Source organism: Mirounga angustirostris, unplaced genomic scaffold, assembly GCF_029215605.1.
Source record: "Mirounga angustirostris isolate CCGP_5_RB_7025 unplaced genomic scaffold, mMirAng1.0.hap1 SCAF_1, whole genome shotgun sequence".
In the NCBI taxonomy this organism is placed as follows: domain Eukaryota; kingdom Metazoa; phylum Chordata; class Mammalia; order Carnivora; family Phocidae; genus Mirounga; species Mirounga angustirostris.
Window position 1 is genome coordinate 176,951,537 of NW_026991709.1, and position 144,179 is coordinate 177,095,715.

The window sequence follows — 144,179 nt, forward strand, 5'->3', positions numbered from 1 at the left end:
CTTGTCTCCCTCCTCCAGCACCTGTGAAGAGTTTTCTTGTCTGGAAAAAGCACTCCCCTCCACTTCCTGCTTTGGGACATTTGTTTATCCCCCTACCTGCCCTGGGTTGCCCCAGGGGAACTTTGAGGGTTTAGAATTAGGGAATGCGAGAGGCAGAGACTGACAGTCCTCCTTTTTCCTTCTACTCTGTCAGATTTCTTCCTTAAGATAGAGAGCACAGGCCCAATAAACCGCTTGGGAAAGAAGGAAGATACCGGGAGACGAGAGAACACCGATGATTACGATCACCTGGCCAGCATGGTCCTCACCACCCTGGAAATGATCTACATGTGTACCCGTTTCATCCAGACGGTGTGCTCCAGAGGCCAAGGCCTGCCGTGTCCTTTATCCTGGTGTTGTCAGCCTCTGGTATTGGGCCCATAGTAGGGGCCTTGTAAAATAGCTGTCGAAGCTAAAAATGGAAGAGGGGAGTGGACTTGAGATCAAGGACACCTGAAAGAATCCTGTCAGTTGCCTGCCTCATTATGTGGTCCCGGGGCAAGTTACTTCACTTCTCTGTCCATGGGCAGTAGCAAGAGGGAGGAGAGGGCATAAAGAGGGGGTGGGGGACCCCGTGCTCCTCAAGGGTCTCTGATTTCTACATTCCCCTCCTCCTAGCTTTCCCAGATTCTGGCTCCATGTAACCTTTTCCCCTCACCCACAAATTCATTTTGTGCATACATAGATTTTGCTCTTGCTCTTTCAGGTTGGGTCCCTTGCCTTCCTCCAGTGAATGACTTTCAGGATTCTTGAGTTCCAGGGATTCCGTTTGTGACGAAATACAAAGAACCTGGAATTCTGGGTCCACCATGCCCTGGCTCTGGGATGTTGGACAAATGTCTGAGTGTCAGTTTCCTCACCTGGACCATGGGAATGATGATAACTAGCTCAACTAGATCCTTCGGGACAAAGGCTTGGGAGCCCAGGCTGCCTGGATTTGAATACTAGCCCTGCGTCTTTACAAATGTGCAGCTCAGTGCAAGTGACTCTACTTTGTCTTACTTTTCTTAGTCATAAAAGGGACACCATCACAGAACCCACCTCACAGGGTTATCGTTAGCATTCATTTCATGAAAACACCTAATGCTTTCAGACAACACCTGAGTAAACACTTCATATTGGTTGGTTATCCTATCCCATGAGTGGCCTCCCTTTAGCCACCCACAGACTCATGACACGTGTACTATTCATGTGCTTGGGCTACTGTGACAAAATACCACAGACTGGGTGACTTACACAACAGAAATTTATTGTCTCTCATCATGGAGGCTGGACGTCCGAGATGACGGTGTCAGCAGGGTTGGTTTCTCCTGGGGCCTCTCCTTGACTTGCAGACAGCCTCCTTGTCACTGAGTCCTTACATGGTCTTTTCTCTGTGCACACACATCCCTCATGTCTCCTCCTGTTTTATAAGGAAACCAGTCACATTGGACTAGGTCCCACTGTAAGGGCCTTGCTTTAACTTAATCACTGCTCTCAAGGCCCTATCTCCAAACACAGTCACTTTCTGAGATGCTGGGGGTTAGGCTTACTATATGACTTTGAGGAAGAACACAATTCAGTCCATGACAATGTATAAACAGACCCCAACATTAGATGTTCCTGTGGGTGAGCCTCTTCCTTAATCTAATTCTTTTTTTTTTTTTTTTTAAGATTTTATTTATTTGGAAGAGAGAGAATGAGAGAGAGCACGAGAGGGAGGAGGGTCAGAGGGAGAAGCAGACTCCCCACTGAGCAGGGAGCCTGATGTGGGACTCGATCCTGGGACTCCAGGATCATGACCCGAGCCGAAGGCAGTCGCTTAACCAACTGAGCCACCCAGGTGCCCGTTCCTTAATCTAATTCTTAAGGAATCCCAGGATGTTTGTGTCCCATGGATTCTGTTTGTTGTCTAGTAGCGAGAACCTGCCATCAGAAAAGCAGGTTTTGAAGCTCAGGTTTCAAACCTGCTCATGGGTTTATGACCTTAGGCAAGTCATATGCCCTGCCTGAGCCTCAGCACTCACATCTTCATCCTAAGGAGAAGGATGACAGTAACTCTCACCAAGGGGCAGTGAGGATCAAGGGCAACCATGTGTATGAAAGCCCTCTGTAATCTCCATGTCCCCAGGGGTTTTGCCCCCGAACTAAAAGGACACAAGTAGATGGATTGATTGTCTTGACTCTCCTTCATACCCTCAAAATTCTGTGACTCTGATTCTAAAGGTGGAAAGTATCAAGGTATCGAGGACAAGCTACTAGGGAAGCAATTTCGGGATCCAAGGCATCAACAGATATTGTTGAATCAATGAAGGAAATCACACCATCATAGGGAACCCCCGCTCTGCATATTCCTGAGGCCCCAGATGGAGCTGTGCCAAAGTGCATCATTCATTCCCTGGGCTCTGGCACACATGTCTTGTCTGTTTCCACAAGAACTCACTGTAACATGGGCCCATGAACTAGGTATAACAGGGTCAGCAAACCTCTCTGTCTTTAACAGGACCCTGGGATCTTTTGTCAGAAAGGAACACTTGAACTTCCATGTCTGTTCACCTTCCCCAGGCATCCTCCAAAACTGGCTGGTTCTTTGTCAATGAAAGCTGTGCTTCACAAGCAGCATAGTGAAGAGAGAAATTGAGAGGTGGAGCTGGGGGGCGCCTGGGTGGCTCAGTCAGTTAAGTGTCTGACTCTTGTTTTCGGCTCAGATCATGATCTCGCCATCTTGGGATCCAGCTCCAAGTCGGGCTCTGTGCTCAGCGCAGAGTCTGCTTCAGATTCTTTCTCCCTCTCACTCCCACTCTCTCTCTCAAATAAATAAATAAAATCCTAAAAAAAAAGAGGTGGAGCTGGGAAATCAGATGCTGAGTTTGAACACAAACCCTGTCCCTGACTCCAGGCAAATCACTTCTCTGACTCAGATTCTTCCTCTGTTAAGGAGGGCAATAATAATAGTTCTTACCTCACTGGGTCATTTGGGGTTTCAACGGGGCAATAGATGTACAAGTGCTTCACTCATTCCACAAATAATTTCTGAGTTCCTACTATGTGGAGGAACATTTCTACACTGTTCTAGGCACCAGGGATGCAGAAACAAAGAAAAGTTATTGTCCTGATAGATAGAAATTAAATTCTAGTGTGAGAGTCAGGCAAAAACAAATAATACATTGTGTAATACCAGAGCATAATGATGATGGAAAGAAAAATAAAGCAGAATAAGGGGATAACTGACCAGGGGTTATGCTGTGGATGATATCTCAGTCAGGGAGGTCCTCTCTGAAGAGGGGACATTTAGGAGACATCTGGACAATGAGAAAGATGGAGCCATGGCAGGATGTGGGGGAGAACAGATAGAAAGGCCCTAAGAGGTGGTTGGGCTTGGCAGGAAGGCATAAGAAGTGTGCCTGGAGCTGGGTTGGAAGTGGATGAAGTCAGTAAGCCTTGAAGGCCAGGGTCAAGATTCTGGATTTTAATTTAAGTGTCAGGGGAAGTCATTAGAGGATTTTGAGCAGCGGACTGCCTTTGTCCTGGATGTCCCTCTGACCACTGTTTGGAGAAGAGACCTTAAAGAGTCGTGGTTATCACAAAGCTGATGGACACATACTTCCTGCTCTCCACCTCCTGGGCACATGGTGGGGCTGCACGTCCTGTCGCTGAGTGGGGCCATGAGCTGGGACAGTGAACAGAAGTCAGGAGTGTCACTTACAGGCCAAGCCATTAATTGGTTGCCAGTGCAAGTCTCTCCAGAAATCCTTACCCCGTGTCTCGGTGACCAGCAGAGCTCAAGGTGAACACTGCTCCCCCAGCCTGGGTTCTAGAAGGAGGAGATATGGGACGGAGCTACAGTTGGCCTGCACTGGGCATGCGACTTCTGGGCATAACCTAGCATATCCAGACAGGTGCAGGGAGCAAGAGGAGAGGTAGGGAGGCCATTTAGGGGGCTGAAAGGTGACCCTAGCTTGCACTGGAGTGATAGCAATAGATATAATGAGAAGTGGTCAGATTCAGGATGTGTATTGAAGGTCAAGGGCAAAACATTTGCTAATGGGCTGGATGTAGTGTATAGGGTTAAGAGAGGAGTCGAGGATGATTCTAAGAATCAGGGTCTGACTAACTGGATGAATTACTAAGGAAAACACTCAGGAAAGCACAGGATTACCCACAGTGCTAGGCACGCAGCTGAACTACAAAATGCTAGCTCTTGGGGTTCATATTATGACTGGCACAGGCAGCATGGAATGTAGAGGCGTGAGGAATTTTCCATTCTAGAATGACAGAATGATCAAAAGTCAGATTTACTAAAGTAATTTATATATAACAAAACTCTTTTGGTGTATAGGTACGAGTTTTGACAAGGGCATTTTGTCTTGTAACCACCTCCACAATCAAGATGTAAATTACTTCCTTCTTCTCCCCAAATTCCCTCTTGCTGCTCCTCTGTTTGGTCAAACCCTCCCTCCATCCCAACCCCAGGCAACCACTGATCTGTTGCCCAGCCCTATAGTTTTGCCTTTTCCAGAACGTCATATAAATAGAATCACACAGTATGTTACCTTTTGAGACCAGCCTCTGTCACTTAGGATAATGTATTTGAGATTCATCTGTGTTGCATATGCTGGTAGTTTGTTCCTTTTTCTTGCTGAGTAGTATTCCATGGTAGGGATGGACCACTCTTTGTTTCTCATTCACCAGCTGAAGGGCATTTGGGTTGCTTCCAGATTTTGGTGATATGAATAAAGCTTCTATAAATATCTGAGTACAGGTTTTTGTGTGAACATATGTCTTTATTTCTTTTAGTAACTTTCTAGAAGTGGGATTGCTGGCTCATATGGTAAATGCATATTTAACTTTATAAGAAACTGCCAAACCATTTTCCCAGAGGAACTGTACCATATTGTACTCCCACTGGCATTGTGCAGGTCACTGAACTTCCTCCCCAGCACTGGGGATTGTCAGAATTTTTTTGATTTAAGCCATTCTAATGTTCAGTGGTATCTAGTTGTGCTTTTAATTTGCATTTTCCTGATGGATAATGATGCTGAGGGTCCTTTCATGTGTTTATTAGCCATTCGCATATTCTCAGCAAAATGTCCATTCAGATCTTTTGCTCATGTTTTCATTAGGTTGCTTATCTTTTAGTGTATAGTAAGTTCTATATATATTTTGGGTATGATTCCTTTATCAGATATGTGCTTTGCAAATATTTTCTCCCAGTCTTTGTCTTGTCTTTTCATTTTCTTAACAGTGTCTTTCTAAAAGAGCAGTTTTTAATTTTGATAAAGTCCAAACTATCAGCTCTTTCTTCTATGGATTTTTTTTTGTATCACGTCTAAGAAATCTTTGTCTATCCAGGGGCACAAAGGTTTTCTCCTGGATTTTCTTCTGGAAGTTTTATAGTTATAGGTTTTACACTCAGGTCTATGATCTATTTGGAATTAATTTTTATAAATGGCATGAGGTCTAACCCAGGACGATTTTGACTGGTGATATTTCCTACTGTGCCAGAAGCAGATCAATAAAACTTCATAGCTCTGATAAGCACGTGCACAGGTGACATGGACTGTTGCAAAATCTGGTTAAGGTTCAAACACAGATGGTCAGGGAAGCTCCAGCTCTCTCTGACTCCAGGCTGCTTCTCTGGACGTTAATCCTATCCTCAGTATTGCTCTGCAGATGTCCCCAGTGATACCAGCACAAGCCCGAGTCTTTCTGTAAAGTGAGCTAGGTTCTCCCCAGTTCCTAAAACACTCCCTGTAGTGAGTTACTTCGAGAAACAATGTTTTCTCCTAAACCACTGAAGGAACACTCAGTGCAAAGTAGCACATTATCTCTTAGCAATTAGGGTTGGAATCTTAACCTTCCCAGTTTCTGTCCTGCTTGGGTGGCTTTTTAGTGACCAAATCATACTGTTTTCTTCTTCCTCTTCTCCTCAGTAACACTCCCACTGAAAGTTTCGTTAAAATCATTTAGATTTTGGTATGCTTAAAATGTCAAGAATAAAATTGGTGAGGAGAAAAGGTTAGAAAGTCAACACATGGACACCTGGCTAGCTCAGTCAGTAGAGTGTGTGGCTCTTGACCCTGGGGGTTGTGAGTCTGAGCCCACACCGGGTGCAGAGATTACTTAAAAAAAAAAAAAAAAAAGTCAACATAGAATTGTCACCTTGTGATATGGCCAATTGAGAACATTTTAAGAAAGACAACTAATGTCCACTATTGCCTTTATTAAAAAAGGCATTTATTTATTACATCAAGAATGATGAAACAGAAAAAGCAAGAGTATTTGAAGGGGTCTGGCACTATTTCTATACGAGTATTATGTCTTTAACTCAAGATATGAATATCAAATTCTTTTTTGCATTGGTCTAGTGCACGAACCTGATGCTCTTACTCAACTATAAGTCAGAACATTTTGAAAGCCAAAAAGTTAATAAATCTAGAAATCTGGGGGAAAAGAAAGGGGGGGGGGAGATGAGGGGGCATTAAATTATCCAACCTTCCAAGAAAAGAAAAAAGTTGGAAGGACATGATCTCATTATTAAAAAAATACTCTTTCCCAAGAATCAATTGTTGGTAATTTACTTGGATGTAGGAAAGTATTCATACATTTACCATTAGTTTTCTCATTTCCTCTCACTGCAGACCGGTGAAAACCTCACACCGAATTGCAGTTTGGGACTCAGACCAGAAGGTGAAACATGGGTGGAGTGACTTAAACCATGAAGTATTTGGAGAAAGGCTTGTTTTCTCTCACTTGTTTATAATAGCTTTACGGGGTATTCCTAAGGTTCAAAGTCCTTCTCTTAGTGAGTATGTAGGTTTTCTGTCTAGGAATAGCACTTGCAAATTTAAAGGCAGGACACAGCAGAGTTGATAACATTCCAGACCCTTCTTTGGTGGGGATCAGTAATTTTTGCTTCTTTCTTGAGCAAATGAAGGGAAGCCCGCTGGAGCTTCCCTCCTGCTCTGTCAGGCCAATTTAAAGGTCCTTCACTACCTCCCCCTCCAGGGGTCTGCTTTCTCTCAGCATCTCATTTATTAAGGCAGACCACAAACAGTCTCAGGTAGACAAATATTCTTGGTAAACCCATCAGTGGCTTCCATGGCACTCAGGATAAAGACCCCACTCCTTCAATGCATGCTTACAAGGCACTCTTCAGTGCACTTACATAGAATAGTGGGAAGGGAAAAAAAAAAAAAACATAAAGAGAAAAAAATCCTTGCTGTTACGGAACTTATATTCTGTTGGGCAAAGATCTGCTAAGCAAGATAAGTAAACTAACTACATGGTATGTAGATGGTGATAAGTGCTAAGGAGAAGAAAGTGGTCAAGAGGGGAAAAAGTAAAGTAGTTAAGGGGGACAGAAGTAGTTAAGGTATCAGGTTATGGGTTGATGTGCGATATGTTTAGATAGGGCGCCCAGGAAAAACCTCACTGAGAATGTGACTTTTGAATAAAGACCTGAAGGAAATGAGGCAGCTAAGAAGGTGGTTATCTAGGGAAAGAGCATTCCAGGTAAACAGAAGAGCAGGTGCAAAGGCCCTGAGGTGGGAGCATGCATGTTCCAGGAACAGCAAAAGAAGCCAGTGTGACTGAAGTAGAGTGAATGATGGGAAGGGAGGCAGAAGGTGGTCTTTTAATCTGTCTTGTGTATCTGTGGAATCATTTACTTCAGACACTTATTGGGGAGTGCTTCTAACCAGCATCTACTCTAAAGACCATGGATTTCAGATAATTTTTAAAGTAGTAGAACACTTCCTTCAAATGAAACTTGAAATGGAAGTTCAAAATAGGAAAAAGAAAAGCAGGGGAGGGGCTGTCTGTCAAATCCCACTCATCCCTAGTAGACCCCACAGTGGTTCAAGGCAACACCATGGAGGAAGATTTGTCTCCCACACAGCTCAGGTGCAAACCATCACTCTAGAATGATAGTGTGATATTCTGCCTAAAGCCATGATAGCACACTACTCCAGAAGTAGTCTTGTCTGGCTCCTATACCAGAAAGTCAACCAAGGCGACTTTCAGTAGATACTTACCTCCAACAAGGGAACGAAATTAGAGCCTCTACAGTTACAACCACATGGTGATGTGTGGGTCTGATATGTTCCTAGAAATTAGTTCTCTATTCTAGAACTTCTTTTTTCTTAAAAACATTTTTAAAAACTTTTTTTTTTAAAGGTGAAACAGGTCAAAGAATAAAAAAAAATGCACTAAAAAAGTTCGTCTCTTAGGGATAACTGTATTACCGTGTATTGCAATGGAATTCCACATACGTGAGCAAATAAAAAGGAACTACTGATAATAGGCAACAAGGTGGAAGAATATCACAAATACGAAGTTGAGCAGACACACGAATGCATACCGTATGACCCATGTATATGACACTCAAACAGGCAAAACTTATCTTTGGTGACAGAAGTTGGAATAGAGGTTACCTGTGGGGAGGGGAGTTACTGGGAGGATGAAAATTTCTATATCTTGATCTGGATGGTGGATACAAAGGTGTAGTAGGTATCTATAAAAATTCATGGAGTTGAAAAATGATTTGTGCATTTTATTCCATGTACATAATTAAGTCAGTCTCCTTTCCACTATCTGTTGCTCCCAGCTACCCAGTTCCCCTACCCAGAGGCCACTCCTCCAGGGATTTTTTAATGCCCCTTTTCTTTCAGTACCTTCATACCAGGGGTGGAGTCCTGGGAGGAAGCCAGGCAGATGGCAGAGGCCAAGGCTGTGGGCACTGGGCCATGGCTTGTGTGCATGCCCCTTGGCTTTCTCTGGCCCCTTTGCCCCTCTGCCTCCCTCCTCTTCCTCCTTTTCTCCCTCCCTTCCTTAGAAGACAAGGGGGGAAGCCAGGGAGGCCCAGGAGGTTGCTGACCCTTGCTAAATAATGCTGTCCCTCCTGGCTCTCCAGGGTGTGCCTGCCTGCAAAGGACAGCATGTGCTGATCAAGCTTATCATTGACACATTCATTCCCTCCCTCTTTTATTCTCTCCCTTCTGTTCCCGGTTCCCTGGAATGATCCTAGGACTTCCTGCTCCTTGGGCATTCAGTCCCAGCAAGCTTCCCTGGTCTCGTGCCTTGGTATGTTTCCCTTCCAAGGGGCAGTCCTGCTAACCCACTCTGTGTTTGCATATAAACATATCTCAGTAGATGCTGCGGGCCTGTCTTATCTTCCCTCCACACCCCTATCCCCACCTCCCAACTTCTAGCATCATTCTTTGACCAATTCCCTACCCCCACCCAGAGCTTCCGCCCAGCCACGGCTTTTATCTAATCATCTAGGGTCCTGACTCCCTGAGGGCAAAGGGGCCTGAGTCACGTTCAAGACAATTTGACAAGCATTCTTGAAGCTGGGCAGAAAGTAAAGGGTACTACCTGTTCCTCGCCTTCAAGAATCTTCTAAAGCGGGAGAAACAGTGCTCAACCCAGATCCAGTTATAATAGTTCTTAACCCAATACTTTGTATTGGTCCTTCCTCAGTGCCAGGCACTGACTTGCGTTGCTTTTCGTGCATTACATCTCTGAATTTTCCGAACAACCCTAGGAGGAGGGTTGTTAGCCTCACCTTGCAGATGAAGGAGCTGAGGCACAAGGTTAGACTGCTGGCACGTGGCCGCCAGGATTTGAACAGCAACTTCCCTAGGGAAACGCCCTATTTAGGCTCTGGCCAGGGAGGGTGGGGGTCTCAAGCGGGAGTTGGCGTCCCCGAGTGTAGAGTGTCGGGCTTTGGGGAACCTTTAGTTGTGCCACACCCTTTCAGCACAGTTCTCTCCTGCGTCAGGGGCCTGGGAGGGGGCTTAGGACTGGAGTAGCTGCAGGAGGCCGGGACTTTAGGAGAGGTAGATACAAAGCTCCGCGTGGCAGAGGAGCAGAAGAAAGCAGGGGAACCCGACCCAAAAGAAAAGGGCCCTGCCGGCTCCCGGAGCACTACAAGCCTCGAGGCGTTGCAAGCGGCGCGGCAGTTGCAAGCCCCAGTGGCGCGCGCAAACTGCGCGGAACTACTTCCCCGGGGCGGCTTCGGGGCCCGGCTCCCCGCGACAGCCCCTTAAGGCGGGCGCGCTGGGTCCGAAGCTCATCGCCCCTTCCCGGGCGCGGCCACGTGCACCCCGCCGGGCTCGCACGCTCCGCCGCGCCGGGCCGCCAGGCCACCGGCAGGCACGCGCGCCCCCAGCGCGCACACACTCCCGGGCACGCACACCGACGGCCCGGCCCACGTCCGCCACGCCCCGCCCTCCCCCGCGCCCCGCCCCCGCCCTCGCGGCGCCGGCCGCCGTCCTCCCATTGGCCACACGGCGCGTGACGCGCGGCGCCCGGCCCCGCCCCTCGTCAGTCACTCGGCGGAGGCGGCGCTGGAGGGGACTAGTCTCGTCCGGAGACTGGCAGCGGCGGCGGCGGCGGCGGCCGGAGCTCGAGCCCCAGCGGCTGAGGGCGGGCGGGCGGGCGCGGGGGTGGGAGGGGGGCCGGTCCGCGACGACTCCCCGGACGGCGTTTCTCCTCCGAGCGGCGCCGGTTTCGGCTTTGGGGGGGGCGGGGGTACAGCCCATCCATGACCATGGGCGACAAGAAGAGCCCGACCAGGTACCTGCTCGGAGCTGAGGGGGCGGAAGGGGAGGGAGGGCTGGGGGCGGGCGGGGACCGACGACGACTAGGCCCCGGAGCCACCCGGGGCGGGGGGGAGGCGCTGCTAAGATGGAGATCCGGGGGCGGGGGGAGGCGGCGGCGGCGGGCGGTGGCGGCGGCGGCGGCGGCGGGAGGCGGTGTCGCTCCCGCTCGGGGCCGGCGGCCGTGCGCGCCGCAGCCATGGCGGCTCCTCCTCAGCCGCCCTCCGCCGCCGCCGCCGCCGCCGCCGCCGCCACTCCTCCCAGACAAAGGGAGATTTAACCAGGTGGGGAGGGAGGGAGGGCGCTAGCATGGGAGGGGAGAGGGAAGGAGCCGGCCCACTCCCCGCCGCCGGCCTCGGGCTGCCCCTGCGCGCCCCCTCCAGATCCGGCCCGCGGCTCCCCTGCCGGCCCCCCCAGCCCCACGCTCAAGTCCACAAGTCCGCCCGCTTCCTGCGCCCGCCGCGGCCCTTCCCGGGGCGCCGCCGCCGCCTGCTGTGCGAGGCAGCACGGCCCGGGCCCGGAGGTTGCAGGGTGTCGGTGGGGGCGCCCCGTGCCCTCCCCGGGTCCCTGTTTCGGTCCTCGAAAAGGGTGGGTGGGTGGTCGCCCGAGCGAAGTTTCCAGCCCTGGATTCCTGCGAAATTGGCGACGGCTCACCAGCGCCTGTGTTTTGCTGTTTCTCCCCCGTTTTCCTGCTCCCTGTCTCTTCCCTCCCCTTTCCCCCACTCCCCACTCCTCACTCCTCCGAAGGCCAAAAAGACAAGCGAAACCTGCCGCAGACGAAGGCTTTTGGGATTGTAGCGTCTGCACCTTCAGAAACAGCGCTGAAGCCTTTAAATGCAGCATCTGCGATGTGAGGAAAGGCACCTCCACCAGGTACTTGAAGATCTGTGTTAGCTTTTGTTGAAGGACTTTTTTTTTTTTTTTTTTTTTTTTTAAGGTGGGGGAGAGGGTGGAGAGCTATACTTTCTGCCCTCTTTCCAACTTGTTGATTATGGCTTTTTTGCATTTGGGGGGTGGGTGATGTGTGGTTTTGGTTGTGTGTATTTATTTCGTGTTGGGTGCAAAGCGTCCTATCCACTGAATGATTTATGGGAGGGAATTTTTCCAGGTTTTCGTCTTATTTCAAACAGGCTGGATTTATTTGACATTTGTATCCATTGGCTCAAAAAGAGAGGAAGCATTGTTTTTGCTATGGATTGTAGGACTTTAGACCTTTTATTTTTGCCATGTGTAGAATGTTTTTAATTTGCCTGTCCTATTTTTTTCTTCTCTGAGCGATTTAGTGGTGGATGTACAGTTATGCTGGTTGTTGTGCTTTTCCTGTCTTGAACTGCAAATGTCTGTTATTTTCTTGCACTAGAAAATAAATGTTGGGGTTTGATAAAGCGCATTTTTTTGGAAAGCTGAGCTGTCAATTTGTGTTTTTTCTGATTAGCTTATGCAGAGTGGTGATGGAGGACGATTTTGCAAAATGGTGAAATGAATAGACTGTATTGAAGTTTTTTTGTGTTTAAAGCCTTATTACAATGAAAAGAATGTTGAAAGAATTCCTTTTCACTTTTGTGAAGGTAGTAAATCGCATCTGGTATCAAAACAAATGGGACTACTCCACATTTAACGTTGGGATATATTTGGATAAAATGTCGAAGCTGATTTTGTAGCCTTCTGGTCATCTTTTAAACTGAATCTGGAATTTGTGTCAGTGATGTTAGAGTTTGAAGTTAAGCTATTCTTGATGTCATTTCATGGGAAGGCATTGGGGTATATGTGTGTGAAAGCTGGGAGGAGTGAGTTCCTAGTGGGTCCTTGAAGACTTAAGTTGATTGCCAGAAGTCTCATTTCATCAGGTACTTGTTTTTGAATTGGTGGTGTTCCAATATGATTGTGTAGTAGTACTCTATAGTTCTAACTGGATGTTATTTTTTTTACTAAATGTGTCCTGTTAGGGTTTCATTGCTTTATTTATACCCGGGATTACCTAGAATATTGGGTAACTTAAAGAATATTATTCTAGGATGAATTGGTCCAATTACTCGTGGAGCATTTCTGGGACTTTCACTAACTCTTTAAATAAAGAGTGCTTTGAATTAAAGTACTCAAGAACTAAAAATATTTCTCCAGAAGTTTTTACAGCAAATTCATGTCAATTTTTGTATTACCATAGAACAGATTTAGTTAAAATAAAAAACACTTATTGGGAGCTTAATAGATTTTGTTTTGCTCTGTGAAACAGGGAATTCCATCAAATGGCATGAAAGTTTAGAAATGTATTTGTTATTTAAAGTAATAGTGATTATATTTTATTTATGAGTAATGTTTTTTTACACGTAGAATCCCTCAGAGGCCAAGCCTCTTTATTGTGGTTTTGCTTTGAGTGTTACCGTAGATGACGTTTAAGTAAATGACTAGGAAACTCCTAAGAACTTGAGAACTTTACTGGTGAAGAGCAAAACCAAATTCAAGTTTACATCTGATGTATTGCTGGGAATAATCTTATAATGAAATGCATTTCAGTTTCTACGTGTATTTAAAAAAAAATCTGACTTATCAACTTTTTGGAAGCATGTGGGAGTTTTTTTTTTTTTTTAAAGCTATGGAAATATTTAAAGTTTTTTCAGAGTTACAGATGATGACAGTGAAATTCAGTTTTTTAACAAATACATTAAATTACTGAAGACGAAATATTTTAGAGTCTGTTCAGGAACAGGATAGTTACCTCTTTAAGGGTTTTCGTTTAATTTTTGGAGGACTTAAACTCTTACAAAGTCATGATATCTTTACATGGCCTGTTTGTTTTCATCTTGGTTATTGTCAGTGTTTTGGTGTTTGATATCTGTTATTGAAGTCGTCATTAATTAGAAAGCAAACAACGTTTTGGCTTTCTTAGACTGTGAATGTGTTTCATGCGGAAAGGCGAATTTCAGAGGTCTTCATCCAGGCATTATCAGGTGTAGAAACTGTTGGTTAATTTCTCTGCCATACTAGCTACTGCTGTGTGATTTTCCTGGGTCTTTTTCTTGTAATTTTTTGGTACCTCAGAGATTTAATATTTTTTGCCTTGCATAGTTTTAATCAGATCTGGTATTGATGACAGTACAAAACTTGTTGGGTTTTGGATGCTGAGTAATAGGCAAAAATGTGTGATTTTAGAATAACTTTTAAAAATGATAAAAGGGCTTCGTTAACCTGTTAACTGGTATAGAAATTGGGTTTTATTGCTCTGAGCTGGTGCTTCGTATTTGTATTATAACAACAGCCTAGCTGGTGGCCTAGCCAGTGGTCATTTTGGAGTTTGTTCATCATTTTTGTCTTTGTTGCCATCATCTACCAAGTCAACCAAGGAAGTCAGGTTTTAATTAGTAGTAAGTCCAGTAGGACACAGAACTGTATTTATCCTTTGAGGATAGAATTGGTGTCACTTAATTTGATGAGAATAATAACATCCAAAGAACATTTATTAAATTCCTAGGATGTGAAAGATACTGGTCAAGACATTGGCAAGGGGTGGGGTTGGGGATTGATTAGACATGTACGACAAGGATGAGCAGAATCCAAGTGATAAAGGCTCTAAGAGAGGTATAAATAAAGTGCTGTATGGGAGATTGGAGCAGTCTGGCTTGGGGAATCAATTAGGATGCCTCCTCCTCCTCCTCCCCATTTCTTCTAAAAAGGGAATTGATTTCTACAGAATCACCTGCCAACTTTTCATTGTTATTGCCATGTGTACTTTATATGTTGAATTCTGCAGGTAGATTCATGAAAGTGATTCATAAGATCTTTTTTTTCTTATTGGAGCAGCATAGAGCAGAATGGAAGGGGGTCAGATGCTCCTAAGGAACATGTTAAGGGAAGGAGGAGGAAATACTTAACAGGCTACTTGGAGGTTCAGGGGGCAATAGAGATCTATATTGGATGTGTCAATTATATGGAGGGTTTCTTTGGGTCTTAGATACACTTCCTTTTTCTAACTATAGCATCCCACTCTGTACCCCTTGCTGGTGATTATTTTATAGTTTTATTGAGGTATGATTTACATACTATAGAATTCACTAATTGTAAGTGCACGATGCATTGAATTTTAGTTATTTTAAAGACTTGTGCAACCATCACCACAAAACCAGTTTTAGAAGATTTCCATCACATCATAGGTTTTCTCCTGTCTGTTCTGTGATACAACTTAAGAGCATGGACGGGTCACCTGCAGCCGGGAAGGTTGCCTCCTCACCAGGCTGAGAGAACTCTGCCCTAAGCCTTTCAACATAGGAAATAAAGGAGTGTGTATATGAGGTGGCTGTGGGTGGGGAGGAAACACGATCTCTTTCCTAGGTGATAAATAGGGATAGATAAAGTAGGATTTCCCAGCCTACTTTGCCAGTCTCTTGAAAGATGATACTATTAGCTTTTAGAAGGAAAAATCCCTGCAAATTAACAAATTTACTTAACCATTTTGTTAAGTTGAAGTTCTTGAGTGTTGAGAGTAACTTCCTAGACTCGGTGGTAAATTAAATATACTTTGCTTCGGTCTTGCTGCTTCTCTGAATCTAATAATGTCTTTGTTGGACATAAACACACTCTGCAGCTCTAGCTGATTAGTGGTTCTTTGATCATAGTGCTGCATTTTGACCTTCAGCATTGCTTAAATGACACTTGAAAATTGGTCAATTTTTCCTTTGGGTAATTACCATAGATTTAGAACTTTTCTAGTCTTCAGTGCCAGATTTTATCCTGATACTGGGTTCAAATCATGTTTATTGAACTACCATCCCTCTGAAAAGTGTACTGTTTTTTAGAGCTCTTGCAGACAGTAGAAGTGAGGAATTTCCTGATGTGTAATAAGATTGTCACTTAAAAAAAAAAGTTGGTACTCAGCATATTGAATTAGAAGTTGGTACTCCATTTTGTTGGTAAAACGTTTCCCTTGTCCCAGAACTCATTTTTTGAAGTTGTAAATTTGGACATTTTCTCTCCTTAAATTCAGATAGCCGAACAACTCAGTATCCCTTGAATAGTCATGAAGTACTTTAGAAGTTTTAGGGGAAAACGGTATGTGAAAGTTCTGATCTTGCTTCAAAAGTGCATTGCCCTGAGGTAATTTTCAGGTAGGAAAACTCCCAGAAAGCAGGGGTGGGGTGTACCTAACCTAGAGTAGAGCCAGGCCTCTTCCCTATGGTTTCTGATCATCCACCACAGTGGTTTTGCTCCTTAGGTCACATAGGTTTTACTGTAGTGTTTGTCTTTCATAACATTTCTCCATAAAATACATGGAAAAATTACCTGTCTTCTGAACCATCAAACCTTACCAAACCTTTCGGCCTCAAAGCTGGTAGAGTTTTAAAGATCACTCTTACCCAGAAGCAGTGATAATTTATTTTGTATTTGCTGTTACTTTGGACTTACTGATTTATTGGTACTGACTTGATCTTATGTATACTTGGTGACCTTAAAGTAAATTACCTGGGCAGTTGTGGTTATTTGACAAGTTTTTATTGAGCACACAGCCAAATGGGCTCTGGGTGTACAGTGGTGGAAAGACAGACAAGGTCCTTGTTCTCATGAAATTTGAAATACTATGGACAAGAAGAGAAAATAGCAGGTAAACGGAAAAATAAAATAATTTCGGCCAGTGGCAAGTGTTTTGAGAAATTAGAGCAGAATATGGAACTATAGAATGATGAGAACTGGGGGAGTGATGAGAACCACTTTCTAGACAGTGTTGAGGTACACATTTGCCTTGTTGGGCAGCACGCATGCTCCTTTCTTTTGGAGCAAGGGATAATTCTGTACGTGTAGCCTCTGCCATTTATTTAGCTCATTGGGTTGGGGGCAATTTAGAGTTGGAATCTTTGTGTTCAGGCTACTCAACTTTTCCTTAGTTGCATGCCATATACTGAGGCCAGGCCAGCTAACTTGTCAGTGTGTCTTGTTAGTTACTGGGATGGGAGGTTTGAATGGATTACTCATGTGGCATACATTTATCCTGTGCTTCTGTCAGTGCTGAAGAAATTCCAAGATTAATAAAAACTTGGTAAACGGCAGCTACTTGAGGAAGTTGCAGCACTAACTCAGTTCACTGGAACTTTAGGTAATAGTGGATCTCTAAATGTCTCCTTTTGCAGTTTGAACTAAAACATTCTAGTCTTTCTGGCTCTCATTTTCTGTTTGGATCTGTCACCAGGGCCTTTTTTGTTTGTGGCATCTTCCTTTATCCTCTCCGTCAGGAATGTTCCCTCCCTCTTTTTTTAGGTAAGGAGTTTTTTTGTTTAAGGTTTATTTTATTATTTTAAAGATTTTTATTTATTTTGAGAGAGAGAATCTCAAGTAGACTCTGCACTGAGCAGGGAGCCAGACTCAGAGCTCCATTCCAAGACCCTGAGATCATGACCTGAGCCGAAGTCAAGAGTTGGATGCTTAACCCACTGAGCCACCCAGGCGCCCCTCTAAGTAAACTTTTTGAACTGTAGCATACATATAGAGAAGTGCACAAATTATAATTAAAAGGCTTGAGGAATCTTCACAAGGTGAACACACCATGTAACTTGCACCCAGATTAAGAAACAGAATACCAGGACCCCGGAGTCCATTGTACACTCTTGACAGTCACTTCAGCCACTGTCCTGACTTCTAGCGCTGGGGAGGAGTTCTGCATGTTCCTGAATTTGGTGTAAGTGGAGTCATACAGTTGGGTGCACTCCTATGTCTGGCTTCTTGAGATTCATCCATGTTAGTGTGTGTGGTTCTTGTTTATTTTCCCAGTGCTGCTGTTTTATCCTGAGTATCTTAGAGCTCAACTCTGCATGTAGACCCTTCCACATTCTAGAGATAGGATTTCTCTTTGATAGCTTATTATTATCTACATACTTTAACACAGCTGTCTTCTTTCATCTGTAGTGTAAATTCACACATCATTAGGTGTAAGGATAAAACCTGGTGTGTGGAACTTTCTACAGTACATAAATGGAGTAAGCTTTTGCCTCTCATCAGTTGTAGTGTTTATCAGTCATTTATATTTCAAGTCATTGGTTAAGTAAACCGAAAATTCCTGCATTCAGGGAACCTAACAAATGTTGAAAAGGTGAGTCAATAAAAAGATCTTCAGTGTTGTGAAGTGCCCAGTGATGGTAGGCATGGAATGAATGACTACATGGTGGAGATAGTTGGTCTGTGTGGGTACATTGGGGAAGGCCTTACTGAATCTGGGATTTAAATGAGGCCTTTATGATTCTTAGGTGTAGAGTTTGTTGTACAGGCTGATACAAGTTAGTTGTTTGCTCCCTCCTACATCCTTTTCAGCTCTTCCCTCACTTCAGATGTCATCCACACCTTTCCACTTCTCCCCACAGGCTGGTAATTCACATTTACTATATAATAACCATCCGTCACCACCCTTACGCATGCATGCTCGCTCATGGCAATCAAATCCACCTGGTTTTGGGGCCTTTCCACTTGGTCCACTTAAATTATCTCCTAGTTCTTATTGCCTTTAAGGTAAAGTCCAAATGCTGAGCATCACAAGGGGCTTCTGATTTAGTCCTTTCGTATTCCTTTAGGATTTCTGGAGGCCGACTGCCACCATACCTCATCTGCCCTCCACATATACCATGTGTGTGTTTCCTGCCAAACTGCTTGTTTCCCAAGCATGGACCATGATACCTCATTTCTATACCTTCACACCTTCTGTTCCTCTGGATTTCCTCTGAAATGCTTTCCCTTCCTTCTGTGTCCTGCCTCCTATTTGTCCTTCTGGATGTCTCAGGAACCCTTTTCATCCCTCCAATCAGGTGTACCTCATCGTAACACTTGAATTGGATTTTTATTTGATTGCCTCACCCTCCAAATCGTGTATAACTTATTGTAACACGAACAGAATTTTTATTTGATCACCTGTTAGGTTTTACCTTTTTTGAGGGCAGGACCTTTCTCTCTCTCTCTCTCTCTCTCTCTTTTTTTTTTTTTTTAAACTAATTTGAGAGAGGGAGGGAGGGAGGGTGGGGACAGAGGGAGAGAGAGAATCTTAAGCAGTCTCCATGCACAGCGTCAGAGCCCAATGTGGGGCTCCATCTGATGACCCTGAGATCACGACCTGAACGGAAACCAAGAGTCTGACACTTAACTGATTGGAGCCACCCAGGTGCCCCCTAAGGGCAGGACCTTCTTCGCAGCTTAAAAATCTAGAACAGTGCCTGGCACTTGACAAGGGGTTCAGTAAATGTATAAAGAATAGATGAAAACTAGGGAGTTTCAGTTGGAATCCCCTTTAAAACGGTTCCAGTTTAAAAGTTTTATCTGATAAATATGCTTTCATAGTAGGGCTTGAATCGTGTGTGTAATGTTACTGGTTTAGGGGGAAGCTGTCTTTATTAAGTGTGTCCTTAACAGTAGTATTCCTGTTTTTCTGGTTTTGTTTTTTTAAACGTGTGCTGGAAATTAAACACAGAGCTTGAGCCTTGGACGCTGTAGGCAGTGCATTTAAAGTACTTCCTGGAGTGGTTTGGAGCTTCAGAGCATTAGCACATTTACCTAAATAATAACTGATAAGTCCTAATCCTTTTTGGTTGCCCATTTGGTTATTTAAGCAGCCAGAAGTCATAAAAGTCTGATAATAAAGCGAAAGATCAGTCATTTTGTGCAAAATCAATTTTAAGGAACTAGATGGGTGTGCATGTAAGCTGGCATCTAAAGGCAGTTTAAAAATGGGTACAGGGGCACCTGGGTGGCTCAGTCGTTAAGCGTCTGCCTTCAGCTCAGGTCATGATCCCAGGGTCCTGGGATCGAGCCCCACATGGGGCTCCATGCTCCGCAGGAGGCCTGCTTCTCCCTCTCTCACTCCCACTGCTTGTGTTCCCTCTCTCACTGTGTCTGTCTCTGTCAAATAAATAAATAAAAAAAAAATAAAATCTTAAAAAAAAAAAAATAAATAAAAATAAAAATGGGTACAAAACGTGTTGGGTGTTGATGGAGATGTTATGCTGTCCGTTGTATAAGTTCTCTTGTGTTAATATATCTATAAGTTGGAAGTTATACGTGGAGTATATTCTTTTGAGTAATTTGGATTAATTACTTCTGTTAAATTGAAGTCTTGACTCAGTCACTTATTTAGCTTTAATTTCAGTTCCATGCAGTGATTGACTGTTGCGTCAAAGAAGAATTTTCAGTAAAGACAATACAAGTAAACTGCAGTGTTAGTCAGAAATCATGAATAGTTGAAATCACAAGGTAAACAGGTGAAATTTTAATTTTTCAACAGGATTAGATACTACTGCTCTCCCCTCCCGATGTCAATTTAGAAAAACTATTTAAATGATCCTTTGAGAAAAGAAACTGGTGGAGGGGATATGTAAAAAAAAACAAAAACAAAAAATCTTACTTAAAACTTTAAGAGCATTAGCAATACATTTTAAGATGAAGTGGACTTTGGGAGGGACAGGAAATTAAAGGTGATGTAGGATGCCAATTTTATCAGCCTGTATTGGATCTTAAAACCTATTGAGTATATGGTAGTTAGTCATGGAGAAAACAAACCTGGTGACTGCTTTCTAAGAAGAGATCAGATTTCATATGTAGGTTATAAGGTTTATGTACTGTTCATTCTTTTACAGAACTAAAAGTTAATATCTTAAGTCTGTCAGAATGTTCAAGGTTTCAAGAAATAAGAATTCAGCTCAAACTACCTTCAGTCAAAACAAAACTGTTGTCTTGGGGCACCTGGGTGGCTCAGTTGGTTAAGTGTCTGCCTTCTGCTCAGATCACGATCTTGGGGTCCTGGGATTGAGCCCCACGTTGGGCTCCCTGCCCAGAAGGGAGTCAGTTTGTCCTTCTCCTTCTGCCGCCCCGCCCCCCCTCTTGCTTTTCACACGCTTGCTTGCTCTCTCAAGTAAATAAAATATTAAAAAAAAATTTTTTTTTTTTTGCTATCTTACATAATAGAAGAATACCATTTAAACTCAAAATAAGCTGCAGGAATCAGGACCCCTGTTACTTGCCCAATTCCTGGACCATTCTTTGTTGCCTGGGGGTTGGGACAGGTAGATTGGCCAAGCCTAACATATCTGCAGAGTCTTACTTGGCGGGAAATGGGACACTTACCCAGGTGGATAGGAAATAGCTACCATAGTAACACACCTTTGTAACTGGGTTAATACTCATATATTCACTTTGAATTTCAAACTTCAATAAACATGAAGGCTGGAACTGTTTATCTGGTACTACCCCAGCATCTTGTAAATTTTTATCATACAGATAAAGGAAAGAGATTTATCAGTGCATTGGTAAAATTTAAAATAACTGAGGTGTTATAGGTTATTTTCCTGTATCATTACATATAGTCATGATTCTCCTTTATTTTAGTTGTCAGGGTGGTAATACGTGCTTATCATAAGAAGTTTGGGGACAAAACAAAAACATAAAGGTCACTTTTATTCTGCCATGCAGAATTATTTTTATTTGTTGACCAATTTATTTATTTATTCCCTGGACTGCAAATATTTAAGTAACTGTAGTTTTCCAGGTGCTGTTTAATATGCTAGTTCATTGAATTTTCCAAGTGTTGTAGGAGTGGGAATATCAGGCAGTGTGTGATACAAAACAAATTGAGTCTCTGATTTGAAAGACATGCATTCTGACCTGTTGGTTTTATATGGTTCATTTTGGGTTTTTCTTCTAAGGGAAATTTTTTGTGAACACTTCATGGTTTTTAGGATTCCTTTTTGTAGGAAATAAAGCTCACATCCAGTTTCCAGTTTTCTTTTGGGTTGTTTTAATTTGGGGGAGAATGAAAATATGTCTTTGAATTCTTAATATCTGTGGCATGATTAACTTTGCCGAAGTCTTTCATGAAAAAAATAAGTATATAAGGCAATCCAGATGTAGTGTTTTTATATTAAATTTGTTTAGAATGGTGGTTCTCAAACTTTAGCCTGTGTCAGAATCGCCTGGAACGCTTGTTGAAACACATTGCTTGATTGCCTGCTCTACCCCCCACCTTCTGGTTTTTTATTAAGTAGGTCTGGGTTAGAGCCTGTGAATTTGCATTCCTTAAAAGTTACTAGGTGATGTTAGTGCTGCTGGTGCTGGTCTAGGGAGCACACTTTTGAGAACTGTTAGTTGGATGACCTTAAATTCTAAAGAGAAGCAGCCATGTTTCTTAATGAAGCTGGAGATAGTTTTGATGTTTATTATGGGAAATTTATGTCTTGGCATTTCAAAGTGAAGTTAAGAGAAGTGATCCACATTCATGTTTTTAACCTAGAGCTGGCATTAGAGGTGATTTCTTAATAAATACATTGTGTGTAATATAAGAATATTTATAAATTGGGGGACCATATCAACTAAACTTTTATCTTTTTCACATTGTAAAATCAGATACTGTCTTGCCCTATTAATGTGAGTTGGATTTCAGATACATGTATTTTAAAAAGCTATTTCCTTGCAATATACGTTAGAACCAAGTTTTACAATCAGTAAACTAACGTTTCAATAAAAGAACTGCAGTTTGAGTCAGGAAACAAATGTATAACCTTCCCATTACTTCAATACAAAACAACATTTTTCGCAAATCAGTTTAAAGACTAAAAATTTTTTAGTGAGTCTAGGAAGAAGTGGACATTGTCACAGACCCTTGGTGGTGGTTGGGTAAGTTGCTTTACATTTTCTGAAGGCCAGTTGGTATCAGTTCCCTTAAAAATATTTGTACCTTGTGACCCAACAGTTCAACTTCTTAAGTGTTATCTGCATATAAAAATTTCTGTGTAAATATATTAGTTATTATTATAACAAAAAAGGACTGGCTGGCGATGAACTCACAAGTGTTGGTAGTGTGCTACATGAGGGGCAATCTTTCGCTAACACCAGAGGGGTCTCTGGCCCCAAAAGTGGAGTTTGATAGTAATTCTTAACAAAAAAAACCTACATAGAAATCAGCAGGGAATTGTTAAAAACCATGCAATAGTTATAAATATTTTGCAGCTCTTAAAAATGTTTTGAACTGTTTCTTTGGTGGGAATGTAAAATGATAAAACCGCTCTGGAAAATAGCTTGGCAGTTTCTTGCAAAATTAACCATATAATTACTGTATGACCTAGTAGTTGCATTCCTGGGCATTTATCCCAGAGAAATGGAAACTTAAGTTCACATAGAACTTGTTAACAAATGTTCATGGCAGCTTTATTTGTAATACCCTAAAACTGGAAATAACCCAAATGTCTTTCAGTAGGTGAGTGATACATCCATACTACATGGACTACTACTCAGCAATTAAGAAGGAACTAACTCTTGATACGTACAACAACTGGCATGGATTTCAAGGGCATGATGCTGAGTGAAAAAAGCCAATCTCTAAAGGTCACACACTGTAGGCGTCCATTAACATTTTTGTAATAAAGTTAGAACAGATTGGCAGTTGCCAAGGGTTAGGTTAGGGCTGATGGGGTGGGAGGGAGATGGGTGTGACTGTAAAGGGGTACTGAGAGGGAACGTTTTGTGTTGATTAAATCTAATCTTGATTGTGGTGGTGGTTACATGAATCTGTACATGTGATAAGGTGACACAGAATGGTACATACATGTTCCAGTGTCAGTTGCTTGGTTTTGATGTACTACAATCCAGAGAACGCAGCCCTATCTGGGAAACAGGGTACAAATTTTATGGGACCTCATACTATTTTTGCAACATCCTGTGAATCTGTAATTATTTCAAAATAAAATGTTAAGTTTTAGAATATGTAATAAAAGGAAATGTTCATAATATTAGGAAAAAACAAGTTTCAAAATGATGAAACAGTATGATCCCACCTTAATATTTCATACCACCTAATTTAATATATATACCTGGAAGTAATGAGTGATCAAAATAGTCTGAGCAGTAGCATGATGGATTCTTTTGTGTGTATGCTTTTCTGTAATTTCTGTAGTGTAGCTGAGTTGGTATCACTTGTAGTTGGAAAAACCAATATTCATAATAAGTTCTAAAAATTTAATTCTAGAATATTGAAATTTAAATAACATTTTACATTGAGATTGTAAAGTTTTGTTTATATTGGTTACACTAATTTAGTATGTAAACAACTATTAGCTGATATTGGAGAATATATTTGTACTTTAAAACATGTTCTGTTGGTAAATTTAAAGCTGTTTTGTGCTCGTGGTATTACAAATGTCCTGTATGATGTTCTAACTCAGTGCTGTCCAATATACGTATATACATAGCAAGCCACGTGAAGTTTTAAACTTCATTAGCCACAGTAAGAAAGTAAAAGGCAGGTGAAATTATTATTTTTAAAGATTTTATTTATGTATTTGTCAGAGAGAGAGAGAGAGCACAAGCAGGGGGAGCGGCAGGCAGAGCAGGCAGAGGGAGAAGCAGGCTTCCCGCTGAGCAGGGAGCCTGACTTGATCCCAAGACTCTGAATCATGACCTGAGCCAAAGGCAGACGCTTAACCAACTGAGCCACCCAGGTGCCCCTAGGTGAAATTATTTTTAAGAATTTGTTTAATCAATTGTATCCAAAATACTATCATTTTAGTATGTAATCAGTATAAAATTGCAGTGAGAAATTTTACATTCTTTTTATCATACTAGGTTTTCACGATCTGGTATGCATTTTACAAATTACAGCACAACTACAGTTCAGACTAGCCACCTTTCAAGTGCTCAGTAGCCACATGTGGCTACCATATTGGAGAGTAGTAGTTGTAGTTGAGAGCCAAGGCTTTGGTGTCAGACCTAAGTTTGAATAACACCAGCCCTGTCATTTGCTAACCTTGTGACCTTGGGCAGGTTACTTAACCTTGTGCTTTAGTGTTTCATTTGTGAATAGTAACTTCTCCATAGGGGTATTACATGGATTGAGTAAGTGAATGTTAGTAGCAACTTGGCACAGGACCTAGCACAGAATACATCCTGAAAAATAATAAAGCTGTTGATGGATTGGATTGTATTGGATCGAATGACTAATTATTCTAAAGGCACAACTGATTTCTTAATATTACTAGGGAGAAATACATAAGGAGTATATGAGATAGTCTTTGTTTTTCAGAACTGAACTTTTGGCACCTAAATTTTAAATGATGATGGAATAAAGGGACAAATATTTGAGCACTCGTGTGATGTATTGCACAGGCACTTGAACATTTAAACTAAATCTTAAGAAGATGATATTCTCAAATACTATGTATTTGCATAGCACTTTACATTTACCGTACCAGTTTTTTGTCTGTTTTCCCAGTGTAACACTTAAAGCAACCTGAGATAGAGTTGTTATTCCAGCTTTCACAGTTGAGGAAGTTGAGACTCAGAAAAGTTAAGTAACTTAGTTGATTTCATACCCAGTTAGTAGAATAGAAGAAATAGAAAGGTGACATAATTAAATGGACAAATTAATATGGAACCAAAGTGTTCTAACTGCATTCTTTTAGTTCCTTCCCTTCCTCCTTCACTGTCTCAGGGGAGAACACTTTTCCAGGGCCATTTAAATTAAACAAGGGCAATAATATAATGTCCACTCTGTTTAGAATTCTGAGATTATTAGCTTAATCGTATCATCTATGATGTAGAAGGTTAACATAAGCCTATATAGGTTAGGCGATTTATTTTGCTTGTTGTGCTGTTTCTCTTTGTAACATTGAGTTTTTCTCACTCTGTCTCTTGATGAAATATAAATATACTCAAGAAAATGGGCTGAGAATATGCAGTATAATACTGCTGTCTTAAAATCACCTTTGAAGTACTCTTTATCACTTGACTCATTCAGAAAATTACACAATTCTTTGAGAGAACATGGCATGCCACTGTTAAAATCAGTAGTTGTGGCAGCAGTGAGTTTGTGACTGACTCTCCCAAGGAAGTGGTGCCTGGGCAGAGTCTGATGGAGCACATATAATTAGGCGTTCGGTCTCTGTGTTCTAATATGCAGATTCTGCTTTCCAGTGTATGCATTGCTGTCTTTATTTGTGGGGTCTTTTTCTCCAGTTAAGAAAATTGAGGGAGTCACAGGACATCTAATTTGTTGTTGAGTACTCTGGGACAAAATGTATGACAGTGAACTCATCCTGACATGTACTTTTGGTGTGCATCATTGAAGTATTTATAAGAGGGGGGATTGCGTTTTGGTGCTCAAGACAGGAGTGATAATAGGGGGAGGTGGGTAGGTAGAGTGTTCTTTGCCCCTTGGTTTTCTCTCTGCCTCCCCCTTACCGCCCCCCCCCCCCCAGCTCAGCGTAATGTGCCTGACAATGCCTCTCTTCTTGTCTACCCAACCTGTAAATGTTGTACAAAGAACCCCTCAGAAATTCTATGTGAAGAACTCATTTCTGATCTTGGTGAGTCTTAGCAACATGAAATTCTGCAATTAGTATGTTTTTTTCCCCCTTTATTGAAGGGTTGGTGAGGATTGTGGAATGTGGCTATCCAGACTGACTGAAATGTGATGTAATTATGTTTCAAAGATTTCTGTTTTTTTCTCAGTGCTTAGGATGTCTTAAAAGTTTCACTGTACACAGTCTGTGCTTACTGCAATTATATTGTGAATAAAAGCTTTAAAAATATCACATTGGATGATGTTATATACGTACAAATATATATGCCGGGTTGGGATTTTAAACTGTGGGTTGCAGTTAATTGAAGTTCCCTGAAATTCACAGAACTGGGTGATTTCTTTGTCTCCACCAGTTATAAAATACTGTGATTTATGTCAGTTTTGGCAGTTTATAATGTAACAATGAAATGACTTAAATATCACGATGCCAAATTACTTGTCTAAAGTATATTGAAAATAATTTATTTGTAATGTTGCACTCCTCCACCCCTAAGATATGTCAGTTGATATTTATACATTTCAGAATCTCTGAATAGGAAGGCTTTATCTGTTACAACTTTTTGGCAAGAGTTTGTGTAGTTGAAATTTCCTTATTTACGGTTAATGTTTTTATTTTGAAATCCTTCATTTATGGACCTAAAAATCTTTGTCCCTCTCTTTCCCAGTCTAAGAAATTATTTATTTGTTAGAGAGCGCATGGGTGAGAGAGAGTGAGCCAGAGTACAAGCGGGCGGAGCTGCAGGCAGAGGGAGAAGCAGGCTCCCTGCTGATCAAGGAGCCTGATGCGGGATTCGATCCCAGGACCCTGGGATCATGACCTGAGCCAAAGGCAGCCGCTTAACCGACTGAGCCACCCAGGCGACCCCCAGTCTAAGAAATTAAACTCAGGGGGCACCTGGGTGGCTCAGTCGTTAAGCGTCTGCCTTCGGCTCAGGTCATGATCCCAGGGTCCTGGGATCAAGCCCCACATCTGGCTCTTTCCTCAGCGGTAAGCCTGCTTCTCCTTCTCTCACTCCCCCTGCTTGTGTTCCCTCTCTCGCTGTGTCCCTCTCTGTCAAATAAATAAATAAATAAAAATCTTAAAAAAAAAAATTAAACTCATCGCAGACTGACCAAAACACTGGATTCAGTTACTCTCCTCTTATGGATCTTTAAGATAAGGGCTTTCTGTCAAAACACCTGGTGTGGAAGGTGTATTAACTACAGACAGGTGTACTGCAGTCCTAGGGGTATTCTTAGTCTTTGTGATTTAATTAAAAGACAGACTCCGGTGCTTTGCTTTCCTTTTCGTTTTTGGAAAGTTTGCATTACTGAAATAGTTAATACCGTGTCATGCACCAAGGCAAAGCTTGGTTCTAGTAGAACAGGTGTACATTTGCACTTTTTCATGCTTGGCATTTATTGAATAACCGTTATTGAGGAAGTAACTGGAACACAGATCTAGAAGGAGCTTCATTGGGTAACAGGAAGAAGAGTGGGACACACTTCATCAAAGGCTTCATCAGTAACCTGCACCCAACCTAATAATAATGCTGATAAGGGCCAACATTTAACAAACAGCAGGCATCATATTAAGCCTATTTCATGCATTGTCTCATTTAATCCTTTTAGGGGTATGCTGTATATCTCCATTTTACAGATAATGAAATGAGGCTTAGAGTTTACATTCCCAGCCCGAGTTTATATAGCACAGTTGCACTTGACTCGGATCTTTTCCAATTTCACATTCATATTGTTTCTAATAAGTTTTTTCTGAAAATGTCATTGACATATATACTGCCACCAGTCTACTGACATCACTTTAGACACCCAGCTATAGCAGTCAGATGTTAAATTCTGTTGCTTTATTCCTCCTGTATTTCTGTTGCTACCACCTTAATTAGGTCCTCATTATTTCATTTTTTAGTTCAGTGTGAACTTCATTAATTGCAAATCTCTACAGTACAGACCTGCACCTGGACTATTGCAGTAGCTTTGCTCAGCCAGGTGTTCGGCGATCTCTCTAGAAAACACATAGATCATGTAGCTTGTCTGCCTAGAATCCTTCGTTGCTGTCTGATTGCCCGAGGAGATATTGCCTTGTCTCTCTAGAGGACCTGCGAGGCCCAGCATGGTCTGGTTCTGTCCTACCTACCAGCTCATCTTTGCCACTTCTTACCATGCACCTTCTACTCAAACTTGTGTTCCCTCAGCATGTTCTCTCATGTCACTGTGTTGCCTGAAGACTTTTACCTCAGTGTTACTTGGTAAAATCCACCTTAAGACCCAGCTCATGTCATCTCTTTTGGGAAACCTCTTGATTCTTTTTTTCTGTGATCATTGAAGAACTTTGTGCATTTCATTTTGTAGTGGAATTTCTTGTTTACATTTTTGCTCCAAATTTAAATTTGAAGTCCACATGGGCAAGGGTAGTGCCACTGACACACTGTTAAATCTTCAGAGGCAGGGTCTTAATATGCTGCTGCTTTTGTACTCTTAGGTGTAACTTTTGAAGTGTAATCCATTCTCCCAATCTCTGATTTTAAAATAATGTCATATATCGATTAGCCTTTTCTGCAAAAGGGTATGTCCATTAAAATTTTTAAAAAAGGCACTTGGTGAGTGACTTGGAAATACTGCCAACATTTGTTTACTTCCTCTCTTTAGTTCCTAATTTTACTCTTTGCATAATCTTTTAACATTAAGTCCCTTTATTATCTCCCTTTCAAGTTCATACCTGCTCCTCTGGTCACAGCTAAGACAACAATGTATTGCAAAATAGAATTCTTCTGAACCAGTGTCTATTTTAAAAAGGTTCACCTTCTCAACTAAAAAATGCCTCTTACGTTCCATTTTGTTCTGTGCTTGCTGGCTTAAGGTTGTAGAAACCCCTATCTTGAAAGTTATAGAACAGTGACTAGAGTGGTCTAGATGCAATATGGCTTAAGGAGGAAAAGGATTAAAATTGACAAGATCATGAAGTCTATTTTTCTTAGAAATTTTACAGCTGAATAGGACTCAGAATGGCTGGAGTTCTCTTAGCAAGGGATTTTCAAGAGGTGGGCTGAAGAAGTTTTTGAACTATTAGTAATTTAGATACCGGTATTTTATCTATTATTTTTCAGGATTGAAGTCCTGGATGATCTTTCTCTTTCATTTGGTATTGTTTTATAAATGAAGCCTTTTAATTGTATATAAATATTTTCTCTTCCTTTTTTTTTTTTTTTGGATTTTATTTGTTTGACAGAGAGAGAGAGAGAGCCTGTGGAATCGGGTGCACAAGCAGGGGGGAGCAGCAAGGGAGAGAGAGAAGCAGGCTCCCCGCCCAGCAGGGAGTCCAATGTGGGGCTCGATTCCAGGACCCTGGGATCATGACCTAAGCCAAAGGCAGATGCTTAACCAGCCGAGTCACCCAGGTGCCCCTGTATTTTCAGTATTTTCAAAACTCATTGATCTAATAATGAATTTCATGAAAGAAGATACATCTGATGAGTTGGAATGTTCTGGTAAATAAGAATTTGTGACATCTTAAATTAATCTGGTAGCTGTTAATAAGCATTTAATTAATGGAACACAAACTTTGAGAATATGAAAATAGAGACTAATGCTGAACTGCAAAGTTGGCTTCTAGAGATGTTACATGCAAACTTAAAAAATCCATACCTAGTTTTTAAAACATTTGCAAACAGGAAATATCCTATGCAAACATGAATACATTTAGTACACAGCAACCATGTTGATCCCTAACTGGGGAACTTCTGCTAAATTTAGTGTTGGGCTTAATTCTATTAGTTAAACCAGCTAATGGTAACTTGATGAATCATTGTGATCCTCTTGTGGTTTTGAAAGGTGTATTTTCAGAATTAATTTTATTCATAACATGCTCAGAAAATTGTATAAGGATATTGCTTTATTTTTCTTACTGACCAGTATAATCTTTACTTTTCAGTTTTCATTTCAGATTTCATTAATTTTTCATTAATTTTTGTCAAGTAAATAGGTCTAATTATTTTTTCCCTATTCCTCCTTCCTTTATACAGGCCCTCTAGTTTTATATGAAATAATGGTTTGGGAATGAGGGTTGTATTTGTAACTCTTTACTTTTTCAAGTGCCTTACCCATAAAGTGAAATTTAAATTTGCAGTAGTTTTCTCCAAAGTCTTAGTGTGTTGTGGAAAAATCTTTCAAATTCTAACATAATGACAAATGTATCTTGGCTATTTTTGTGTCATTTTAACTTTTCTAACCCTAGTGCAAACAGATTTTTGAGGAAAGAGGTATGAACTAAACTTCTAACTTGGACTTCATGGTGGTGTCTGCTACTTAGTCTTTCATTAATTGAGCAAATCTATCTAGATTGCAGAAAGTAAGATACAGAATGCAGTTTTCTTAAAATATTTTTTTCTTTCCTTTAAAGAACAGGCTTTTGGACTGGACTGATGGATTGTCCTTTAGAGTAAGAATATTTGTAGTTTGCAGATAAATCAGACTTTTTCTATAGGTCTGTTCTGGAGGATTATAATTTGATCTTCAGTTCAGCAAATATTTGTGTTAAATTGTGGAATATTTATTGTATATGAATGAACACATTTTTAAGTCTTGCCATTTTAGAATCAAGAAAGCAATCTTGTTGGCCTCCTCTGCTTCTGCTTTGCAGCAAAGAGCAGCGTAAGAATGATGACTGCAGAGCAGTTAGTGCCATTTTCCACTTGAATGTATATGATTTAGACTTTCTTCATGTAACCTGGAAATTGTTTTAATCATTAGTTTAAGCCTTTTCATCACCATCCCGCCCCAGTCCCAACAAACAAACAAACAAACCCAAGCCCTGGAATTTAAAAAGGAAGGCTTCTGGCAAATGAGAGTGGTTTACTTTTCTTCCCTTACCTCTGGCTTTTCAAGACTCAGGGATGCAAAAGTAGTGAAAGAAGTTCTACCTCTCCCTATGTCCAGCCCCACAAAAACTTTTAGATGCTATGAAGCAAGAAAGAGCTAATTAGAATATTGACCTTTAAGTAAAACAGCCTGGCCGTGTTTTTTGTCTTTCATATCTTTTCAAATGTTTTGGACATAAAAACATTTGGACCAGATACTAGTGTGGAGATCAGGAAGAAGAATTAAGATTTTACTCTGGTATAGGGAATATAAGAGATAGCATAGTGACCCCAAAATTACATGAAGTTGTAAACAAGTTAGATTTATGAACTCTTCCATCCATCAGGAAAACCACTTTATGCCTTGGTGAAACCCTGATGGTACAGATTGTTTCTGAAAAGATGCGTGTTATAATTTATGGGGTGTGTTTTGTGTGTGTGTGTGTGTGTGTAATGGTAATGACGGTATTGATACTAAATTTACAGCTAAAATGTTAGACTCTATTGCCAATTAAAATTACTAGGAATGAAGGTAGAGCATTTTGAAAATACTTAAAAGCTAGTGAGAAAATACTTTGCTGTACAAAAAATGACGTTATTTGTAGCATTTCTAGAATACATTCTTCAGTAGAACTAAACAGCTAGATTTGATCTAATTTTAAAAAATGATGAAAATGAAAACACATAGATTAATTTATACAGCAATGCATAATTTCTCTCTGTATTACTTAATCCTCAGAAAAACTAAAAAGTAATGTAATCAGGAAAAAAAGCACAACATCTTATCTGGGTTTAATTTTTTTAGTTTCATTAAAATCTAATTGGCTTATAAGATACTTCACATTTAAAGAATAACCTGTGAAAACCACTACAAATAAGATAATTATCACATTTGTCACCCCCCAAAATTTTCTCCTGCGCTTTGGTAATTCTTCCTACCCTTTTCTGTCCTTAGTCAGCCACTGATCTGCTTTCTGTAACTATACATTAGTTTGCATTTTCTTGAATTTTATATAAATGTGATCCTACAGTATGTACTTTGGGGTTTTCCTTTGGTTTCTTTCAATCATTGTGCTTATTTTGAGATTCATTCATGTTTATCCCTTTTTATCGCTGAATACTATTCCATTGTATGCCTGTTTTGCTGTTTATCTATTCACCTGTTGATGGACATTTGAGTTTCCAGTTTCTGGCTAATACAAATAAAGCTGCCTTGTACGTTCCTGAACAAGTCTTTGTGTAGACATACGCTTTCATTTCACTTTGAGTAAAGCAGTGGAGTCACTGGGTATGTTTAATTTTTTAACAAACAGCCAAACTTTTTTTTTTTTTTTTTACAATGGTTGTATATTTTAAATTCCCGAAGCAGTGTGTGAGAGTTCTGATTGTTCCACATTTTTGCCAGTCTTCTTATTTTTGGCAAATAGAGGGTGTCTGATGGTATCTCATTGTGGTTTTGTATTTTCCTAATAACTAATAATGATTGTTATTTCCATGTGCTTATTTGCCATCTTTTTAAAGTTTTTTTTCATATCTTGTACCCATTTTTAAATTTGGTTGACTTACTGAATTGTGAGAGTTCTTTATTCTAGGTTCAGATGGACGTCTTAAAAGTCTGTTGAAGCGGGGCGCCTGGGTGGCTCAGTCGTTAAGCGTCTGCCTTCTGCTCAGGTCATGATCCTAGGACTCTGGGGTCAAGCCCCGCATTGGGCTTCCTGCTCTGCGGGAAGCCTGCTTCTCCCTCTCCCACTTCCCCTGCTTGTGTTCCCTCTCTTGCTGTGTCTCTCTCTGTCAAATAAAATTAAATTAAAAAATCTTTAAAAAAAAATAAAATAAAAGTCTGTTGAAGAACACTAGATGAAGTCCAATTTGTTTTTTTCTCTTATGACTTTTACTCTTTATGTCATATTTAAGAAGTCTTTGCCAAACCCAACATCACCAAGATTTTCTCAGATTTTTGCTTGTAGGAGTTTTATAGTTTTAACTCTTACATTTGGGTCCTTAGTCTGTTTTGAAGTGATATTTGTATACAGATTTATAAGGGTGAGGTAAGTTGGTTTTTGGGTTTTTGGTTTTTTCTTTATTTTTTTTTTAACATATGGCCATCCTGTTATTCTGGCATCATTTATTGGGAAGATTTTTCTTTCTTCATTGAATTGCCTTGGCATCTTGGTGAAAATCAATGGACTGTGTATTTGATGCTGTTTCTGGACTCTGTCTTGTTCCATCAATCTGTTTGTCTTTACACTGGTACTATACTGTCTTAGTGTTTTTTAAGGTCTTGAAATCAGGGAGTATAAGACTTCTAATATTGTTCATTTTCAAAGCTACTTTGGCTCTTCTAGATCCTTTGTATTTGCATATAAATTTTAGAATCACCTTGTCAATTTTTAAAAATTTTTTTAAAGATTTTTATTTATTTGTCAGAGAGAGGGGCAGGCAGAGGGAGAAGTAGGCTCCCCACTGAGCAAGGAGCCCAATGCAGGACTTGATCCCGGGACCCTGGGATCATGACCTGAACTGAAAGACGCTTAACTGACTGAGCCACCAAGGCGTCCCCACGTTGTCAATTTCTACAAAAAAGGCTGCTGGGATTTTTATTGGAATGCATTGAATTTGTAGAAAACTGACATCAGTGTTCCAACCCCTGAAAATGGTGTAGGTCTCCTCTTTAGGTCTTTTTTCAGCAGTGTTTTGTGTGTTTTAGTATATAAATCTTGCAAATTTTGTGTCAAATTCATATTTTGATGCTTTATAAATCTACTTTAAAGATTTCAATTTCTGGTGGTTCTTAGCTGATTCATACAATTTTTTTTAAAGGTTTTATTTATTTGACAGAGACACAGAGAGGAAACACAAGCAGGGGGAGTGGGAGAGGGAGAAGCAGGCTTCCCGCTGAGCAGGGAGCCCAATGCCGGGCTCTATCCCAGGACCCTAGGACCTGAGCCAAAGTGGGATGCTTAACGACTGAGCCACCCAGGCGCCCCTACAAATAGTTATTTTTGTATGTCTTTACTGCATCTTCGCTAAACTTACGTATTCTAGTAGCTTTTTATGGATTTTGCGGTTTTTTCCATAGATGATCTTATCTGTGAATTAAGACAGTTTTACTTTTCCAATTTGAATGCCTTTTATTTTTCTCTTCTTGCCTACTAAATGGTTTAACTCTTCAGAACAATGTTGAATAGAAGTAGTAAAGAGTTGACATCCTTGCATTGTTCTTGAGTTTTAAGGGAGTAAAGCAGTCTTTTATTGTTAAGTATGATATTAGCTGTAGTTGTTGGTAGGTTGAGGAAGTTCTTTTCTAGTTTGCTAAGAGTTTTTTTTTTTTTTTTTTTAGATTTTATTTATTTGAGAGAGAGACAGCGAGAGAGGGAACACAAGCAGCAGGGGGAGAGGGAGAAGTAAGCTTCCCACAGAGTAGGGAGCCAGATGCAGGGCTTGATCTCAGGACCCTGGGATTACGACCTGAGCCGAAGGCAGATGCTTAACGACTGAGCCACCCAGGTGCCCCTAGTTTGCTAAGAGTTTTTAATTAAGGAATAGATGCTGGATTTGTCAAGCACATTTCCCTGCTCTGCATCTCCTGCATCTTTTAAGACAGTCATACAGGTTTTCATATTTAATGCTGAATTACATTGGTTGATTTTTTGGAATTCTAAGCCAACCTTGCATTCCTGGGAAAAAATCCCACTTTGTCATGATGTATTCTCTTAGCAGTAATCTGCGTTAGATTTTTTTTTGTTTGTTTTAAGAATATTTGCATCTGTCCTCATGAAGGACATTGGTCTAGTTTTCTTACCTTGTAGTTGGTTTTGTATTTAGACTGATGTGGCTCTCATAGAGTAAGTTGGGAACGCATCATTTTTCTTCTCTTTATTTTACTGGAAGAGTTTGTATAGAATTGGTATATTTCTTCTTAAACGTTTGTTAGAATTCACCAGTGAAGCCATCTGGGCCTAGAGTTTTCCTTATGGAGGTTTTAACTACAAATTAAATTTCTGTAAGTGTATAGGAATATTTAGATTGTTTACTCTTGAATGTGCTTTGGCAGTTTGTGCCTTTCAAGGAATGTAGGAATTTGCCCATTTTATTAAAGTAAAGGTGTTGATAATATTTCCATATTATCCTTTTAATATCTGTAGCAGCTATTGAGATGTCACCTTTCTTATTCCTTTTTGATGATTTGTGTCTGTCTGATTTTATTTATCTCAAGATTTTGATTTGTTTTTTCTTTGTCTTGTTTTCCATTGATTTCAGATCTGATGTTTATTTTGCTTATTTTGAGCTTCATTTGCTCTTCTATTCCTAGTTTCCTAAAGTATCAGTGTGGTCATTGATTTGAGAACTTTTTTTTTCATGTATAGGCATTTGATGCTATGAAGTTCCTTCTCAAGTACCACTTTAGTTACAATCCATAAAATTTGATATTATTGTATTTCATTTTCATTTGGCTCAAAATACTTTTCTGATTTTCCCTTTCTCTTTTGGCTGATGCATTATTTTGAATTTTTGCTTCATTTCCACATATGTGAGGAGTTTCCAGTTATCCTGCTGTTTTTTACTTCTAATTTAATTTAATTCTTCCACTTTCTTATTAGATGGATAAACATCTAGAATTATGTCTTGAGGAATTGAGCCCTTTGTCATTATGAAATCTCCTTTATCATGTAATTTTTTTGCTGATACTACTTTGTCATATATTAAGTAGATTAAATAGATGAGTAGGGTTAGCATGATGTACCTTTTTCCATATTTATGTCTTTATATTTGACATGGATTTCTTTTTTTTTTTTTTTAAAGATTTTATTTATTTATTTGAGACAGAGAGAATGAGAGACAGAGAGCATGAGAGGGAGGAGGGTCAGAGGGAGAAGCCCACTCCCTGCCGAGCAGGGAGCCCGATGCGGGACTCGATCCCGGGACTCCCGGGACCTGAGCCGAAGGCAGTCGCTTAACCAACTGAGCCACCCGGGCGCCCTTGACATGGATTTCTTATAGGCAGATATAATTTAGTTTCTTTTTGTAGGTAAATATCATAGTCTTTGCCCTTTTTAAAAGACCATTTACATTTAATGTGATTATTGATATGATTCATTTTAAATCTGTCTTGCTATTTGTTTTCTGTTTTTCCCACCCATCCTCTTTCCTCTTTTCTTCTGCCATCTTTGGCTTAGTTGAGTGTTTTGTGTGTGTTTTTTTTTTAATCCAGTTTATATCCTTTCTTCTTAGCTATATAATTCTTTGGTTTTCATTGTTGCGTTAGTATACATTGTTAACATCACAGATTATCTTCAAGAGATATACTTCTTTACATGTCCAGTTGACATTAAACAACTTGGGAGTTGGGGTGCCAACCCCATATGTAGTTGAAATCCAAATATAACTTATGAGTCTCCCAGAACATAAATACTTACAGCCTACTGTTTACAGGAAGACTTACCAATAACATAAAAAATCACTTAGCATATTTTGTAGGCTGTGTATATCATACAGTGTTTTCTTGTGATGAAGTAAGTTAGAGAAAGGAAAATATTAAAATCATAAAAAATACATTTACAATACTGTACTGTATTTTTCGAAAAAAAACAAATCCACTTGTAATTTGACCCACGCAGTTCAAACTGTGTTGTCTTAAGAACCTTAAGAGTAGTATGCTGCCACTTTCCTATACCTAGCCTTTCTACTGTTAGTGCTGTTGTAATCCTCCAATCCTCCATAATATAATTTTTATGCAGTCACTTGTCTTTTAAAGACATTGCAAAATATAAGAGAAGAAATCTTTTATATTTTTCTACATATTTACCATTTCTGGTGCTCATCATTCCTTTGTGTCGATTCAGATTGCCATGTGGTAATATTTTCCTTCTGCCTGAAGGACTTCCTCTGACATTCCTTACAGTTTGGGTCTGCTGGTGATTGATTCTTTCGTTTTTTTCTCAGAAGTTTTTATTTTGCTTTTCTTCTGATAACAGCTTTTTGAAGGTACAACGCATCCATAATACAGTTCATCTATTTAAAGTGTACAGTTCATTGGTGTTTATTATATTCATAGAATTTCATCACCCCCAAAAGGAATCCCTGCTTTTTAGCTGTCACCCTCAAGGGTGCCCCCACTCCCAGGGCACACAGCCATCCCCAGTCCTAGGGAACCACTGATAAACTCTCTCTCTAAAGATTTGGGGTTCTGGGTATTTTGTGTAAATGGAATCAGATGACATGGGGTCTCTTGTGATTGGGTTCTTTCACTACCATTAATATGTCTTTTTTTTTTTAATTTTATTTTTATTTATTTGATAGAGAGATAGCAAGAGCAGGAACATAAGCAGAGGGAGTGAGAGAGGGAGAAGCAGGCCTCCTGCCCAGCAGGGAGCCCGATGCGGGACTCGATCCCAGGACCCTGGGATCATGACCTGAGCCGAAGGCAGACGCTTAACGACTGAGCCACCCAGGCGCCCCACCATTAATGTTTCTAAGGCTCACCTTGAAATGTATGTCGTAGCATATATCAGTACCCATTCCTGATAATAGCCAAGTAATATTCCATTGTATAGATAAACTACATTTTGTTTATTCAGTTGATGGTTATTTTGAATTTTTCCACCTTTTGGCTATTAATGAATAATGCTGCCATGAACATTAGTGTACACATTTTTGTATGGATACATGTTTTAATCTCTCAGTTATATACCTAGAATTGGAATTGAGGGGACAAATGGTAACTCTTTAACTTTTTGAAATTTACCACACTGTTTTCCAAAGTGACTGCACTATTTTATATTACCAACGGTATCTGCGGCTTCCAGTTTCTTGTCCTTGTTTTGGAAGATGTTTTCAATGGGTATAGAATTCTAGGTTCAGTTTCTTTCTTTTAGTACCTTAAAGGTGTTGTTCCATTGTTTTCTGGGTTTCATTATTTCTGATGAGTAATTTGCCATTCCCCTCCCTTTTTTGTCTTTCTCTACAAAGTGTGTCTTCGGTTGCTTTTAAGAGTTCTCTTTATCACTGGCTTTTTTTAGCAGTTTGTGATGGCCCTTGATGTTGTTTTCTACATGTTTCTTGTGCTTAGGGTTTGTTGAGCAGCATTGTGCTTCCTACTTAAAGCCCATATGCTATTGGAAATAAATAATGAACAGTTTTATAAAATGAACTAATGTTAAATCCACATGCATAATGACTATAGTCATATCTGGCCAAGAAGAGCTAGAATTCTTTGAATTGTCCTGGGCTGCTGTTTTTCCTCCATGGAGAATTCTTTAGAGTGGGCCTTAGAGATAATTTTATCCAGCCATTACATCCAGGAAAACTCAGTCCAGTGAGATTAAGTGATTGGCCCCAAGTCATAACACCCAGGTTAGTAGTAGTAGAACCTGGACTAGACTCCTGGACTAGTTTTGTCCTCTTCCCACCAAGTATATCACCTTTCTGACAAACCAAGCATTAGGAAGATGATTAGAGATATTCCTCTGGACTCTGCAGTATGAGTGCTACTATGCCTTTTTTCATAATGAAATAACTGTTTCTTCTCAGTTTCCAGCTCTCATTTTTCTTTTTATATGCATTTCTGTGAAATACTCCCTGTTACAGTCTATAAACTGTTATAAATATCTTAGACTTCCAATACTTGTATGTTGTCATAGGAAGTCCTGTGATTTGGTTTGCATGACAGGGAAATTTGATATGAGGGGATTCAGGGTGTGAATTAGCTTTCTTTTGATTTGTTTCTGTGCTTCTGCCCACCTAATTTCTCCTAGTGGGAGGTATGTATGAGTATGGGTGGTGATTTGTTGTTGTTGTAACCATCACATGCATAATACTCCCTTTCCCTTTGTAAGATTTCCTTTGTTTTTAGACTCCTTTCATTTGATTATTCCTCTTGATGATTTTCTTCATAGATAATTGTGGAGCTCCTGTAGTACTTTGGCAGAGGTGGAATGCTTTACATGCTTTTACCCTTTTTGAAGCTTATCTGATTAGCTGTATAACACTATGCATTGGAAACAGATTGTCTAGTCATATGGAACATTCGGTTGTCTTTTGGAGTTGAGGTTTGATCAGGCTGGTTATATGAGGCTTTCAGAAGGCCATTGAGAAGTACATGGTGAGAAGAGTAGTTAGAAAAGTGAATTGAGTTTGGAACTGAAATATTAAAATATTTTAAAGAAGTTACTTAAGATATGAGAATTTTTTTTTAGGTCAAGTGTACTGAGGTATTCATATACAGTAAGATTAATCCTTTTTGGTGTGCAGGTCTGTAAATTTTTATGAACTTAACCTTGTAATTACAATCAAGAACAGTATTTGCATCATCCCCAAAAGTACCATTTTGTTTTTCATCAACAGTGTAGAAATCCCTGTCTCTGTGCATCCTCAGTATTTGACATTGCCAGTTGTCTTTTTGTAATACCAGTATAGTAGATTTTAGTGGTGTATCATTGTAGTTTTAATTTGCATTGCCTTAGTGACTAATGGTAAGTCTCTTTTCATGTGTTTATGTAAGTCACCCATATATCTCTGGGGAAATGACTTCAGATTTTTTTTTTTGCCCATTTGTAAATTGTGTTTATTCAGCTTTCATACAAGTTTTCATATATTCTGAATAACAGTTTATTAGATACATATTTTGTGTATTTTTTCTCCTAGTCTGTGGCTTTTCATTTTCTTAATGGCGTTTTTCGGGGGGAGAGGCAATTCGAGGAAGGTGGTCAAAAGGCACAAATGCCAAGTTATAAGATAAGTACTAAGGATGAAATGTACAGCATGATGACCATAATTCTGTTGAATGGCATATAGGAAAATTGTTAAAGGAGTGAATTCTGAGAGTTCTTACCCCAAGGAGAACTTTTTTCCTTTTTATTGTATTTATATGAGTGATGGCTGTTAACCAAACTTGTAATCATTTTATAATATATGTAAATCAAATCACCCTGCTGTACACCTTAAACTTATACAGTGACATGTGTCCGTTATTTCTCAAAACTGGGGAAATGTCGTCTTTCAGAGAATGGAGATTTTTAGTTTTTTGAAACTCAGTATATATATTTTTTCTTTTGCAGTTTATGCTTTTTATGTTTTATCCAAGGAATCTTTGCATAGACTGGGGTCTAAAAGATTTTCCTTTATGTTTTCTTAGAAGTTTTATAATAACTTTGAGGTTTTACGATTAGGTGTTTGATCCATTTTCAGTTTATTCTTATATACAGATAGGAGTATGGATTGAGGTTCTTAATTTTCACATATGGACGTCCCAGCTTTTTCTCTACCATTTGTTGAAAGACTCCTTTCTCTAACGAATTACATTGGTATCTGTTTAAAATCAAATGATCATACATATGTGTGTATGTGTGTCTGGACTTTGTCCTTTTGCCAATACCACACTGTCTTTAAATACTGTAAGCAGTCCTCATAAATCATGAAATCCAGTAACATCAGTCCTTCAGCTTGGTACTTCTTTTTCAGTTTTTGTTTTGTTTTGTTTTTTGAGTATACGAGGTCCTCTTTTTCTATCCTCATTTCTGTGAAATTTGGTGGAGATTTCAACTGGATTGCATTGAATCTGTAGATCAGCACTGTCCAATAGCAGTAAGAACTTTCTGTAATGAGGGTAATGTTTTCCATCTACACTGTCCAGTATGCGGTAGTGACTAACAACATGTGACTTGACTACTTGAAAAGTGGTTAGTGAGACTGAGGAAATGAATTCTAAATTTTATTTGATTTTAATTAAACACAAATGTAAATAGCCGTGTTACTAGTGGCTGCTATATTGGGTATCATAACTACAGATCATTTTTAGGAAAATTGATTTAACATTAATGAGTTTTCTCATCTATAAGCATGGTGTATATCCTATTCAGTTAAGTCTTCGATTGTCTCATCAGTGTTTTGTATATTGTAGCATACAGATCTTGTACATTTTGTTAGATTTATCCCTGAATAGTTCATGTTTTTTTTGATGCTACTGTTAAGTGGTACTTTATTTTTAATTTCCAGTTGTCTGTTGCTAATATGTTAGTAAAATTGTATTTATTTTAGTAATTTTTCTGTATGTTCTTTGTGATTTTCTGCATAGACAGTCCTGTAAAACAGAAAACTGGCTTTATTTTGTTCTTTCCTATCTACTTTTTATGTATTAGTGGACCACTAGTACAGTGTTGACTAGAAGGCTTAGTTTGCTGACTTTTCAAAAATTATGATTATGAATGGATGTTGAGGTACTTTTTTATTTCATCTATTACTATGATCATATAGTTTTCCTTTAATATGTTGACATAGTTGTTTTCATTTTTCAGATACTGAAATTTTAGTTTTGCACTCATGGTATAAACTCACTTGTTCATCATGTATTATCTTTTTTAGGTATTGCTGAATTCAATTTTCTATTTTCTTAAGGCGTTTTGGTTCCATGTTCTTGAGAGAGATCTATAGTTTTCTTGTGTTGTCTTTATTTTTGATGTTCTGGTAATGCTGGCTTTGTAACATTGAGTTGAAAAGTGTTCTTTTTGGAGGGAAGAATTTGTGTGGAATTCTTAAATTTTTGGTAGAAATTCACCAATGAAGTCTTGGCTGGTGGGGGTATTCTTTTGGTTTTGTTGTTTTAATTGTTGAAGTTTTTAAGTACAAATCAGTTCTTTTTTTTTTTTTTTAGTATATATAGGTCTATTTCGTCTATTCTTATGTAGTCTTTGGTAATTGGAAAAATTCTTTGAGACATCTCATCTAAGCTGTCACACACATAAATTGTTCTCGTAAGTTCCCTTACCCTTTTAATATCTGTAAGACTTGTAATGATGTCTCTTCTTGATTCCTGAGAGAATTTGTATCTCCTTTTTTCCTTTGACTTAATGTACTTCCCCCTTTTAAAACTTGAAAGAACATAATCTTTTAAACTAATAGAGAAACACAAAGTAATATATACTCATTCTCTAATATTAATAAATGTTAACATTTTTTTCTACCTTTGATTTGGATAGGTTTGATTAAAATGTTCAAACAGTGAATATTTAGCAGGAATTTAAACAGTGAGCACCTCTTCTCTGTGACTTTCTCTCCCTCAGTGCCTTTCCCAGCCACTACTACTGAAGGAGATGTGTATCATTCCTTTGCATATTTACCTATTTTTTGGTACGTGTTTGTATGAATTCATCATCAGTATAAACCTTTTTTCTTAGTTTGGAAAATCTATCTAAATGGTGTACTGTACATATCCGTTTGCACCCCTTTTTTTTTTTTTTGGACTTAGCATTGTCTGAGATACAACCATGTTGATACTGGATCTAGCTTGTACATTTTTACTATTACATACTGTTTCCTTGGGTAAAATATAGCTTATCTATTCTTAGGTAGCTTCTCCTTGTCCTTACTACAAATAGCAGTGTTGTGAGCATCTTTGTGTATACATCTTGAGACAAGTACAAGAGATCTTTTAAGTGGAATTGCCGGATTTATAGGATATGGGCCTTTTCAGCATTAAGAATTATAAATTGGTCTCCAAAGAGTTTTTGCTAACAGCAGAATTCCAGTTTTCTTGTATAATACCCCAACAGTTGGGGTTATCAGATTTCACATTCAGAAAAGAGAGTGGGAAATGTAGAGTGGGAAATGGTATTTGATTCTTTTAATTTACATTTCCCTTATCCAGAAGTTTAAACTTCTTTTTGTATGTTAGCTATTTGAAATCTTTCTCTATTTGTTAAATGTGTTGGAATGTTAAGAAGGTTTAATCTTCTGGACATTGTTCCCTGAGTTATAATTTGAACTTTGGTGTTCCTTTCTTTTGGTTCCTTTATAGTCTCTTCGCATGTTTTCTATCCTTTGTCTTTAGTTACCTGTTATTTCAGGTTGCAAAAGGACTACAGTATGTTCCCATCTTGCTTTTCTTTCTTTTGTAACTGTCAGGTAGTGTTACAGTTTTCAGATGGCTCCTTTGCTGTTGCTTTTCACTGTGAAATGGAAAGGAAGGCTTCCCTGCCTTTACTCTCAGCCCTCCTTTTTCTGGCAGTTGTCCATTGCATTTGAAGACTCGCTGGGTGCCATCAGTAGGTCACCAGATGGAAGGGCTATAGCTTTGCATGCTTTTTGTGGAGTTGAGAGATGAAGATGAAATCAGGCTCCCAAAAGACTGAGGTATAAGCAGTTTATTGTGATAATTCTTTCCACTAACCAGGTATCCTATCAGATGGGAGTTTAAGGTGTCAAGGTGCTAAGAACCCAGGTTAGTGGTTTGAGCTTACTTGGTAAACTGGAGTTAATAATGAAAGGTATGCCTTTTTGTGTATCTTCTAGTCTTGAAGGCATGGCTTCATGTGTACCACACTGTAGAAAGTACTTTCTGATTGAAGAGATTGTTCCTGGGTTTTTTGGTTAAAATTTTAAATCCACCTCTAGAGATTGTTTTCATGCAGCTTGGTATAGAAGTTGTTAAGTGATGAATTTCTTTCCTACGTTTGTTCACTGGTGTTTAAGAATCAGTAGTCAGTGATTGACTTGAACCACTTTTGTTTGGTCTACTTCTGTTTAGGAGAAGGTTTATAATAACCCCATAAAAAAGAGTAATAGATTGCAAGACTTAAACGTAATGCAGCCTCAGAATATGTGAGCTATTGGTATTCCATGGAAGTAGCAGTGCAAATATACTGTGTTGAATTTTTTAATTTAAAAAAAACCTTTATCTTGAAATAATTGTAGATTTATATGCAGTTGTAAGAAATACTAGAGACATCTCATATAACCTTTATCCTGTTTTTCACAGTGATAACGTCTTGAATGACTGTAGAAAACAATATCACATCCAGAAAATTGACACACAATCCAGACTTTATACCAGTGAAGGAGTGATATATTTACATTAGGATCTTTTATTACTGTTCCTAAAATGATACTGGGTTACTGCCTTCTTTTCCTGTTTTTTAGTTTTCTTAACCAACAATGAAAAACAACTTACAGTATTTATATTTTTGCCCCAGAACCTTCTGAATGTACTATAAATCTTGTGTGAACAGTTTTGTTTTCTTCACTCGTTTACAGTGAAAAAGCAGTAAATACTTTCACCCTAGGCCTGTTCAGGACATTTTCTTGAAGAACAAGTATGAACTTGATGGAGATGCACAATATATATATACACTCTAAAACGAATGCCAAATGTTATCCAGTTATTATTAGAAATTCAAGTTAGTGGGGAACCAGTGTCTCCATTTGAACTCTTGTCTAGCCTCACTCTGTTTAGAACTCATAGCAGAAGAAACAGAAAGGCCCTTCTATTTCTCCTTTTGAGGCTTTTTAATAGACTTTATTGTTGCAACAAGCTTTTTAAAAATTGCCATCTGGAAATAAATTGCAGCAGTGTAATTCTGACTTGAGAGGTGTTAATTTTTTGTCATCTTTTTTCCTCCCTTCATACCTGTATGTCTCAGTTTCATCTTAGTTTGCCATCATCATCTTACTAGTAAACTTATAAAAATGCAAGGCAGATTTTGAATAAATATTGTTAAGGAAAATCTGATAAGGGGGGAATGCAAACTATACGCCTAATTATTGGCATTAGGGTTGGACTTCTTACCCACTCATCTTCATATACAAAAGTCGTCACAGGGATGACAATTAAAAGTAAACTTCTCAGGTACATATCAAGTTAGAGAGATATTTGAGTACTTCTTCCATATACTTAGCACTGCCTTGTATCAGCCGTCTTTTATGAATCTCCTCTGTACAGAACAATCCTGCTCTGGGTATTGTATAAACATGCACAGACTCACGATTTAAGCAGCTTTGAACTTGAAACTGGAGGGGCCCGAGATCGCCTCTCAGGACACAATAGTATGAACTGAGGAGTGTGCACTTCCAGCTTTCACAGGCAGATTTTTGCTTGCAAAAATTGGATTTTATTTGTTGCTAGGAAGTAAAACAGCGTATCTAAAGTTAATGAAAAGATGGGGGAATTTTAGTAGGAATTTAGTTGTTGCTTCACTGAAAAGCTTCTTAAATGAGGGAATTCTGTGAGGGAGAAAGTGTGTGGCATTTGGAGTGTTGGTGGAGTAACATGTTAAGCTGGTGTGCAAGCTCATTCCCACCAAAGAATTAGCTGTGCCTTTTTGGCAGGTGTCTCCTGTGCTGTACATTGTACACAGTTGTGTGGAGGTTCATCTTGTGGATACGCAGTGTCTGCTTCTGCAGACATTTAAGTTAGGTAACAGGTTTTTTCCCCCAACATAATTGATGCACGGAAGTGAAAATACGGGAAAGTGTTTTAATAAGAATGCCATAATCTTTTAAATATCTACTGTCTTGCAGTTTGCCAGAAACAAATTTCAGGTAACAGTTTCCAAGCCTTCGATGGTGATGGGTCCTCTTGTGTTAATCCCAAGCTTTTTTAGTTAGGCTGCCGCTAGCAAAGCGGCACCTAACTGTGTAGGCAATCTGATCCTGTCCTCTTGCCACCCATAGCCTAGGAAACTGAGTGGACAGGGCCCCAATCCCAGCTGACTTGAATGCTTTCCCTCAATTACAAACCAGGAAGCATGTTTGCAGACTGTTGAAGAAAGGTGGGTAGTGAACAAGCAGGTGACTAGAGTTAAGCTCCTTGCTTTAATTTTTTCTCCCAAGCACCATATTTTTGCCCATTGGCTACATTTTCACTGTATGAGTTAATCAGGTTTGTCTTCACAGCATTTAGGTGGAGTTGATGATGGATTTTGTCTTTCTGTTTTTGAAGAATATTCTCTAGTAACACTTGTTTGTCAGTGTCTTTGGGAGTAGGGAGGGGAGGGTGTTTGGGGAAGGAATTTGCTTTGACCAGTATACTTGCTCTGATCTCTAGGCTGCTCTCCTACATTTGAGGATAAATGTGCTGTAAAAGGTAAATTTGCTAATAAATAATGGAATCCCTTTTGGTGCCGTACCAAAAAAAACACCAAAAAAGTGTTTATTATTTCTTATTCACATCATTAGTATAGCTGCACAAGGATTGATTGGAATCCTTCTGAGGCTTCTGACAATGATAAGCATGAACCAGCCTCATTTTTGCCTCCCTATAGATCTTGGCCTTTAAAGTTGCCAAGGTGTGTATGTGGTCCTGGTCACCTATGAAATGGTTTCATGGTACATGGGGGGATCCTCTTTTCACATTAGTTTCTAGAGTTACATATTAAGAGAGTTTCTCATCAGATTTACAAATTGGCTGAATTATCCTTAATTTTTGCTATTCTAGAATTTGTCATGTGTGCTAGAGTTGATTACTCATTTTCCTTATAGGTAAGATGTACTTAGGTTTGTGTTCTGAGGTGTATGTGTAGTTTACAATATACCTTAAAGTTTCTGAATATATCACAGCAACCACTAGGTAGGTAACAACCGCTATTCAATGGAACAATGAAAATACTTTGGCTTGAGTTCAGTAAATTCAGACTTTGATTACTCATCCTGGTAAAGCAAGGGTTAAATGAGACACAAGATGTTATTACAGTTGAACTTGTGTAAAATATCTTTCTTAGAGAAATCTTAACGATGTGACTTTTTTTAATTACTACAAAATTGTTATCTGTAAGTTAGATGTTCTTAGCATAGCACATTAGAAAATACTTTTCCTGGTAGTAATAAGTTTCTCAGTGATTAGAACAATCTTAGTAATAGAGTAAACACATTTAAAAGTATTTTTAGGCTAAAAAAGCTGATATTGAAATAATACAACCAGTTAAGCTTAGTTATTATAATATGTGTTCAAGTGAATGTAAATACTCAGTTTGGGAAGCATTATAAAATGATGCTTTTTGTTCCCCATCATTGCTATTGCTACTTATTAATCCATTATGAAGTCTAATTTTTGAAGTGGGGTATGTTGCTTGAAAAAAGGACAGGTAGTGAAATGGAGAATGCCTGGAAAGTTTGGAGTTCAGTGTGAGGCCTCTGCCTGAGCACCACGTGTGACCCTGGGCAAATCACACTACCTTCTCCAGCTTTTGTTTTCTAATCTGTAAAATGAAAGCCTTCTATGTATTAGAATAGCTCAGCAGTGCTTTCCTGCTCTATTCTCCAATTTATAGTCTGTATTTCCCTTTCTTTCTTTTTTTTTTTACACGAAGCTTTGTTTTACATAAACACATCATCTGAAAGGCTTAACAATTGCATTATTTGCAGGTATCTTATCACCTGTGGAAAATAGTGTATCTTTTATCCCTCTCCCCTCTGAGAGAAAAACAACAGCAATGGAAATTCCTCACCATTTAGTCCTAGCTTTCAGATAAGAGAACAAACCTCAGGTTGAGTTATATATCAGTTCTGTGTTCAGTACTAAGATAAGTGCAAACAAGCATTCTTGAGCCCAGCAGCCTTTATTAATCGGTTCTGGAGAGAATTGGCTCCACTGCTCTAAGGCTTCCATTGAATAGTGCATTACCTCCTCTGTGCATTTGGAATCATACTGGATATATATATCCTTGGGGGAATTGAGGAAATAATCACCGAAGTCATTTTTTTGAGTTGAGCGGTTGAGGCTGAGACAGGCTGTGGAGCTAGAAGAACACACCACGATGGAATCAGTTCTCATGTGAATTTAGCACTGCAGAACAAAACTGGCAGTGGAGATGGCCTTTGTACTTGAGACATCCCCATCAGGCATATGCTTTTAGTTTTCCAGTAACCCGAATACTTAGTGAGCACCTGCAGTCCTTTTAATGTGCTTTAGCTATCCAAATGATTTGGGAGTTTCCCACACTTACTGTCTCTGTCCCCTTAGTAGGTTTTTTTTTCCCCCTCCCTCCTAGGGATGTTTGCTTTGTTCACCTGGTTCACTGAAGACTCCCTCATCATTTCCTTCAGTCATCTCCCAGGGCAAAGTTGGTATTCCCGCTTTTTTGTGCCACAATACCTAGCATCCTCACCATCATCTTTCACATTTAAAATGACATTTTACAGAATTGTCTGATCACCCCTGTCCCCTATCCATCCCCAGAAGGCAGGTACTGTTTGACTTGTCAACACCTAATGTGTGTTGGTTGACTTGAATGAAGCATTACACTCGCTGGCTCTGGGTAGTGGTAGGCATTTACAGGAAGGTTTTGCAGTGGTAACAGCAGCAGTGTATCTGGGCACCAAACAGCAGAACACCTTGGTCTACACGGAGATAGAAATGCAATATTCGCTTCTGTAATACCACACTCAAACCACTCGAACCCAGAACCCGCTACCAGTGCCTGACAGGGCCACAAGAACATTAAACCATGTCCTGAGTGATGGAAAACTATAGTGCATCAAACAGATATGTAGTTAGTGGCTACAAAAGTAAAATCAATAAATAGAGCTTCAGAGGAGGGGTATACCCAGAAGACTTAAATAAGGTTACTTGCATTGTCACTAGCTAGGTCTTAAAAGGTCCATACAATTGCTGGACCTCTTGTAGTTTTCTCAGTAGTGAAATTGTTGTTTTGTGAGAATTACTTGAATATATGAACAACTGTTGAAAGTGAGGAAGCAACAAAGTACAAGTGTGAAGTGTAGTGAAACTGAAAATTCTAGGTTTGAATTGTGGAGAGGTCTCTAACTATCAGTTCCCTTGTCAATCAGAGGGGTTAATACACAATGAAATAAGTGAGTCTCAAGGTATAATTAACAAGAATGATACCATGGGTTGAGTTGGGCAGCAGAAAGAGTAGTCTGGGAAAAAGGTATCTCTGGAGAACATCTAGAAGTGCCAGTGCTACTGAGGAATGGGTTGTGAAGTTAACAGCTTAGATTTAGCCCCATAGTGCATGTGGGAACTCAGGCTCATGCTTTGGAGTGAGTGGTATAATCAGTGACAGTGAAAGAATGAACTTTGAGACTGTGAGAAACAAAAGAAAGGGGTGTACTAGAGGTGAGGTGGTTTGTACTAAATAGCTTAGGTGAGCTGTAGTTTGATCTACAGCAGGAGGTGGGATAACTATTTAACGAGTGACCCATAAATCTCCAATAAGTTTCCCAGCCTGGTACAAGACATTTTTAGGTGATTCTTTTCTTTACAGCAGCCATGAAGGCCCCTGGTACCACTGTCATTTTAAAGATGAGGATAGCCATAACCCATCCAGAGCATACGTAGTCAGTATGGTATACTGACTTGAGTTGCAGAGGAAGGAGTTACACTGAGGAGAAAAGTGGGGAGTTGGGAGCTGGTTGTGTTGTGAAAGATCGTGCTAAACTGTGGACCCACCTCTTCAGGCTTTGCCTTTCCAGATTTGGTGGAGAACTAAGGTGAAGCTGGTTTTGATTTCTTTGGAAACTTACTTGTTTTTGTTCAAATTATTTAGTAATTATTACCTCAGTAAGTCAGACCTTTCAGTTTGTTCTGAACATCAGTCTCATTATGAGGAAGGGTCCTTAACCACTTTGAAAATGCATGATAACCATTTTTTTTTAAAGATTTTATTTATTTATTTGACAGAGAGATTGATAGCGAGAGCAGGAACACAAGCAGGGGGAGTGGGAGAGGGAGAAGCAGGCTTCCTGCAGAGCAGGGAGCCCAATGCGGGACTCGATCTCAGGACCCTGGGATCATGACCTGAGCCGAAGGCAGACGCTTAACGACTGAACCACCCAGGCGCCCGCATAATAACCATTTTTAAAAGATCATCTGATATGATGGGTAATGTGTTAAATTTGGGGGAGAAAAATAACAGCTAAATACTTTTGAAAGTAAAACTAAAATCTGTCCATTAAGTAACTTAGCTGTCTACATTAACCACCCAGAGAAGAAATGAGAATCCACTTTTTTACCATTCAGGTACTTGGCAGAGCATACTGAATCAGTTGTTTTATATTCCAAAGCCCCCTTTCTTGAACAGATCACCTTTTTTCCCTCTCAGGTCTTCACACTTCTTTGCCTTCTATAGACGGTATAGATTTATACACAGAAATCCACTTTGTTTTTTATTCAAGCCTTCTTTTTAATTGCGTTTATTTCTGAAATGTCTTTTCTCAGCTTGTCCCCCCTCCTCCTTTCAGTAACCTCAGAGATTTGAGTCATGTAGATGCCTATAAATATTAGGATGTGTTCAGCTATTCTATACGAAGTCTTAAGGATTTATTGCAACAAATTGCTATTAATCCTTTGCCTGTGTATTCACCAGTCCTCTGAATGAGCTATATTACCTTGCACCAAATATTTTTGTGTTTTTTTTTTTTAACTTTGTATGCCCTGAATATCTTGTATTGTCTGTAGGTTTAAATCATAATCTCCAATAAGTTTCATTTGTTTGGCATTGAGCTTAGTCCAGTGTAAACAGGCTCTTACTTTAAAAAGAGTTTTATTAAGTTTTATTAAGAAAGGCTCTTACTTTAAAAAAAGTTTTATTTAATATTTCGTGTGTTTTCATCTACAATTGGAAGAAATACTAAAGGTAAAGGAAATGGTTTGGGGAGTATTAAATTGCTGAGTTTATAGAAGTAATTTTTAAATACCACATGAAATATATTTGAAAACGCTGCCTGATGCATGATAAAGTAATTTTGCATTGTTTCTGCCGATCTAAGATTTATATTAAATTAATATTTTAAATACAAAGACATACCATTGCCTTAATGGTGACAGTGGGATAGAATTATTTCCAAGAATGCAGCCATTGTTAAAGACTTATGTGGGATGGCATTTTACAGTCATCCTTTTTTTTTTTTTTTTTAGAGTGTAATTATGTTTGGGGAAGGAAATAAAAATCTGATTGAAATGTGTTTTAAATTATGGCATCAAAAGGTAACATGGAATGTTCTTGTTCTGGATTTAAAGAAAAAAAACATTTCATGTATGTTTGAAATTTAGAAGTTTGGAGGTGGGAGGCATTTGCTGAGCAGACAATTGTTTATTTCATTCATACACTCAGGATCCTCCTTAAAACACTCTGTTAGGCTGACAATTCCACGTGTGCTACATAGTTCAGATGCTTTGCCAAGTGTTCAACCTTTAGCTAACAGGAAGCAAAGGTATTAAGAAGCCCAGTAATGCATTCTCACATCAGCTGTATATACTCTGGCCAGTGGAACGGGAGAGAGATTGTTCGCATTAAGTGGGATGGGTAAAGAAAGGCACTTCTGCCATTGATGTGAGACTTCTTAAATGAAAAATGACTTCAAATAATGGTGCCAGGATGGTGTGATTTAGTTGGCCCTGGTTCATCTTAGAACAGAAAGTTCTTGGAGAGAGCTAATTTTTCTCATTGTGTCATTTGTAATTCTTAGAATGGGTTTAGTTTTAAAACATAGAAGGTGAAATTGGATTGTGTCTTTTGAGCTAAATTTCATCAAACAAATCCTGATTTTTTCTTGTAGGTAAAACTGCCTACATCATGATTAAAATCTCCTTGGTACTTTGCACCTCAACCTGATACTGAAGAACATGGCAAAGTAGCCAGTGAAATCTAAAATTGTTCATAACATGCATTTAATTTTGAATTATTTTAAATATTTTGTATATAAGCAGCATTAGGGATAGAATCCTATTACTACAGGTAACATTGATTACCAGTTTTCTTTTATTATAAAACAAAAGCTGTAGCCAAAATCTGTCTCCTTAAATTCAGCCAATTTTAATAGCTTAAGAGTCAACCTACATTTGGTTGTATTTGGGTTCTTATAACTGTTACATGCCTGCAACTTCAGGAGCAATTTTGAATGCACTCCTCTTCTCCCAGTTTCTTGGGACCCTGCTGTCTGTCATGTTCTTTCAATTTCTCAGAGCCTTTTGCCTGGGTAACAAGCAAACATGAATCAAGTGGTTACCCTTTCCCAGTTCTTTCTCCTTTTTTGCTGATGATGGGGCAGATTGTTCTGTCTTGGATAGAATTCACTCATCTTCTCATTTTGTCTGCCACCTTAGGGATTTTACTCCTGTTGCACAAATGAGAGCTTTGATTAGAGTATTCAAGACTGAACTGAGTTACTTTCAGGGTGGTTTTTAAATTCCAATTCAACGCTTCCACCCTCTCTTCACTTTTTATAGCAACTTGCTTGTTTGAAAGGGTATAAAAAGAATGAATGTGGTTCCTGGGATGTAGCTACAGATGTTACAGATGTGTTTGGGAACACCAGCAGTTGGGTTAAACCTAGGAGGAATAGGGGAGGACCTATCTCTAATGTTTAAGGAGCAGCTAGGAGAAACAAAAGCTATCTCTGAGAAGTTTGTTAGGAGAACCATCCCCAAGACAAATGGTTCTCTATCCAGACTTCACATTCAAGTCTCCTGGGAGCTATTTAAAATACTTCGGCTCAATAAAATGTGTAGGAATAAATTTTAATCTAGGAGGTGAAAAACCTCATACTCCTCCAAACTGTAAGACATTGAAGTTGAAGACAGTATAAACAAATACATGGAGAGGTATACCATGCACATGGATTAGAAGACTTAGTATTGTCAGAATGTCCATACTACTCAAAGCAGTCTACAGATTCAGTGCAATCCCTATGAAAAATACCAGTAGCGTTTTTTCACAGACCTATAAAACAATTCCAAAATTTGTATGGAAGTACAAAAGACCTGGACTAGCCAAAGTATTCTTGAATAAGAACAAAACTGGAGGTATCGCAGTCCCAGTTATCAAGAAATAGTACAAAGCTACAGTAATCAGAACAGTATTGTACTGGCACAAAAATAGGCACAGGTCAATGGAACAGGATAGAGGACCCAAAACCCATTCCTGTATGGTCAATTAATCTATGCCAAAGGAGGTAAGAATATACAGTTGGGAGAAGATAGTTTCTTAGAATGAAACTGGACCACTTTCTTAAACCGTACACAAAATAAACTCAAAATGGAGTTTGACTTATATGTGAGACCTGGATCCATAAAACTCCTAAGAGAAAACATTGGTGGTAATCTCCTAGACATCGACCATAGCAACATTTTTCTAGATATGTCTCCTCAGGCAAGGGATGCAAAAGCAAAAATAAATTATTGGGACTACACCAAAATAAAAAGCTTCTGTACAGCAAAGGAAACGGTCAACAAAATAAAAAAGACAACCTAGTGAATAGAAGATATTTACAAATGACATATCTAATATCCAAAATATATAAAGACATCAGCAAAAAAAATTCCAATTTAAAAATGAACAGAGGACCTGAATAGACATTTTTCCAAAGACCTATGGATGGCCAACAGGCATATGAAAAGATGTTCCAACATCACTAATTAGAGAAATGCAAATCAGAACCACAATGAGATATATCACCTTATGCCTCTTTGGTAAAATCAAAGACAAGAAATAACAGGTGTTGGCAAGGATATGGAGAAAAGGGAATCCTCATGCATTATTGGTGAGATTGTAAATTGGTGCAACCACTGTGGCAAACAGTATGGATGTTCCTTAAAAATAAAAAATAGAAATACCATAGGATCTAGTAACTCTACTGGGTATTTACTCAGAGAAACAAAAAACACTAATTCAGAAGGATAAATGTATCCCTATGTTTACTGCAGCATTATTTGCAATAGCCAAGATAGAAAGTAAGCCAAATGTCCATAGATAGATGAATAAAGATAAGGTATTTTGACAATGGAATATTACTCAGCCATAAAAAAAAAAATGGGATAGGGAGGTGGATGAGCAAATAGATGAAGGGGATTAAGAGGTGCACACTTCCAGTAAAATAAATCGTAAGTAACAGAGATGAGAAGTACAGCATAGGGAATATAGTCAATAATACTACGGTGACTACACTTATTGTGAGCATTGAATAGTGTATATAATTGTGAAGTCAATATGTTGTACACCTGAAACTAATATGATCTTGTAAGCCAGTTATACTTGAGTTATAAATAAAAACATGTAGACTGGGAAAAATAGGTAAAATAAAATGCATTTGCCTAGATGGCCTCCATCTCTGACCCATTAAATCAGTATTACTCTTGGTGGGGCCATAGCATCCTTGTTCTTTAAAGGCTCCCCAGTTGATTCTAATGTGCAGTTAGATTTGAGAATTGCAGATCTCTAAGGGTAAGCATGATTGGGAATCAGTGATACGAATTTGATAGGACTGGCTACTAGGCTACTGATTGGTTTAGCAACTTGCATATTAATAGTTCAGCACATCTCTGTTGATGTATTTAACTTTATTCAGCAAGTAAATTTTAAGTTTTTTACTATAGTAGCAGAATAAAGAATTTATGGCAAGTGGAATATAGGATTCCTAATTAATAGTGCCTATCTGGCTCCTTGCCTGCTCTTCCGGCCTCATCTTTTGCTGCCTGGTCTCTGCAAATCGGCCACCTTGGTCTTGTTTTAGTATTACCTAACACCGTAAGACTTTGTTTCCTACCGAGTGCCGTTTTCCATTTTTCCCCTACCTGAGACTTTAGTCCTTGACTTTTCCTTCCCCACATCCCTCATTAACTCCCTCACCCCAAGACTACTTTCTCTGAATATGCCCTTGATGTTTCTTTGGAACATTTTCCTCCTTTGTAATTTACTATTTCTGTGTGATTATTTGCTGGTTTGACTCTATTTAGACAAAGCTCTTTAAGAGCAGGGATCAGCCTGTTTTTACCCACCATTGTATTTCTAGCATCTAGCACAGCACTTGAGATATAGCATATGTTGAGTGAATGAATAAATGAAAGTGCAGAGTAACTGGACAAAAACTCCATTAGCTCTATGTGTCTGCAGAACCAAATAAAGGATAGGAGAGCTAATAGAAGCTCAGAGACTGCTGAGGCTGGAGACAGTGTCATGAACAAACAGGAGCAGTCAGGAAAAGCTTTGGAATGGAGGTAGGAAAGGGAATAGTTGTCATTTTGGGGGTGAACAGGGTCAGTAGCCAGGCATATTTGTTAAGGATATAGCTGTCATGCTGGGGAAAGGCAGGCTTGAGATTGGTGTTACATCGTGGGCTTTAGGATTGACTTTCTAGGTAGTTGAAAGACAGTGAAGATTTTAGAGGAAGGATCATAGTCATATATATATATATTTTTTTTATTTGACAGAGGGAGACACAGCGAGAGAGGGAACACAAGCAGGGGGAGTGGGAGAGGGAGAAGCAGGCTTCCCACTGAGCAGGGAGCCCGATGCGGGGCTCCATCCCAGGACCCTGGGATCACGACCTGAGCTGAAGGCAGACGCTTAATGACTGAGCCACCTAGGCGCCCCTATAGTCATATTTTAAAAGATGATTTTGGCGTTAGTGTAGAGGCTAAGGTGGGGGGAAAAAAAGGAACTGGAAATACTAGGAATGAGAAAATAGGTTATGAATTTTATCTTACAGCTTTCTGGAGGGTAGTTTTGAGGATTCTGGAGCCTCATCTGGGCTCTCTCGTGTTTGCTCTGGGTTTGGAAGGGAGAGAATTGGTGCTAGCTATTTGTCATTCCTATTTGTGGGATGGATGGTAAGGAGTCAGTGTGAGAAAACTTGTAGTGAAGAAATAATAAAGAGCAGTTATTTTGTAAATAAGGTACTTGTGACTTCGCTGGGTGGGATTTTTTTGAGATGGAGATAATCTTAAATCCAAAATTGGCAGGCAGACCAATTGTTCATTAATTTTTTGATGCTTATTGATAGTGGATGAGTCTTAGGACAAATTTATAATACTTAAGAGTATATATTCAGGATATTTATATGAAATTTTATAAGGAAGGCAGTGTTATGGAATAAAAAAGGGAAGACCACTATACCCAGGAGTTAGGAGAGAGAAAATGATAGTAAAACATTTGGAAAATCATTAAGTATCTGCATTTCATTTTTGTCATCTGTAAAACAAGAGAAATTGGAGTAAATATTTTCTAATTGGAAGAACCAATAGAACATGGTTACCTACTATTCTTTTTTTTGTCTGGACTTAACCTCACAGCTTTAAATAAGACATGTCCTAATACATAAACTAAGGAAAAGATTATAATCACGGTTGACTTTTTTTTATTAGTTATATCTGTTTTTAATTGTCGAGGGACTAAAATGCCAGAGATTTATCGGTGTTCTTTGCTAATGACTGGCCTTGCCAGAAGCTTATGCTTGTTTAGTGGTTAAACTCACCGGAAAGCATTGGCAAAGCCGGAATATCCATGGCAGTATCCTGAAGACCTTTCTGTGATCCTGGTGGGGACCTCTGCTGAAAATTTTCCAGGTGAGAATCACCTTACATGGCCTGTGATGCAGAACTTTAGGGAGGTCAGTTCAGTAACTTGTCCATGTGCTGAGATGGGCTCTCCAGATAACAAAAAATGGAGACACTGCCTATAGCTTTCTCTGTTGTTCACCCCCCAGGCAGATAGATAGCCTGGTTTTAAGTGCCTTAATTGTTGTCATACCTCAGCACTTACCTTCTATCTGGTTGCTAGTATCTATCTAGACCCTCATCAGAAAATTTCTCCTCCAACTGATTCTGTTTAGCTTCTTCCCAAAATTGACAGAAACAAAAAATTACTGATACTAAAGGAAGATTAGATAGACTCCTTAGTCCATTTACTCCTAAACTCTCTTCCTTAATGATCAAGTGGCCCCAACCAGGATCTGTTACTCAGTGGTTTTCAAATGTACCCAGGAGAGCCCTGGGAAACTCCGAGCCAAAATTTGAAGTTCGATGAACTATAGCAACAGTGTTACGTATTCTTTTTCCTAGTCCTCATTTTCTGCTTTTGTTTTTCATTTAGTATTGATTTTTTATATGTAAATATTTAAGCTGTGAATTAAAAAAATTGTAAGCCATCTCATCTTTTGTAGAACACAGAGGAAGGAGAATAATGGTCAGATTTTTTTTAAGTCCCAAATCTCATTTAAACATTAGTTTCATTTCCACGCTTTACTTTGAAACATTTAGGTCTTTTTTTTTTTTTTTTTAAGATTTTATTTATTTATTTGACAGAGAGCACAAGCAGGGGGAGCGGCAGGCAGAGGGAGAGGGAGAAGCAGGCTCCCCACGGAGCAGGGAGCCCGACGCAGGGCTCGATCCCAGGACCCTGAGACCATGACCTGAGTGAGCCAAAGGCAGACGCTTAACAACTGAGCCACCCAGGTGTCCCTAAACATTTAGGTCTTTTCTATTCCTCTCTTCAACCCTCATTAAAGTAATTTATGGAATAGATTTTTATTGGCGAGAAGATGATTAGCCATGGCACAGCACTAAATTTATTAAGAAATAAATTTAAGAAAATGTTAGTTTTCGTAAAACATCGAATTTTCCTAAAGTGCTTTATATTTTTCAGTTTTTTTATTTTTTATTTTTTTTAAGATTTTATTTATTTATTTGAGAGAGAGAGAATGAGAGAGAGCACATGAGAGGGGGGAGGGTCAGAGGGAGAAGCAGACTCCCTGCTGAGCAGGGAGCCCGACGCGGGACCCGATCCTGGGACTCCAGGATCATGACCTGAGCCGAAGGCAGTCTCTTAACCAACTGAGCCACCCAGGCGCCCCTATATTTTTCAGTTTGTAAAAAATTTTGCTTCAGTATGGACTCTTAAGTACATTCACAACTTTACGCTAAGTATATCTAAAATATTGAAGACTCTAAACAGTTTCTCAGTACATAGTGTGCGTGGATTCAGACTGGATCCTTGCTGTCACCATATGCCAAAGATAGGATAATGATGTTGACCCTAAATGCTTTCAGTCACTAAGCAGGATACTGTGTAGCCAAGTTGAGTGCAAGACTGGATATAATTTCCCAATAAGTACCTGGTATCCATTTGTGGCAAATGTAGCTTGATCATGTTACTTTCCTGTAGGGGTTTTCAGGGTCCTTGATTGGCCCACCAGACTGATTTCAAGTTCTTGAGTGATATTTTCCCTTAAGAGAGTGCATTTAACAGGAAGTCTTTATGGGGGAGGGGGAGAATTCTATGGAGATTAATGGGTCTGTAGTGTTAGAGACAGGAATAAAACACTTCTTAAGGCAGGTTAACAAGAAGATTCGCATTCTCCATGGAAGACATTCATTGGCTTAGAGAATTCTCCTAATATGAGAACCTAAGCAAATGGAGTATTTTCCAGACGTTACTTTCTTTTCATTTTCTTTTCCTCTTTTTAGTATAACACCTGCTTACCACCTAATATCAATTAAGGAGACAGAATTAACTTATTTCAGGTTTCTTACTTGTTTTAAATATGTATCAGTCATGGATTTTTACCATTCAGAATATTCAGATGTAATAAATTCTAGTTCTGTCATGTGGAATATGAATCCGAGAGAAAACAAACAACTGGGCAAAGACTGAGCAGCTAGTCACAGAGTGTAAGGACTAGATGTTGGAGGTCTCCTGACTCTTACATTATAATGAGGGGCTAATGTAGTATGATTAACCCAGACACCCATTGGTGCAAATAAACTGAGTTTACAGAGCTGTGTGCTGTAGATATATATATAGATATATAGCATACACTATATATTATATATATATATAATAATATATATCTCAAAACTTTAAAGGAGAAAAAGGTGGGAGATAATACATTTAAATTGCAATTTGGGGGACAGTTTGTTACACAGCCATAGATAACTCATACATACACACACACACCTCTTAACATTTCCCAAATATACAGTAAATATATATATATATGGAGGAAACTAACTTTTGATGAGTTTTAAAGCCAGAGGGTGTGATGATGGTAATAGTTGAAGGTGAGTAGTAGAATTCCTTGTTGTGTTGGCTATAACCAGTATGTCATTTTTGCTACTCAAACCCCTTGTTTAATGATAAATTTATTTGCTGGGAATATTACCATTATCGCTCTCTTGCCCTTAATATTCTTACTGAAACAAATTTGCATTTCTTTCAGTTTGACAGGAATGCTGTCTTTGTTCTTCTGACTCTGGGGTTGAGATACTGTTAACTTTGGAATGGCAAGCCTTACTGTCTTAGGAAAAAGCAGCCATTCTAGTTAATAAGGTGTTTTTTTGTTTTTGTTTTTGTTTTTTACTATTATTTGCATAATGTGCAGCCTCTGGGGAAGTCCTTTGAAATACAGACACCGAAAATTTTGGATTGCTTTTATATGAGAGACCATATACTTTTTGTAGTCTAGGCTCTGAAGCTGACCACCTGTATTTATAGGGTCTAGAGAGCTCAGAATGGTCTTTACATTTTAAATGGTTGTTACATAAGTGTGTCCATAATCTTTATTTTTGCTTTTTGGCCTACAGAGCCCAAAACAGCCACTGTCAAAAGTTGGCTGACTCCTGGTCTAAAGGAATACAGTAACTATTGACAGTATTTGATTGAATATCTGAAGAGTTGACTATGAGGTCATAGCTGGGTTACTTTAAGATTTACTTCAAGCTTCCTCAGATTAACCTTTATTCTCTCTAGAGTGGATCTGATCAGGATGTATAACCTCAAGGGTTTTGTAGAAAATAGTAGGTGTTTTATAATCTGGAACATGTACCTTTTTTCCTAGACTTTTTTTTTTAACTTTATTTAAAAAATACTGTATATTTGGGAAATGTGGGAGGTGTGTATGTATGTATGAGTTATCTATGGCTGTGTAACACATTATCCTCTAAGTAGCAACTTTAAACATATTATCTCACATCCTTTTTTCCTTTAAAGTTTTGTTGATATATAATTGACATACAGCACTATTAAGGCATATAGCATAAGGAGTTGACTTACATATATTGTGAAATGATTGCCACAATAAGTTCTGTCACCTCATAGAGTTAAAAAAAAAACCAAAAAACTGAGGGGGAAGGTTTTTCCCTTGTGATGAGAACTCTTAGGATTTACTCTCTTAGTAACTTTCACATAGACCATGAGTGGTGTTAATATATCCATCATGTTGTACATTACATCCCCAGTCCTTATAAAAGTGGAAGTTTGTAGCTTTTAACCATGTTTGTTCAATTCTCACACCCTCTCTCAGAGGTAGAAATCTAGAAATGGTTTACCTGGGTGGTTCTGGCTCAGGGTGCCTAATGAGCTTGTAACAAGATGTTGGGTTGGGCTGCAGTCATCTGAAGGCTTGACTGAGGTTGGGGGTCTGCTTCTCAAAATGATTTACTAAATGACTTTGCTGAAGACCTCAGTTCCTTGCTGGCTGGAGGTCTTGGTTGCTTACCATATGAACCTCTCCTTAAGGCTTTGGAAGTTTCCCCATGACCATGACTGCTGGCTTCTCAACAGTGGTCCAAGAGTGAGCAAGGAGGAAGCCACAGTGTTTATATTCTAAGCTCAGAAGTCACTTAAGTCAGACTCCATTTGTTAGATGCATGTCACTAAGTGCAGCCCCTGGTCAAGAAGAAGTAACCGTTAACTGGAGTACTGTTTTACCTGGAAGGAAGGCTGATTGGTTATAAAGAGTAGACTCTTATCACGGATGTTGGATTTCATTTGGAGGCCTCCAGGAGAGGTCACATCTCTGCTTTTGAAAGCTGCCTTTGCCCCAAACTGGCTACACAGGCCTGTGGAACTCATCTTACTCAAGCCACTCCATTTTATTCTACCCCCATCAACTCACTCAAGGATCTGCCTGAGCTATTGCCAAACTCCCTTAATAGTTACATTTTCAAATTGGGCCCAGTGGATTCAGCTGTGAAGGAGATTGAATAAACCTTTTTTAAAAAGACTTATTCCCTCATGTTGGAACAGATTCCAAAATACCTCTTATTCTGAGAGGACTTCAGAGTACAGATTTTGAACTCAGGGCTAATGTTCAGGGTGTCATAGGAGACTAGAAACACAACTTCTCTCAATCCTGTAATATTAGATGTTGGTAATCCTCTTCATCTTCAAGATATTTTACAGAGGCTCGGATTTCAAAAAAGAAGTGAACTGTTCTTGATCATAAAATAATTAGGGAATTTCGGGGCACCTGGGTGGCTCAGATGGTTAGGCGTCTGCCTTCGGCTCAGGTCATGATCCCAGGGTCCTGAGATTGAGCCCCACATTGGGCTCCTGGCTCAGGTGGGAGCCTGCTTCTCCCTCTCCCTCTGCCTCCCCCCCTGCTCATGCTCTCTCTCTCTCTCTGTGTCTCAAATGAATAAATAAAATATTAAAAAAAAATAATAATTAGGGAATTTAAACACACAGGCAAAAACTCAATTTTAGAATAGATAAATAAGTTTAAAAGTAAAAGACTTTGCTGATTTCTCTGTAATAAAAGGCGATGACAGGGCTGAGTGGAGAGGGAAAGATGGAATAATTCTTGGATGTGGATATGTAAGTACCTTAGTGGAAATAATGTAGGTGACTTACAGAAAAAAGGAGGGGGCAAAAAAACAGTAAGAAAAGGTAGGATGGCATTTGTGTGTGTGTGCATGCACACGCCATTCTCAATCATTTTAATTTAGCTATGTTTTTGGATACTGTTCAAGGCATGATCCACTACTTAAATGCTGAATTTGTAGTTCTCCTAGTGGATAAGTTAAAGAGAAGAATCAGACAGCTTGAACATTAACATTCTGAGATTCTGCAGGTTCCAGATGGAATCTTGGCCCGTCATCCCTATTCTTGTTTGTTTTTATATAAATCAGTATTTGTTGGACCAGTCGTAACTGGGGGATCTACAGATCTGAAATTGCATGCAGGTAATTGTGTGTGCACTTTCTTCTGAGTAGGTTAATAACTTTATTACCTCATTCACAAAAGCTTCCACAGAAGACCCACCATGTTGAGTACTGAGGAATTTGAGATATAGGTAGTCTTCTTTATTTCTGTTTCCTTAGCACAGTGAATAAATATATCCCAGGGACACAAGTCTGGTAATTTTCTGGGAAAATTTATTACTGTAGGTGTCCCATAATTCCCTCTACTAACCCATGCTCTTTTCTCCTTGGGACCCAGAACAGCAGAATAAAATGCAGATCAGTTTTAAAAAGTATTTTTCCTGGATCATTTGGAAAATTTTTATTTTTTTTAAGGTACTTTTAAAAAAAAGCAATTGACAGGGGCACCTGGGTGGCTCAGTAGGTTAAGCATCTGCCTTCAGCTCAGGTCATGGTCCCAGGGTCCTGGGATTGAGCCCTGTGTCAGGCTCCCTGCTCATGCTCTCTCTCATTCTCTCACTCGCTTGCACTCTCTCGCTCGCTCGCTCATAAATAAAATCTTTTAAAAAATGAAAAGCAATTGACAGAAATATGGTTAACAGCTACTTCCCTGAAGCTTTAGATTACATATTAATAAAAGCTAACTATTTTGGAAGGAGGAGTCTAATCTGATTTCAGAATTAGAATATTGGAGTATTTTTAAGTTAATTCAGTTTTATTTTTAAACACTATATCTATTGCAGTGGTAACTGTTCTAGGCAAGTGTTAAGTGATCCATAGGAATAAATCAAATCATACCCTGTTTTTCCTGTTCTGATACATCACTTTCCCATATTTTAATCTTTCTGAAATAGTAACACATACTAAAATTGTTGACATCTCATTTGGTGTTAGAAAGTGGGAAGTGTAAAAATTTCCCTTTGACACCTGGTAATATTAGGAAAACATGACATCACTTGGGGCTTGGAGTAGATGAAAAAGATTTGTTTTAGGCAGTGACCCTTCTATTATAAGCTGGGAAAAATGTTTAGGAGTCTTGGTTAGGCAGTTACCTGGTTGTTACCTTGTGTTAAATGCAACCCAGCTTCTTGAGAAAATTACTAGTTATCTCTAAGCCTCTTTATTCATCTGTAAAATAAATTATTACTATGAAAAAAACAATAGATCTTACTTGACTTATGATGGGGTTACATCCCAATAAACTCATTGTGAGTTGAAAATACCAAGTCTACAGTGCATGTATAATAACACCTAACCTGTGGAACATCACAACTTGGCCTGACCTACCGTAAATGTGCTCAGAATACTTAGGTTAGCCTGCAGTTGGGCAAAATCATCTAACATATAGCCTTTTTTTATGGGATGTGTGTATTTTATAATATCTCATGTAAGGGGTACCTGGTGGCTCAGTCAGTTAAACATATGACTCTTGGTTTGAGCTCAGGTTGTGATCTCAGGCCCATGAGATCACGCCCCACATTGGGCTCCTCACTGGGTGTGGAGCCTGCTTAAGATTCTCTCTCTCCTTTTCCATCTGCCCCCCCCCCAAAAAAATAAAAATAAGTAAATAAATAAAAATAATAGCTCGTGTAATTTGTTGAATTCTGTACTGAAAGTGAATAATAGAATGATTGTCAGTGTATCGGTTGTTTACCCTTGTGATCATGGGACTGACTGGGAGCTGCATGCACAGCTGCCCAGCATCACAAGAGAGGATCATACCACGTGCCACTAGTCCCGAAAAAGGTCCACATCCAGAATTTGAAGTATGGCCTCTACTGATTGTGCATCGCTTTTGCACCATCAAGTCATGCCACTGTTAAGTCGGGGACCCTCTGCACTTTGAAATTGAACAAAAGAGCGAGGATCGAGCTTACTCCAGCAACCTCTGCAGGTATTCTCCTATCAACATTTTTGGAAGGCATTTATAATCATGTAACTACAATAAGATTACCCTGGGAATTGTAATTTGTAAAATGTTTAAACTCATTACCCTATTGGCTACTAACTCAAACTTGTATCACGGACACTTAGCACTTTTTGGAGTTAACTTTTATTACTAGAGAAAAAAGGAAATGAACCACAACTTCCTTTAGGATAGCAGAGAGAATACCGCCCCCACCCTGCTCTCCTCAAAAAAGGAAAAAAAAAAAAAAAAAGGCTCCAGTCTTCACACTTCAGTTCACTGGTGAGGCAGATGGAACAGAGAAAGAAAATCCTCTGAAAAGTTAGAAATTCAATGAATATGAACAGGGAAAACAAGCAAAACCAAAGAAGTTTCTGTGATTAAATAAATGTGGAATCTTTGGGTAAAGACAAAGTTACGTGGGTTTAATGTATGATTTTTAGTCTTTGATGTTTACTGTCTGTTGTGAACTTTGAGGATACTAGGACATTTTTCTCAAATGTATTTCTTCGAGAAACCTCTATTTGCACCTCTTGGCAACTGCTCTAGGTTTCTGTAAAGTCACATTTTGACTACAGGCCCAGGCTAGGTCTTCAAAAGTTTGAAAATCCTGTTTATTCCTCACAGTCCCCTTGAAGCGTTTCCTCCTCCTCCTTGGAGATACTTCTTATCACAATACTGGATGTATTTTCCCTTTTGCACAACACTCTGATGTACTTTGTACTTTTTTAGTAGATATCCTATAGTACCTCATTCCGGTCCCTGTCTTACCTGCCTTCATTCTCTTGCAACATTTCGTATGGGGCCAATTTTGCATTAGTAGACCCTTAAATATGTATAGACTTGAATTTCCATCCTCCCTCCTAAGGAACAGAAGTGAGAGAAGCTTCTGGCTTTTTTCCTAAGTACTGTTGATTTCCTTTCAGTGGTGCAGCTCTGCACAGGCAGAATTGGGGCTTCGGGCAGGATCGTTTTGACCAAGAGGTGGGCTTCTCAGGAGCTTGGGTGCATGTGGCAGTATCCTCCTGTCCAGTCTGCAGACCTTGGACTGTGGATGATTACTCACAATTCAAAAAATTAGGGTTGGGGGATTGCTGTATGCTGTGTCTCCCCCGACAGTTGAACCACTTGCTCTGCTTATCACTCTCTTCAAGCATGTTCATATATTTCTTAATCCAGTGAGATAGTTCGTTCAGTTTTGCCAAAAGCTGGTGAGCAAGGGGCTTATCACATTCTTCAACAGGTGAAAAGGTGGGATGAAGCTGATTCTTTTATTCAAAACAAATAAGTTAAATTGATAATTAGTGAATATTATTTAGAATTTTGTAAATTTCTAATTTTATGTAATTTTCTAAAAATAAAGAATTTGCTAATTCTTTCAAGAGAAGATGGGTCATTTGTTGGGTAGGAAACACCTCTGTATGATTAAGATTTTAATGGTTAGTCCCGATACGTCCTCACCCATTTCCCTACCAATTAAAAATATATTTGCTAGCTGCTCTTTGAAGGGAACAGCTTTGGTCTTGATTTCCTGTATTTGTCATTCGTGTAAGGTATTTCCTACTTGTAGGATGAAGATGACTATTGATGTGTTTGTCTTTTTCAAGTTTTCCTTACTAGATTATAGGTTTGGGATGTGTATACATATTGAGATAACATGGCTGTGATTTATTACTAAGAACAGTTAAGTATAATTTTTAAATGTGTTTTTTATGTTTGATGGATTTATTGCAGTAATAACTCACTTAAGAGAGCAAACTTCTTGTAAAGTCTTTTGGAGAAGATACTGGATGAGTGGTCAAACACTGAGTGCATAGTAACCTGCTTCTTTAACAATTGTATTTTCAGTTCTAGCCTGTTATTTTATAAGTGCGTTCCAGGCTCCGTTTTTGGCCCTTTATTAACAGCAGGAACGATGGGCAGGTGCTAAGTAGCAGAAATGGCACTGCTGTGGCGCACTCATCGACATGGACGATGAAGACTGTGGCGTGGACTGTAGGGGCTTGGAGGTGCTCTGCATACTTCTCCAGGGAACCTCATTGTAATCGCCTAAAATAATCAGAAGAAGGTTAAATTATTTTCCATGTGGTATTTAATAATATGAGAAATGTAGTGTATAATTTTTAAAAGCTTTTTTTTTCCTTTTTACACTGTTTGGCCCTGGGCAGATTTACTTACCTGGAAAATTGATTTTATCACCACGGGTACTCAATAAACATAGTGTGGCAATGAAGGCTTGCCTTTTTTTCTTGTTGGAGTATTTATGTAGCATCATATTGATAAGAAACTTGGGGAAATATTCTTTCATTTTTACTAAAACCAAAGTTTTTAAAACTTAAATATGCAAAAGTGAGTGTGAAAACCAAAATAGGTCTTCTATACTTATCTCCCCAAGTATTTGTTTTGCTGGTCCAACATTTTATCCTCAACCCTGAGAGGAATGTAGGACTGGTCTTTTCTTTTTAACCAAGGCTGAAGGCTGTGGTTCTTGTTGTTAAGTTATTCTGCAAATTGAGAAAAAGAACCAGAGCTGAAATTCCATTTTCTTAACATCTAGGAATCTTTTCACTACACCAGTTATAGTTAGATTAAGAAATACAAGAAGCAGATTATCTCCATTAATATTGCTATTTTGTGAAATCTTATTGTCTGATCTCAAATTCATTATTCCAGTTTGTTGAACCTCTTCAGAATTTCATTCTGTCATCTAAAGTGGTAGCTCTCTTTTCTAGTCTTGTTACCTGTCTACTGTGTCTGTATCTTACTACTTATTTTTACAAACCTTTATATATAGTATGTACACTCTTACTCATCTGGGTCAATTGGGTAATTTATAGGAGTTCGTTCATAGTGGTTTCTTAAAGCTGTTTAGTTCAGAGTCAAAAATGCTTTATTTCATTACTCTGTGCCAAGTAGTCATCTTTACCTCATTCTCTTCTGAGTTCTTGTATATCAGTTAAAACATTAACACATTCTTTGGGCATGCAACCCAGCAGGCTTCTCTGGTTTATTTATATTTAACAAACGGCAGTTTAAACACGAAAGTAGAGACAACAGTCTCCCTGCCCATCACCCAGCTTCAGCATTAATCTATTGGCAAGCTTCTTGATCTTCACGAATATTATAAAATCTTACTGTTTCTGGTAAGCCACCAACCATCCTAGGCAAAAAGTTGGCTGAACATCATCAGTCTTTGGGGAATTACATGTTAAAACCACATTGAGGGCGCCTGGGTGGCTCAATTGGTTAAGCGACTGCCTTCGGCTCAGGTCATGATCCTGGAGTCCCGGGACCGAGTCCCGCATCGGGCTCCCTGCTCCGCAGGGAGCCTGCTTCTCCCTCTGACCCTCCCCACTCTCATGTGCTCTATCTCTCATTCTCTCTCTGTCAAATAAATAAAATCTTTAAAAAAAAAAAAAAAAACCACATTGAGATACTACTGTACACCCACTAGAATGACTCAAATTAAAAAGACTGACAGTACCAAGTGTTGAAGATGTGGAGCATTTGGAATGCCCATACTTTGCTGGAGGAAATGTAACACAGCACAATCCCATTGAAAAATAGTTTGGCAGTTTCTTAAAAAGCTGAATACACACTTGCCACCAAGTTTAAATATATACCTGCCATAGGAATTTTAGCCAAGAGAAATGAAAACATGTCCACACAAAGATTTGTGCATGAATGTTTGTAGCAACCTTAATTATGATAGCTAAAAATTGGCAGTAGCCTAAATATCCATCATTAGGAGCCTGGGTAAACAAATACAGCACCATGGGTGAATCTCAGAATATTATGTTAAACAAAAATAGCTATACACAAAAGAATATATGCCATATAATTTTACGTAAATTTATGTGAAACTCTGATTTAATCCATAGTGACAAAAAACAAATTGGTGGCCTCTTGGAGCTGGGAGTGCAGGTTGCCTGGAAGGGGGACACAAAGGAACCGTGATTGGGGATGATTACTGCTGTATACATTTGTCAAAACTTAAACTGTACTCTTAAAACTATCTTAAAGTGTATCTTAGGCAAAAGTTGTTCCATTTAGCAGACCATAGCACCTGTTACTCTTCCTACCTGCCTCCCTTGTTTTTGTTTGGATGGCGGGTGATGATCATGCACCTCTAAGCAAGTGGGGAGTCATTTTGGAAGTGCCACTGGTTATTCCTTCTAAAGCTGTGGACAGAGTTGCACAAAGGGGACAGGAGGGGCTTCTTTGTTTCCCATGCCATGGGCTGTTTACTCTTTGGAGCATGCACTCAGCTTTGGCTCTTATACCCTTTCCTATTTCCAGTTTCTTCCAGAGCCTGAAATTTGCCCCCCCCCCCCCCAACCAATGCCAGAAAAATGTGTTTTATGTTTTAGAGAACATTTTCTAACTAACTGAAATCCATCATCACTCCTCCCGGCAATTTCACCTCTGGCCACGAAATGTTTGATGATCAAGTATGTCTTTAGAACGCAGCAGTTTTCTGTTAGTAGAAGCATTAGATTGGTGAGTACATTAAGAGAAAATGTGCTCTCTAGTGCTCCCACTTGCTTACTTGCTTAGACATCACCCAATTTCTGTTAATAGTTGTGCTGTCTGGAATATAACACTGATTGGGATAGGATGTATGTAAGTGAAATTGTTTTATTCCTTTTCTAGCTGGGCTGTAATGGTTTTGGGTACAGTGCTTAGGAATGTAAAATAGTCCTAGAAACAGTTGTTCCGAAAACCTGGACTTTAACGGCTCAGAAAAGGATGAGGGCTCTTCAAAAGAACTGAACCTGAAGAAGCTGGAACAATTTGAGCAACGAAATAAATAATGGTAGTATTGGATTTTATTTATTTTATTTATTTTTAAAGAGTTTATTTCTTTGAGAGAGTGAGCGAGAGAGAGCGAGCACATGAGCAGGGGCAGAGGGGGAGGGAGAAGCAGGCTCCCCGCTGAGCAGGGAGCCCAACGTGGGGCTTGATCCCAGGACCTGTGAGATCACGACCGGCCGAAGGCAGACACTTAACCCACTGTGCCACCCAGGCGTCCTGGTAGTATTGGATTTTAACCTATAGAAAAAGAGTAAATACCCCTGAATTCATACTGATACAAATAAATGGGAGAGAAGAGACTGCCTGTACCTACAGAATTCCAGTTAATAAATATAGAAGGAAAGAGGGAATTAGAAAACCACCATTAGGCAAAAACAGAACAAAGTAGTAATTTTTGCACAATCCACATTTGGATGCTAAAGTTAGTGGGTGAAAGTTTGAGGAGAAACTGCATATTCTTATATATAGTCTCAAGATACCTTTTTTAGATGTTGATTTAAAAGACAGTAACTTTAAAGAAACCTGACTAGCACCATCGTAGCCAGGTGGTTATGATTAACATCACAAATAGTAAGAACCCTCTGATACAACGCATACAGGAGGACATGCATCTTGGCTGTGGTGGTGTCAAAACGTATTACCTCATTTTGATCATGAGGAAATATCAGACAAACCGAAAATGAAGGAAATTTCTACAGAATAAGTGACCAGTACTCTTCAAAGTTCTCAAGGCCGTCAAAGACCAGGAAGCTGAGGAGCTATTGAGAAGTAACAACAGAATGCAATGTGGGGAACCTAAACAGGATGCTGAAAGAAAAAAGGACATTGGTGGGACAAGGGGTGAGAATAAAAAAAAAAAGTGTTCAGAGGCACCTGGGTGGCTCAGTGGGTTAAATGATTTGATTTTGGTTTTGGCTCAGGTCATGATCTCAGGGTTGGGATCAAGCCCTGTGTCAGGCTCCATGCTGGGTACCGAGGCTGCTTGATATTCTCTAGCCCCCCAACTCGTGTGCGCACACTTTCTCTCTCTCTCTCTCTCTCTCTCTCTCTCTCTCCCCAAAAATAAATGTCCTTAGATAACAGTATTGTACCCTGGTGTTAATTTTTTTGGTTTTGATAGTTATGTTTATATAAGAAATAAACAGTAGGAGAAGCTGGTTATATGCTAACTTGGTACTATTTTTGCAACTCTAAAATTAATTGAAAATGGAACATGTAAAACTTACTTTCAGACTTCTGAAACAAAGCATTTGAAAAATCTCTTTTTGCAAGTTAATGAATCAGATTTTCAGCAAATCTTTGAAGAAAGTGAAGTTACAGCAGTTTGGCTTAAGAGGGGAAAAGTCCATTTCAAACAAAGACATTTAAGAGTCATTTTTGGAAATCCACAGGATCCTTACCTTTACCTACAAAGTGTGCAAATTGGCTTACATTGATGCCAGATGCAGATAACTTGATTTGGAGTGGAGTACCAACTTGAAAAGTTCCTGTATTGGAATAGTGCGGCTACTTCATGTATGCACTATATGTATACATCATCTCAGTTTGTACAAATATCTCTTTATAAGTGAAGGATTTAGATAAATCTGTGTAATTGGAGAGCTTGCGGGTAGTAGGAGAATCCCACTTGATGCCACAGTACTTACTCTTGTGATAATGTGGTTCCTGTAAGGCTAAGTAAGCAGACTTATTAGTTGTGCAGTGCTTTGAGAAGTCATTTGTTATTACCCATATACCTTTTTACATTGCTAGAGAAACAGAAAAGATCAAGAGCATTCCTTAGGCTTGACTGCCCAAGAATTTTGTACCAATTCATTGGCCTTAGATACTTAAAAATAACAGGCGTTGTACAACACAGTGTCAGAGTCTGCTTTCTTCATACCTATATAGTTGTGAGTGTAGGTTGGATATGTTGAAATAATTGGGATATTTGAGGTAGGAGGAAAGGTGAAGGGGCATATATGTAATGTAGTGAAGGAATGGAAGAGAAACATGTCTTTTGCAAATGCACCTCCTTGATTAGCAGATTCAGAGACCTGTTTTTTTCAGTCCTCATTTGCTGCAACTTTAAATATGGCTATTCTTTCCTGGAATCAGTCAGTCTCTCTCTCTCTGTATACCATTCTCTTTTGTTATCCTCACTTTCACTGGCTTTAGTTCACTTCCCCTTCCTTCTTGAGATTCACTGGGTGGGCAGTGTGGGTTGGTGGAAAGAGCATAAACTTGGATTAAACTCCACCAGCTCTGGCCTTCTATTTAAGGTTGGATGACCTTCAGGCTTTGGTTCCTTCAGTGACTTCAAAAAGTTGTGAGAGTTTGAGATGATACATGCAGGACACTCAACACAGTGCCTCTTCTCAGGATGCATTTCATTGTCGATTACTTTTCTTGCTTCTTTCCTCCCCTCTTTTAAACTGGGAGCCGTTCTGTCCCTAGGGTAGATATTTATATTCATTGAGAACCTATTGTGTCCTAGGCTTTTGCTGGGGAATGGCAATATAAAAGATGAGTTGTACAAAGTCCCTCAGTTCTGAGGCCCAGAGAGAATGTTAAGTACAGTATTATTATTATAAAATCTTGTGTTACATGCTGATACAGACAGCATCTGCTGTGTGCACCACAATGTACAGAGGACATTCATTCCTGCAGCCAGCATTAACGGGGCTACTCTCAGGAAACAATTGTTTTGAAGCAAGTTTGGGAAGTATAACATAAAATTTAAAATGTCAGTACTGCCTCAGAGATGTTCATCATCTCATAAGAAGAGACAGATAAATAGAGTGGTATTATAATGTAGAGTATTAAGTAGTAGAGGTAGATCAGGGCATTTGGGAACCCTGAAAATCTGGCCACAAAGTGGTATTAGCCAGGAGAATTTGCGAAAGCGGTGGCATTTGGTCTGGGTCTTCAAGTAGGTATGGGTTTTGCACATCAGTTATGGGGAAGGACATTTCAGAAGCTAAGGGATCAGTAGGTAAGCAAGGACAGCAAGTGGTAAAAGGTATCTTCTGAAAAAGCTGAGCTAAAGTATGTGTGGCTTGAGCTAGAACTCAGGAGCAACCTGAGGTGGTGAGTGTAGAGAAATGGTGAGCTTGAGAGGAATGTTGGGACTGAATTGAGGGGAGCCCTTTGCATCAAGTTAGGGGGTTATAACGATTTACTTCTGTAAACCACTGGCAGAGCTTTTAGACAGAGAAATAGGCAGTTACACTTTTTCAGACCCTTGGTCTCAATAGCGTCACGTGAGATTAACTAGAGGGAAGACTGAAAATTAGCGGTAGGACACTAAGGAGGATGGTGCTTAGGTCCTGAAGTAGAATGGAGGAAGACAGTGAAGATGTAGAAGTGGGGTAGGAGAGATTGAGGCAAAGTGGACAATGTTGTTCTGAGGTAATGGTGTAGCATGTGAATAGTGAGGAGGAGAGAATATACCGGAGTATTCCCAGGAAGGTGTTCTGAACACAGTAGTAACAAATGTTTGGCACTGAAAACATTAGGCAGCACCCATTATGGTAGATTTGTACGACATCAGTTTGCCACACTTAATTGCTAGGAAAGTTGTTCTGAGAATTTTGCTTAAGTTAAAATACTTACGGGTAGGGGCTGTGCACAGAATTAACTTTTTATATGGAAATGTTTATTAATGTAATGTCCTTAACATCACGTTCTTTGGCCCTTCAGAATTAGAGGGATTCATTCTAGAAAGAAGTGGCTGTCAGTATTTCCCAACAAATGTTTTCTTTATCTAAAAGCAGATTTTGATACTTGCCTGACTAATTTCTTAGGCACTAAGATAAGGTGCCTACTTGGACGTGTTTGGGTGTGATACGTGGCTGCTGACAGTGTATCTCAACATATCCTCGTCTTTATTTAGGTTTCTCTTCTTACTCAGATAATTCTCATGATTTTCTGGTTTTTCGAGAAATGTCATTCACGTGTAACAAATAAGACCAGACATTGAATTCAAAGATTCACTGTACTGTTGAAGTTGATCCCTGAAGTCCCATCTGCACCCTGTGCCACACTGTCCCATACTGTGCTCGCAAAACAAAATCACAGTTACCGAGTTGAAGGAATTCTCAGACTCCAGTGCTAGTTTCTCTAGCTGAGAGCTACTGGTGGTTTCAGAGTCCTCATCTTCATACACATCTAATTTTTCAGCCGTTTGAAGTAATGAGATACCCTAAAATTCCCTTCACTTACTGGAAATAAAAATCGTGATTAACCTTAAACACCTGAAATCTGGGTAACCTTGATAGTCAGAGATGAAATTGTGAGAGACCATCAAATAGTCTTTCCTCTGGCATCTCTTCGGTGATGGATCAGACTGGTCTCATGGTTATTAATATACAGAAGTTGCTTTCCCCCTTGGAATAGGTGCTACACATTAAAATGATGTTACTTAGATCTGAGCAGTTGGTGAGTTCCTGACTAAATGTGTGATGCTTGGCTATATATGGAATTACCAAAGACCTGTGTTTAATATCCATGTAAATGATATCTCTTACAATGGGTAAATCCTTTTGTTGCTATGCAGTACAGAACTTTAATAAGATTATTGCACAGTGTTTGAGGAGTGATCATACAACTTCATAAAAAATAATAGTGTGAATATATTCAAAGTTCTTCAGATTCTTTTTCCTAAATCCCACTCTCTAATAAATAACCCCCAACAACTAGAATCATGAACACATTACACATATTTTTGGTGGATATCTTTTGATAAAATTTTAACAAGTGCTGTTGTAATCTGGGCTGCTTTCCCATGTTTGTAAATATTTCTGCTTCTCTATATTATATTCTTGTACAGACCAGTGGTTTTCACCTGGGAATGATTTTGCCTCCCAGAGAACATTTGGCAGTGTCTGGAGAAATTTTTCCATCAAAACTTGGGGGTGGGGTGCTACTGGCATCTGGTAGGTAGAGGCCAGGGATACTGTTAAATATTCCTCAGTGCGAAAGCACAGCCCCTACAGCAAAAAATTACGAGATCCAAAATATCAACAGTGCTGAGGCTGAGAAAACCTTGCAGTAGACAGCCTTTCAAAGTGATGGCAGGCTTTAAGTTTTGATTACCAGTGATTTAGGAAACCCATTATAACATAGTTTGACCAGGAGCTAGCTTGTTAGAACTGTTATTTTCTAGGATATACGTTTTTGTTTTGTTTTTAAGGATTAGAGTTGAAGGAATCCTTAAAGATTAACTTAATTAAGCCCAACCCTTTAATTTTACCGGTGAGAAAACCAAGACCTGAAGGAAGACTACTGACTTGTTAGACCTCAGATTCCTTTGAATTGTCTAATCACTTTTTCCCCTTTGAAGATGTACTAATTCTTCTGTGTGGTTTGCAAGTGCCCAGTTTTGTGACACGAACTGTAATTTCAAAGTGGTGAAATGCATTTTAAATGGGATCTGTGACAGTTGTAATTTGCAGAGTAGATTGGATTGCTTTAGTGTTTCTTGGAGAGAGAAAGACTTGGCTCATCATTGGGTTTATTTGCATCTGAAAATGTGGTTTGCTTAGAGATCTGTAGTTTCTGTGATTCCTCTTAAATCATTGACATGATTTATAAGGTAATTTTGTGTGTCTTTTGCAGAAGAGAGAGGTCATATCAGAGTCACTAAACCAACAGCATAGTTTGTAGAAATGTACCTCATGATGTTTAATCAAACCGTTTTTAAAAAAGAGGCTAAATGAGTTACTAACAGCATAAACTGAAAACTTGCCTCTACCTTGAGAACAAATACTCTAGTGGTCTGTATTAAATATTGAATACAGGTGTCTTAGTTAAAGGAGCCTTTAGAGATCACTTACTTCTAATCTCCTTTGCCATTGAGGAAACGAAAGTTTGGAGAGGGTATGTAACTCACCCACGGTCACACTGAGTTAGGTCCCACAATAAATACAGAAAGCAAAGGGGGAGAGCTTAGGCATTTCACCTGATAAGTCCTGTGATCCAGCTTGTGTGACAGAGATCACCCCATAAAACACAAAGGACCCTCACCAGCGATCTGGACTGTTGGAATCTATTTTGTCTTATCAATTCCTTGGAAAAATGAGCATATATCCACACACATCCCGAGTGCACAGCGCCCTGACTTGGCATATAGTAGGCACAAGGAAAAACATGTTCAGTGAATTTGAAAACAAAAGCCAGAATACCAGAGGTGAAAGTGGGAGAGGAGACAGCACAAGGCATGCCGTGTCTCTGCTCCTTTACTCAAATGGGCTTTGAGACGTAGAAGATGCTAACCCAGGCAGTAGGGATTGGATGCCTGTGTGGGCTTTCTCCTCGGAAAGGGGGGGTGACGGGAGTTGGGGCTCTACCGCACCTGCACTCGCACGGACAGCGGCCTCGGACCAAATCCTCAGGCAAACAAAAGCAGCTTTTCAGTCAGGACACTGAAGCCTTTCGCAGTGGAATTAAATTTATGTTGAAAATAATGAATGTGGAGGTATTAAAAAGAAATTCAGTTAGCCGTCTTCAAAGAAGGTCCAGTTTAAAAACAATTTAGGAAACAGTTTTCCTTACTTTTAAAGTCAGCTCGTACATTCTTAACCAGTGAGTGGGCTTGCTTTTGAGAAATGGCTGTGGGAGATCTAAAGGGCATATTTATTATGGGACATTTACTTAAAATATTTGAATGACCACAATAAAAATCTGTTATTTTAGACACTGTAAGGGAGAGGAAATAGTAGAAGGATGCCAGTTTTATAGTCTATGGTTGAAATGCTTTAAGCCCACTCCTTAAGTTGTTCTCATGTTTAGTAAGTTTAAAATTTTTCTTTATTTTCAAACTTTTTTAACCTGCATTTGGAGGTAGTGTTGCTTTTCATGTTTCTTTCCTTCTCATGTTTCGTTTTTGAAGTTTTGCTGAGGAGAACATAAGCTTATTTTAAGAAGTGGCCTTCTAAAGTGTCTTCTTTGCCTGTAATAAAGCAAGACTTGCACAGTAAGAAAATTTGGCAGTTCTAGGATAGCAGTTCTCAAGCTTTTTGGTCAGAAGTTCTGTTGATAAAATTATTGTAGATCCCAAGGAGCTTTCACTCATATTGGTTGTATCTATCTATAGATATTTTCCATAACAGAAATTAAAACTGAGAAATGTTTAAAACACAAGACTATACAGTTGACCCTTGAACAACATGGGGGTTACAGGCAACGACCTCCCTTGCCCAACCCCCTCAGTCATATCTGCATATAACTTTTGACTCCCCCAAAACTTAAGTAACTATTAATTGCCTACTGTTATCATTTCTTACTGATAACATAGTTAACATGTATCAATAAAGCTAGAGAAAACATTAAGAAAATCATAAGAAAAAAATGCATTTACAGTACTGTATTGTATCAGAAAAGATCTGTGTATAAGCAGTCCTGTATAGTTCAAACCTGTGTTGTTCAAGGGTCAGCTGTACAAACATACATTTCAGGGGCGCCTGGGTGGCTCATTCGTTAAGCTTTGCCTTCGGCTCAGGTGATGATCCCAGGGTCCTGGGATTGAGCTCTGCATTGGGCTCCCTGCTCCACGGGAAGCCTGCTTCTCCCTCTCCCTCTCACCCTGCTTGTGTTCCCTCTCTTGCTATGTCTCTGTCAAATAAATAAATAAAATCTTACAAAACAAAACAAAACATACATTTCATTAGGTGTCAGAGTAGTGATGTCACATGTCATGTAATCTTTGGAAAGTGAAAAGGCAAGTAATGTTTTAGAATTATTGTGGAAATTATTATGGAAAATAAAATTATTATGGAAATAGTTTTGGCCTTTGTAGGTAGACCCTCCTTGAAGAGGGTGTAGAGGACCCCCCCCCCCCCCAGGAGTCTCTGGATCACACTTTGAGAACCATTAGGCTAAGATACTCATTGCTACCAGGTTGTTTTATAAAATAGATGTCTTGGGGCGCCTGGGTGGCTCAGTCGGTTAAATGTCTGCCTTCAGCTTAGGTCATGATCCTGGAGTCCTGGGTTCTAGCCAGGCTTCTGGCTCCCTGCTCAGCGGGGAGTCTGCTTCTCCCTCTCCTCCGTGCTTGTGGTCTCTCTCACTCTCTCTTGCTCTCAAATAAATAAATAAAATCTTCAAAAAAAGATAAAATAGATGTCTCTCAAGACTGCAAACCACCTGTAGCTCCTTTTGCCTATTGAATGTGTTTCTGAGTTCTAGAGAAGTTATATAGTGCCTATACTTAGTGGTTATTTGTAAAGTAAGTGTGTTTTCAGGGCATAAGGGACATTTGAATATTCAAAATGACAGTTTTGAATCTAGAATAGAACATTGCTGATTCTGCTGTTTATTAATAATGCTTATATTAGTTCTGTTGGAGCTAGTTGTTTGTTCCTAACCAAGTTTTGTATCTGGTGAGAGTTTATGTAATACCGTTAGGTATTGTACAGTTGGTCTGGTGACTTACCCTAAAGGCATTCTCTTTTAAAAGGAATATCTGCAGAACCACAATTCTGATACTGATATGCAGAAATATTGGTAGCTATGTTGATGAGGATCCTTAATGCTGTTCTTGCTGCTAGATAGCATGATTAACTTGAGGATACTAACACATGTGAAGGATTTATGTCTCTACAACCATTTCCTAGGGCAAGGCTTACCAACTTCTTTCATTTGTAAATCTTGCCCTTTGTATCCCAGTATCTGAGGAAGGGTGGTAGACACATCTGCAACTGGGAAAGTAGTGCTTTAAAATGTATAGATTACTTTTAAGGGGAATCATTTTGTTGAGTATCTATGCATTCTGTGTACATGTACTATGATAAGCTAAGTGAACTTCACCTCATTTAATCTTGACTTCAACTGTATTAAATGAGATATGGCCCCATTCCCATTTTGAGTAACTACTACTATTAGCTCTCAGTAGTGGGGGGCCTATATTAAGTCCAAAGGCTGTCGTAACGCCAGTCTTTGCTTTCCCTGTCAGCTGTGTGTGAAGATGGCGAAAGGAAAGATGTGAGACAAAGGGGATGGTTTGGGTTTTTTAAAAACTTGATAGTTGGAGTCAGACTTGAGAGAAAGCTTTAGTTTTCTGGTACAGAGTAGAGTGGTACAACCTGAGTCAAGGATGTGTACTGTTGGGAAGGAGTAACCTAGAATGATAACTAAGACACCTTGGGTCACTTAATGGCTCATTCTAAAAGATAAGCCAAAGGATATGGGAAATTTCATGAAGATAAGCGTGTACATGAGAGATGAAAGAACATTTTCTTTACATTTGGGAGGAAAAGAACAGCAAGAAGAGATACTGTTTGGGAAGCAGAGAGACATTGATAATGCCATACCATGTATGATCCTAGCAACGTTAAGTGATAGTTGACTTTTAAAGTTATCCATATTATAATGATGGTTGGGTTCAGTGAAAGTCACAAGGTGATACAGGTTTCTTTTTACCCTGGTGTGCTGCATGGCCTGACATTGTGGCAAGAGCAGCTCTGGAGAAGGCCACAAGTACTGCTCTTTCACAGCAAAGCCAGCTAGGTCTAAGTAATGTTGACATGGGCCCCAGCTAGCCAGCGGAAAGGGCACTTGGGTCTAAACGGGTACAACAAGGTCTTGTGTTTCCGGCATCATGGAGGAATTAGGTTGGGGACGGTTTCATCTTCCCATAGCTGAACATATGAATATTTGTTCAGTGGTCTGTTTAGATAATCAGTCCTTTGAAATAGTGGCAAAGAAAGCACTTACCTAGGGGCGCCTGGGTGGCTCAGTCGGTTAGACGTCTGCCTTTGGCTCGGGTCATGATCCTGGGGTCCTGGGATGGAGCCCCGCATCGGGCTCCCTGCTCGGCGGGGAGCCTGCTTCTCCCTCTCCCACTCCCCCTACTTGTGTTCCCTCTCTCGCTGTGTCTCTCTCTGTCAAATAAATAAAATCTTAAAGAGAAAAAAAAAAAAAACACTTACCTAGAAACTCCCTGGGGATTTACTTTTGAACCAGATTATCTGCTGTATTTCCTCATCTCTTATTCTTCGTTGTGCTAGTTGATCACGTTGGTGATTCTTAGTAATTATACTATCCTATAACACTGCAACAAACACGAAAAAGTACAGAAATTAAGAGATTAAAGCTCTTTATTTAAAAAAGTCTCAGCCTCACATGGCATAGCTGAAAGAATACCACACTATAGTCTGGAGATTCTGCTTCTCTTTGTAGTTAACCCTCTCATTTTTTATTTTATTTTTTTAATTAATTAATTTTTTTTAACTGAGAATCTTACTGGCTGTCTAGCTTAACTTTTAGAATTGTTGAGGATAAAGTGAGATGATAGTTATTTAAAAGTAAGTAATACGTGAAGGGGGAAGAGCCCTAAAAGTGGCCTATTAACTTTAAATCTATACATTGCTAGATTTTAAAAATTTTCTATCACCTTGTAAGGTCTCGTGGTCATTGATGTTGGAGCTGGAATTCTAATTTCTGTTTCTGTTCCCAGCATTTCTCTTCTGGGTTATCTTTGCTATTTAAAAAAAAATAGAATGGGTGAAGAGCTGGTGGGTAAAATGAACAGAAAACAGGTTGTTCTTGTAGGGCCTCTTTTCCGTACTAGTCATCAAAGCCAGGGCCATTAGTGTGTCTTGGACAGTGTTGTTGACCCAATGTGTACATTGCCTTAGAAGTAAATACGGACATTGCTATATTCCCAGCTGGTATATTTTTGTTTGGGGGCATCATTAATACAAAAGTTCAGTTACTGAGTGGGGTAGAATCTGTCCTAGCTGGCCCAGTACATATGTATAGGATGACCTTTTGATAGGAAAATGGGTCGTGTGCAGGTTCCGTTTATATTACCATGTGATACATCATAAAGAATCGTGGGCTCCTGATAGGAGTGAGCTACTAGTGGGAAGGCATTCTCAGAACTGTTAAATTCTTGAAGTTGCTAGTTCTTCAACTAACAGATTGCCAAGGCAAGAAAAGGGTTGGAGAGTTGTAAACATCCAGAGGACTCAAGAATGGTATAAGCTGACTTAGTGAAGATGTTTTATAAGTTTGTAAAGCACCTTTAAAAAAAAGAAAAAAAAGGAAGAAAAGGATGAGTCGACTGTCTGATTCCAGAGTCTTTGGTGGGGGGGTATTTTAATTGAAAAGTGAGACACCAGATGGAATTCCCTAAGTTGGCAAGATGCACAAATGATAATGTAGGAAAAGCTGAACATAATCAAGGAAAAGATAAAATTTGTTAGAGATTCTTCTTGTTCTTTGTTGCCTGAACCACAAGAAAATGGGTTTGTCTTGTTGCTTGTTTGGTAGCTGAGATACAGAGAAGTGCATGAGAAATTATTTGTAAGATCTCATGTTCCCCTGAGTAGTACGCAAGCAGATAAGAAAAAGTATGGTATATGGTAAACACCTCTTAAAAAAATAGGTTTGACTAAAATTAAAAAAAAAAAAAAAAAGTTTGTGTGCCCCCGAAGTGGCATGAGTACACATAACAAAAACAATTCAGAAAGATTGTTTTGTGCTGTCATTTCTATTCATTCATTCATGTATGTTCAAACTGAAATTTTTCCTAGTCTAAAATTAAGGTTGTCCCTACATGAAGATGTGCTTCACCTTTTATGGAATGGACTCTTTTCTGAAATATTAGCTGTTTTTTTTTTTTTAAGATTTTATTTATTTGTCAGGGAGCGAGCGCACAAGCAGGGGGAGCCGGCAGAGGGAGAAGCAGACTCCCCGCTGAGCAGGGAGCCCATTGGGGGACTCCATCCCAGGACTCTGGGATCATGACCTGAGCTGAGAGCAGACGCTTAACCGACTGAGCCACCCAGGCGCCCCAGTATTAACTGTTTTAAATGCAAATACATAGACCTGTTTTCTTAATGTCTATTATTGAAATTTCACAGCAAATTTTCATTTGTAAATGTTTATTGAAACAGCAACGATAAACCTATAAAATAATTTTAAGACAACTTTTTTCCATTAAAAGTCTTGAAGAAGATACAAAACACTTGAGTGTCAACTTTATTCTTTAAAGAAAGGAAACTAGGCCCCCCTGTTTATAACATTTCTCAAATAGGGTTTTTCATTTGTTTGGTGGTGGTAGTTGATTTGCTTTAATTCAAGGCTTAGACATCTAGAGCTTAAGCCATGTGCTTTGATCTAATGCTTTCCACTGTATTGTGAAGGCTATTAATTGCTTATTTTAGGCTTGTTAGTTGAGAAACAGGTAATTTTGAAGAACTCAGACTGGCACCTGCATATTGCAGAATTGACTTTTTGCAACATGTTGAAAGTTGTGCCCATTAAATGCGCTGTGTGTTGTAGGACACTTAGAAGACAGAGTAGGCAATGTAAATCTGTGGAAGGTGATGATTTCTTACTGATCCGCAGTATCCCATATCATGATAAGGGTTCACTCCTTCCTGGGAATGTTCCATAGGCAATGGAAAGCATTCTTGCTAGCCCCCCTGCCCTTTTCTCTTCCCTTAAGGACAACCAACGAGTCCTTTCCAGAACGAGGATGGTGAGGCTAACGAGGCTGCTGGCATTCTTGGGGAGTTGTCTAGTGAAACTGCAGCCTGGGTTAGCCTGGGGTTTTCATCCCTGGTACCCCAGGCCCGAGTCTCTCACAGACAGACAGGCGTGCACACACATACGCATGCACATGCACACACATCTGGGCTCTTTAAAGGCAGGAGACTCATTTGAGGTTACCTTCATAACAGGAGTCCAGAGAGAGTCCAGATAGATCTGGGTTAAAAATCGCAGCTCAGCTACTTAATTGTTAGTCTTAGACAAGTTTCTTTTTCTTTTCTTTTCTTTTTTTTTTTTTTTAAAGATTTTATTTATTTGACAGACACAGTGAGAGAGGGAACACAAGCAGGGTGAGTGTGAGAGGGAGAAGCAGGCTTCCCGCTGAGCAGGGAGCCCGACGTGGGGCTCGGTCTTGACCGGAGCCGAAGGCAGACGCTTAATGACGGAGCCATCCAGGCGCCCCGACAAGTTTCTTTTATCTTGCAGCTCCTCACTCTTATTACTTTGTAAAGTGGGGATAGTCCATCCCTCCTGGACAGGCTCCGCGCTGTGTGCCCTGCATGCTGGCCCATCCCGTGACGGCCGAGCAAGGCTCTGCCTCTGCCACCGCACACGGTTTGCAGGGTCTTGTCCGGAGGAGCCAGCACGGCCTCACAGGAGGAGAGCGTGCCGTTCTCGTGTGGATCGGGCATTCCTGTTCTTCCACGACACGAGCCTAGGAACAAGAAGGGGACAGGTGGCAGGAGCTGCGGGACCAGTTCCGACAGGGTGGCACTTGGGGGGTGTGTTCACACTGGTGGGCCTTCTAGTTTTCTTTACCTTCCCCTTCCAAAGTGGTTGGCTTTGCTTTCTGAACCAGTAAGTATTGGTATGCACTTTGTTCAGAAACACTGTGCACCTTTTAAAAAACTTTTTAGGTGTGGGGCACCTGGCTGGCTCAGTCAGAAGAGTGTGTGACTCTTGATCCCAGGGCTCTGAGTTCGAGCCCCACGTTGGGTGTAGAGATTACTTAAAAATAAAATCTTTAAAAAAAAATTGGTTAGGTTTATACTTCCTCATCCCAAACCCTGATTCTAGAAGTTCTGTGGGACTTGTTGGGGGTGGGGGGGAGTTTGAAAAAGCTGCTATAGTAATTTAAGTAATAAATGCTTGTCTGTTGTGGAGGGTTTTTTGTGGGGAGGGTGCAAGTAATGCCTGATGAGTTAGGTTGTTACTTTGGGACATTTATGACATAAAACAGCAATATTTTTGACACAACACAGATGCTTTTAGCAGACACCCTGTATTTCTTGCTTATTTGCTTATTACCAGATCCCAAAAGCCTTGGGTCCTTTTCATTTATGAGGTTGTGACCTGGTAGGCTATTGGAGGAGAACAGCACTCAGCTTCACCATTCTAGTCCAATATTCATTTTCCTAGAAGCAAGTAAGAACAGTCCCATCGCTTTGCACATGTGCTGCATATTAAGAATTATAGCTGAATTTTACCTTCTGTACATACAGATTTTTTTCCCTATAGATAACTGGACTATGGTGCATGTGCTGAAGAAGAATTCTGACAGTATATTTGTGGAAGTGTTGGGGAATGATCACCAGGGGCAGAACCACACAGGCACCTCACCTGATGTCCTTGGTATGCCCAGAGCCTTGGCAGGCTGCCCTCGTTGGGAGTACTCTGTCCTGGACAAGCATGATGTCTGGCTGGTTTCGAGCTTCTTTATGGCCCCCACACTCATGGGCCCCCCTCCCCCGCCCCCCCCCCACACACTCAAGATACAAGTAACTTCCTTTTTGATGGAAGCTACATTTGTGGTGAGCGTAGCATATAGAGCTGTTGAATCACCTGAAAGTAATGTAACACTGTATGTCAACTTTACTCGAAAAATTAAAACAAGCCATTTCCTTCTCTCTGATCATCACTGGCTCTTTTTTCTGCTCTTAGTGCCCGCTACTCACTGAACCAGACACCACTTCTAATGTCCATGGTCTCTGATTCTCTTCTCTGACTTCTGTTTTCTGCTCATAACCCCCCTTTTACCTAGCATCCCTCTTCCATCTCAGAAGAAAAGTGTCCGCATTCCTTTTCCAGGACTGCTCTTTTTTTTTTTTTTAAAGATTTTATTTATTTATTTGACAGAGACACAGCGAGAGAGGAACACAAGCAGGGGGAGTGGGAGAGGGAGAAGCAGGCTCCCCGCCGAGGAGGGAACCCAGTGCAGGGCTCGATCCCAGGACCCCGGGATCATGACCTGAGCTGAAGGCAGACGCTTAATGACTAAGCTACCCAGGCGCCCCATCCAGAACTGTTCTCGATTGTACTTTCTCTCCTTTGCCCACCTTCGGCCTTTTCCCCCTCTTGCGGCATACGACATGATTTAAGTCTCCTTTTCCTATAGAAATCTCAAACCTGGCGTGCTGCTTTCGATAATGGCCAGAGCCATCCTCTACCTCAGCACCACGATGCTCAGAGAGGGTTCCTGTTTCCCATCTCTCTACTAGTCCTGCAGCCTGTAATCCATCAAGTCTTTGCAGCTCTTGATCCCATGTGGCCTGCTCTCCTGGAAGTCGGCATTGCCGTCCTCCTGATCACCAAAGCTTGGACCCTCTTGTCCATTCTCATTTTACTTGGTCTTTCTCTGCTGTGGTCACCTATTCTTTATTCATCCAGTAGATAATTTTATTGAGTACCTGCCACCGTGCTGAATGACATTGTGACAAGAATGATTAAGATCTTGCCACTGAGGATTTACAGTTGGTTGGCAATTTCAGTACAGCGCTGTAAGTGACAGAACTTTGTAGGGTGTTCTAGAGTGAGACAGATCCCTCTAACTCAGATTGGGTGGGCCTGTTGATTAGGATGGCGGTTACCTTTGATTCTGTCACTGTTGAAGGTTTTCTTAGACTGGTGTCCAGGTGTCCCCTCTTGTTTTTGCGTGTCAGAGTGCTCTGGAATAAAGTGTACATACTGGCTTAACTGAAATTCTCAAAGTGTAGTTTTTCATAAAGTTTTTATGGCTTTTTCACAGTATTAACTCTGGTTGAGTTACTCATTTTGACACCTGAGCATTGTTTAGTGTATGGCATTTTATTTTAACGGATTTAAACTGCTCCGTAATCCCTTTAGACGGCTGATTGTCCCCCATGAGTGCTTGTGAAATGTTTTGTAGTGGTGATTATCTTCCTTGTAAGTATCTAACACACTTGTACTTATTGGCAGAGTAGCTGCCGCCTTGCTCTTAGAACCTGTCAGAAGAGAAGGTTACCTTTCACGTGTGTGTTTGGGGACCTGGGGGCTTAGAGTAAGTACATTCCTCCCTTTCCCTAGGGTACTTGACGTCTGTGTTTGAATCTCTTGCCCAGTGACAAGAGACTGTGATCCAGGCTGAGGTGTACCTGTGACTGGGTTTCACGTGTGCCACGCCATGACCAAGGCCTGTGTTGTTGGAGGCTGATAGGAAACTTGATCTGAGATTGCACCTTCGTTGATCTGTTTTCAGGCAAAGCCACACTGGCACCGAAGAAGTACTGGAACAGAACAAACCCGGTTTCCTTCCATGCTCAGGCTCACCTTGGTGAGCTCATGGGAGTGAGCCATCTGTCTCCTCCTCATCCTGCTTTCCTCCTCATCCACACCACACCTGCTCTCAGGAGTTCCAGGAACGTAGGGGTTAACTTAGGGGTCCAGCATGTCATGTATCTAGGGATTGTTAGTTTTGCTTTTCCAAATTTGTTGGTTTGTCGTCGTCGTGTCGTCTCTACCCCCCGCCCAGTGTTCCACCACTGGCCTTCCCACTGATGAGCCAGACCTAGGGTGTCTGGTTATGTTTTCTGGCCCAGTTCTCCATCCTGGGGAATGAGAGGGAGCTGTAGGGTCTGAAGGTGATGGTTACATTGAGACAGCCAGTCGTTCACCTCATTAATGACCCATCTGAGTATTTGTTTCCTACCTTGATTTTGGAGACTTTATTCTATTATAAATGGCAATCTAGATGGAATGTCTTTGAAATGAATATTGTGGAGAAATAGTGCATAGGCTCTTTCTCCCTTTCCCATTTGGGTTTGAATGCTCATGTATTGTGCAGAGTGTTTGGCAGCACTTAGAATTTGTAAACAATAGTGTTAAGAGCTGGTGTCAGTTGGAGATTGGCGGGGACGGAATGGTTGATGGCACAATGAATGTATCACTTGTCTGAGGTTTTTTTTATAGTGACTCTCAGTCTTTCACCCCTTGGGAGCTACTAGTATGAACCACAGTTACCTTTTATTGCTCTATATGTGTTGTCCATGCCAATCACAGAGCTGCAGGGGAGCCGAGCAAGTTGGGATAATTAGATTGAGAAGTGAATGTCACACTTCTAATTTCATTCTCCTTCCAGGGGATTACCAGTGTCCATTTAATAAAATGAGATTAACCCTCTGCAGCAGGAGTATTTGAAAGCTGTCAGTCACTATAATCTTGACAGCTCAAAAGAAGTAGTGTTGTCAGCACTCTTAGAAACAGTGTCATGTTTTATGGGCTGAAAGACTTTTTTACTGCAAAGGGATGTGTATGTTTGAGCACATGTGTATGTGTCGTTAAAGGTAGATACATATACAGGAGGTGGATTTGAAAGAGGAAAAGTTTTACGGACTTATTCGTACTGCACAGAAACAATCATGTACAAATAACAAGTAATTTGGTTTCAAGTTGCCAGATACCAGTAATAAAATACCTAAGAAATTATAAAACGAAAATTAAAAAAAGGAGAGAAATAATTTATAAAGGAAAGAATGATGTGTCTTTTCTTGAATGTTCTAGAAAACCTCGGATCAATTCTCAGCTGGTGGCACAGCAAGTGGCACAACAGTATGCCACCCCACCGCCCCCTAAAAAGGAGAAGAAGGAGAAAGTGGAAAAGCAAGACAAAGAGAAACCTGAGAAAGATAAGGAAATTAGTCCTAGTGTCACCAAGAAAAATACCAACAAGAAAACAAAGTAAGTTCCCGTTGCCAGCTAACTCAGCACACTATATATTATTTCGCAGGTGAATCTAAGCTGTGTTTTTAAATGCCTTTTTTGTGTGTGTCCCCACCTTAGACCAAAGTCTGATATCCTGAAAGATCCTCCGAGCGAAGCAAACAGTATACAGTCTGCAAATGCTACAACAAAGACCAGTGAAACGAATCACACCTCAAGGTATTTGGAACTAGAATGAAATACAGCATTGATGCTCTGATTTACAATTGGTCCTATCAAGGACCCCAGGGCGGTTTCGTGCCTCTGGGTTTGCAGGCTGAGAACGGTGTTGGGGGGCGTGAGCTGGGTATGGGCTGTCAACTTTGCAGACACACGTGTGTGCATATGTTGGCTCTTTCTGTATCACTGTGGCCACAGCATGAGAAAGATAAACTGATGATAATTTTGCATTGGTCCAAAGCTTTGTTTAATGGTGGTTTCTGTTGCTAAAGTAGTAAGCTTTGGTATGTGTGGTGGCAATTTATGAAGTCTCGTGTGTATTGAAGAAGACGCTTTGAATCCATAGCTTATTTAATTGGCTGTTCCCCGGGGTGTTGCTTTCAGGCCCCGGCTGAAAAACGTGGACAGGAGCACCGCACAGCAGTTGGCAGTGACTGTGGGCAACGTCACCGTCATTATCACAGACTTTAAGGAAAAGACTCGCTCCTCCTCGACATCCTCATCCACAGTGACCTCCAGTGCAGGGTCAGAACAGCAGAACCAGAGCAGCTCGGGGTCGGAGAGCACAGACAAGGGCTCCTCCCGTTCCTCCACGCCAAAGGGCGACATGTCAGCAGTAAATGATGAATCTTTCTGAAATTGCACATGGAATTGTGAAAACTATGAATCAGGGTATGAAATTCAAATCCTCCACCTGCCCATGCTGCTTGCAAACCCCTGGAGAATCTTCTGTGGACATCGGCCTCTTAGTGAAGCTGCCAGGATAATTTCTGCTTGCCATGGGCATCTGGCCACCAAGGAATTTCGCACCCTGACGATTACTCTTGACACTTTTATGTATTCCATTGTTTTATATGATTTTCCTAACAATCATTTATAATTGGATGTGCTCCTGAATCTACTTTTTATAAAAAAAAAAAATCTGCTGTGCACAATTTTCCATGTACATTACAACTGGTTTTTGTTTTTGTTTTGTTGGGGGAGGGGTTGGGAGGGGGAGGGAACTTTTATTTATTGTGTTCACAGACTCCATCCTTTCAGCATATCCTTTTAAGTTTAGTTCTTTCTTCCAGTTATACTATGTACTATCAGTTTTGATATAACTATATATATATAAATATAAAATTATATATAAAGGGTTATTTGAAACCAATCCATGGCAACGCTGGTGCTTGATACACTGTGAAGTGAATACAACATTGAACAGTTAACAGATCTGGGACAGTCCCTTCTATGAAAGTGCTGAAATTAAATTAAAGTCAGTCTTACATGAAGTCTGTTCCAACCCACGTGGGAACTTGACTCTCTCATCTGTCTAAAGAGTACCGGACGATAGAAAAATATATATTTTTTAAACAATGTGATCTCAAATTTAAAGACTGCTCCAGATAGCCTGCATTTGCAATGGAATAACTGACAAATCACAAATGGTTTAGTTGGGAGGGCTTTGATCATTCAAAAGTAACTAAACTAGCTCCAGAATGCCAAGTATTCGTGTAAGTTCCGGTTACATGTTAACATTGCTGTTCTTACATAAGCACTCATGAAAATATGGTATTCTGTAACTCGAATTCCATCCATTTTCCAGACCTCTACTCATGACTGAGGTAAATATAAATTGTCTCTTAGTTTTAGGATTAAAACCGTCTAAACTGTATTTTTGGTCCATAAAAGAAGCAACTCCCTATTTCCACTTTGCACGTGACATTGCAGTCGTGGTTTTCGTAATTGAAATTGGTTTGCCTCGTGTCCCCTCCTTTTCCTTACCCTACCAATTTAGTTACGATAATTCTTTCTCTTTCTTAAAATCAACTCTTGTTTGCTTTACTGAACAAAGGTTATCAACTGCACATCCAGTCCCGACATGGAGCTTTTCAGTGTTTGGAGACATTTCTCAATTCCCTGCTGTGGGAAGGAACTCAAGTGGTGAATGGTTTAAGCACTAGCAGCCAGAATTGCAGGGAAAGCTCATACTTCCTGCGAGCCTGTGATCTTTTTCTTTCTCATCATAAGGATAGCTTGAGCAAACTCTTTCAAGGTTTCTTTTCACTCATTTTTTACTGTCTTGCGAAAACAAACAAAAAACAAAGACCACTAATAAGGATTCTACCCCCTCCTTATTTTTCAAATGTTTTGTTTTGCTTTGTTTGGATTTAGGGTCTCTCTTCTGTTTGACTCTTACATTCATATCCACACGGTTCATAGGCTTCGGAGTCATTTCAAGCATGGGAACTTGGTGTTACCTTCCTTTACTTTATCATACTGAAGGACTCACGGGAGGGCAGCCGATTTGTGATGAAGCACCACGTTTTTGGTGTGAAAAACCTGGTTTGCTTAAAAACAGAAGTACCTGTCTGTGGAGGCAACGAGTAAAAAAGAAACAATTAACAGCTTGATTTGAGTAGCCAACAGGAAAGGTTCCTTTCACATTTACATTAAAACTATTCTGTAGTCACTAATGCACCATAATTCAAATTCTGTTCTCAAAGGTATAGATGATAAAGCAGTGCCATTTGTTGCTGTGGTCCTATTCTCAAATGCATGGACAATTGTTCCCCTCTTTTTAAAAATAATGCTTGTATCTGGGATGCAAGCTATGCTATCTTTTTAAATACATTTTTAAAGTATTTATTAATGAACCAAAGGAAATCAGATGCTTTCTGTAAGCATCAGAATATATAATACATAGTGATTTGACTATGAATTTTAAATCCACATTTTAATATTAGTGGGATATTGCAAAGACATTCCTTCTAAAGTTTTAATATTCCTTTTATTAAGGGTCTCAGGGAGGGTAAATTAGTCAGCCATATTTATTTTCCAGAGATGTAAGGAATTGCTACGTTTTTTAATTAACTTTTTAAAAAAATTTAAATGCCACCAAACTCATGTGGGTTGCACTGCTTTTTGAACCAGTAAGTGTTGGTATGCACTTTGTTCAGAAACACTGTGTACTTGTTCAAAATTAGTTTCATGTAAAGTGATTGGACCCCTAGATTAGTGGAAAAAGCTGATTAACCAGCTACTCATAGGCTGCTAATTAATTCATTGCCAATGTCTTGGTTTTTCAGTTTTGCCTCCGTGATAAACCAATACATGAAGGAATGGGGAGGGGTGAAGGAAGGAAGGATTGCTTTAGAACAGGTGAGATGAAATTGGCATTTGGATAGAACTGCAGCTAACAGTGGGACTTCTCTCAGCAGATGTTATCGCTCCAGTCCTCCAGCTGCTGTTGTGTCTTCTGTTGAGGTAGTGAGGTGGTAGGCACCTTAAACTTTTAGTTTCCGAAATTGATGACATCCCTCAGGCATGTATTCTGGAAATGGAATTCCTGTAACTTCTTGCATTTGCAGTTTGCCCTACAATTAGTAGGCAGCGCATAAAAACACTAGTGTAGATTATAAAGATTATATTAAAAGAGGACCAGAAATACTTGGTATTCAGTGGCACAGTAAGCAGGTTATAAAAACAAAACAAAAAAACCAAAAGCACAGTGTTAACGCTTGCAATTTTCCCTTTGTTTTAATACCACACGATCTTTTACACTCGTGCGTGCGCGCGCACACACACACAGAGCTTACCTGACTTGCTCTGCTTGAGTCATGCAGTTTTAAAAAAAAGGTAAAGACATTTTGACACCCACAAAATATTTTAATCAAAACTTTTCAGTTTCAATCTGGATCTTTAAAAACATTGGCAGAAGCTTCTGTGAGTTTAGTTCCACTAAGATGTTCCACCTGCCTTATCAAGACCATTCTCAGTCTACTTTTTTAAGCTACCGTATCTTAAATTATTGAAAATTTATTAATTGCTGAATATATAATAACCTTTGCTTGTATGTAACCGAAAATGGTTTAAGAGCCAACATTTAGAGTATGACAATGGAGCTGAACAGTTTTTAATGCGCAAGCAGTTCTGTTCTTGTGTATGACTTGTAACCTTAATTTACTGTGTAAAGATGGTTACATTATTTCCTTAGCTTTGTTTGTTGGAGACAAATAGAGAATGCTTGTTAAGTATGTCCAAACATAATCTTATCTTGTGAATTTTTGTTAATGTATTATACGAGCTATATTTTTCATTTGCCCAGAAAGACAGCTTGTATAACGCTTTTGGAAGTTTCTGCTCTGTAACGTCTTTAGAGCTGACAGTCTGTTAGGTTTGTTTTTTTCTTCATGCTAAAGTGTCAGTTGGTGGTTTTGTGAACTGGTCAGAAATTCACAGGTCTTAAATGTTTTGGGAAAATTTATATTGGACACTGCTCTTTGTCTAGCAAATAAAAGATGTTAATATATTCCTGTTACTGGCATGTGCACGACTATGTTATTAGAAGCCACTTTATCATTTTCCTGCTTTAAATAGAAATGTCTATTTATGAATTCTGCTTGTAGTTTTTTCACAAATAAAATAGTAAAATTTACACGGAAATCTTTATTTTCTTGTGTATAGATTTTAGCCCTTAGGAAAATGGTTACTTATTGTACTCGGATTTTTAGCTTGTGGGATATTTCCAGTGGGAGCAGGAGGCTAAGGAGGACTCGAGTTGTTTCTCAGAAGCGCAAGTTGATTTGGGTGTCTCGGGACGTGTGTCTAAGCTGCAGCAGCAAGCACGATTGAGCGAAAGAATGTCCAGATTGGGGAAGAAAACCAACTAATGTGTGTAAGCTCATCCTTTGAGATCGGTTGCAGTGACTTAAAGGAGATGATGGCTGACGGTTCAGTGGATGACTGAAAACCCTCAGAAGACCCCCTGTTTCTGGCCACGTGCAGTTAGGTACCCTGTGACTCGGATGTCAGCGAAATGCAGCATCAGGCCTAAAAGCCACACAAACAGAGCTGGGGGCCTGCTGCCCGGAGGCCACGGCAGTCGCTGTAGCCTTCCAAAGAATATGGAAACCACTTGAAACACTTCAAGATCCACCCCCGATTACTCCTCTTTGTCCCGAGTTTGCACTTGAACTAGCACTGAAAGGAAGACCGTGTAAAATGGTGCGGGACGCCGAATTGGAAAATGGGCCTGTCCTGGTAAGAGGAAACAGCAAACTATGTTCTCCTTTGTCCCTTTTCCAGTACCGAGTCTTAACCCGAGTCTGACTCCTCAGAAGTCTCAGAAAGGATCTGGAAGGGTGGAAGGGTAGGGATCAGATGACGTCTCATGTTTCCCAGGTGCCAGTGTGGGTACAGATGGGCGATGGGCTGTACCCCCTCACCCCTCACCCCTCAGCTTTCTTTGGTACCTAAGGAGTCCTGTGGGAGGGTCCCTACTGCTGGCGGCACTGGCTCCACCCTTTTGGGGAGGCTGGAAGCTGCCCCTCACCCTAGACAGAGGCATACATAAAGCAAGAGAGGTCGGCCCTTTGAAAGGGCAAGGATGTCTCTTAGGGAAAGAGTATGGATCCTTTCTAGTCATGAGGACAAGGGGGGAGGCAAAGGCTCCTTCCCTCTTGCCCTCGGCTAAACCCCAGCGTTGACACAGGTCCGGACCCTCCACTGAGGAACACCCTGGCTAGGGTGTGATACCGACATGGTGTAAGACACTGGCTAAAGTGGTCTTGGTCAAGGATAGGGTGATCTCTGAAGCTACGAAGTGCCCAGGCTTCTGCTCTGCTTTCAGAGTCCCGTGACATGGCAAGCAGCCAGCCCCTGCCTGGGGCAGCGAAGGGAAGATGAGGGGTGTCAGGGAGGCCCTTGGTCTGTCTGGTCCCTGACCTCCCAGCAGTTCTGAAGAGTTACTCTGAAACCTTAAAGTCACAGCAAGGGGAGGTTCAGAACCATCTTTGTATTGGAATTAAAAACTTGATCAGGGTCCTGTCAAAGAAGCCAGGGTCTAACGTGGCCGCCCCTCATGGTGTGGGGAAGGCACAGCCTTCTCCCCAGCAGTCCGGGCTCTGTTACGGGCAATGGAAATGGACCACTGAAGACTGCAGGGAAGGCTCCCGGATGTTTCTAGAAAAGGTCATGGGACATGTCTGGAAAGATGAAGGCAGGGCTCAGGTCAGAGCAGACCCGAGAGGGGAAGTAGATAAACCAGGAGTTCTCTTCTGCCTGGGAAACCTGCCTTCTCTCCAGGCATTCATCACAAAGCTGCGACTGGGGGCTCGCTGTGGGCCATCTGGTGACTAAGTATTTTCTGTAGTGCCAATTACAGGTATGCTAAAACACAGCTAAGGGGGAGGACGAGTGTGTGGATTCAGACTGAAATGGGCCCACTCCTGCAGGTGCTTTTGACCTAGACCTGGCATACAAGAGACAGCCCCCATACCTGTCATGTGCCAGACACCATGCAGCAGTCACAGGACTCCTTTTTTTTTTCCAGCTGAATTCAGACTCCGAAACCTCAGCACAGCTCTGCGGGCTTCATGACCCCATGTTCCTGTGTGGTAAAACTCATTTGCCATTCCTGCCCTGGACCAAGCCCACCCACAGCAGTTGGAGAACCCTACAAGGCTGATTTTAATCAACACTTCAGTTGCCGGGCACTCCGTGGGGCCACTGGAATTCCAAACGGAAGGCCGGCTGAGAGGCTTGGAGGAGTGAGGAGAGAGGAAAACTAAATATCCAACGGCAGCTCTTCAGAAGGCTCAGCTTTCGTGTTCAAAATGGGAGAGGAGGAGAAAGCCGGTGCTCAGCCCTGTAGCTTTAAATGCCAGACCCAGAGGACTGCGGGCGTCGCCGTGGAGGTCTGCCATGTAGGCCAGATGGGGACCGCCCAGGCTGTCACACCGGTTCTGCCAACCCCAGGGACTCTCAAATAACAAGGCAAATCACCAAACGGATGTGATTCCTGGAAGCAGCAAGATACATACACCCTTGGAGTCAGAACTGTAGAAGGCTCCCACCTCTACCTGCCTGGGTGACCTTGGGCAAGTCAGCCGCCTTAGGCTCATTTTCCTCATCTCTGAAACAAACCCTCCTCCTCTGCCCTGTTCTCTGCTCCCAGGGGCAAAGGGGCGGTGCCCTCGGGGTGGTTTCTGTCATGGTTTTAATACGGATAGGGAGCAACCTTCTTTTCAGAACATTCATTCGGATGCTTCACTGATGTCAACACTGGGAATGAGTGAGAAAGCTTTGCTCTTTTGTATTGTGTTTTCTTTTTATATTATATATACATATATACATATACATACGTGTGTGTATGTGTGTGTGTGTAAAATATATATGTATGTGTTTATCTGTTGCGTCCTGGCCAGCGCAGGTGGTTTGCAAGCCGCATGTAAATCGATCCAGTGGTATTTTTCACAGCTGCTTGGTGTTTCTTACCTACAGACAGTGTTACAATGCATATGGCTTTCCTTCATTGAAAGTTTGATTTTTTTTTTTTTTTTAAATGATGTCCCCTGCCCTGTTATTACCAAAAAAGGGGGAAGTTTCCAGTCAGTGGGAGAACTCGAGCCCTGCAGGGTGCCTGGCATCACCACACGGCAGGAGCGTAGTAAGGGTTAGTCGCAGGTCGCACATGTGTACCGTACCTGCTTCCGTGTATGTGCGTACATACGTGTGTATATGTGCGCGCGCGTACTGACGGAGGGGGGGGTGGTTTCACGCAGGCATAAAGGTCACAAGCTCCTGGCACAGAGAAGTCTTCTGCAACAAACCACTAGATCAGCCACAAATACACTGGTGGAGAGGGAATTGTAGACGAGACCCGTTTTTCCAGCCTGAGTGATTCAGCCATCACAGAAGCCCCAGAAGCAGGAGAGCTCCGTGTCTGGGAGCAAGGCAGATACAGAAATGGTATTCACTGCCTCTTCACATTTCAAGGAATTTGTACCCGTTTGGAGAAGTCTCCAGTAGAGTCATCTCATTGGCTGGAATTATAACAATCTGCCAGAGTGGAAAATGTGTGAATGTGAGGCGTTCCCAAGAGGCCAGACCCTCTAATAAATTATACTGTAACGTTCCAAGCGACTCCCACGTGCAGAGATCATCCTGACAATGCAGACGAAGGCAGCAAACAAATAGACTAATAAGAGGGAGCATTGCAAGCACCTCCATTCATCTGGCAGCAATCAGCAGCCGCTGGTGGACAGATGGGCCAGCTCGCCGGTGTGGCCGGCAAGAGGTGGGGACCACTGTGGTGGCCGCTGAGCAGAGGCGGGGCGCCGACAACTGGCTGGGCTCACTACTCTTCTGTAGAAGCCCCTAAATCCCTAGTGGGAGCTTATGCCTCAGTGGCACTGAGTGAACTGGGAATGGTGGGTCCTGGGAACGACAGTTGCCTGGAACCATTTTTTATGTTCCCAGCTCGATGACAAGTCCTCATTTCATCCTGACTCTAAATCCAGTCTACTCTACGTGGAGGGGCATCGCCTCAGCGAAATTTATTTAAGCAGCAAGAACAGCACACTTTCTTGGTACTGATTTTAGTGCCCGACTAGCTCACTGAATCCTCACAGAAACACTATGGAATAGAGTCAGGGCGGGCGAATTACAGCCCGTGGGCCAAATCCTTCCCCACTGCCTGTTTCTGTACAGCCCACGAGCTAAGGATGGATTTTACGTTTTTAAACGGTTGAAAAAAAATGTTAAAGAATCATATTTGTGATGTGAAAATTATATGAAACTCAAATTTCAGTGTCTATCAATAAAGTTTTATTGGAACACAGCCTCGCCCATTCGTTCATGTATTGTCTATGGCTGCTTTCCTGCTACGAAGGCAGAGTGGAGCTGCTGCAGTGGAGACCGTTTGGCCCCCAGAGCCTACAATATTTATTACCGGGCCCCTTAGAGAAAAAAATGTACTGCTCCCTGGAATACCCTCCCATCTTTCACGTCCTATGAGGTAAGCGCTGACATGGCCCTCAGAGTCCAGAAGGGTTCCTGGCAGAGTGGGCTGGATAAATGTTGTGGAATGAAGGCATTGCTGCCTGCCTGTTTTACAAATGAGGGAACTGGAGTGCAGAAATTGTAAGGAACTTTGCCCAAGGCCCCCCAGCTAGTAAGTGGAGGAACTGGGATTTGGACCAAGGCTGTCTAATCCGGAGTCCTGGCTTTTGGGCAGCTTCCTCCCAAGTATGTTCCTTGAACACAAGTTAGGCCAGATGCTTAGCTGCGGCCAAATAAATTTGGTTGAAATCCTGTTTAGTATAGAAGTCCTCTTGGGAGTTTCACGGTGATCATTAGCATATCAAAGGCTCTGAGAAGTCCTGCAGGAAAGAAACCCATTTCACTTCCTTTAATAAAGTGTTTTTAAAACTTACTCCACCAACTAATATAACTCTGGGGGGAGCATTTGTGAAAAGACTTGTAGTTAAGACTTCTGGGTTACAGAGGTGGCCTGTGGCCGTGAGAAAAATTACTGAGCCTCTCTGAACCTGTTTTATTTTTTCTCTGTAGAATGGTGACAGGGGCATGAAGATATAGTGAGCTGCTAAGTTCCTGGGTCCTGGTAGATAACTGCAAAATGTCAGTTTCCTGCTCGCAAGGTAACTCGGGTGTCCTGCACACTTGCCATTTCCTACCTTTGAGGCATACGTGGATCCACAGTCGCTTTCCAGAGGGAAAGTGCCTATTAGTTAGGAGCATCCGACCACTCAGGGCTATAAGGCAGAACCCCCAGCGCCGGAGAGGGAAGGTCTGCCATCCTAACTGGGGACAGGAGAGCACCCCGCCCCCTGGCGTGTGCGAGGCCAGCAGCGTGGTCCCGCCTCCGTCCCTTTCTGCCGAGGTCTAACGGTGTGCTCGGCAATCCGCTCTCATCTTAGTCACCCTCCTGCTTAAGTGAGTCCGTCTTGACTCCCTGGACGCTGGAGCCTTTCTTCCTGACAGCAGGTGAGGCACTGGCCGCCTCTTGACGTGACCATGCCCTTCAGTGCCTGCGGAAGTCCCCGCCGCCCGCAAGCCACACATCTGAAGAGTTTGCTTAATAGAGTCAGCGGCGTGGAGGAGGGGGGTCGGGGCTCCGGCCAGCGGGGGGGCGGGGGGTGCTGCTTCCCCCCGGGGCCCAGCCGCCCTTCCCTCACCGGGCAGGGGATGGGGTGCGGGCCGGGGAGGCAATGGGGCAGGCTACCGGCCGGGCAGGAGCGGCTGGGCCACAGTGTCCTTAACGAAACACGGAAGAATGAAACCCAAGGCCTGGAAGACCTGTCGCGTGCCCGCCCATGTACCCTCCTTTCTGCCCGCCGTCGTGTCCCCTGCAAAGGGGGAGGGGCCGTGCAGCCTAGTCGGGCAGGGGCAGGAGGAGGGGTGGGGGTCTGTCCGGCCCTGCAGTGGGCAGTCGGAGCTAGAGGCCCTCACCCTCCCCGGAGTCCTCCCCACATGGAAGCTTCTGGTTTCGCCTTCCCAGCTCTCTTGGAGAACAGGCCCTTCGGGTGCAGGGCCAGGGGTGCAGATGGGGCGTGCGTCCCAAGCGGCAGCAGGCCCTGTGCCGGGAGCCCCGATGGGGGGGCCAGCGCTCCTCCCCTCCCCCCGACCCTTGCCTCAAAGGGCTTAACCTTTTTATTTTTTTAAGATTTTTATTTATTTATTTGAGAGAGAGAGAGAATGAGAGAATGAGTGGGAGGAGGGGCAGAGGGAGAAGCAGAGTCCCGGCAGAGCAGGGAGCCTGATGTAGGGCTCCATCCCAGCACCCCAGGATCATGACCTGAGCCAAAAGCAACATAAGAACATAACACACTGAGCCACCCAGGTGCCCAGGGCTTAACCTTTTATTTCCCGAGTTTTGTATGCCTCTGCTTGGCTGTTTTCTCTTACTTTGTCGGATGTCAGCATATTTCCCTTCACTCTGCCCACTCTAAGAGTTTGCCTGCAAGGAGTCCACCCCGGAGATGAGAGTCCGACTGACCTCCCGTTAAACAACCATCACAGACTACAAGAACATGACAGTCCTTACACCTTGACAGCCTTTGCCTGGTGTCGCCAAGAGCCCAGCCAGACTGAAATCAGTCTGATTAGAAGGGCCATATTTGAATATAAAAACAAGGACATCTTCCAGTTATGCAGTAGAGACTCTTAATGTCCTCCAGTGATGGGAGGGAGGCAAGCATGCTTTAATTTTGCCTGATTCCTCGGGCTTCCGGCTTGGAACTTTAAGGTGATGACTGGAACTCCCATCCCAGTCACCATGGATCATTAGGTCATCTTAAGGATGGGAGCTACATAGTAAGGATGAAAAGAGCTGAAAGATAGAGCCTGGGTCCCAGATGACTCCATGGAACCATCGTCCTAGGGTGCCCTGCCTTGTTCCTGACCCCTTATAGGTGAGACGTAAACTTCTTTTATTTAAACCCCTATGTATTAGTTCAGGCTCTCCAGAGAAAAAGAACCAGTAGGAGATATATATATCTCAGGCCAAGAAGGATCCAGACAATTTTGGCATGATTCTCACTTCCTATAGATGACTTTCTCCCTGAAGAACAAGGAATGTGTATTAGGCAGAAAATGTGGTGGCCACATGAGTTAATGGGCAGCAGTGGGGCAGCTTCGAGCTGCAGAAATCCCCACCCGAATGAGGCAGCTCAGGCTGCGTTCTGCCGCTGTAACAAATCACCTCAAATCTGCAAAGCTCACAGAAGCAAAGGTTTGTTTCTCACCCTTCTCACAGGGTCTACGAGTCTCTCCCAGCTCCACTTCCTGTCCTCTTTACTCTGGAACCCAGGCTTGCTCTGGGATATTATTTTCTGTCTTGAAGCAGAAGGGAGAGCAAAACATGCCTGGCCCCTTCCGGCCTCTGCTTAGAGGTGACACATGTCACTTCCCCTCACATTTTATTAGCCAAAGAATCACATGACCACACGGGATAGGGATGTATAATCATCCTCCAGGCTGGGTGCCACAGGGTGGGGCAGCAAATATTTTGAGCATTAACTAGTCTACCACACCATTTTGCTGGACTATAAGAATATAAACAGAAATTGACCAAGAATTAGAAAGAACCAACTCCAACTTCACTTTCTCTGTTCCAATCCCTTCACCCTCCCATATCCAAGGAGAGATTCTGAGCAGAAAAAACCCGTTTCCCATTCTGGCTGACTTGTTAACAATGGGGGAAAAATGAAGCCAGGTGGAGGCATGTGGAACTCTGGGAGAGCCAGGCTGAAGATTAATACCAACCCACATTCCCAGTCACCTTTTTGCCTCTAGTCTGATTCCTCTAAAGTGAAAACTGGGAAATGTTCCTGAAGTGGGGGAATTCTGTGGTCTGAGGTTTTGGGTTTGGGGAAGAGATGAAATTTCAGTTACATATTTAATTGCTTCTGCTCTGGAAGGTCTTTGTGTGAGTCTGGTCCGTTTCTGGCGCCCTTGAGGCCCCAAGTCTCCTGTGTGATCCAAAGGCAGGACTCATAAGAAGCATATGTGTTCCAAACTCCAGCATTAGCCCATCTCTTTATGCCCTCAATCCTGGCCTTTATATCAGGACACTTTAACATATAGTGGATTCTCCCTAGATACACCCTACTCCACATGCCCATAGTCTAAAGAATCTCCTGGATCAACAGGTCATATTAAGTGTTATGGAGTGAATTGTGTTCCCCCAAATTCTTATGCTGAAGCCCTAACTCCCAATGTGACCTATTTGGAGATACGGCCTTTAAAGACATATGTAAAGGGGCGCCTGGGTGGCTCAGTTGGTTAAAGACATATGTAAAAATTTTTTTTTTTTTAAAGATTTTATTTATTTATTTGAGACAGAGAGAATGAGAGAGAGGAGGGTCAGAGGGAGAAGCAGACTCCCTGCCGAGCAGGGAGCCCGATGCGGGACTCGATCCCGGGACTCCAGGATCATGACCTGAGCCGAAGGCAGTCGCTTAACCAACTGAGCCACCCAGGCGCCCAAGACATATGTAAAATTTAAGTGAGGTCGTCAGAGTGGGGTTCCTTAAGGAGACTGGTGTCCTAATAAGAAGAGGTAGAGGCACTAGCAACCTGTCTCACCACACACAGAGAGAAGGCCATGTGAGGACGTAAGAAGGCAGCTGTCTACAAGTCAAGGAGAGAGGCCTCACCAGAGACCATCCCTGCTGGTGTCTTGGTCTTAGACTTCTGGCCTTCAGAACTGTGAAAAAATAAGTATCTGTTCTTCAGGCCACCCTTAAAGTGGAATTTCATTATGCAGCCCTAGCTGACTAATACATTAAGAGTAACAGCAACCCCAACTTCCGGTCCTGCTTCCCTCCTCCTCCATTTCCCCTTCTTTTTTTTTAAGATTTTATGTATTCATTTGACAGAGAGAGAGAGCAAGAGCACAAGCAGGGGGAGCGACAGGCAGACGGAGAGGGAGAAGCAGGCTCCCCGCTGAGCAGGGAGCCCGACATGGGGCTCGATCCCAGGACCCTGGGATCATGACCTGAGCCGAAGGCAGATGCTTAACCGACTGAGCCACCCAGGCGTCCCTCCATTTCCCCTTTTTCAGTGGAAAATTTTTTACTCCTTATCACTATTTCTTTGGTACTTCTTTCTGTATGTCATAAGAATCATGCCCAGTGGGCTCCTTCCTGTGTTTTCCATCTTACCTGTTACCTCTTGACTTCTGCTATGGGAGGCGAGGTTTTAGCTCTCTTTCCTTCTGCCCATTTTCAGTCTACAAATGTAGACGTCTCCCTGATCCCTGCCCCACTCTCTGTATTATGATATTTGATTAGATCAATATCAGTATTTATATTATTTTGACCATATAAGTCTATAGCATGGTGGAGTTTTATGGTAAAACTATGATTATTTTGTCTTTCTTTTGGTTTGTTTTCTGGAGTGATTATTTTTGTTTGCTTTCTCATTTCTCTACGCATTTATCACCAACTCAAAAACAAACATCCCCAGGCTTAGTCGGGGCCCTGGTCAGACAGAGTATGTCACTGACCCATGGGCTTTCAATCCAAGGGCTATCCATGAAAGGCCTATTAAGAGAGGTGTGGACAAGGATGGAGAGGCACCCCCAGACTTTAGCAACGGGGGGAAACCATTACCGGTGCCAGGCATGAAGAGCAAAGGGGGGAGATAGGATTACTGGAGCCCAGTGGATTTGGGGCTGTGGAGGAGGGGCAGCCTTGCAGGATTTGTGGTCAGAGAAGGATAGATAATGTAGCTGCTGCCAAGATGGTGGCATCAAGCAGGCAGAGAGGGGCATGAAAGACACTTGACCTCCTTTGCTTCATCCGCTCTCATCTCCTGCCAGTGTTACTCATTAGCCAACCCAACAGGAAGCCAAGGGTGAGGGAGCCCAGAGTTGCAATCCACAGAGACAGCCTCCTGGAAGCTGCTGGTCAGAAAAGGGGAGGAAATGCCAAGGGTCAGGTGAAACTAAAGGCTAATTGGCACTCTAACTGCCTGTCCTCTCATTTTTTGCCAACAGGTTCATTGGTTTCAGGTGTCCTAGTGTAGCTCCTTGGAGACACCTCTCCTAGAGTCTCCTGATCTGTCTCCATCCAGGCTCTCACAGTGGGACCTCCCTTGACCATCATCCTGGCATGTCCTTCCTTCTCTTCTCCACTGTATCTCCTGTTTCCTGTCATCCCAGTCTTCCTCTTTCTTGCTTTACCCCTTCGTTTTAGTGGAGCTCATCTTCCAGTAGTTTCCTGAGAAAGGATGTGCGTGTGAGAGCTTTATTCTTTGAGACCTTGCAAGACCAACAATGTTTTTACTCTTCCTTCATACCCACCTGCTACAATCCAATCTTGGAAGTCATTTTTCTTCCTCACATCTGGTGACGCTGATGAGAAGCCTAAAGCCCTCTGGTTCCCGATCCTTTGTGTGAGACATATTTTTTTCTCTCTGGACATTTAAAGAAGCTTACCTGGGGGTGCCTGGCTGGTTCAGTCAGTTGAGCATGTAACTCTTGGTCTCAGGGGTGTGAGTTTGAGCATTGGGTGCAGAGATTACTTAAAAATAAAACCTTAGGGGTGCCTGGGTGGCTGAGTTGTTTAAATGTCTGACTCTTGATTTCAGCTCAGGTCATGATCTCAGGGTCGTGGGATTGAGCCCCACATTGGGCTCAGTGGGGAGTCTGCTTGGTATTCTCTCCCTCTCTCTCTCTGAAGTTCTTCTGTGTCCCCAGTACAATGACACTTCATGACTATGCTCTTTGGTGTGGGTCTATTTTCACAACTGTGCTGAATGCCCTGTGGGTGCTTTCAATCCCCAAATTCAAGTCATTCAGTGTTGGGAAACTCCCTTGAACTATTTCACTGATGATTTCATTTTCTCTTTTTCTTTCTGGAACTTCTGTTATCCAGATATTGTAGCTCCTCTGATTTTCTTGTGATTTCTGTTTTGTGTTCTTTTTAGGCTTTTGTTCTTCTTAGAAAGAAATGACCTCATGTTATGGTCATTTTGGTGAATTGTGTCCACCAAAAGATGCTGAAGTCTTAACCCCCAGTGTCTGTGAATGTGACCTTATTTGAAAATAAGTTCTTCGCAGAGGTAATCAAGTGAAACTGAAGTCATATAGGGTAGGTCCTAATCCAGTATGACTGGTGTCATTATTGCAGGGGCAGTTTGGACATAGAGGTGGACATGCACACGGGGAGAACGCCGGGTGAAAATGAAGACGGAGATTGATGTCTGTCAAAGCTGCAGGACACCAAGAACTGCCAACAAGCCACCGGAAGTGAGGAGTGAGGCAAGGAACAGATTCTCCTGGTAGAGTCCTCACAAGAACTAATCTCTGCTGATACCTTGATTTTGGATTTCTGGCCTCCAGAACTGTGAGACAATAAATCTCTGTTGCTTTAAGCACCCCAGTCTGTGGAACTTGGTTAGAGCAGCCCCAGAAAACTGATACACCTCATCTTTGCTTTCCATTTCTTCTATTAATTCTCCATTTCTTCTGTCATGTTTCCAGTTTCCAAGAGCCATTTTGTTGTTGTTGTTCTGTACATTTCCTTTTTGTCATTTCCACCTCTTATTTCATGCCTGCCATATACTTCCTCATCTGAGAAAATTAATGATGATTTAAAGCTTTCTTTTCTCAGACTAGTCTGCTGTTGTTAAGTTCCTTGTTTTATGTCCTCGTAAAGGCTCTTCTCAGGTGTCTCTAAATCTCCTGTTTAAGAGAGGAAGGCTAAGAGGCTAAAAACACCAAGCCAAGAATAGAGCTTGCTAAATATAGAGGGATGTGGCGGAACTCTTTTTCTGGGGAACCCCGAGTGTAAATGTCTTTAGGTCTTTCCAGTTTGGGTTCGTCAGACCCTTCCAAATTCCTGCCTGGAGGTAGAGACCTACAGGGAGCAATCTAGAACCTCAACCATCATCATGGACAGTCACGCATCCTCTGCCTCACACTCTCCGGGAAATAAACCTCCTTTCTAGAGGGGAGTGGGGAGGGGTGGGTCCCCTGCATCCTGGAGTGAGGGGTGAGCCCAGGGAGCAGATGTGGGAAGCCATCTACTTGGTTTTTTTACTGGCTTTTAACCAATCCTCCTTATTTGGTCCTCCCCACCCTTCACCTCCACTTCTAGAATTACATGAGCAATAAATTCCTGACTTTCTGGCGGATTTGGTTGGTTGTTGGTTTTTTCAACTTGGCTTAGATTTGGCTTTCTGCAGGCAGTGGCTATCTACCCATCTATTTTCCAGCTTAAAATATTTTCTTCATTCTTTCAGACCTGTGGTTTTTTTGCAAAACAAAACAAAACAAAACAAAAAACTTTTACTCTAGTTTAAATGGTGTTCCAAGAGGGAACAAAATGATATGTATGTTCAACGCTCTGTCTTTATCTGAAAGTCTCGAGGTCTCTTTTTAAAACTAATTTTCACCTTTGTGATATAAAAACACTCAACAAACTAGGAATAGAAGAGAACCTCCTCAAACTGATGAAAGGCATCTATGAAAAACCCACATCATACTACCTGGTGAAAGACTAAATACTTTCCCCCTTAGATCAGGAGCAAGACAAAGATGTCTGTTTTTACCACTTTTATTCAACATTGTACTAGAATTTCTAGCTAGGATAATTAGGCAAAAAAATGAGATAAAAGGCACCCAAATTGGAAATAAATAAGTATAAATCTATTTGCAGCTGGCATGATCTTACTTATAGAAAATTCTAAGGCAACCACTAAAAAGCTATTACAGCTAAGTTCAGCAAGACTGCAGGATAAAAGAACAATATTAAAAACCAACTGTATTTCTATATACCACCAATGAACAATCTGAAAATAAAATTAAGAAAATTCCATTTTACAATAGCATTAAAAAGAATAAAATACTTAGAAAGAATACTTTTAACAAAAGAAATGCAAAACCTATACTCTGGAAACTATAAAATATTGTTGAAAGAGACAAAAGAAGACCTAAATAAATGAAAAGACAGCCCATGTTCATGGATCAGAAACTTAATATTGTTAAAATGGTAATACTCCCCCATGATCTACAGACACAATGCAATCCTATTAAAATCCCAGTTGGCTTCTTTGCAGAAATTGATAAGCTGATCCTAAAATTCACATGGAAATGCAAAGGATCCAGAATAGTCCAATCTTCAAAAAAAAAAAAAAATTAAAGACTCACACATCTTATACTAAAAACTTATTACAAGGCAACAATAATCATGATATTGTGATAAGACATATAGATCAATGGAATATAATTGAGAGTCCAGAAATACAGTCAGTTGATTTTTGACAAGTGTGTCAAAAACAACTGAACAGAGAAAGACTAGTCTTTTTGACAAATGCTGCTGGGATAACTGGATGTCCATATACAAAAGAATGAAGCTGGACACCCTAACTTTTTACACAATTAATTCAAAATGGATTAAAGACCTAAATGTAAGAACTAAAACTATAAAACTCTTAGAAGAAAACACAGGAATAAATCTTCACGACCTTGGATCAGGCAAAGATTTCTTACATATGATGTCAAAAGCACAAGTGATCAAAGAAACAATGATAAATTGGATTCCATAAAAATTAAGACCTTTCATTCTTCAGCGAACACCATCAAAAAGTGAAAAGACAACTCACAGAATGGGAGAAAATATTTGCAAATCATATATTTGATAAGGGACTTTATAGAATGTATAAATATCTCTTACAACTCAATCGTAAAAAGACAACATAATTAACAATTGGGCAAAGGATCTGAATAGATGTTTCTCCAATATGCATACACAAATGGCCAATAAGGACATGAATAGATGCTCAACATCATTAACCATGAGAGAAATGCAAATCAAAACCATGGTGAGATACACCACTTAGGATGGCTATAAGAAAAAAGATGGATAATAAAAAGTGTTGGCGAGGATGTGGAGAAATTTGAACCCTCATACATTGTTGGTGAGAATGTAAAATGGTATATATAGCCACTTTGGAGAATAGTCTGAAAGCTTTTCAAAAGGTTACACATAGAGTTACCATACTGCCCCACAATTCCTGGTATATGCCAAAGAAATGAAAACAGGAAAACATGTACACACAATTATTTAGAATAGCCAAAAAGTAAAACAAACAGACAAAAAACCCCACCAAATATCCATCAACTGATGACCGGATAAATAAAATGCAATATATCCATAGAATTTGCAGTGTTGGCAATAAAAAGAAACAAAGTACTGATCCATACTACGACATGGATGAACCTTGAAAACATTATTCTGAGTGAAAGGAGCCAGACACGGATTTCATATATTGTATGATTCTACTGATATGAAATGTCTAGAACTGGCAAATTTATAGGACATGCAAAGTGACTGCTAAAGGGTACAGGGTTTCTTTGGGGTGATAAAATGTTCTGAAGTTGATTTTGGTGATGCTTGCATAACTCTGTGAGTTGTACATTTTAATGTTTGAATTGTATAACATGGGAATTATATATAAATAAAATTGCTGTTAAAAAAACACCAAATTTAGGGGTGCCTGGCTGGCTCAGTCAGTAGAGTGTGTGACTCTTGATCTCGTGGTCATCAGTTCAAGCCCCACATTGGGGATAGAGATTACTTTTTAAAAAACGCAAAACACCAATTTTAACTGTCCTGGCATCTGCATTTCTACTCTGACCCTTGATGTGAATTTTGGAAGTAGTTGGGCTATGCATTACAAATCAGCATAATGATGGGGCACCTGGGTGGCTCAGTCAATTAAGCATCCAACTCTTGATTTCAGCTCAGTCATGATCTCAGGGTCCTGAGATCAAGCCCCACAGAAGGCTCCATGCTCAGGGTGAGCCTGCTTGAGATTCTCTCTTCCTCTCCCTCTGCCACTCCCTCTCCCCGCTCGCACTCTCTGCTCTCTAAAATCAATCAATCAATCAATCAATCTTTAAAAAAACAAATCAGTATAATGACACTATGGATTTGAATAGAGGTAGTCAGGGTCATGGACAGTGGGTCAGGCAGACCTGAGGGGGACTCAGGCACACCTGTCACTTATTAGCTATGTAGTCTTGGAAGAGTGACTCAACCTCTTCCAACCTCAGTTTCATAGTCTGTGAAATAAGATTAACAATAGAAGCAGAAGAACGATTTTATGTTCATAGTCAGAACCCTGTTAAATATACTAGAGAAAATTCTTTGAGATGCTTCTTGCCTGTCTTCTACCCAGACAGAATGTATTGGAGGAATGTATGAAGCAGGACTCCTTTGGTTGCAAGAGACAGACAACAAAACACAGTAGCTTAAGCAAACAAAGGGAATGAATTGGTTTGTGATGCTGGGAAATCCAGGAGTAGCTTCAGGCATGGCTAGATCCAGGGCCTTAACAGATGACATCTCTCCCTCTTTCCTTTGCTCACTCTATGTTAGCCCTTAAGAGTGAAGACCCTGGAGCCAGATTGCCTGGATTTGAATCTCACTTGTTCTATGACCTTGGGCAGGTTACTTAACCTTCCTATGCCTCAGTTTCCTCATCTGTGATAAGAGTACTGATATCAGAGGAAAGTTGTGGGGATTCAGGGAGGTAATATATGTCATGTGTTTAGAACAGTGCTTGCCAGAGTCAATACTATGTAAGTATCTGACTATTATTATTATTATCATTGTAATTTGTTCTGTGGTTCATCTGCAGCCAGGAACACTCCATCAGGTAAGAACACTGGTTGCTAGAAGCTTAGGTGTATATCCCTATAGGGCAGAATAAATTTTTTTTTCTTTTCTTTTCTTTTCTTTTTAAAGATTTTATTTATTTATTTGACAGAGAGAGATGCAGCGAGGGAGGGAACACAAGAAGGGGGAGTGGGAGAGGGAGAAGCAGGCTTCCCCCCAAGCAGGGAGCCCTATGTGTGGCTCAATCCCAGGACTCTGGGATCATGACCTGAGCCGAAGGCAGAGGCTTAATGACTTAGCCACCCAGGCGCCCCCCCCCCTTTTTTTTCTTTTAAAGAGGAGGACTATCTTTACACACTAGCTCTAAGTTCCAGGGAATTTGGGTCACGTGACCATCCCTGACCCGAACAGAGGGATGCAGTCCTCTGATGGGCCCAGCCATGATACCCAGGGGCTGGGTACAATAATGATTGCCTAGTGAGACCCCATGGACACATATGGAGTTGAAGAGACCAGAAGCAAAAAGTGGCCAGGTGGACCAAAACCAGCCTTGCCCACACCTGCTGTAAGGACGTTTTCAGACATGCCTGGAGAGAACAGAAGCCTTCTGGGAAGGCTGCAATGGGGCCATGGCAAGCAGGGAAGTTCATGGCACAGCTAATGGTGGGGAAGGGGCTCAGCCTTGGTGCTGGGGCCCTCCTCTGTGCCATGCCCCTGTAGTTATCATTAGAAAAACGAGGCCTCTCAGGCTTCCTTGAGGCTGAGGAATGCCATGTGGTATGCATTACCCGCCAAGTAATAGACGATTTACCTTCCCCAGCGCTGGGAGCAAACAGATCTAATTGGCGTAGCCACTGGAATATTGTATGTCTCTCATTGTCGTCCCAGAACCTGAGACCCTCTTACTTTTGCAACCAGGACAACATGTTGAAAAGATGGTGGTCTTCAATCTAAATGGAAAAAGCAACAAAACCACATTTTAGATGGTTTGGGATGGTTTGAAGTGGTTTCTGGTTAGTCCCAGCTCCATCAGGCCATCTGAGAGGTTTGCTGCATCTGGGGGCCGCTAGAAGGAGGAAGTGACTTCTCAAAGCCAGCCTGAGTCTGCATTCCCAAATATGGAGTTCAAGGACTCATCTTGGAGAAAATGAAACAGAAGCTTCCAACAAAGGGTTCTTAGAAGTCGGTTTGTAATTAACCTTTCCGTGTAACATGAGATTTCTGAATTAAATGGAGGGGAAAAAAATAGATTCCATTTTTACAATTAACAGATACTTGTAAACGGCAGTTCTGATGTGCTTTACAGAGCATTGATGACCATATGCTGGGGATCTTAGTCGACAGGCATGCCCAAACGAATCCAATCTACCTCTTCTTTCTAATTCAGGCTTTCTCCTATGCTTGACAAACTAGCCAGCCGGGCCTCGTCGGGCTCTGCACGGGGCCGCTGCCCAGCCTCTCGAGCCCGGGGCACCAGCGCCACAGGGAGGCCCTGGCTTCATCACCTGCCCTCATTTAATCTGTGACCTCAAGGACGCGTCTCCAAACCGTAATTGAATTCCCATTTGATGTGCTTGACCTCAGCTTCCCACAGAGCCAATTCCCGGTGGACAGAGTGTGGCCCAGGCTGGGGAAGCTGCCGCGCTTGCCCCCTGCGCCCCCTCCCATATGATGCGGTCTCCGGCCTCCGGACAAAATCTGGTTTGGCCCACCGGGCTTGAAAAACGTGTCTGCACTGTGAATGCCTTCAGAGGTGCCTTAGTCGGCTGGGGCTGTGGTATGTAACCAAGTACCCCAGGCTGGGGTCTTCAAGGACAGCAGTGTATGGTTTCACACTTGGGGGACTAGAGGTCCAAGATCAAGGTGTTGGCAGGGATCCTTCTGAGGGCTGTGGGGAAGGATCTGTCCCAGGGCCCCTTTCCTGGGCCATTTTCTCTCTGTATGCCTGCACCTCGTGACCACATTTCCTCTCTCTTTCTCTTTCTTTCTTTTTTTTTTTTTAAGATTTTATTTATTTATTTGAGAGAGAGGGCAGGGGCGGGGGGGAGGGTCAGGAGAAGCAGGGAGCCCAATGCAGGGCTCGATCCTGGGACCCTGGGATCATGACCTGAGCCAAAGGCAGCCGCTTGACTGACTGAGCCACCCAGGTGCCCCAACACCTTTCCTCTCTTTATAAGGACACCGGTCACATGGGATTAGGGCCCACACTAACACTCTCATCTTAACATAATCTGCAAAGACCCTATCTCCTCGTAAGATCACATTCTGAGGTGCTGGGAGTGAGGATTTCAGCACAGGAATTTCGAGGGAAGACAACTCAACCTATAATAGATGCCATGAGGCCGCATTTCGCCACGGCCTCTTTTATTCACTCCTGCCTGACGCTGGGTGCCTTTCACAAATTCTGTTTCCTCCTGGCCTTTTGGATTGTGGCTCTGCCCCTGTTAGTCCATTCCTTCATTGATTCCTTCATGTATCCAATCAACAAACATAATAGTACCTACATTGCAAGATTGCTGAGAAAATGAGATAACGTATTTGCATTTCTAGCTTAACGTCTCGCATATGATAGATAATCAACTGCGTTTATTCAACCATTCATTTACCGATATTTATCAAGCACCACTAAATGCCAGGAGCAGGGCTGGGCTGCGTGTGCAAAGCCAGGCAGTGTCTCTGGCCCTGGAGTGTAAAGCGCGGGAGAGGAGGCAGACCGGCTCCAGGAGCCCCAGCAGAAGGGTCGAACAACTGTGGTGCGTACTCTGCTAAGCCGGGGGCAGGAGTCTGGTGAACACCGGGCTGGAGAGGAAAGAGAGGGGGCAGGAAGGCACACGGTGGGCTCCTGGGGGCAGGCCTAGAGGAAGGCAATGAGCTTCCTCAGAGCGTGGGGACGATGCTGGGGAAGCTTCTCAGCAGAGGGAGGTACAATCAGAGCGGAGCTGCAGGGATGAGGTTGGAGTGAGGTGAGAAGGGGAGGGTCCCTGGGAAGCGTGGGAGTGGGGGGAGCTTGGCCTGGGCAGGGAATGGGCAGAAGTGGTTGGTGGTTGGCTTCAGGAGATTCAGGGGAGACTTGGCAGGCTGGTGGGGGGATGGGTTGGTGGGAGGGGGCGGGGAGGTACCAAGGATACACTGCTTATAGACCCGGCGGTGGGTGGGGGGGGTGGCTTCCCGCTGAGAAAAACAAGAGGGTCTGGTTTGCCGGGACATGCTGAATTTGAGGCAGAGGAATCTGGACTTGCTAAAGCCTGAAGAGTTATTGTCAACCATTTATTCATTCATTCCACAAATATTTGTGAAGCACTTGTGCCCGGCGAGTAGAGTGTTGGATGTCGGGGATGCCCCCTGAAACAATTCAGAGTGCCTTACGCAGCGGACAGTCTAATGGGGAGATGGACAAGCAAGCACATGAGCGTGCGGGTGATCTCCCTGCGGACTATGACCCCGAGACAGGGCCGTGTGAGGTGAAAGGGAGCCATGGGCGCTACCTAAGTTGGAGGGGAAAGGAAAAGGCCTCTCTGAAGAGGTGACAAATGAGCTGAAGCCTGAAGGGGAGAGTGAGCCAGATACCAATAGGAAAGAGCTTGGGGAAAAACATCCCAGGTGGAGGGCACAGCATGTGCAAAGGCCCGGACGAGAGGAAGGTTCAGGATGAGGGAGTGAGAACCAGGAGCCAAGTCAGGCACAGACTGAGAGGCTAAAGGAATGCATTCTCGGGGCGCCTTGGTGGCTCAGTCATTAAGTGTCTGCCTTCTGAGTCTGTGTCCTAGGATCGAGCCCCTGCTCTGCGGGAGGCCTGCTTCTCCCTCTCCCACTCCCCCTGCTTGTGTTCCCTCTCTTGCTGTCTGTCAAATAAATAAATAAAATCTTAAAAAAAAAGGAACGCATTCACATTTTCCAGGAGTCTGCGAAAAGCCATTCAAGGGGGCTTTAAGCAAGGGAGTGCCAAGTTTGAAAAAAACCCACCCTGGAATTCTAGGGACTCTGCCCGTATATCCCTCCCTTTTGCTTAACTTGGTTTGAATTGAGTTTTTGTCACTTGGATCCCAAGGGTCTCGATTAACGCATTTGGGAAGAAAAACTTTTCTGGGGGGCATGTGTTCAGATCCAAGAATCACACAGAATGTCGGAGCTGGATGGGGCCTCAGGGATGAGCCAGGTCAGTGGTGTTCCCACTGCTCCCCGTGAGGACGGAGGCGTGCCAATACCCAGGCTTCTCCTGCAACAGCTGCTCTTTCATTGTGCTTTCTCCAGTCTGTCCTCGCCTGAAACTGGAAAGCCGGGAGCCAACTGTATGCTACCTCATTATAGATGGGCAAACTGAGGCCCAGGCAGATTAGCGAATGCCTGAGGCCATGTGGCTGGGAAGAGGTCATGCCAAGAGCAGGACGTGGGGGTCTGCAGCCCCTTACCGTGCGCTTTGCCGTGGAGACGCCTGCTTGCCACCAAGGCCCGGACTGGGGAACTTGCCGTGGGGTCAGAAGGTTCAAATTTCAAGGATGCCCTTCCCAGATATGGCCAGTGATGGGCTTGAAGAGGCTGCAGCTTTGGGTCCATCCCTCCCGGGAGAGGGATGGAGCCATGGCCAGATCCGCAGACTGGTGCAGGAAGTACAGAATGAGGAGAAGGAAGGCCCTGACATTGAACTTCTTTCTGAGGTTCCATACAAGATGGAGGTGGCTCTTGCTGACCCAGCATCCCCTGGGGCTGGCAGTACCCAGGACCGTTCGATGCAGCCCAAAATAGGGATTTGAGGCGCAGGCTTTGTAATTAGAGCTGACTTCACGTCCCGGATCTGCCCCCGCTGGACATGGGGTTTGGGCACAACACCTGAAATCTCTGAGTCTTCATTTTCTCGTCTGATGTAAAACGGATAGCAGCCTTGCAGGGATGCGGTGAGTGCTCAGGGGGTTCTTCCCATCAAGTGTCTAACACAGTGCCTGGCACCCAGTGAGCACCAGATTAGCTATTGCTTTGCTACAGTCATGGAACAAGGGCCATTATTCCACTCGGGTCCACACAGCAGGGCTGAGGACAGGAGGCTGGGGGAGGCAGAGCCCGAAGAAGGCTGGACCAGGGGCTGGTCGGCCAATGTGCATTAAAATCCCACCTGACAATAAATTCCCAATGGCAAGGAGGGGTGGGAATTCCATGTCTTCCTAATTAATGGAATTGTGACTTTTCCTCCAGCCAGGGTTTCTCCCCAAAGGTTCAAGCGGTAGCAACTGCTGGTGCTGTTCACGTCTTTGTTTTATTTTTATTTGTGTGATGAACCATCAAAGTAAATACATCGGCTATGTGATTTCAAGTGACTGAAACGAAACAAAACAAAACAGAAAAGAAAAACCTGCCTTGCCAAGTTCCGGATTCCTTTCCTCCCAGATTCAAGCCCCTGGAGCTTCTCTGCTGTGGGTTATAGACAGGCTTCCTGCAGGATTTTCCCAAGGCTCCGAGGAACAGACTGCACAGTCAAACACATCTTTACTCCTCCAGTCCTTTAAAAATAAGTAAATATAAAGCTAACATTTCACTGCACCAGGCCCTACAGCTGTGTTTTATTTATATTCTCTCAATCAGTTCCCCCCAAAGCCAAGGGTTAGTATTATTTCCTCTCGCAGATGGGGACACTGAGGCTCAGAGTGACTTGCCCAAGGTAATACAACTGGTAAAGATCCCGAGAGACCCCAGATGGAGGGTAGGGCAAATTGCAGGACTCCAGAAAAGATGCTGAAGCTCCTTTTGGCCTGTGGAGACTTTCTCAGGTAGGAGTTGAAATATGGCTGCCGTGTTGAAGTAGGGTGGCTTTCTGGGTTCCTAGGGGAGGTTGGCAGAATACGCACTGCCCCAGCTCAGAGTACTAACTTCCTGAAAGACCGCTGACTTCAAAGAATGGTGGTCTCCCTCAACATAAAACCTCCAGATTTTGCTGTTCTAATGCTGCATACCCAGCAACTAGCCCCCAATCTTAGGAACTTAACAAAAACAACCATTTATATGTCTTGCTCTTGGGTCTGTGGGTCATCTGGAGTAGCTCTGCTTTAGGTTGGGGGTCTATGATCAAGTGTGTTCCATGTATTTCTTTGCTCTGCATTCTGTAGTTATCCTGAGGATGTCTTATGGTAAATGGCAGAAGCACAGAAGACCAAACTAAATGAAGCAAACACATCTGAAGCTTGTGTTCCCACACGCGCACTCATTCCCTGTTGGCCAAAGGCAGTCAAATGGCCCAGTATACCATGAGTTCAGGGAGAGGTACAATCTGCTTCCTCTACAGTCCAATCTACCACACAAAGGCAGCTCACCCCAAGGCCATCTTGCCTTGCTGTGGCGGGAGAAGGCTTTATCTCCTCTTTTCATGAGGATGAAGTTGGAGATTTTCCAAAGGAACTTTACCAAAGACTGAAGGGAGAAACAGGCGGTAGTAGAGGTCAATGGGTTCTGCTTGCCAAGAACCTATTCTGCTGGTACATGAGTCCTGATTTCCCTTGGGTGAATCCCGTCCCCTCATTTTCATTCTCTGTGATTTGGGGGGCAGAGGTTGCTGTCCTCACCTACTCACTTCAGGGGTGGACATCTGATCCATTTCTGGCCAATGGGAATGCTGCAACCTCTTGACCAAATGACTGGGTCTGGGCTGCTCATGTGATCCAAGCTGGGCCAATGAAAATAATACCCAGGACTTGTGCTAGAACTATTAGAATAGAAGGTCTGCCTTCCAGTGAGCCTGTAAAACAGAGTAGAAACCTGAAGCTTCAGGTAGCCACCTTTGTACCTCTGGTACCTTAAAGTGAAGCTGATCCTGAGGAAAACAAAGCTAAGGGTAAGACAGAAATGTGAGGACATTGTTTGAGCATCTAGATCCAGCTGTGCCTAAAAGCCCTAAACTCTATAATAAATTCCTTTTGGGGATAGAGGTGGGCTTAAGTTTGAATTGGATGATTGTCCCTTGCAATCAAAAACACCTTACTAATTCAGAAATAGAGCTAAAGGTGGTAGAGTGAGGTGGCTAAGACGAGCCCTGGGTTCAAATCCTGGCCTTGTCACTTAGCCGTGTCCACCTGGGGTGCTTCTCTCTCCTCATCTGTAAAACTGGTGATTGTTGTGCTGGTAAATCATGTAAAACAGGTCGTCTGGGTTTGACAAATTGTAGGTACTCAATGCATGATGTTTATTACAACTGAAGGATTCAGAAGCAGGCTTCCTGTCCTCCCTGGGCGAGTATCCAGCTTCACGGTTTGTTTGCCCACAGATCCCACAAGTCACACGACACCCCTTCCTGTCGCCCGTGGGAGGATGGGGTTGGCACAGTCTCTGAGCTCTGGCAGGCTGTACCTTGTCTCCCAGAGCTTCTCCCTCTCGCCTGCCCTTCCAGCCAGCTTCTGGCCCAGTGGGCTCAGCACCTGGGAAACTGCACTGTGCCAGCCCCCGCACCACCATGTACCCCCAACTGGGGGGGGGCCCTCTCTCTCACAGGGCCCCGGGAATTGGCACCTTCTGCTTTGGTGGATGGGGGGGCAGACGGAGGCTCTCGGGGCCTGGAGCCAGGCGATGGCACTGGTCTCTGCCCCCAGCCTGCTCCCCAGGCTCCAGAAAGGGTGACGTCATGTCAGCACTTCCCCACGTGGGGGTCACAGACAGTCTGAGGGGACACGCCAGTACACATCATGAGTTTTAACAGCTTTGTATTTCTCTGGGCAGTTTGCAGGAGGATGCCGGGCCCACGCGGATAGGGAGCCCCATCTGCATCATCCCTGCGGCGCTTCCGGAGCCTCAAGTGGCATCCAGCATGGAGTGGGAGCTTCACAAGGGTTTTGTGCCCTGCACACATGAACCGAGGGTGGATGTATCAAACTGCAGGTGGTGCAGGCTCCCCCCTCCCCACAGGTGAAGCTCTCTCTGGAAATACACTGGCGAAGGGCGCGAGTTGGGGCCCATGAAGACAGATACCAAGGGAAGAAGAGCAGAGTGGCCGTGCAAGTGCAAACAGCAGTCTGGGGCAGTCGGGGGGCCTGGATTCAGCCAATGGCAGGTGACCTGGCCCTGGGGGGTCCCTTCCAGCAGACAAGTCTGTGATTCTCCAAAGCATGTCCTTTATGGGCTGAAGCGAGAAGGGAGCCTGCCCTTTGTGGCTGTCCTACAGAACTCCAGAAATGTTTTCTGTCACAGTTCCAGGGCCTTGGCATCTGAAATCAAGGTGGTGGCAGGGCCACACTCTCTCCGGGGGCTCTAGGAAGGGCTCCTTCCTTGCCGGCTTCGGCTTCTGGCGTCTGCAGGTGTTCTGGGGCATGGGGCCACATCTGCCTCCATCTGCACGTTGGCCCTCTCCTGGGTCTGCAACTTCTTCTCTTCTGTCTGTCTGTCTCTCTCTTTTTAAAAGATTTTATCTATTCATTAGAGAGAGAGACAGAGAGCATGAGCGGGGGGCAGGGAGAGGTGGACTCCCCGCTGAGCAGGGAGCCGGATGAGGGACTTGATCCCAAGACTCTGAGATCATGACCCGAGCCCAAGGCAGATGCTTAACTGACTGAGCCACCCAGGTGCCCCTCTCTTCTGTCTCTTAAAAGCATACTTCTCATTAGATTTAGAACAGTAAGCCAGGATGATCCCATCCTGAGATTCTTAACTACATCTGTAAAGACCTTTTTTCAGATATAGTCACATGCACAAGTTCCAGGTATTAGGACATGGACATATCTTTTTAGTGGCCCCCATCCGACCCCCTTACACCTGGGATCTGGATCCCATTCAGCACCAAACCCAGTCCTGCAGTGTCGCCATCTCCAGGGAAGCCCAGCTATGTCCCAGAGCCTCTCAGGGGATGGGAATCTTGGGGAACATATGATGGGGCCTGAGCAAGGAGCAGCCATCAAGGGGACGTTTCTTCTCTGGCCAGCCATTTCCCAAGAAGGAAAGAGGTTGACGTGCTAGGATTTGGTCTCTGGAGACTTTGCTGAGGGCAGGGCGTGGCTGTTCACGTCTCAGGACTTATCTAGTCCCTCTGCAGACTTTTATGAATCTTGCTTTCTGAGTGCTTGTGGGAAGGATGAGGGGACAGGAGTATCTGCTTGGGGAGGTGGCTGGGAGGCCCGAGGACCTGGATGCCAACATGGGTGTGCTACAGTCACTCATATGTTCATAGATACATTTATAGATCATCTCCTCTGGGCCAGCAGAAGATAAAGCACTCATCAACACAGTGACAGTCCCTGCCCTCATGAGGCTTACAGCCTAGGGCAAAGGAGAGATTAAAAGTGAACATAAAGATAAAATGACAAACTATGACCACTCTAGAAAAGAAATAGACCGGGTCTGGGGATGCAGAGTAACAGCAGGGGAGGCCTTTCAGAGGAAATGGTATTGGAACTAAGACTTAAAGCTGTGGATGGGGTGCGTGGGTGGCTCAGACGGTTGGTTAAGCATCTGCCTTTGGCTCCGGTCATGATCCCAAGGTCCTGGGATCGAGCCCCGCATCAGGCTCCCTGCTCGGCGGGGAGCCTGCTTCTCCCTCTGCCTCTGCCTGCTTCTTCCCCTGCTTGTACACTCTCTCTCTGTCAAAAATAAATAAAATCTTTAAAAGAAAAAAAAAAAAGACTTAAAGCTGGGGGGAAAGCATTCCAGACAAGGGAACAGCATGTGCAAGGGTCCTGAGGTTAGAAAGAGCCCAGGACATTAGGTAAATAGGAAAAAGTCCCATGTGCTGGAATATAGTCAATGGGGGTGAGAGTGGGAGAGGTTAGCAGGTACCAGCTGACCCTGTGGGCTGTGGGAAGAAATTTGGATCTTAGTCAAAAGATTTTAAACAGTTTGCATCATGACTTGAGTTAGCTTTACAAGGATCCCTTTGGGGAACAGGCAGAGAATAGATTATAGGACAGAGGTTGCGATCTTTCTCTGTAAAAGTCCAGACTGTAAATATTTTTGGCTGGGGCAGGGGGGCGGGCATGTCGTCCCTGCTGTGACAAGTCAGCGCTGCTGCTGTAGGGCATAAAGCAGCCAGAAGCAATTCATAAGCAACCATGTGTGGCTGTGTCCCAATAAAACTTTATGAAAACAGGCAGCAGCTAGATTGGCCTCTAGGCAGTGGTTTGCTGATTCTGCTTGCAGGGGAACAAAAGTGGAAATGAGAAGAGCACTATGGCCCTGAGCAAGTGACCTAACCTCTCCGAGCCTCAGTTTTTCTCATCCCTAGAATGGACACACCTTATCTCACAGAAATGTTGTGGAATTGCTGAGTCTTAACGGAGATCAAGTGCTGAGCGCAGAGCCCTGGCTGGTGGTAGGTGCTGGGCATCCGCTCGTGGCGGCTCTATTATTACATCGATCCAGGATGAGTGTGTTTGTAAAGCAAAGGCTCTAGAACATGGAGTTAGTAGAGTTCACCCGGCTGGTGCGGGGGTGCTTTAGCGGCTGGTTGAAATGTCTGTGCACGCAATTGAAGGAACGCTGCAGTGACAGGGATTGGGACCTCCTCTTCAGTAAGGCTACAGTGTGACATCTGTCACCTCCTGCCGCGGCTGGCCCAACTGATCCTCCTGTCTTCCTCTTCCTCCTTTGGCGAGATACCCTCGCAGCTGCCCCTGCCCTGCCCCTCTGGACTGCAGAGCGGGGGTCAGTGAATCCTTGTTTACACCTTCCCATTGCTGTCCCCCCTTTCTCCTAGCATGGGAGGTGTGTAGACTTCAATTTCTGGTAGCTTGGGAGGAAGTAAAGTACAGAGAAGGGTAAAGGGTGCGTTTTCTTGAAAAATCCTGGCTGGGGAAGGGAGAAGTAGGTACAGAAAAGCGGGAAGGGTCTAAGAGAGCACATCTGCCTTCACCTTCGGGCCAGTGCAGAGGGTAGAGTCCCGGCTGAGAGGCAGGAAGGCTAATGCAGGGCCTTTCCCGCCATGCTGTTGGGGTGACTGTCATGGGCACTAGCCTCTGAGAGCAGGGACTTAAGGGGAGGGGAGGGGCCTCCTCCTGAGGCTCTGCCGGCTGGGCCATGAAACCTGGAGAGCCAGAAGCCAGGGGGATGCGCAGAGAAGCAGGGAATGTAGCCAGGACCTCAGGGCCGGAAACTGGTGGTCCAGAGTCCAGAGGAAGAGAGAGAGAGAGAGAGAGAAAGCAGGTCTTCATCAACAAAGATTCGTGAGCACCAACGCCGTGCACGGCATTTGTCTGGCGCAGACGATACAGAGCCAAGTGAAATAGGCACACCCTTGCTCTCACGGCGCCCCTGTTCTATTGTGAAATCTAATGCCCAGGGCCAACAGAAACTATTTTTATTCTTCTGGTTATTTCCTAGGGTGAGTCACAGAGCAGCCCACAATTACCCCATCATCAACCAGGAGAAGGCAGAGGGCAGGGCCTGAAGGACTGGTGCCCACATAAATAAACTTTAAGAGGCTGACAGGCATCATCGAGCCAAACCCTTAATGTAGGAGGGTCAGACCCACTTGGGTTCAAATCCCTAGCTTTTGTCACTTACTGGCTGTGTGACGCTGGGCAAGTCACTCTACCTTTCTGAACTTCAACCATTCGTTCATTTTGTTATTGTAGGTGTTGAGGATACGGCAGTGAATGAGATAGACAAAAATCCCGGTCTTTGTGTGTTTATTTATTTAAGATTTTATTTATTTATTTGTCAGAGAGAGAGAGAGAGTGAGAGAGCACAAGCAGGGGGAGCGTCAGACAAAGGTAGAAGCAGGCTCCCCGCTGAGCAGAGAGCCCGATGCGGGGCTCGATCCCAGGGCCTCAGGATCATGACCTGAGCCGAAGGCAGATGCTTAACCGACTGAGCCACCCAAGTGTCCCTCTTTGTGCAGTTTAAATTCTTGCTGGAGGAGACAGAAAGTAAACAAATATCCACATCTCTAATACACCAGTTGGTGGTGAGTGGAATGGAGAAAAATAAAGCAGGATCAGAGGAATGAGGAATACCTGGATATGGATAAGGGGTTTCATTTGAGCAGACCCTGAGGGAGGTGAGGAATGATCCATATGGATATCTGGGAGAAAAGCTTTGCAAGCAATGAAAAAAGCAAGTACAAAGGCCCTGAGGCAGGAGGCACTTGGCAGATGTGATTAACTGCAGGATCTTGAGATGGGGAGATTATCCTGGTGAGTCCAATGTAATCACAAAGGTCCTTATTAAGAGGGAGGCAGGAGGCTGGAGAGAGAAAAGGCAATGTGAAAATGAAAGCAAGAGGTCGGAGTGATAAGAGGAAGAGACCACAAACCAAGGAACAGAGCTGGCCTCTAGAAACTGGAAAAGGCAAGGAACGAGTTTCTCTGCTGAAGACTTCAGAAGGAGTGCAGACCCGCCCCTTGATTTTAGACTTCAGAACTCCAGGACGGCAAGAGAATACATTTGTGTTGTTTTAAGCCATTAAGTTCGTGGCAATTTCTAACAGCTGCAACAGAAAACCAATACAAAAGTAGCTTTTTTTTTTGTAAAATGGGACAGTGATTGCCCCTGCCTGAAGCCCTGTAGCATCAGGGGTGGGGGGAGCCCAGCAGCCCTGTCCTAGGCCCCAGGCAGGAAAGCTGCTCAGGGACTGGCTGAGAGCCTGGCCAAAGCCTAAAGGATCCTCCGCTAATGTTCCTGGGACTCAGGAATCAGGGTCTTCATTCTGTCCCCATCCCACCCCAAGCACAGGCTGAGGGCACCCTCTCCTGCCCTGCCCCCCTGGGACTCTAACTCCAGCCCCACTAGGATCTGGGGTGCTGCCGGATGCCCACTCTCTCTAGCCTGCAGGCCTTTGCATGGGCCTTGCCTGTGTAGGGAGCCCTCCAGCTGGTGCAGTCTGTCCTTCTGCTTAGGCGTCTCTGACGCCGTCTGTTCCTTCCTCCTTCCTTCACAGTTTCTCCATTCACGGGGGCCCCTCTTCTGCATTCTCCCACACCTTCACTTAGCCCTTAGCACACCCTTCGTATTTAAATGCTTGTTTCCTTCTTTGCTTTACCCAGTAAGAGTAAGACAAATAGTTCCTATTTATCGAGCCCTTACTGTGGGCCAGGTGGGGCTGCTACGAAGAGCTGTGCAGGCCGTGACTGATCACCTAGGACGTGAGAGGTGGCGGCAACGATGCTAAGTGCATGTTAACTCTTCCCAGTGACCCTGTGTGGTAGGTCCTTACGTCCGTTTTGCGATGAGGAAGCAGCTGTGGGGCCGAAGAGAGAAATTCTCCGCTCCCCGAGCCTTACCTTTTTAAAGCATTTACTGAGCATTTTGTCAAATCTTCACCACGATCCTGTGAGATTGGTGCTATAGTCATCCCCATTTTACAGAGGGGAAAACTGAGGCTCTGAGCAGAGAAGTCACTGGCCCAAGGTCACAGATCCAGTAACTGGCTGAGCTGGGATTCGCATGCAGTCATGTTTGAAGTCTTAAGCCTCAGGAAGGAATGAATGAGGAAGGAAGGAGCAACCGGGCGACCTTCTGTTCTTTGGCTATGACCTCGGTGAGGCTTCATGACTTGGTTTTAATTTGCAGCTATGGGTAGCTGTGAAGGTCAAATGAGCTCACATCCTCAGCAGCTCTTTGAGAACAGGGTGACTGTGTTAGTGTGGGAGGGATTTTTCTGGGCTCATACATGGGTTCTCAGCCTCCTGGGGAAATCCTGTCCCTCAGCCTGCCCTGGGTCAGAGGAGAGCCTGGCCTTTCCTCTGAGACCCCGGGTCTTCCTGGAAGAGGCCCCTGCTCCACCAGGGCCTCCTCATGACAACTGGGTCCTTGGCTCTTCCCAGGGGAACCCCAGAGAATTTCCTCCTATTTTCACCTCCCCGTCCCTGGGGGCTAGGCCCCAGCGGCTATGGTGTCAGGAGCAGCTGAAGCCCCCAGAGAGTCTGTGGAATCCTTTGTGGGGACCCGTGGCATTTCAGGGAGTCTGGGGACAGCCTAGCCAGGCTCAGGGAAGGAGCGGTTGCTAGGTGCACAGCTGCCTTCCACCACTTTGGGGCTGAGCTCCGTGGCTTCCCAGGTACATCCGCGTGAAAGATCTTCATGAATCCGCACGTATCCCCGGGAGATGAGTATTAGTAATCATGAAAACTCACATTTCTTGGTTGTTTGCTAAGTGCCAGGCACTGAGTTGAAGTCTTTGTCTGGATTCTGTTTTCTCCTCTCTCTCGAGAAGCTTGTAGGGTAAGAGCCATTATTGATATTATTCGCATTTGTGGGCGAGGAAACCACGCATACAGCAGGTGGTTGAGGCATCTGAGTCCTGCCAAATGCCTTCCTGTTAGAAATATGTTTAACAGATGAGGAAACTGAGGCTCCGGGAGGCCAAGCGTCTTGCCCAAAGTCCTCTCTGCCCCTGAAAACCGGCTGCCCAGGGCCTGCTGGGGCAGGTCAGAGAGAGCTAGAGTTCACCATTTTCCTGGGTTCTGGTGGGGAGGCCCCAGAGCGTCAGGTTTTGGGAAATACCGTGGGCCCTAAGGGCTGTGGGCCTCTGTTTCCTCAGCTATAAAATGGAGGAAGTACGAGAGGTGTGCCTGACAGACACCCTGCTCCTTCTAAGGCTTCCCCAGCTCCGCAGTACAAGGCCTGAGTTTTCCAGGGCAGAGTTTGGCCCCAGGCCAAGCCCCCTAACCAGCCCTCCGACCCCCACCTGGCTTTCCTCCCTCCCCTCCCCGCACCAGGCTCCTATAACCGGAGTCCTGTCGGTGAGTTATTGGCTCAATATTTTCATAGGCTCCCCCAGCTCCCTCCCCCCCACCCCATTCCCCCCAAATAAATGAGCTATAAGACTAGAGCCAAAAACACAGCTCAGAGAATGTGTGCCAATGACCCAGCCCCTGCAAGGGTGAGGTGGAGAACTTTCCATCTGGGCCCAGCCCTGGGCAGGGCCTATTCCCGTTCTCCCTCTGGCGGCTCCTGCCTCCGTCTTCCCCCCCCAGCCGCTCCACAGAAGCCGCTCTGTCCCTCAGGCCGGGCCAGCTCCCTGTAGGGCCCCTCATGGTTCTGGGACAGGTAGGGGCTGTGTTTACAGGCCGACCCAGAGGCAGTCGGCCAGGAAAGTCAGTCAGTCAGTCAGTCTGTCATGGTCTCACAGTCAGACTCTGACCCGCCGCCAGGGCCACACTGCGAGGCAGGGCCACTCACGACACGAGTCAGCCAGCCGTCCGGCCGGCCTCCACCCGTCAGCTAGTCAGGCAGTCGGCCTCTGACTCACAGCTGGACCCAGCTACACCCAGTCACAGCTGTTCACCCCCGGGGTCACAGTCACAGCCAGCCCGTCAGCCAGCCAGCCCGGCTCAGCCAGTCCATCAATCGTTCATTGTCTCAGAGTCAGACCCCACTACACAGTCAGGGCTACATGGTGAGACGGGGTCACTCACGTGGTGGTCACCCAGCCGTGGTCACCGGTCTCCCCGACCTGGTCAATCTCAAAGTGTCGGCCGACCGGCCAGTCGAGGCAGGGTCAGTCAGCCCCCCTCAAAGAGCCAGCCAGTCCGTAGCAGTCGTCTGTCACCCAACAGCCAAGCAAAATCAGTCAGCCAGTCAGCACATGAAGGTGCGTCGGTTGGCAGGGTGTTGTCTCACAGCGAGACTCCGGGACACCGGTCAGTCAGGCAGGTGGTTGTCAGGTGGTCTGTGGCAGTCAAGGCAGCCGGACAGTCGATTTTCGAGGACTAAGGCAGAGAGTCGGGTCACCCAGCCAGACCAGTCAGTCGGGCATAGTCAGTTTCTGCCTGTTGTTCTGTCCCCGTTAGTCACTGGCAGCTCCAGTCTGTGGCCTGGTCAGTCACAGCCACAAAGGAACAGCAGCTGGCCAGCCAGTTGAGAGTCAAGGGTGCAATAAAGGCCATCAGTCAAGGCTCTGTGGTCGCTGTCAGACATCCAGTCATCCTGTCAGTCTGAAGGACACAGCCACACCCCCAGCCAGCTAATGTCCTTCAGGCAAGATCATCACCCAAAGCTACTGGTTAGGAGATCATCGTTAGTCACCCAGTTATCCAGTCGGTTTGAATTAGGCAGCCAACAAGTCAACTACCCACCAAGCTCATTGTTATCAACCAGTCAGCCAGTCAGACTTGCAGCTGCTGAGTCGGTCTCCTGGTCAACCAGTCACCTAAACCAGTCAAGCTCAATCCATCCACCCAGTTTCAGTCAGCCAGTCAGTCGTAGTTAGTCTCAGGCTCCCACAGTCTGAGGCCTGGTCAGTCCCAATGACAACCAGCCAACTACCACCATCCCTCATCTAACCTCATCAACACCAAGACAATGGCTGCCTTCTTATGGAACCAAATGAATCATTAGTGAATCCCGGACAAAAAGACAAAAACCCTAAATCGCACCAGAAACATGCCTTAACCCCCTGCGGCAATGTCCAGAAGTAGCGGTCCCGAATCAGCCTCTTGCTCCCGATTCATCAGGAAGGATGGGTGTGCAGTGGGAAATAAGCTGACGTGTGACTCCAATAAAACCCACTTGTCAGCCAGAGAAGCCGCAGTCTGATGGCCAGGGAGACCAGGGAGGAGACCTTGGTCAGCTTTCTACCCCCACCACCTGGATGCTCCATGAGGCTTTGCTCAGAGCAGGGACCCCTGTGCTCTTCCCAGTGGAAGGAGGCAGGGGACAGTGAGAGCATGAGATGCCCCTCCCCTCCCCCGTTCCCTCCCCCCTTGGCTCCCCCACTCCATCCTCCATCATTAGCTCCCACCTGCTCTGCTCAGATAAACAACTAACCCTCCCCCATCTGCTCAGATCCTGCCCCTGACATCTCATAGTGTCACTCACCTTACACACACACACAAACACACACACGCACGCACGCACGCACGCTCACATACACACAAGCCCTGCTTCTTGGCTTGCCTCCTCATTTCAGAACATCCTGTTCCAAGCAGCCTGGGAGAAAACACTGGGCCCCCTCTGTGCCCCGGCCCCGCCCCTCTGCTCTCTGGATCCCGCCTGCCCAGCGCACATGCCCCCACTCCATGCCCGACCTGGCATGAGCATCAGTGACCTGGACGTGGGCGGGCTTTTCCTGCTGCAACTCCTCCTCCTCCAAGCCCCAGGAGAGGAATGTCAAGGAAAAGCCTGGAAGGGAGGGGTCTCACTCGCTGAATTCCTATGCTTGGGCCTGGGGCTTTCCGCACAGCCAGGCAGGGTTCTCCAGGCATTCTGTTAGCTGGTCCAGCGGGGTCAGCCAGGATTTCGAAGCCTGAGGGGAGAACGTTCATCTCAGAGAGACTGAGGTTGCTTTCTGCTGCAATGGAGTGTGCTTTCGGCAGAGAGGACTCTCTGGACCCCTTCTGGCACCCGAGCTCAACGGCTTCAGCCTTGTGACAGCAGTGGGCATGCTACAAGGTGTTTAGAGCCGAGGCCCCCTCCTCGTTAAAATGGAGATGAGAACAGATCCCACCTCCTAGGGTCTGCGTGAGGATGAAATTAAAAAAGTATGGAAAGGGTTCAGGGCAGCATTCCTGTGACCGCCAGCCTGGGGCTGAGTTTTTCCAAGCAGGCAAAATGGTGGCCCAGGCCAAAGGGGCTCCTAGAGGCTTCCTCCCATGCCCCTCTCTCCACCTGGTTCCACTCACCCCTGCTCTGTCATAGCTTCTAGTCACCGAGGGCTCCCTGTGTGCCCCGCGCCGCTGTGTGCGCTGTGGACGTTTCACACCGCACCCTTACAGTAAGCCATGAAGTCCAGGCTGTGGCTATGCCCATTTTACAGACGAAGAAACGGAGGTCCCAGGACTTGGAGTCATTTGCCTGAAGCCACAGGTAATGAGGGGCAGAGCCAGAACCTGCTGACTCCTAAGGTCCATGGGATGATATATGGCGTCTGTCCTTGTACTGAAAGCCGCGTGTGCATCCTGCCCCTGCACCCCCATCCCCTGCCCCCCAACCTCTCACTCTGGTCTCTCCCCTTCAGAGACACCTTACACCTTTAGCCCCCTTTTCTTCCTGGCTCCCCTATCCACATCGACTTCTTGCTCCCTCTCTCTGGGGCCCTGCTGCTCTCTGCTTGCTGTCCTTCCATATTCTTCGTTCTTTAGAAATTGAACTTCCAAATGTTAGGTGGGCGAAGACCCCCTGAAATAAAGATGGCATCCCGCAGCGCTCCAGCATCCCTCATCTAACCTCATCCACACCACGCTGCCAGGTGTGGGCAGAGACCGAAATTCTGGCAGGTGGGGCCTCACATCGGGGCTGTGAGACCGGCCTTTCGGTGAGAACTGGAAAAAGCTGCCTGCCCTGAGCAGCTGCGGCTCCTGGGTCCGGGGCTTGGTGAGTCGCTGCGGGGCTGTGTCAGACAGGGGAGCCCCTGGGGGAGGGTGCAGCCCGCGGGGTGAGGGGCAGGGGTGTAGACTGGCGTTTCTGTCTCCACTCACCCAGGCAGAAACCAGTCAGGGCGCTGGGGCGGGGTTAGGGGGCTGGGCCCTCAGGGCTGCCAGTCTCAGGGCTCTGCTCCGGGCACTGCATTGCAGAGGGTAGTGTGGGGTGCGGCACGGCCCTGAGCTGTGCAGCCTGGGACCCCAAGGCTGCCTGTCCTGGGGCCTGCGACTGTCCCTCTCTTCCTCTGCAACTTGCTCCCTTCCCACCCTCCTCTCCTCCTTCCATCCTTTCTCCCTCCCCTCCCCTCTTCTTAACTGCCCCTTCTCTTCTCCCTTCTTCCCTGTAGGCCTGTTCCCCTCTCCTCCCCCCCTCCCCCCTCCCCTCTCCCCTTTCCCCCTCCCCCCTTTCCCCTCCCCTCCCCCTTTCTCTCCCCTCCCCCTTTCCCCTCCCCTCCCCCCTTTCCCTTCCCTCCTCCCCTCCTCCTCCCCTTTCCCTCCCTCCCAGCCTCCCCTCGCTCCTTCTCTCTGGGTCTCTTTCTCTCTGTAGATCTTTCATCTCCTTCCCATCATCTTTTTCTTCAAGCCTCCCTTTTCCCCTCTCCCTCTTTCAGTCTGTAATTTTCCTTTTGTCTGTTTCTCCAACTCTCCTTCGATTTCTTTTCTTCCTCCTCTGGTGAATCTGCAGCCATGAATTCAGTTTTGCAAAAGCTGCCCTGTGTCTGTATATTCTCCACGGTACCCTCAGCCTGACTCCGAGCCTGACTCTGAGCCCCAGTCCTGAGGGCTGGTGGGACTGGCTGGACCATCTCAGCCCCATGGAGCCACCCCACCTCTTCGCTACAGGGTTTGCCCCCAGAATAGAACTTCCAGGCCCCTCTGGCCTTTCCCCACACTTCAGTCCTTTGCCCCCTCCCACAGCTGCTCCCTCTAAGGCAGGGGCTCTGGGCTCTGATGCAGGGTTGCCTCCTTAGAGATATCCTCCATCTATTATCACCTGCTCCACCCCAGCTGCCTCCCTGGTGGTTGCCCTGAGCATCTTCAGACTCCAGCCCCTACCTAGGAAATCATTCCTCTTTATTGCCCCTGGAAACCCAGACTAATCTAGATTTCAGGCAGCAGTGAGGAGCGAGGCTGTCTCTGAGCACTGCGCGTAACCCCAGAGGGCCTGGCTACCTCCTTCTGATTCTTTCCCAGCAGCAAAGACAAAACAAACACAGGAACAGAGATCCGAGTTAAACACCTGCCCCTACCTTCCTTCTGGGCATACTCTGGACCTGTGTGGAGCAAGACCCCGGGTCCTGGGAGGGGGGTGGCACGGGGGGAGGGGGCTGCAGCAGGACTACTTGGGAGAGAACCCAGTCAACCAGACCACTCGGCTGGCTCCTGTCAGGTCGACCACTCAGTCTTCTCGGCTCTCAGACAGTCTCCACCAGGAGAATCTTAGGGTTTAAAGACCCCTTAAGCTTCTTGGAAAGATTGTCAGGGCCTCTGGCGGAGTGGTTGGGTGCTGGGTTTCCTTTGCCCCAGTCACACCCCTGCACCCGGCTCCTGACCCCCAGTCTCTGCTCTGTCTTGCAGTCCCCTGATGAGGTGTTGGTGGACCACATCTGTTCATCTAGGACTGGTGAGCAACTGAGTGGGTACTGACGGAGGCAGGAGGAGCTCTGGAGACTGGAGGGGGGGAGCGGAGCGGGGGAGGGGGCCCAGCGACACTTGAGAAACTCTGGTTTGGCTGAGGAATTGGAATCTGAAAGGAATGTTGGGGAAGATTTTGGGAGACACAAAGAAGATTTTGGGGGGCGAGGTGGTAGGAGAAAGGCTTCTGGCATCCAAATTGCCACAACCTGTGGGGCTTTGCTTAGATAACAGGAATCTTAATAATGACTCCACCTGCCGGCTCTTTGGGGTGGGAGGGGACATCTAGGACCTGAGGATACCACCCCGTGCCTCCTGAGATGGGGCCAACCTGTAGGGGAAATTTCAGGAAGCCACCCTCAGAGGGCCTCCCCAACCACCCCCTTTCTCCCCCACTCCCAGCAACAGCTCCGTGGAGGCCTTTATTTGGATTCGCACTTGGCAGTGAGGACACCTTTTGAGGGGCCCGCAGGGTGGAAGTCGGCAGCAGAAGCCCTTAATTCCCAGACCTGAGGGGGCTTTGCGAAGACAGCTCCTCTCCCGCTGAGCGCAAACCCACCAATTCCCTGACTTCCAGGCTCCGAGGGGGAGGGCCGGGCCCATTGTGAAATGCTCTTAGAGGAATCCTGCTGGGGTGACAAGAATCAGGAGAAAAAGGCAGATGGCTCCCCACTGCCTCGGGATAACATCCAAATGGCCTGCCTGCTGGATTAACAAAGGCCATCCTCTTCCTGCCTCCTGCCGGCTTGTGCCCTTGCCACCCACAGCCCATTCCAGCCAGTGGCGGCCTCTAGAGCAGGTCGCCTGGCACCCCAAGCTGCCCCTCTACACAGAACACCCTTGCCTCCTTTATCTCTTGGCTAACTCCTCTGCATCCTTCAGGACTTAGATGCCACTCCCTTCAGGAAGCCCTCCTGGAATGCCTCAGGGGAGAGGCAGTAGAAGCTAATTAGAGTTCAGGCACACTTGGGGTGGACTCCCACTCACCAGCTGTTATCAGTTGCCTAGAGCTGTAGTAACAAAGTACCACAAACTTGGTGTCTCTAACAGATGAAATTTATTGTCACCTAGTTCTGGAAGCTAGACATCTGAAATCAAGGTGTCAGCAGAGTTGACTCTGTCTGAGGGCCATGAGGGAGAATCTGTTCCAGGCTTTTCTCCTAGATTGTGGTAGCCTCGGGCATTTCTTGGCTTGGAGATGGCATTCTCCACATGGTCTTTTCTCTGTGTGATCTGTGTCCAAATTTCCTTTTATTAAAAAAATAAGGAGACCTGTCATATTGCATGAGTGCCCACCCTAATGACCTCATCTTAACCTGATTACCTCTATGAAAACCCTCTCTCCAAATGAGGTCACATTTGGAAGTATGGGGCTGGTGGGGTGGGGTAGGCGGTGGGGAAGGTTACATTTCAAGTTCTCTTTTTGGGGAGATACACTTCAGCCCATAATATTTGTGACCTGGAGTGTGTTGCTGAATTTCTCTGAGCCCTGATGTCCTCATTTATTAAATGAAGGTTGTGGGGGCGCCTGGGTGGCTCTGTCGGTTAAGTGTCTACCTTCGGCTCAGGTCATGATCCCAGGGTCCTGGGATCAAGCCCCATGTCAGGCTCTTAACTCAGCAGGGAGTGTGCTTCTCCCTCCCTCTCTCTGTCTCTCTCTCTCTCAAATGGATAAATAAAATCTTAAAAAAAGTATGGATTGTGAAAGGGAGAATTGCCCCAAGACACTGGGGACTTTGGTTCAGGCTTAGTTCCATTGACCAGCACTGTGACCTCAGGCGAGTCCCCTAACCTCTCTGAATCTGTTTTCTTCTGCTGCAAACAAAGCACCCCCAAGCTTAGTGGCTTAAAACAACCACCATCATCTATTTTGCTCACAGATCTGCAATCTGGACAGGGCTCGGCGGGGAGAGCTTTCCTCAGCTCCATGTGACAAAAGCCGAGGCAGCTTGGCCCGGGCTGGCGGGTGTGCATCTGAGATGACTCAGTCACGTGGCCAGCAAATGCGTGCTGCCTGGTGGCTGGGAGCTCAGCCAGGGCTGCTGACTGAAAGCTTTGGTTCTTCTCCATGGGAGTCTGTCCATGGGGCTGATTGGGCTTCCTCACAGCATGGTGGCTGGGTTCAAAGAGCGAGTGTCCTCAAAGAGCTGGGACAGGTGTATTGTCTTCTCTTAGCTGCTTTCCCTTCCCCATCTCACTTCCCTACACCTCTGCCAGTGTTTCTGGGGCTCCCCTCAAACCTTGACCTCGGAGTCTGCTTCTGAGGGAGCCCGCCTCACCACAGAAAACATTCATTCATATTGGAAGTCCCATAGTGTCACTTCCACAGAAGCCAGAGCCTGCCCATATTCTAGAAGAAAGAACATGGACTCTACTTATTTTTTTTTTTTAGATTTCATTTTTAAGTAATCTTTGCACCCAACGTGGGGCTCGAAGTTACAACCCTTAGGTCAAGAGTCACGTGCTTTACCGACGGAGCCTGCCAGACACCCCTAGTCTCTACTTCTTGATGGGAAAAGGGTCAAAGTCCCATTGTAAGTAGTGTATGCAAACTAGAGATACTGCTGTGGTCACGTGTGGAAAGTATGGCTGGCCACCCTTCGTCACGCCCTGCCCCTCCAGGGCTTCTGCGTAGTCTGACACTGAGCTGAGGCCCTTGTACATAGTATCTCACTCAATCCTTACAACAGCCCCATACTGCTGATTAGTATCTCATTTCACAGATGATGACATCGAGGTCCAGAGAGGAGACTTGCCCAAGGCCACCTACCTAGACAGTGGCGGAGTCAGACTCTCCTTCGACAGCTCTGGGGGACATCACCAGTCTCTGCTGTCCCAAAGCTCCTGCCCACCTCCCTCTGCTTCCGCCTGCTGGATGGCCCCTGACTTGGGGGTTTGCCTGTGTTCTTGGCCTTGTGAATTCTACCTCTTAGGCCTCAGTCTTTTCTCATGGAAGAGAGGCCGGCTGGTGGGGGAGCAAGGCAGATGTAAACCTCTGGACGAGCTAGAAGCATGGGACCTGGTGGCTCTAAGAGGGTCTTGTGGACTGAGAACACTGTTTTCCATGGGAAAGGCATCTGGGGTTCAGCCCACTGCTTCCCAGACACTTCTGGGAACACAGCTGGAAATGGCCTCCCACCAACACGTTCACCTGTTTCTTTAGACACAGCAACTGGGGCGAGGTCTGGATTCTGGTAGTCCTAAGGCATCCGTTCATTATCACAGTACAAAGAACTACCCTCAACACCATCCCATTTTAGACATGAGGAGTCTGGGGCTCAGAGAAGTGAACCGACTTGCCTGAGGTCACAGAGCAGGTAAAGGGAGAAGTAGAGAATGGACTCTGGGCCTGAGTCCTTTTGGCCTGAGGTCCTCCACTTGTAGCTGACTCCATAGTTGTTGGGTGAATATTAGGGCCGCTTGGCTGGTGGGGGGAAGCCTGGGGCGCAGTGGGGAGGGTGGGCTATTGTGTAGCGTGGCGGTTAGGTCAAGGTTCAGCGGACTCAAGATTCCCACAGATCTCGCCGGGATCCTGGCTTTGTTTTTTCCTTGTCACGTCACCTTGGAAAAACACTTGGCCTCCCTGAGGGTTCGATTCCCTGTCTGGAAAAGGAGGCTAAAAATAGCCACTTTACTGGGTCATTGTGGGTGTGGTAGAAGAGATGCCTGTGGAGGGTCTCTGCTCGGGGCCCGGCACAGGGGACACTCTCGGTAAATGTTTCTGGGTTTATTTGTATCCATTGCCTCCCAGACACCTGAGGTGGGGCCAGCATCAGAGGCTGGGCCCATGGAGGTGCTGCATGAATGTCATCTAACTGGATGACAATTCCCATTTTCTAGAGGCTTAAGGGAAATAACTTTTATGCTCATAAAATGGCAGATATTCTGTAGCACGAATGAATGAATGAATGAACGAATGAATGAATGTTTTCTGTGGTGAGGCGGGCTCCCTCAGAAGCAGACTCCGAGGTCAAGGTTTGAGGGGAGCCCCAGAAACACTGGCAGAGGTGTAGGGAAGTGAGATGGGGAAGGGAAAGCAGCTAAGAGAGGACACAGTAATGAGTAGGTTTACTCAGCGCCGGCGGGTCCCCGGGGAGACAGTGGGGAACACACCTTAGAATCGTCCCACTTGAGGTGCGAGGCAGCAGGCATTTGAACCCTGCCTTCCCACTGTCATTGCTTGAGGTGGCTCCTGGGGCGCATGAACTGCATATCCTCTGTGCGGCCAGGCTCGCTCCTGAGACCAGGGATTCCCATGGACAGAGGGTCACAGGTGCTTGCCTGAGAGCCTTTGGATGCCAGCAGAAGTGAGGGCCCAAGGGACATAGGTGAGGCAGCAGCTTACTCAACGGACTCAGTTTGGGTTCCCTGATCCCGGACGTCCTTCAAAGGCAAATAGGATTCTCTGTACCGTCCGGTGCCCCCATGGTCGTCCTGTCCTCCACTCTGAAGGCTACGTCTTTCCCAAAGAAAGATGGGTCTGTCTTGAGCAACCCTTCCGCCCCTGGCACCTTCTCCAGCTTTTTCTCCTCAGTGCCCCTACAGAAGGACATCCTATCTGAGGCTCTGAACCATTGGGGCTGGCTGGGAAATTGGTGTGCTGGTGTGGGAAGAGCTGGTTTGCATGAGGACGTTTGAAACATGCTAAAGGGGCAAGGAGGAGGTTCCCTGCATGGGTATCTGAAGGTTGGGCATGAGGCCACTGGCCTGTTGTCTGCCTATCCTGCCTTTCTGCGTGACCCCACATCAGGCTCGGAGTCCTTTGGGTGAAGGGGCAGCAGTGGGGACTGAGGTTACCCTTCTGCGTGAGATGAGGGGATAATGCTGCCTGCTCAGGGCAGGACCGGGGGCTGACATTCACCCTGGACTTGCAGTTAGGCTGGGGTTCTAATCCTGCCTGACTTGCTCTCTGGCTGTGACCTTGGACAAGTTACTTTCTTTTCCAAGCTGATTCTTCTGCATCTGTAAATGGGGCAGTTCCTCACACCTCCCTCATAGATGAGGGAATAGGCTCAGAGAGGAGAAGCGGATTCCTGCGAGCACACAGCCAGTAAGTGGCCCAGCTGGGATTGGAACGCATGCATGTCTGGTTGACTCTGGAATTTGGGTCTTCACCACGAACACAATAAAAAGAAAGTCCTCCTTTATTCTGAACGGGAGGAGGAAAAGTAAACTGAGAAACTCAGCTAGCGTGCAGATCAGAGGGGCATGTGAAGAAGGCAGGAGAATTCTCTAGTGGGACAGGCGGTGTAACTTGCTAGACCCCGTGCAAAATGGAAATACAGGGCCCCTCGTTTAAGAATGATGGAGAATTTCAGGACGGTAACAGCGCTTACTAAACTGACGGCGGGACCCTTCTAAGCGCGAGCCCCGTATGACTGCTTGGGTGGCGCGCCCGTGAAATTGGCCCTGTTTCCCTGGTTCCAGCAGCTAGTGGGTACAGGTAGGGTTCCCTCTGGCAGGATGGGTAAGGGGCAAGCTCCAGCGTCAGGTGACCTGGGTTCCAGTCCGGGAATCCCGGCTTCCTAGCCAATGACCTCGAGCAACTTCCTTAAGCCCTCTGAGCCTCGGTTTGCTCCTCCGCAGAATGGGATGGGGTTCTTCTTCTCTAGGAGCGTTGTCAGGCAGAAATAAAGCCATGCAGATAAAATGTAGAGCACGGTGCCTGGCCCATCTCGCAAGCCAGCCATCCCCGGAACGAGGGTGAGTGGCTCCTCCCAGCCACGTCCCCGGGGCCCAGACCCCAGGGAAATGCCAGGTTCCCACTGCCATCACCTGCGCACTGCTCAGCCTGGGCTGGAATCTTGGAGGCTGCAGCCTCCCTGCTCTGGCAGCCCCTCCTCCCCTCCCCATCCCCCAGGCTTTTAATGAGTTTAGTATTTTCATCAGATCGTTCTTCCTACAGCACAGGGCTGGGGGAGGCTAAAAATAGCTCCCTGAGTCACATGATGGTTCCAAATGCAGAGGCTCCCAGCAAAGGTACAAGGGCGACTCCTTGTTTCCTAGGAAATGAAAGTCATTGTGATGCCTGACGCCAGGCCACTGCCAAGGCAGCCGGGGCGGCTCGCAAAGGCACATTGTTTCCTGTGACAGCCCTGCGTGCGACAGGCGGAGGCTGGGGCACGGTGGGGGGCAGGCAGAGCCCCCCGGACCCGCCGAATCCTGGCCGGGTGCCCTCAGGTCTGAGCCAGAAGCTGTCGGTCCCCAAGGCGAGCGCTTCCTCACACCTGGCCCCCCCTTCCCGTTCCCTAGGGAGCTGGCGGGGAATTGTTGTGCCAGCAGGAGAGCTGGGTTTTCTCTGGTACCTACATTCCCTGCCCCTCGTTCCCCTTGTCAACAACCTGCAACGAAAGGTATTCTATTGTTTGGGGAGCGCCTAGCTGGTTCAGTCTGAAGAGTATGTCATAAGGTCAAGCCCCAGGTTGGGTGTAGAGAGGACTAAAAAAATAAATAAACTTTAAAAAAGGGTATTTTATTGTTTGGTAATGAAAACAAATCTGTTGATGCCTCTTCCCCAGGGAAGGCTTGCCAGGATCCTCCCTCCCCTCCTACCAATACAGGATAACCCCTCGCCCCCTAGATCAGGCTCAAATGCATCACAGGCACCTGGACGGCCTGTGAACACACCGGACGTGGGGTCTCAACCCCGAGTGTCTCATCCCATAGGTCTGGAGTCTGGCCCCCAAATTTGCATTTCTAGTTCCCATATGACGTTGATGCTGTGTTCCAGGGAACGAACTTTGAGAATCCTGTCCTAAATGCTACGGTCTGTATTTTCCCCAGCCCCTCCTCCCCTTCCTTTTCCTCTCTCACCACTTCTTTTTTTTTTTTTTTTTTTTTTAAGATTTGATTTATTTATTTGCCAGAGAGAGGGAACACAAGCAGGGGGAGTGGGAGAGGGAGAAGCAGGCTTCCCGCGGAGCAGGGAGCCCGATGCGGGCCTCGATCCCAGGACCCTGGGATCGTGACCTGAGCCGAAGGCAGACGCTTAATGACTGAGCCAGCCAGGTGCCCCCCTCTCTCACCATTTCTTGTAGCACCCCTAAATCACACTGAGCCCCCAGTGCCCCGGCCCCGCATTCAGCAAGACTTTCTGGCCTTCGGGCCTCGGCTTTGGGTCCTGCTTCCTGGAGCGCCCTCCCTCCAGCCCTTTTCAGTGGCTGACTGCCATGAGCGCTTCAAGTACTGAGAGCAACCGCTTATTGATCAGCAACCATCTATGCCTCCTTCCTCACGATTCTACATGGTAAGCGCTATGATCTTCATTCCACTCGCTGTTCTTACCTCCATTCTCCAGTGAGGAAAGTGACTTTCAGATGGCCAGTCCCAAGAGCCACAGAGCTGGGATCCAAGGTGGCCTGAGTTTCAAGCCCACAGGTGAGTCACAGCTCCCTCAGGAAGCCTTCTCTAAATCTTCCAGACTCCATCCTGTACACCTCCTTGGAGACTCTGTACCTGTGTGTGTGTGTACCACAACTGCTGATGGGTCTGTCTGTCTTCTGGCTTGGACTGTTTGTTGCTGAAAGACGTGGCCTTTGTCCTAATCATCACCGGATCCCAAACGATCAGAACAGGCTCTGGCATTAGTAAGTGCTCCATAAAGGCTCGCTGGTTTGCTGACTGAATAATGGTTGCTAAAGTGGTCATGGAGTAAGTGCATGAATGGTGGCTGCCTCATCACTATTAAGTGAGTATGTAAACAGTAGGTGCTCACTGCTGAGTAAATAAATGAGATATTAAGTTCTCTACATGTTGAATGAATGAATGAATGAATAGTAGTAGCTGCTAATAAATGTTTGCTGGAGAAATTAATGAGTACATCAATGGTGAGTAGGTGCTCTCTAAGTGTCTAGATGAGGAGATGCGTTGGGTTGGAGGCAGTTGGATGGTAGCCTGGGTGAATAGGTAGGTTGGTATATAGATGGACGCACGGGTGAATAAATGAAAGGAGGGTGGGTGGATGAAGGGGTTGGTATAAGGATGGATGAATAGATGAAAAAATGGGTGGGTGGGTTGGTGGGCAGATGGATAGGTAAGCAGCTTGGTGATTTCGTGGGTCGGAGGCAACCACTTATTGATCAGTAACCATCAGTAACCATCAGCAACAAACCCACACAGGTACAGAGTACCCAACACCAGATTTGGGTATTGTTAGCATGGGACACTCTCTGTGTAATGCCTCTTCTGCCAGATCGATGACAGGGAGTGAGTTCTTCATCGAACCCCAGGGCACGTGAAGCCTGCAGCGAGTGGGGCAGCCCCAGGGTCCTCTGGGCCATGACTTGGAAAGCCAGATGGATGATGCATCATGAGTGTTGTGGGGGGCTGTGGAACTGTTTTAAATGTCAGGATGTTGCCCAGCTGAGAGATAGGGGCTTGAAGTTTGGCATGTTCCTGAAGCACTCATTTTAATGACTAATTATTTTCCCTCTTCTGACATGGCTCCTTGGGAGGGGAGCAGGGAGCTTGGCTGGAAGCCGCAGACCTCTGCTCCACAATTGAATTCACTAACAAGCCAGAATGAATTAACCCCTACCTGCCAGGTGGGGAGCCGAACCCAGATGGCCCAAGTCCCAGGCCCAGCCAGGTGCTCCTCACCTGGGAGCCCCTTCTGGGCTGGCTGACACCTGCAAAGAATCCAGAGCACCTAAGCCAAAACCCTGGTGGATGTCTACACATCTGCAAAAAGCCAGGTTGTTGGCTTGAAAGTTATTTGAGTTTGATCTAAAGGAAATGATCAATCATTTGTTTAAAAAAAACAGTACTTACTGGGGTGCCTGGGTGGCTCAGTTGGTTAAGCATCCGACTCTTGGTTTCAGCTCAAGGCGTGGTCTCAGGGTCCAGAGATTGAGCCCTGCATCAGGCTCCACGCTCAGCATGGAGTCTGCTTGGGATTCTCTCTCCCTCCGCCCTTCCCGCCTACGCTCTCACTCTCTCAAAACAAATAAATATAAAAAAAAAATCCCACCATATTTACTATGTATGGGACATTGTATAAATGCTTTACCTGAATAATTTCATACTTTGAGGCAGACTGTTATTATCATAATCTTCCCCATTTTATGGATGGGGCAACTGAGGGACAGAGGTTATTATAGTGGCTTTAAAATGTGCCTGCAAATTCTTTGCTCCCTTCAAGAGATGGAATCTAATCCCCTTCCCCTTGACTGTAGGCTGGGTTAGCACCTCAATTCTGGGGAACGGAATAGAATAGAGATGACTGCGTGACTCCTGAGACCAGATCACGATGCCGGAGCTGCTTCCTCCGGGTTCTGCCGCTTTCGAGACGTACCTTTGGAGCCCTGCACCTCCATTAAAGAAGTTGGGGTGCCTCGAAGCCACCATACCGGAGAGGCTTCAGAGGGCCCCCAGTAGCTCCAGCTATTCTCATCTTGGGAGCGTGAGCCTCCCCAGCCCTGGCACCCGACACAGGAGTAGGGAAGCCTTGGAGCTGACCTCAGCCCCGGCCCCTGCCTGACTGTAGGCGCACCAAGGACTTGGGAGGAAGGGAGGACTGCCCAGCCGAGCCCAGCCAGCCCCCAGAGCACGCTCAGTAACGCAATGACTGCTGTGAGGTTTGGGGTGGTTTGTTAGGCAGCCATAATGGGAGCGATGGCGAAATCAGGTCCCCTACATCCTGTCACTAGAGAGTGGCAGAACCGGGATGGGAGCCAGACAGGCTGGCTGGGGAAGCCACAAGCTTCAGCCGTGAGGTTCTCCAGCCCTGCTTTTCCCATCTTCCCTATATCGTCTCCCCGGTACATGGACCAGCAGGGCACTAGTCCCAACTGTGTAGGTTTGCAGGAGGATTCAACTGCACAGTTCTAGTAAAGCACTGGGCTCGGTGGTTAGAACATAATAAATTCGCCATCGTAGTTAATGGCAACACTGTCCTTGTAGATACGTAGCAGTAGACCTTGCCAGTGCCTTCAAACGGCGCTTGCGTCCACATCCCGACTGTAACACGTCTGCAGATGTATTTGGTGCTACTTTCTTTGGGTCCGGAAAGCCACAGCTCCTCCCTCCTTCCCCCCATTCTACTTACCCATGCCAGCCCAGCGTCTCCTGCCTGCCTCACTGAGCAGCCTTGCGGCCGATCTCCCTGTGTCAGTCCTGGCCCCTTCGGCTTCTACTCAACACCACAGCCAGAGAGATCCTGATAAAACTTGTCCCATCACTTCTCGCCTCTGCCTTGGACCTTCTGAGAACAGCCCGTTTCTCTCAGCATAGAAAACAAAGTCCTTTCAATGGCCCGCCAGGTTCTACACAATTTCCCCATCAAACACCTCCTTGACCTGTCTCCTGAGACACCCACCTGGCCCGATTTCCTCACTCCAGCCACGCGAGCTCTTCGCGGTTTCTAGACCAAGCCACACTGGCCCATCTTGCCTCAAGGCTTTGCAGATGCTGTTCCCTCTGCCTGAATTGCTTTGCCTGCTGATATCCACATGGCTCACTTCTTCACCTCTTTCAGGTCATGGCTGAAATGTCGCCTTCTTCCAGAGGCCTCTCCTCACCACCTATTTAAAGTGACAACCCCCTTCACGACCCTCCTTCCCCTTCTAGTTTTTCTCCATGGCACCTACTACCATCTTACATGTATCTTTTCTTTCTCTCTCTTTTTTAAACTATTTTGTCCCCACTAGAATGTAGGCACATGAGGACAGAGATTTTTGTCTATTTTTGTCACTGCCGCTGGGACAGTGCCTGGCACATAGGAGGAGGTGCTCAGTGCCTCCTTGCCCAATGAACGAGTGGCTGTTGGCTGCTACCAGGGAGGCCCGGGAGGACGCTACAGCACCACTCTAGGTAAGGTCAGACTGAGGTTGAGGGGCACTGTATTGAAGAGGGGGCTGGGCTGTGGAGTCTGCTGGTGGCCCCTGGTGTTCTGGCCCATGCAGGGAGCTCCTATCCCTGGAGTCACGGTGGCAGGCATGCCTGCGGAGAAAGGGGAGATGGCGTTTGGGCGCAGGGTAAGGTAGAGGTGCTGCTGGGCGGCCAAGTGAGGTCTAGGTTAGTGGTGGAAATGAGGACGGGAGGGGTGGCGGCAAGTCCAGCACGAGAGAACCCAGGGAGCCCCCAGGGAGGAGTGAGAGGGGGACCCTTGGGCAGTGGACAGTGGGAGCAGAGTCCCTTACTCTAATGCCCGTGGGGGTCAGGCGGCAGCTCCAGGGAGCAGGGGGGCCTGAGCCAAATGCAAGTGCCCATAGCACTGCGGGAAGAAGATGCAGCCTCTCTAGGCTCCCACCGGCTTACTGCCATGCGGGAAGATGGGCCTGGGCTTGTCAGAGCTTCTGGTTTGTTGAAGGAAGCCAGAAATATGGGGTTTTATGTGAAATTTCTTGGTTTTTCGAGGCCCTTTTTTCAAGCTTTGCCCAAGGGTTATATGGACCAAATAATCCACATCTGTGAGCTGGATTCAGTCCATGGCAATCTGTTGACAGCTTCCGGGTAAGTTAGTGAGGGAAAGGGCTGGGGGCAGAACCTCTGGGGAGAATGGAATCACCAAGCGGTGCTCTCCGGCCAAAGGCACAGAAGGTAGGAGTTCTAAGCAGGCAGTGTGTTGGAGCGCTGAATGTCATCGAGAAGAGCCTGGGTGTGAGACTGGAAACTTGATCTTCAGGGCATCACATAAGGGTTTTAACAGAGCAGGATTGACACAGGCAGAAGCCAGACTTCTCTGGGTGCGGCGCCGTCCCTCCCGGTCTCAAAGGTGTCCACTTTCCTTCTGTGCAATCCTGAAGGGGAGACAGGTGGAAATTTCTTTGTTTCAGGCCTGGGCTGCCCCCGCAGAGCATGGGGCCTGGACAGAGGAGGCCAGCACCCCCAGCCCCCCAGGAGGGAGACTGCACTGCAGACATCTGGCCCGGGCCTCCTGGGGTGTGCTGAATCTGAGACATTTTGAAATTGCTGATGATGTCCAGAACAGAAGAGCGAGGTTCACTGCTCCCACCCCGCCACCTCCTGTACCAGATGCACAGCCTGGGGGGCCCACCTCGGTCCCTGCACCTGCACGTGGCCGGGAACGCCTGGAGCAGGCCTGCCCAGCAGAACGTCCCTCTTCACTGCGGGCGCACTCCATCTGGGCTGCTCGAGATGGTCCCCCCCAGTCACATGTGGCCACCGCACACATGATGTGTGTGTAGTGCGCCTGAGCAGCTGGATCCTTTATTTAATTTAAAGTCATTTAAATTTAAGTAGCCTTATGGGCTTATCGGCTGCCGCACGGGACAGCGCCGGTCTAGAGGTTTGGAGGAAACCGTCATGATGGCAAAGACCATCCTCTACTCCTCCCTGCCTCCTTTGTCCTCCCTCTTCCAAAGGAGGGCATGCTAACAGGGAACTCGGTTTCCTGGTGGGCAGGCTCACTCACGTGGGTGTGGCTTCCTCCTCTCAAGGGCTGGATCGACGGTGGAGGCCGGGCCTACCTCCTCTTGCCTGTGTGCTGATCTTGGCTCTTCTCCACTCCTCGTGGGCATCTCTGACACTCCGGTCTTATCAGGCCCAGCAAGCCAGACATGAGGCCAGGGCTCGGTGGGCTGGAGGAGCCCACGTGGGTCGTGGGCCCACATCTCAGCTCAGTTACTGCCCAAGGCCTCTGGCTGCCTGGGCATGAAGCCCAGCTCATAATAAAAGGGCCACTTTTAGTTTCTTTCCCTGATCGCTCATCTGAGTTCGTCTCCCAAAGGGACTTTGTGGGACAGGAGGGTGTATGGCAGAGGCGAAGGAGAGCGACCCTGGTTTGGCAGGATCCAAACATTCCTGAGTTCCTAGAACATTTGCATCTAATAAGTTCTCAAGCCCCTAACAATGGTTATTTTAAAATTTTTCTTCTGGTATTCTAGTTTCAAAAAAAGAACTTCACATGTAATATATAAACATATCCCCTTTGTAAAAGATGAAAATAATTTAGAAGTTCTTCCACAGAGGTAAAATGGACTATGGCCTTCCTCCCAGCCTTCCTTCTGTATGCACACACACACACACACACACACACCGTGGGATGTTCTTCCCCTGCAAAAGCATCCTACTGTTCATGATCACTTGTTCTGTGATCTGGGGGATCTTTCTGTGTCTGTTAATGGAGATGGGCCCCATTCCTTAGTCACTGTCACATAGTACCCTCTGTGTTATGTGTAGTGTAGTTTAGTTAACCCCTCCCTATTGATGGATATCTGAGTTTTTCCTCTAGGTTTCAATTGCATCAGCTATGTTGCAGTGGGCATTCTTGTCCGTACCTCCCTGTGTACCAGCGTGAGCCTAAGCAGACACACACACGGGACAGAGAGTGGGGTAGGCTGGATTATGGCTCAGCACGTCTTCCCTCCTCCCCTCCTCCATCCCATTGTCAGGCTTGGCCACAGCACTGCTTTGCCTGGTGAGATGGCAGTGGGAGTCATGGTGGCCAGGTCTGAGCTTGGGCCTTAAGAGGCCTTGAATGTTTCCGCTTGTCCCTCTTCTGCCGTGAGAATCACATTCCTAGGGGAGCTGCTGGCCCCAGGAGGATGGGAGACACAGCCTGGAGCTCCACCCAGCCATGCCAGCCCCACACCCCGGTTGCACTGCAGACGAGTAAGCCAGAAAATAAATGTTTGTTGTTTCGCGCAGCTGAAATTTCAAGGTTGTTACACAGGAAAAGTTGCCTGACACAGGGGTGAAAACTGGGAGGGCTTTGAGTATCTATCAAAATGTTTAATGACATGCCCTTTGACCCAGTGCTCGCCTTGCAGGTGTCTAGCCTACTGCAACGCTCCCTATCGAGACACAAGAACAATGACATTTAGAGCAACTCCCGCTTTGTAAGGGAGGGTGTCCTCCCCGTCCCATTTGATGGATGGGGCCGGCCAGGCAGGGAGCTGTGAAATCACTTAGTGGCTCTCAGTGCCCGGGGATGGGGGGGTGCTGGGAAACCTCTGGCGCTGGCCCTCCCCGCCGCCCAGAGAGATGGCTCCAGGCGCCACCAGCGCCCAGGGCTGCACGTGCGTGGGCACCACCTGGCCCGGCTGCGGCCACGGGCCACTGACTTGAGAGCCTTCCCGGGTTATCATCTCAGGAACCCTTCCCCAGCAGGACCTGCAGCCCCCGCACAAGCTCTTCCAATCCCTAGAGGGCTGGCGGGGGTGGGTCGTGGGGCACAAGATTGGCTGGGAAAGCTCCTAAGACAGAATGCCTGGGGAAAGAAGAATTTCCCCTTGGATTGAAGTTGACTGTTTTCCATTCACCCCCCCAGACAACCCATCTCTTTTCACCAAAGAGCTGCGTTTTTCAGACTCTTTCTTCCCCTGGTCCTCCTGTGGCCTCTTGGATGAGATCTCTGGCGAAAAGGCCGAGGGGAAGAAAATTCAATCCAACACAAGGGCCCGTGGACACCTCCGCAGAGAAATTCGTCTTTTGTTGGGGGAAGCCCAGATGGAATCTCGGAGCTGGGAAATAGATCTGTTTGCTTGCTGTCCCCACTCGCCTCTCGGTTCATCTGTCACTGTTAGCTCAGTGCTGATAATTCTGTCAAGTTGGAGCACTCGCCTGGCTTGGCAGCGAATTGAGTTGAGGAGTTTTTCCCCAGCAGAAATGTACTGTATCCGTGGTTTATTTGTAGAGGATGCTGTGGTAGGAGGAGAGGGGGCTTCGTCTGGGGGTCGGAGCCATCAGGGTCTTGGTGCCCGGCCCACATGATAGGCATTAGCCTGCAGTGCCTGCCCACCCACGGGGAAGAGGTGAGCCGAGAAAACTGCGCTCATCCACCGTCCCTGGGTGTCCATTAGCCCATCCAGAGGGAGCTGCTCCATCTTTCCATATTAGGTAATGGAGGAGGGCCCCATTCCTTTTTAAACGGCTGCATACTATTCCATTGTATGCACGTGGAATGGCAGCAGGGATGGTGGGGTAGGTGGCTATTGACTGAATCAGCGTGGGCACAGGGCTGACCGCCCACAGGCTAGTCAGTGACTTAGGAGATGCTGGGCCCAGAGTCCTTCTCGACTGGTACAACAGCATTCACCTCAGGGTCAGGCGGGGGAAGAGGGAGTGTCTCATTTCATCCTCGCAGGTAGGTACTATCATCACCAATTTACAAATGAGCAAATTGAGGGCGCCTTCGGCTCAGGTCAGGATCCCAGGGTCCTGGGATGGAGTCCCGCACTGGGCTCCTTGCTCAGCGGGGAGCCTGCTGCTCCCTCTACCCCTCCCCCTGCTCATGATCTCTCTCTCTCTCTCTTTCAAATAAATAAATAAAATCTTTGAAAAAAATGAGCAAATTGAGGCACAGAGAAGTTGAGAATCTTGACCAGATCACACAGCTACTAAGCGGAAGAGCTGGGTTGCAAACCCAGGCCTGACTGACCCCAAAGGCCAGCACTCCTGTAACTACCTCCCCCCTAGATGTCTGGGTACTTGGGAAGTTTGCTGAAGTCCTGTTGTTGATCGGGAAGATAAGAGAGCACAAGTGTTCCTTGGTTCCTGAGTTGCTTGGGGCCCCAGGTATGACAATAACCCTCGCTGTCCACACCTGACCACTTAGGTAGCCAGGTGGGTCTCTGGTTTCGGCCATCAGTCTGATCCAAAGCCCTTGACTTTCAGTTTGCTTCCTTTTCCTTAAAATAATCAGATGACTGCAGCTGAAGCAAGACGCTCTGCTTGGGTTGCGTGAGCCAGTTGCCTCCTCACTGGACTTGCTGTTCCCAAGGGAAGCCATTGCTCTTCTGCCACCTGTTTGGGGGGTGGTCCTGTCAAAGCCAGAACCCTGGACCCCAGCATCAGCTCTTACTCCACTGCAGTCAGAGCCCCCAGGCCTGGTAGGAACTGGCCCTTCCTGGTCATGGGGCCCTGGCGGGGCTGCCAGGGTTGCCCGCTGAGTTCTCACTGGCGCCAACTTCCCGTAAGCAACCTGGAGCCCTGGAGGGCTGGGCTGGGGTGGACCTTCCGCCTGGCAGCTCCTGGCAGACGTGCTGCACGGGGCTCCAGCACACTTGCTCTTCTGCGTCCAGCGCTCCCAGGCTGGGCCAACACTAATATTTACTTTTGCAGGCCAAGCTGTGGCTCTGGGCCATTTCCCGTCCCCATGGCTCTCCTGGGCCCAGGGGATGGATTTGCAGGGTGGGGTGTTGGGACGCAGCTTGTGTGGGCTGAGCGGGAGCCACGGGAGATGGCGGCCAGGGAATTAGGTCCCAGGCCTCAGATAACAAAAATAACTCTAATGGTAACAATAACAATTATTTATAAAGTGCTTGCCATATGCCAGTTGCTGGGATAAGTCTCTCCCCTGCATTTTTTTGTTTCGCTCTCCCCCCAGGGCTCCAAGGCAGGTGTATCAGAGTTTTACAGGCTAGAAACCAGAGGCAGAGGACAGGAAGGAGCTTGTCCTAGTTCACACAGCTACTGAGGGATGGCCCTGGGTGGCTAGCTGAGCCAATGAGTCTTGGGAATTCTAAAATGTAAATGCCTCCAGGGGCCGGCAGTTTACTGCAATAAGTGAAACCTGGTAAGTTGAAGGCGACAGGGAGAGGTGAGGACTGGGGTGCCCAGGAGAGGACAGCCCCGGGTCACGGTCGGCTACTTGTTGCCACCAGGACAGGTGGACCCAGTGGGCCCAGCTTGTCTGATTTTCAAGAGAAAATCTCAGCATGTTTGTTTCTGTGATCGGGGAGGGGGGAGGGGAAAATATATATTTATATACCTACAGGTTTTTATTTGAAGTCTTCCAGTTTTTAAATGTTGGCAACACATTCCTTAAAAAAAACACACACACACAAAACTTAGCAGGAGCCAAGTCAAACATGGCTTCGGTGGTAACTCTGCTCTGCCTGCAAAGCCCTGCTTGTTCACCCCTGCACTCTGCTTCTTCCACACGGAAGGCACGAGGGAGACTTCGGCTCAGAGGCCCCCAGTCCGGGCCATCACCCCAAGCCCTTTTTGGGGTGAATGCCTGGGGGCAGTGCCACCCTGGGATCCAGACCATCAGGGCCCCGTCGGGCCCCACACCTCCGAGGGCCGTGCTCTGGCTCATCTCCAGGTGTCCCCTCCCCACGAAGAGGAAGGTCTCCTGGCCAAGGGGACGTGCCTATCCCGAGCTCACAGCCCCGCTTCTCGAGCAGCCTCTGGGAAGCCCAGAATCCCCTGCCCCACAGGCCTTGAGCCCACCTTCAGGACCAGCGTATCAGTTTCCCATTGCTGTGAAGAAACGGGCCCGACTTCGTGGCGGGAGGCAGCCATCATGCTGGTCCCACGGCCGCTCACGGTGCGCAGGCTGGCTGGGCCCGGGGAAGTGGCGCTCTCTCGGGGCTCCGGACAGCCAGGCGGAGGGCGGCCGGCGGGAGCCACCTGGCAGCGTCCCCCACACGTCTGCAGCCCATCTGCCCGGCGGCTGAGGCCTCGGCTGGGGCTGCCACACAGCGCCCCTGCACACAGCCTCTCCGGGGGCCCGTGCGTCCTTCCCGGGGGGTGACCGGGCCTCCGAATGAGCGTCCCGTGAGGGCAAAGCGAAAGGAAACTGAATGACCTTGAGGACCCAGCCTTGGAGTCACTTGCGCCATACTCTCCTGGGGGCCGCAGGAACAAAAGTCGGCCCCGGGGGAGGGGAGGGCCGTGACTTCTCCCCCCTTGGTGGCAGTGGGGCCACGTTACATGGTAGGAAGGGCCTACAGAGGGACAGCTGCGTCCGTGGCCACTTGGAGACTATTTTCTGCGATAGCCTGCACGTGTCCCTTCCCCAGGGTCTTGCTGGGGCCGCAGCTGCAGGGAGGGAGGCAGAGGGGGCGCTGCAGGCTGGCTCTGCACACGCCAGCTGGCCGGGCCCTCTGACCCTGCCAGTGTGAAGGGCAGGCTGCGTGAGGGTAGGGCAGGCCCTTCGCATTGGCTTCGAGGAGTCCCCACTGAGAGCCGCATGCCGACAAGGCAGGGGTCAGCTCCTAGGGGGGCCTGCGTGACGGCCACCACTGAGCAGGAAGGGCCCCGGGGAGAAGAGAGACGGAGATAAATGACTCGCTGTGTGTCCACCAGCCTCCTGGTGAACACATCTTGACTGAGTGAGGAAAGGAGGGTCAGCACTTGCTGGATGCTGTGAAGGATACTGCAGGAACTTGGCTTAGGGGCCGAGACAAATGCACACAAGCCAGCCATCAAATGATGAAAGTTGCAGGGGAGATTCGGGTCAAACGGAAGGCCTTTGTAGAAGGGCTAGGTCAGAACAGCGGTTCCCATCCTGCCTGCAAATCAAAACTGCCCGGGGGAGCTTGCAGAAATCCCGATGCGTGGTTCCCACTCAGCTCGGTGCTGATGCAGGGCATCCCCTGGCGGCCAACGTGTGGGGCTTTAAAAAATCTCCCCAGTGATTCTACTCTGCGGCCAAGTTTTGAAATCCACCGAGCCAAAGGAGAAATAGCTGGAGGGGGAGGCTCCCAGGTCTTAGGGGGGGATGGCCTGAATGCACTCCCTTCTCAGGGAGGCCAAGAGAAGGCATGCCACGTGGGTAGAGCAGCTGGGGCAAAAGAATGGGAATGGGAATGTGGGAATGGGGTGGGAACGTGCGTTGCAGCGGTAGGGGGTGGTGTCCCATGAGGTTGGACACTCTCAGATACGAGTGTTGGAAATAGAGTCAGTGTTGTCAAGCATGTAAATCTCTTAGGACAGAGCCATGCTGGGAGCTGGTGCTTTCCAAAGTCGGCAGCTGTTCTTTGTCTGCCTGCCTCTCCGCGGAGACTGTAAGCTCCCTGAGGGCAGAGGCTGTGCCTGGCTGCCACGGGAACCCTGGGCCCGGTGCGATGCTTGGCATGACGTCATACTGGGAGGGTCCTT

General features: G+C 44.2%; 1 protein-coding gene across 1 annotated transcript; it reads left to right on the forward strand.

Moving 5' to 3' along the window:
• Positions 1–10,455: 10,455 nt before the first annotated feature.
• On the forward strand, positions 10,456–89,882 carry RYBP (RING1 and YY1 binding protein). Its single transcript, XM_045861967.2, has 5 exons — positions 10,456–10,599; positions 11,370–11,495; positions 85,202–85,378; positions 85,481–85,579; positions 85,964–89,882. Exons 1-5 carry the CDS (start codon positions 10,568–10,570, stop codon positions 86,214–86,216), a joined length of 687 nt encoding a protein of 228 aa, XP_045717923.1. The 5' UTR covers positions 10,456–10,567; the 3' UTR covers positions 86,217–89,882.
• Positions 89,883–144,179: the final 54,297 nt, after the last annotated feature.

Excerpts from the sequence above, each read along its gene's own strand:
- RYBP (XM_045861967.2), top strand. The coding sequence starts at position 10,568 with ATGACCATGGGCGACAAGAAGAGCCCGACCAG. Across the intron at positions 11,496-85,201 it reads AGGAAAGGCACCTCCACCAG|AAAACCTCGGATCAATTCTC; the intron begins GTACTTGAAGAT and ends TGAATGTTCTAG. Across the intron at positions 85,379-85,480 it reads AATACCAACAAGAAAACAAA|ACCAAAGTCTGATATCCTGA; the intron begins GTAAGTTCCCGT and ends TCCCCACCTTAG.